Below are 103,484 nucleotides of genomic sequence, written 5' to 3' on the forward strand. Positions count from 1 at the left end.
TCTGAGGGATGGGGCTGCTAACAGCTGACCTCCCCTCCTCCTGCCCTTTCTGTGTGCTCATTAACAGGTTTGCTGTTACAGACAGTACCAGCCTAGCGTGGGCTCTGGCATATGCAGATCTGAGAATCCTGATGCAGGATGAGGCTTGTTATTTAAAATCTTGCTGCTGGACACTGTGCAAGCCCCAGGATCAAAGAGCATAGCCACACTTAACTCCTGGTTGAGCTTAGAGGAAATCTCGTAACACTTGCTGAAAAACAAGGGTGCCGTGGATGGGAGTCACGGGGGATTACTTGGTGTTGCTGCTGCAGCTGCTTGAGACCATCTGGCTGCAGGAGTTCAAGCAGTTCTTCCTTTGACTTGTTTTATCTGACAAATTTCTGTGGTCTGGATCTCCTTCACCAGCAAGAGCAGCTACAGGAGCCCAGCACAATGGCCAGCCCAGCATCTCAGTCTATGCTGATGCAGAGGGTGCTTGAGCAATGATAGATACCCTGAGTTAGCTGGGACATGGGTGCCTGGCCCCTTCAATTGCCACCTTTTTGGGCACTGAGATCTCAAACCACCACGCAAATATATGCCAGAGCCTGGGTGAGGTACAACACCTATGCAGTGTCCAGAGGACACTGGTGTTACCATATGTGAATTTGTAGAGGGAGGGGAGACACAGCAGTTTCAGCCAGAAGAGTGGAAATATCTCTTTAGAATTGCCTTTAAAGTGTGATTACAGTTTTAAAAGCAATATAGTAATGGCACCAGGAGGCTTTATATACCGCCAGTCCTAATTCCCACACGTGTAGTTTTCAACAAAGAAATCAAGAGACTACTTTGTAAATTATCTGCTCTGAAAACTAGGACCTGATCACCCCTTTTTAAATAAAAGCCCGTGCGTGTCCCAAAGCTACTCTAAAATTTAACAGAAACCAACACAGATCAAACTGTCCCCCATTACTGCAAGGCTTCTGGTCACATCTGCTACGGTAACACTTGCAGGCACCAGTTTAGCATAGCCCATACCAGCCAGAATTTTTGATCAAGTAGCTCTTTGTCACGGAATGCTGATTCATCAAAAGCAAAAAGGGTTGCTGGAAAGGATCAGTTCTGATGAATTTCCCATTGAGAGAAAAATATATTTGTTCAAGAAAGTTTTCAAATGGCTGAAATCTCCTCTTGCAACAGTACTTAAATTCAATGCTATTTCCTCCAGGTCTTAAAAAAAAGAGCATAGAAATGCAAGCTAATTTTCAATAGAATCATGAAAAAGCCTTGAAATCGACTAAAAATCAAACAACAGCTGAAATTATCAAAATGAAACATTTTTAATAACTCAATTGTTTTTATAGCTGCCATTCACAATATTTAAGACCTCGTTTTTCTTTCCAGTTTATCTAGGAAATACTTTCCAGGTTTTCAGAAATTCTTGAAGGCTAATAAACAATTTACTGTTGTAGGTAGAGCAAGTATATCTTAATTTATGACTTTTGTAGCCCGGAACACTGCTTACTGCTTCTAACCATAACACAGACCTGAAGTGTCCAAGCTGATGGAGGGAGATAAACAGAACGCATGGGATTCACTGGAACAAATGCAGCCTCCTACCTCCAAGCGAGTCACCCCCAGTTCTGGTGGCCATGAACAGGACTAGGCATTTCATTACCCTCTGAGATGTCTACAGGAGGTCATGGATTAATTGCTCCCCAAAAGTGCTCACCTCTCTGCAGCGCCTACGCAAGTGACACGAGGCGGCTCGCTCAGGTACAGTGGTCTGCACGGGGAAGGGCTAACACTGGAGGAGATGATTCTCTCTTCCTAAGCAGGTAAGAGGAGCAGATAGGGGGAATGTCAACATAAGCCAAAGGACAAATGATAACCCCTAGCAGCTGGGTGGAAGCAGGGAAGTTAATGCTTAAGGATGGGGTCTAAATACATACCCATCCCTTTCTATTATGTCAGCAGGCTTTTTTACTGATATTCTGCCTGAACACAGCTAGAGTGCTCCTCAGCAGCTCACAGGGCATCGAGGTAATCAGTGTATAGCTGGTTGCTCATTATAGCAAACCACAGCAACACAGTATAAATATATCATGTTAGGAAAGGAAATCAGACACTGAACTGCCACAGAACTTGTCTTCGTGTGTGGTGTGTGTCACAGCACAAATATCTTTCAAATGGGAACCTCCATGCTTTCAAAAATCAGCCCTCTTTATGGAGGTGCTTACTGACAAGGAACCTCATTCTAGGCACCCAGATTCAAACAATTTGGCTGCTGGTGGTGGGGTGGTGGTGCTGGGACGGAGCTAGGGGCTGCAGTGGGTATGGAGCTGCCATTTAGTCATGCAAGAACAGTGAGCAAAGACAGTGAGGAGGATGTCATCTGCATTATTTAAATACTAATGGAAGGGAAAAAAAGCAAAAAGACCATTGATCCAAATAAGCAATGTCCAGCACACATCTGAGAGGCAATGGGGTTTTGTGCTCCCTTGGGTCGCAAGATCTCTGAGGCTTTCAGACAAGCAAGAGGCATGGGGTTATAAATTTTTGCCTCCTGGTCAGTCACATCTTCCATTTTACTTTTTGGTTATTTTTTGACCTTCCGTCCTACATTTACTTTTCCATTTATTGTGTTTTAAGCTGTGCAGTGCATTAACCACCACAAGACTCTGGTTTTTCCTTCCCTCAGAATTTCCTCTAGTGCCTTTAGTTTCCTCAAACACTCATTTTTTTCCTTTTTTCTTTGTGTGTGTGTGAAATATTTCCAGTGCATACCAGAAACCAAAAAGCAAGTAGAAAACAGCGTGTGAACCATCTCTTTGCAACAAGCCAGAGAACTCACAGGAAAAGCAATCAACATGCAAAAGTGTCTGACACCTACCATTTGTCCAAAACATCCTTCTCAGGTAGATAGCAAGAAGCGTTCCCTTTTCCCACTTAATTAACACTTTAAGACATAGAGAAATATGATCCTTTTTGTTCCTTTGTTACCAGCAACCCCCCTCCATCAGCTTTTCCATCTCCTCTGTTACACCTATCTCAGTAGATCCAATTATTCTTTAAATTTGTATCTGTGCATCAGACATCTCCAGATGAAAAGTGTGCCTGGGTGACCAAGTTCTGCCTCCTGCATTTCATCCTCTGTCGGCAGCTTCCTTTTGCCTACGTGAGGGAAGAGCGTCTGAACCACTGGTTTAAAAATCAACCCCTGTTGAAAGCGCTGCCGGGAACAGCCTCTGTACCTCACCACAACTTCCTATTTGTTTGAACAACATCTAGAAAAGATAAATAGGAGCTACAAAATCTAGATAAGGTATCAGTGGTTTAGCTTCCCATGAGCCTCTTTCTTTCTCATTGGTGTCTGGTTTGTGCTAAACTCTAGTTTGGGGATTTTCAGTGTTGGTGTATTTTCACAGAGACATTAACCCCAAGGGTACTCACTGGGGAGCATGATTCACCTCTGCTGACCTCAGCCACCCAAAACTTAGCTGTCAGGTTCTTAGGGCAGGTCTGCCCTCCTAAATAAAAATAAAAATTTAAAAAAGCCAGGACTGAATTTGAGCTCTGAAGACCTGATTGCCTGCCTAACTGAAGCACTGGCTCTGATCCAGACCACTTCAGAGCTGTTTTAGATGAGGTTGGTGGATATGGCCTAGTCCATGTTACTTAACTTCTGCTCCAGGGCTTGCCTCCAGGCATTTTTCACCCAGTTCTATAGCTATAACCCTAAGCTACACCCTACAGCATCAAATAATTTATTTCCCCCATTCATGTCCAGGTCTCGGCTCCCTGGTGCCCCCATTGTGCTTACACTGATTTACTCCTCGGTCCTCCTCTGGAATGAATTACCTCTGGAAGAAAACCGGAATGAATTACCTCTGGAAGAAAACCATGTTGTGTTTCTGGGCACTACTCACCCAAAAAAACCTTCTATATCAGACAGCAGGTATGGTTTTATCATTCTGCACCTATACAACAGGGTCAGCCAAGAGCTAAAATACGGGTGGATCTGATGGTGGAGATGTAAGTGAGCAGTTCTCCCACACGTAAGGCTGCCATTGGGGTGTTCTCTAACCAGTGTCATGCCTGGAATTGGTATGTCGGTGCATGGAAGAAGAGGACTTCTACCATGACAACAAGCTAGCCGAGTTGCATTTACTGTTCAGGCACAGAATGCAGATGGAGATGATCTATTCTGGACATGTCAAATTCATTCAGCTTTTCGGCATGTCCTGTCTGAACAACTTTGGATAGGAATATGGGAGGCAAATCTTGGGGCATGCCAAAATTAATAATAATGAGATGAAGAGTCACTGGTACTTTTTTTCTCAAAAAGCTAATCCAACATGATATGTGGAAAATACATGGATGTAAAAACATCACAGAAAAGAGGACACGGAGCAGCACAAGCAATCTGAAATCCTTGGATGGATTCAGTGTTAACCAAAGAGGTAGAGGCCAGCTATGGAAGACAGACACCCAGTTGATGTGCTCATCCTGAACTAGAGGAATGGCCCTAAACAGTAGGTATCATGTCCCACTTGCTCCTTGTTTTCTCTGCTAGCAAATGCCAGCAAAATAAGCTTTCCTGCTCAGAATTTTTCCATTTGGACTTAATAACCTCAGTCTCACTCCTCTCACCCTGCTTCATGCTTAGTTGTGATGTGCTACAGGAGTGCTGAACACAGAGCTTACTGCTGGACCTCTGTATTTATTAGAGGATCAAAGAAAAACTTTGCATGTGGTGTTCTTTCTTATGTCTGCAGTTCGTAGCCACAATGAAATGACACAAAGGCTGAGATTACAAAGTGACTTGTCAACATGAAAATGTCCAAAATGTACTTTTATCCTTTCCTACACGGATGACATCAATACAAGCAGGACCTCCCCAGGGAGCTCTGTCATATTGACTTAGCCACCGGGAGTTTGGAGTTGAGGTGAGAGACAGTATTAAATTTTAACTACTCTTTAAATAACATTTTTGAAATCAATAATGTGGGTCCTGAACCCTCAGTTTTTCAATTGCATTTTGTTTCACTGTGGATGCCATGAAGATGAGGTTTTACCTGCTCTTTTTTACCCTATTTAACTGGATTCCAGAGAAGCATGTCTTCTTCAGTTTTGCACAGTAAGTATCTGCTGGTGCTACTGGGCTTTTAGTGGGTGGTGTGTGGGACAGGGAAAGTATTGAGGCAAAAGAACTCCAAGATGCATAAGAAAACATTTGGCAAAGGCTGACATTTATTTATTGCTCTTGTAATTGGATATGTGGTTCAATTTAACATATAGATGGTGGAGGAAATGAAATTACTCCAAGTCTTCTTTGCATCCATAAATCCTATGTTTTTAATCATATTAAAACTATTCTTTTCGGTCTAAGTGCAAATCAATTCTGTTCATTCAGTGCTTTTGAATGCCAATAAAGGGCATTCTGAAACTTAATGGGAAAAAATAATTTGCTTCATTTGGCTTAAAACAAGATCTTAAATGAATTACTTCTTGAGTTAGAAAGAGAAACCATTTCAGAAAGTGCTAACAATCTGTTTTCTTTCTAAAGCAGCTTTTATGATTGTTTTTCCAGTCATAAATCATTTTTGAATAACCATTTTGCATTTGTACAATGTTTCAGAAGCAGCTTTATTGTTACCTATTGATAAACTTCAGAAATGCCCTGAAACCAAATGCTTTCTTAAAGCATGAGAACATATGTCAGGGATGAAGACAGGCAAAGTGCTTTTATTTTCCACATGTACAGCTGGTTTAAAAACCTGAAATGTTTTAATAGCTACAACTAAGAGGATAAGCCCCTCCTGTTTTGGTATCAAGCAAGCTGAACAACCTCCTCCCAGGACTGAAATACCTACATAAATAATAGTGAATTATGTCTCACAGCTCTTCTGTGACTCCACATCACACACCAGCGGCAGACCTGTGACAGGTGAACACCACTGAGTTCACGCCTTAAAAAGAGAATCTTTGATCTGTTTGTTTTGCAGTCGCATTTTATAGTAGGTTGCTATGGCGGTGTGAGGGTTACAGTAGGGGGACAGTTAAACATGTTTTTAGGTGAATTCAGTGAAGCAGTACTGCTCTGTGCTGCTTGAAGGTTCATTTATTTCGTGTTTAAATAAAACACTGACTATCTGACCCTTACAGAAGTATATGGCATTTCCCACTGGAAAGCATGAGTCTAACCCTCTCAGCCCCAGTTATGAGCTAAAATAATGAGATTTTAAAGGTGATACATTATATCTGACTTTTTACTTTTATCTGAAGGCTGTTGGAGGATTTAGTGGTCATGTATTAAAGCTTCCCTTTGCAAGGTCATAGTGTGATTACTGCATCTGGACATCTAAGAAAATACCGAACGTGTGAGACTTGTGAAGGAGCCGATAACACTGGAAAGGCACCTAGATCGCTTGTAGGGAAAGGGCAAGGCTGGAGGCTGTTTGAGAGCCAAAGAAAGGTGGGACGAAAGAGAGCCCACAGCGGACATCTGTGCTCCAGGCAGACAAAGAGCTTACATGGACCAGAACAGGAGACGATGCTGGCAGCACTCCTTTAGTAACACTACCTGCTAGAGCCAGAGCAAGGCATTCAGCTGGAGACAAGTAGGGAGGCCTCTCCCCAGGTGATGTTAGTCAGAAAGAACAAGCGCAAGGTTTAAACCAAGCCAGGCTACGAGGACAGAGAGACACATCCATGCTGATGCCTTGTTTCTGAGGGCCTGTGTGACATGTGATGCTGACGGCCTTCCTAGTGACTGAGGAACACAGTGGCAAGGAGGGATGAAGACACAGAAACGCCTGCTGAGAGCTGGCACTAATTTAAGTCAACCTGTGAGATGGTGGCCAGGGCCCCTGGGTGGGATTCATCGGATTGTATGGGATTTCTACGCAGTTCTGCATGGAAGCAAGTCTCTTCACCTTCCTGTACAGCTAGTGGAGAAAAAGATGTGTATTTAGGTTATAATACATTCCACTTCAGCACACACACCTAAATCAGCTCAGGTTAACTGGGCCTGGAAAGTGCCTGTTTTTTTATTAAGAGAGTGACTAGCTCAGGTGAAGATACCAGAACCATCCAAAATGAACCGTAATGCATCCCACTCTCTTTGTCTTAGCTACAGATAAGACCTGAACATTGTAGTGTGGAGACAGCAGCTGGACTTCTATTTATCCAGAAGTAAAAGGGAGAGGAAAAAGAGATGGGGAACAGCGATAGACTCCAGTGGAACCCCGGCAGAAAGCTGGAGGAGGGGTACGAGAGGGATCAGCTTAAGGACAAACTCCAAGAGCAACCAGGGAAGCTGGGCACAAGGGCAGAAAGTGAAAGAAAAGAGGTGTGCTCAAGTCCAGCTGTACCAGAGCAGCAGGCAGGGCAAGGAAGCTGGGGTGGAGGGCTGTTTCTGAGGTTGGTATAAAGGCAGTAACTAGAGCTTTTGTCTGGGTGTTTTCTAACAGGGCTGGGGCAGAAGACAGATGAAAGGGGGTATAATGCCAAATCAAAGCAGAGGAACTGAGAAGCCTAACGACTACAATTTTGTCTGTTAATACTCCCCATGTTAAACATGACTACAAGAGCAAGGGCAGACATTGGATCAGTTTGTTCGGTGTATTCAGGTCCTACCAACACAAGCTATAGAGGAATTGCTGCTAGTTACCACCTGTCCAGCACTTACCACACTCAGCTGAAATATTTGTGCAACAAATGGTGCGGTACAATTATATACCAGCTTCCTCATTATGGTACTCTCAGGCTGTGGGAATCATAGGACGAAACCAGATGCAGAAGCCCTTTTCTAGTCTCCCCTGTGAAAAGACTTCCCCAGATACGGGAAGATGAATTAATTTTTAAAGTAGCCCCAAACACACACTTTGGAGTGCACTTGCCTAAAGAAATAGGCAAACTGCCAGCTATGCCTATCCCTAATGACTTTTTGATGCTTTGTCAAATGATGGTGGAGGCAAAAATAGGGCTGGCATATTGTTGGTTCTGCATGAGAAACAACAGTGATTGCTTGGAGCTGGGCTAAAAGTAGAAAAGATGAATCACCTGGTTGCCAGATGCTGTCAGGTCTTTGCTTGAAATCAGTCACAACAACAAGTTATGACAATCATGGTATACAGCTTGAAAACACTACTTTTGAGGGCTCTGCCTGTTTTCTTTTCAGGACAGTGTTTGCAGACAGGGCTGGCAGGGACTTCCACAGTGTCTGGTTTACGCACTGCCACCAGCTCCACATGATGGGAGGGCCAAAAGCCACCCCAACCCAGAAAATGGAAATAGAGGTCTGACATTCCCCTGAGTCTCCTCCTTCTACAAACACAAATTATTTTAATTCATATTAATTCAATGCAATTTTGAACTACGTGGCTTGCAGGGCACTGAAGATCGAGGCTGGATTTACAATGCAAAGTGGTATTTTTTCTTTCCAGAAAGCTAATTTCACTTCTGTCACTGATGGTGGGGTCAGGCATGGAGTAGCTGGGAAGCACCATCTCGTGTACAGTATGTCCAGACCATGGGTTTTAAGTAGAAGGGGAGTATTAGTTACCCAGCAGAGGGGGAGGACAGTGGTACAGACCAACGGAAACCATACCTGGCAGGAGGACAGAAATGAGGAGATCAGAAAAACTGGACTGGAGTAGGAATAACGATGGTAGCAGCCTCTGCACCTCTACAAACTATCATGTTTGGCTTTTGCCAAACTGGGAGGGCTTTTCCCAGACTGGGAGGACTCATGCCTCTGCTGAACAGTGACTAAACCAAGAACTCGGGGGAGAACAGGACAGCTGTCGTCTTGGTCTAGGCTAGTTTTCCACAGGTGCTGCTGCACTCCAGATTAGCTGGGGCTGGTCGCTGCCGTCTGGTGCCAGCTCCCAGGAGCAGTTTCAGAGTTCAGCAGTAGATACTGGCTAACAAAGCCCTGCATCACGTCTTTTATGGATTTTACCGACTGGCAGAAGCAGAGGCTGGAATGGGGCTCAGCATCTTCATTATTGAATCTTCTTTGAGTTCATGGCAGCCAAGCCAGGGAAGACAAGAAAAGCCAAGACTGCTTCTCTACTTTTGCATGACCTAGAGTAGTTCCAAGTACCTGTGCTTTACCTAAATACCCTTGGTTTTCAGGGATGAAGTTTTGTGCGCTCGCCCACAAACAGACGAACAGGTTGAAGCCCTTCAGGATTTACTGAACACAACTGAGGTACACAGATCCTTCTGTCTCTCCGGTCTCTAGGACAAATTATTCTCCCCCAAGTGCACTAATACTGCTTCTCCCCACAGAGAAAGATTTAGCCCACTTTCATTCACTTGTTCTAAAACAGCAACTCAGCAAATGCTTGGTTTTCACTGCTCTGCTGCCTTCTGATTTACATGAGAAGACCCTTCCTTCACAATGTTATAGTAGTGCATATATCAGAGCTCAGATTTCTGCAACTGATTTTGTGTTTTAAGACACCGCTAAATTGTCAAAGCACTAACACACAGTAAGTAGAAATACATTTGCTAGGGACCCTCAGCACTTTAGACCAATGCAATCCTGACCTATATGAGTGCACAGCTTTGAAGATCAGGACTGATTTTTTGCGGCATTTTACTTAAAGCAGCATTTAGAAAATAAGAATCTCTTAAGCGATACTTTTTTTTTTAATTGCTTCTATCTTTCACTAAATAATAGAGCATTTAATTTAAATGAGGCATCTCTCCCTCTTCAAAAACATTTGTTCAACCACACTCTCCCAGTATGAAGCCATCACTCTGCGACAAAGGTGTAACCGTTCCCTTGACCAACATAATTTACAGGATGAACCAGGATGTGTCTCAGATGACTTCAAGCTTTTAATGGTGCCTATGCGCAGTCTTTCTCAGCTCCTATTCATTTTATGCCCACGCCAAAATCCTGCTACTCCTCTGCTGTCCCTACTAGCATCTTCTGATCCTTCCCTTCAGTTCTCACAAACCTCGATAACCTTCCTTGCTCTTTTCCACCTTCACAAGTCAACTCACATAACCCATGTCCTTTGCTGTACCAAAACAAATCTCCCCTCCTCCATCTTTTCCTCACCACCGTCATTCTTCACTTTCTTGTACACAGGAGCCCCAAGAAGTCATGAACAACTGCAGCACATTCAGTGCAGAAAGAGCAATTCACAAGTCATTTCCATGAATATGTGAACTGAACATTTTTCAAGGGTTATAAACTGTCCATTTTTTTCATGGCTATAAACTGGGCAAGTTATAAAAAGAAAAGGGAAAGGGAATGGGAAAACGAAGGGCAATAGGAATAGGAAAGGGAACAGGAAGACACAAATAGTACCTCCCAACAAATTTTAATGGTTACAATCTAGCAAAAAAGAAGCAACTGAAAGTTATCATCTTACAAGAAGAATTATCAGGCTAATTACAGGTGCTACTCCCGCAAAAGCTGGAAAGCAAAAACTTAAAACAAAGGAAATCCTTTGTTCTTGCAGCACACACATTGCACGTAGTATCCATCAGAAGACCCAGACAGTGCACACCTACAACAGAATTATTTGTAGTGGCCCTGGGGCAGTATTGACCATTGCTGATGACGGGTAAAGAGACCAATAACCATATATGCATTATCAAAGTCTCCCATTTACGCCCGTTCATTGCTCCTCTGACACCTCACCTGTGTCAATCCAGAGTTCCTTAGTTTTCCTTACTCTCAATTCAAAAAATGCCTACACCAAAGAGAAACTAAATCTGAACTGTTGCACACCAGTGCAGACAGCAAACTAGTCAGGACAACAGGGAAAGCAGCGCTGGCAAGCTAAGCCTTGAGCTTGCTTCTTGGATGGGTTTTCCAAACAATGCTGTTTGATGTGTTGCTACCCTACCAATAATGTCTGAGAAGGCTACACTGAGACTAGCTCAGCCTTTTGTATAGCACATTGCAGTAATACATCCAGGGGCCAAATGTTTTACCATTTGTTGTTCCAAAGTCTTGATTAAAAGCATGGATGAGTTTTCTGTATGATTTTGCAGACATGTTCTCTGAGAAATTAATGAGGTAAACAGTTGACAGGTCATACATGCCTGGAAACATGATGCCCTGAGTATAATATTCCTGGTGCAACTGCACCAGAAAAGAAAAAAATAAACCCTATTGTCTGGTCACTCCATGCTCTATGCCTTTTAAAATGCATCCAGGAACTATGTTGACCTTTTTCACATTGTAAATTCATGCCTAATTTTCTGCTTACTGTTACCCCTAGATCTTTTGGTATTACTGGTTCTAAAGTTTCAGTCTGCATTGAATATGTTGGCTTCTGATCTTATTATTGCAAAAAGATTTAATTTTACCAAGAAGAATCTCATTTTCTTATTTTCCTCCCTTTTCTAATCTCTGTACTGCTGCTTCAACTTGACTTATTTCAAACCCCTTCTGGCATTTATTTCATCCCTGATCAAAGTCATCAGCAAATACAATAACTACAAAGACGGGTCTGATCTTCATTAATTCTCCAAATACCCTCAGGGAAAATAACTCTCAGCAGACCTGAAAACATGTAACATAATAACCAGCTAAACATATACCAGAAATACTCTCTCAGAAAAGGTTATGTTCCTGTCTTTGTTCTTGATTTATGAATTTATGTGCAGAAGTCATTATAAACACTTCTTAAATACATGTTTAATTTCCAGCAGTAGCAGAAAGCTATAACACAACACAGGGAACGCTAAACTGCTTGTTACAATTGGTCTTTTAAATTGAAAACATATGCTTTGATTATTTTCAAAATACTTACTAAATACTAGTAAGAATAGTTTTTCTTTCCTCAGTAAAAAAAATAAAATGGTTTTGAAAACTTTGCAGGTCATTCTCTGGCAACCTGTTGTGGTTGAAAACATCAAGAAGGACAGAGACGTCCATTTCTATGTCAGGGAGTCCAGCATAAATAGCACAAAAGCTCAGTTAAGACAACTGACCATCCAACACAAGTACGTTTTTTTTATTTGTTGTCATGAATGTTTCTGTGAAGTTGTTCATCATTTATTTAACAGGAGATTGTGCTCTTTCTTTGTTATTCAGAGTCTTGGTGGAAGATGTTCGAGGACTTATTGAAAACCAGACTATCAATGACACCTTCAGCCCACGCAGCTCTTCATCATATTATGAACACTACCATTCAATGAAAGAAGTAAGATATTTTTGTTATAATCCTCTGTAGATTCAAGGGGTGAAATTTGTCTTATGGTTGAGAATGGAGATAGGGAAAGAAATCATCAACACTTAAATAATTGTCATTGTACTGCTTAACCACTGGGAGTCGTATTTACTGTAATGGCTTCATAGAGAAAGAATGAAGCACCAGACAAAATCTCTCATACATGTATTGCCTCAAACTGCCCTTCAAGTACAGTCAATACAGAAGCAAAATGAAATCACAAAACAACATATAAATATTTTTAAAATTAAATGAATAATAATTTAGCCAAACAGAACTAAAGAGGAATTTCAGGGCTATACTTGGAGTGTGTTGTGACTGTATCTTACCTTACTATTTTAAAAGAAATTAAAGTCAGGCCAAGTGGTAAGTGGGCTGAATTGCTAGTTTTTCTTTCCCATCAGCTAAAGAGGCAGGATTTTGGGAGGTAGAATGAATTTAAGTCTAGACCACTTTCAGGGATGAAGGAAAACAATAGGGAGAAGATCTGTTTATTAACTTCATCCTTGCAGATATATCATTGGATGGAAGAAGCAGTGAAATTCCATTCTGACCTCCTCCAGAAAATATATATTGGATCATCATATGAAAAACGACCACTTTATATTCTGAAGGTACAGCTGTGACTTAAATGCAAAAACTTTCCAAGTCCTAACGTAAGCAAGTGAGACTGGGTTTGGCCAGAATACTTTCTTAAATCTATACTTCTATGGCGATTTTTTGTTTTTTAGAAGTTTCCTACTTTCTTCTGGTAAGGTGCATCACCTTTGCAAAGGCATTTGACCACATTAGGTTCCTTTTTGGGTCACAAAGAAGCTATCACATCTAGGCCATCATCCAAAGGCATGAAATACTGGCATGGTGGATACCCTCCTCTGTTGACTATGAAGCCAACCTAGTTTGTTGCCCTGCATAGTTGGCCATCTGCTTACTTGACCTCAGATCTTGCTGTAGTCTTGGTGTCTATGTTAGGAGCTTGCTGCAGGCAGTCTGAATGTGGCTCTCTGACTGTACGTGAACGTAAGACAGTATCCTGGCCCAGGATCAGTCTAAGCCCTCCCTAGAAGACAGATACTTCTTCCATCTTGGTTACTCTTTTCACTTTCACTTTTATGTGGTACACTTTACAGCAATGACATTTTAATACAAATTCTCTTTTGTTAGCTTTCTAAAAACCAGGAAAAATCCAAAAGTGCCATATGGATTGACTGTGGTATCCATGCTAGAGAATGGATTTCTCCTGCTTTTTGCCTGTGGTTCATAGGCCATGTGAGTAGATAATCACATCTGATTACTGTTTTCAAATCATAGCAAAAAATCTTTATGACATTTACCTTCTCTGTCCAATTGCACTCTGAGCTCCATAAAGTCTTAACCCATTTACTTCCATAACACCAACACATGGGATTTGTGTCTAAGCTGCATACACAGCAGTGTATGTGCATGTATGTGTGTGTCACTAGATGGAGGGGGGGGCAGTGTATGTGTGTGACAGAGAGACAGAAAGTCACATGGATCAAATGCAAAAGAGCTCAGATGTATCCTCAAGTATGAAATAAACCCCGAAGTATGTACAGCAAATTCAAGAGACATTTATAATTATGAACAGTCAGGGATGCAGAGGGCATGCCAAGAAAAGCAAGTATTTGGTAATCTACGAAGGATATGTTTAAACTGCCACATGGATCTGAGCAATTACCTTGACTCTGGGTCATACAACACATGGTGGCTCATGCTCATATTACTGCAGCTGGCACTGCCTGGAGTAGATCAGAGGACACCCAGAGTGACCTCAAGATGTCCTACAAGCCTTGGCTCTTCCCTATGTGCCTTCCTAGAGCAATAGGTACCCCACACTTGCCTGTGCCAGGCATGGCATAGTTCCACACCAGCATGCATGCCAGCAATCTCTATACAGCACTTGCTGTGATGAGTCACCTGCTGCTATTGCTCTGCATTTTCTATTTGTGCTCCTGCTTTTTTCTGGATCTGCCTCATTCAGAGAATGAGGTCACACAAGTCACCTTCTTCTGAAGGTACCCCTGTACAGACACCCTCCTTTCAGACCTCCAGAACATGACCAATAACTGCCAGCCACACGCATACTAACAGTTCATGGAAACTAGTAAATCTGGGGATCAAGTAGGTGGGATCAAACTGTAGTATGTATGGGCTTAGCCTGACCAGCCTTGATGTGCTGCCACAGACCAATGGTCACATCTGATCTTTAGTATCTTTAATATCTTTGCTGCTCAGCATAGTGAACAAAGGTACACCGAAAGATACAAAACCCATTTTTTGCACCTGGATTTTAACATATGTTGCCTCCATCTTTTTGAATTTAATGCATCTCTGCTCAACTCATTATGCTGAGCTGATGGCCCAGTTCCTAGTACGGAACAGAAAAATGCTCCTAAGGTCTTTCTGTCTCAGACAAGGTTGTCCAGCTTGCTCAGTAAATATCCCGAGATATTATTGTTACATTTTCACAGAAGCAAAGTTCACAGTAAAAAAAAGCTGGATGAGATGGAGACTTCACAATCACCAGTACTATAGCCAGAGAAACAACATAGATGAGTCCTTGAAACATGAATTATGGTTTGGCCATGATGGAACTATGGATGATGATGGTGAAGATAACAACAATAATAATAATAATGATGATGATAAATGTGTTTATTTCTGTCCTCAGTCACAACTATAAAACCTCAATGACTATAACATTTGAAAAGAAATTGAAGGAGTTAGGAACAGATACAGCTGAATATACTTGTGACCCACTGATAATCCCAGCCTCCAAGGTTCCCTTTGAGAGAAATGCATTTGCCCTTTTCATTCTGTTCCAAATAATAACCAGCTGTGCTGCCACTTTCCAAGTGACACATCCCTGCAGCATTTTTCAGAAGTAACAAGCTGAACATTTAGGTTCTCCATCCCCTTGATCTAATTGACGTGTTTTAAATTCAAATTTTATTTCTATAACAATTCACAAAGTAACGTTTTAAAATCTGACATTAATACACATCTGCACACACACACACACACATTAAAATCATGAGCCCTCTCTAGCAAATGCTAGGCATTCTTTATAATGGGTCCACTTTATCATTTAATTTTGTCATTAAGAATGTAGAAAGATTGACATTTCTCATTTAGTCAGAGAAAGTCCATTGCCTTAGGAAAACTAGGAAGGATTTTAAATGAAAGAGGGTGGTTTAAGTAAGGCAGAAAGAACAAGAAAAAGATATGATTAAGGACTTAGTCTATTCCACTCATAACAAACCTGTTTATCTAGGTTAAAATTTCCCCCTCCGTGTTGTGGACAAACAACCAGGTTAGTATCACTAACACCTTCAAAATAGGCTGTGAGGCAAAGTTAGCAATGTAGATCTTACTGACTTGGCATACAAGTGCATTGAACTTACAATGCGACTAGAAGAGAAAATGTTACATACAGCAGCCGTCGGAAATGTTACTTGCTATTTTTGGTCTTGCTTTATTTTATGCTGCCTTTGTGGCATTTGCGGTGACAGGGAGGGTTCCTATCATTTATACAAGCAGCAAAAACTCAAACCTTCCTATTATTAGGCTTCAACTCTATGTCATGACCAACATTAAAAGACTGCAGTATATCTGATTGACTGTATCAGTTTGATTCCTACCCTTTCCCTGGCACTTCTAAACGAAGAGCTGCTTTGCTGTTAAGCAATTTCTGTGACATGACGTGCCTCTATCAAGAGGTAGACTGGTCTGATAATTGCACAATTATTTCACATATGCTATCAGGTGCCTTTCTAGGAAGGTAAGAAAACCACTATTACAAAAACTTTTAAGTTTTTAAGTTTCCCCTGTGCTTTATAGGCAATCCATGTGCGTGAGAGAGATCGGACCATGACAAGACTTCTGGAGCACTTTGATTTCTACGTCATGCCTGTTGTGAATGTGGACGGCTACGTGTACACGTGGAGCCATCCCTCTGTACGTACAGCTTTTGTGACAGGCTGTGCAACGTACTGATGTGCTGTTTATGGAAACTATCAGTGTGCATGCTTAGGGCATCATTTCCATCATGGAACTGCACACCCCAAACTCTTAATCTGTGCTTGGGATTTCTGCGTCTCTGCCCTATTTAAATACAAAAAATACTGAAACTAATTGGCATTTGAGTCACTGTACTTTTGTGTCTTCCAAGCTGCTGGAAACACATTTGGAAATGACAGAACCTCATCCTGGGATTTTAATACTTCCAGATGTCAGGGAACGCCTGTGCCAGCCTGCAGCAGCAAGGTTACAAACATGGCACAATCCAGCACAAGCTGAATAGTGTGCTGCATCACATAGAGCACAGCCAATAATTCACTTCCTCCTCCTGCAATATAGCCCTGTTCTCTGAGTACTTTTTGTTTCAGATAAATGAAGGTATCTTTTGCCAAGGATTTTATTTATTGGTTGGAAATTCCCAGCTGTTGAGATGTTCTTTGATTTTCAGATCCTTCACTCAAGTTTCAAAAAGATAAATCTCCTCCACTCTTTTACTCAATTCGATCTTCAACCCAGCTTGATTCACATTTGGATAACTACATCGATACACCTCAACAGCTGTACACCAGATTTCCAACTTTCCACATGCTGTCAGGAATGCCTACAGAAAGATTGCACTTGGACTCCTAAACTCAAATACCTGGCCAAACTGTGTGTCTTCTCTCCTCCCTCCACAGTCCAAATCCATTGAAATCAGACCAGACATGTCCACTTCTTATCCTGTTCAACATCTCCTTTTCTCAGCCAGCCTCACGGGCAATCAGACTGTAGTTTTATAATCTCCCTTGGTGCTTTGCCTCTTCATTGGCATGTGACCTGTAGAGGCACAAGTGAGAAGTCACATTTAACTAACCAGTGAGATGGTGCATTGCTTTTCTCAGCTTTTCTCCTGAACATGGCTTGTGTGACTCTTTCCATAGAATCGGCTGTGGAGAAAGAGCCGCTCATCACACGGTAACAGCAAGTGCATCGGTACTGACATGAACAGGAATTTTGATGCACGCTGGTGTGGTATGACATTATTTCCTTCCTATTGTACCCCTGCCTCACTTTTAGCTTTTAAAAATCTTTATTTTGAAAATTTTTTCATTTACCATTTCACAAAGTTGATATACAGATAAATGAACCTGAATATCCGTTATGAACCAGTGAACACATCCCCATTTTGAGACACTTTTTGTTGGGACTCAGGATTTTTCCTCCCCAGGTGCCACACTGGGGACTAATCTCTTCTCAGCATGATGACAGGAGAGAACCAGGACCCTGGAACCCATCCACTGCATCACACCATGACACACCTGGTGCAGACTGTTGATGAGGAGGAAAGAGGGATGAGGTGGCCCTTGCCATGTCACCCAAGGCCTACTGCACCATCCAGTTGAGCAGATGCTCTACCATGTTGCATGAACTAATCACCTCAGTCATTTTTCAGTAATGCCTAGGTAACCAAGATTTTTTCGCTCTGAATGTTCCTTGTCAAGGCTCTATCATGTTTACTTAACTGCAGGAACGTTAGTACTTAATAGTCTGCAGAACTAACATGTTGCCATATAGATCAGACCTGCCTTCACTCACTACTGACAGTGATGTCCTGTATGACTTTCAGCCATTTTAGTCCATTGCTAAACTGGGAATAAAGTTATTTACTTACCATCCATGGCTATTATATAGAGAAAAATATACCTTTTTTCAGGCACAGAATTATGAAGATAAGGACTAAATACATAGATTTAAAAGTGATATTCAGTATAAATATGTCATAAAGACAGAACTTGGACAAGACTGACAATAGTTTCAGGGCAAGGTTATATAACGTGGTGCATTCAACTTGTCAAGCACTTTTGGTGGGTGGTGAACAACTTTGGAAGAGGAGAAATTATTCTAGTTTACATAGAGCAGAAGAATACAGGTAGATTAGAAAGTACTTCCTTTCCAAGTAAGCCTTTGGACAAAATGTACACCTTCTTACAAGGCAAAACCAGAACATCTTAATTGAGTAACTAGGGAAGTATTCATACTGGTTTTCAGCCATGCTACACTCCTCAGTTAGGCATGGTTGAAAACATAAGAAAGAGAAGCCTCAGCACCTTGCAAGGTCATTGGAGAGAAACAACTGTACAGATTAGTCTAGGCACCAAAGTCTGGTGCTTAAAATAACTTAAACAGATGATTGCTAAGGATCTCCCTAGGTTTCTACTTCTTAATTATACAGACAGTAAAATGCCGAAAAAAAGTAATAGTTTTCTTAATTAGCATAAAAATATTGTTTAAACCGATTCAGATGCATTAGCCATTGATAGCAATGGTTGAACAGATTTGATCCAGAACATACTAACTGCAGAATCTCCATTATTTCACACAGCTGTAGCTGTGTGAAACACCAGGCATTCAACAGGATCCTCAGAAGAACCAACCTGGAGTTTTATCACATTGTAACACTTGTAATTATTACTAGCTGTGCCAATTGAATACAGTAACACAATTATGTTCATGGGAAATGACCACAAATTCATGCAAACATGCCATTTAATCTTTACTCACCTACCTTTAAACAGTGAAGAGTTTTAGTCAGGGGTGTCAAATGTTCAGACATCCACTGGCTTCAGTGCTCTTGTGAATATACTTTGTACCACCACTAAATTCCAGGTTTTAGATCTGTGAATTTAATTAGAAATATACTGCTGTGTTTATTTGTTCTTCCCCTTCAGCTGCTCAGATAGCAACTCTATGAACTTTATGAACAATGCCTTCATGTCTTCTATGAAGAGCAAAATATACTAAATGCAGTGATACCTTACGCTCTTCTTTTATACCATTAAAAAGAAAAATTACTCCACTAAAAGCAATGCGCAATCTTGGAATTTGCTCTGTGGAACTGAATTTCACTGGAACCAAGACTTAATTTTTTTCTCCACGTTTTCTACATTATTTCCTTAGTTGGCTGTTCTGAGTACGACCAAGAATATAGGAAAGCAGACAGAACATTCATCCAAGACTGCCAGCCAAGAGATTCTTCATTGCCTTTTTCCTTGAACAGTACTCACTTCTCTGCAAAACACAACAGTGTAAAATTTAACACTGTCATTTTGTCACCTTCACGTGATTTCATATAGATGCTAGGAATTGTTTGTTTTCATGTGTATGAATTTTCATGGACCGTCTGTGAAATCTCCCTCAATTCAGAAGCATTAAGGCATATATATGTATCCCAGAACATAAACATATCACAGCCCTCTCTGCCTCACTACCCTTGTTTCTGACCCCCCAGCCTACATTTCCCAGAGTCAGTGTCTCTGTTGACACTTCTCCCCCACAGCGTGCTCTCCTCACTACATTATTTCTGCTTCTTCTGCTGTGTCACACAAGGGTGTAGGTCATATGAGGATGTATTTTCAGCCACTGATATTAAGAAGGGGCTTGCAGTATCTGTGCAACAGTTGAATGCATGAAAATACAGGTTTATTCTTAGCATTGACAGCCAGGTAACATGACCTACAAACCTAGTTTTTCTGTCTATCACAGCTACATTTCACCCATATACACCTGTACAGAGCTTTGCAACTTTTAATTAACTAAAATATATATCTATCAAAAACTTTTAAGTTGTTTTGGTGTCCAGATACGCTCCCCACTACTTTGTGGCATGCTATAGATCTCCCCTAGATATCACCGGCACCAGAAGACATTTCCTTCTCTCCTGTACCGTATGATAATACCTTGTGTTGCTTCTACAGCGCTGCTACTCTGCAGATGTAACTGGCATTATTGATTTGTGGAAGACGGACATCTCTTAAAGTCTCCCAGTGCCTGTGGATGAAGAAAGTCTTGTGGGTGTTAAAGCACTCAGTGAGCTTTATTCCTGCATAAGACTTAAGGATAAATAACCATTTAAACTACAGATAGTAGCAAAGGGGAAAACTTACAAAATTTATTAAAACATGAAAAGCTGACATTTAATACTAAAGAACCAAGCTGCTTCCAGAAAGTTATTTGGTCTTATTCTGAAGATAGCAAAAATGGTGAATCCTAGTTGTCTTTTCGGTAACTTATTCCAGTGCCTAGTTTTCCTCATTCTTAAAACCCTTCATTTTCATTTGCGTTTCTTCAACTTCCAATTGGCAGTTTGCTTTCCCCCTGAGATTAGAACTGCCTTTTTCCTGTAGTACTTCTAGATTTTAAGAAGGGATCTCACAGCCTTTTCTTGATGAATTTAAAGGGAGCATATTCATCCTCTCCTCTAATACTTTATATCCAGTCTTTGAATATTTATTTTTCTTCACCTTCTCCATATTTTTTTCAGGAGGTAGGTGAGAAACCCTAATAGGCTCACAATGATTTTTACAATATGCAAGTTTTTTCCATAGCATGGCAGAGTCCATGATTTCTTGCATATTAGTACCATACTCTGCTCTTTCATTAGACCAACAGAAATGTGGAAGTGGTCAAGGAGTAACACTGTGTGCTTTTTTGTTACAGGGGAAGGAGCATCTCCCTATGAATGTCACGAGATATACTGTGGACCCTACCCAGAGTCTGAGCCTGAAGTGAAGGCAGTGGCTCGTTTTATCAGAGATCACAAGGACATCATTAAAGCCTACATAACCATGCACTCTTACTCCCAGTTGGTATTGTTTCCATATTCTTACACTATGGACAAAAGCAAAGACCATGATGAGTTGGTAAGTCTTACCATCTCCTGAAGTTTCACATTTATTTCAGAACTTCTTATCCTGCTTGGTTAGGCTTGTAATGAGGGAGTTACAGTGCTCTAAGGATCAAGAATTAGGAAAAGAGATTTCTCTTTATGTTCTCAAGATCTTAAAGAAGTCTGGGCTGGTCTAGCAGCATGTAAGACAGCAAGCTTCTTCTAAAGACTACGGAAAAATGAAAATATCCATTCTAGATATTCCAACCTCTGATATGTTGAAGGTGCTGCTAGAAGAGCAGTATCTTGGTTTTTTTGGACACTTTGAAAAGTTTGGACACTTCTGTAAATTCCTGATTGTGTTGTATGATTTACACAAACTCTGAAATTACTTGGGTGTATAACTGAAAAATATCCTCCACATACCTAAGCAATGAAGTATTCTGGTGGATACTTGCTACTTTTATTAAGGTTTTTGCCACGGATACTTATTTAAAATGGTCCTAATGGTAGGATGGAAAATGTATCCCGCTTAATTGTTGAGCCACCAGATCCCACAGTAAAAACTCTCCTAGAAGACAGGCAGAGGTCAAAACAGAAAAAGTAGCTGCTGCTTTTTCCTACTGACTGTAACACTGAATTTGTCTGGACCTGGAAAGGATATCTAGGCTAAAATGGGATTTGCTAACACAGAAAAATTAAGCTGTCAGAGTAGGTGGACAGCTCAGTCATATTTGTTTTACCTAAAGCCATCAAATTCCCTAGAGCAAGGAATTCCCTCTCCTGGGCTTCCCAGCCCACTTTTGTCATTTCCTAAGCTCCAAGTGCCACAGCAATTAATTCTTTTATTAGCAGCAAGAGCTCCTCCCTAGCAGAAAGGAGTAGAAATCATGTAAAGGAGACCAGAAAGCAGCTTTGCAGGCTTAGGATTTGCCATATGGGAAGACAGCACATGTCTGAGGTGGACAGGTCACTTCATATGCTACATGACATAAGGGCAGGCAGTAAGAGAATTTATAAAGATACAGGATTGACATTTGCACTCACTGCTGTCATTTTTTCTGCTTTTCAACTTCATGTATCTCCCATTTTACCTAACACTCTATTTTTAAAAACCATATTTTAAAAAACGTTTTAAGAAACATATGTTGTAGAGATAAGAGGACTGTAAAGAAGTGCACAGTTAAAACATTGGAAACATCCTACTTAATTAGACAAAACCCCAGACAGTCCAGTATAGCATCTCCATTGGTAACTAGTGACAGTGAGTTCAGAAGAAACAAAAAAAATTGAGTAACGTAAATACAGAACAAACTAACTCCAAACAACATACATTCCTACGCTGTCTCAGATGCTGTTTAATTTCCTGAAACAAACTGCTTTATATACTGCAATAAAATGCAGTTGGGAGTGAACAGTAATAATGCATTTGTGACTCCTTCCCTACAAGGCAGAAAGAGATTGCACTAATTCTAGGCATTTAAGTCTTCCTCATGGCTTAAGAGTAGAATTCCCTCAATGAAAATATTTTTCTGCCATTTTTCTCAATACTACTATAGAAATCAACAGTGACTTAAATACTGTGGTAGAAAAGGAAAAATACAAGTGGGAACAAATGGTTTGACAACAGTTTGCTGCCTGAAGTGGTAGTACAGTCCCATCTGTATTTTTTACCTAGCTATAGCAGAAACGCAATTGGTAGCATGGACATACGCTGAAAATTTTAACCAGCTTCTGTGGATTTTCTAAAGCCTTTTTGTAAGTGTATTTAACAAATGAGAGATCCAGAATACAGTGTAAGTAAATCCATACATATTAACTATTATCACAAGGCTATAAAACTAATATTTTGTTTAATTTCAGGAAAGTCTGGCAAAGAAAGCAGCTACAGCTATAAAGAGGACAACAATGAAAACTTACAAACTTGGTGCTGGTGCACGAACAATTTGTAAGTACGATTTTACTGCAACAGTAGGCATGACAGTGTATCCTTGCTAGCATCAGAAGACAGCTTTCGAACCGAAGTTCTGGTTTCAGGTAACTTACCTGTTTTCCCTTCCTCACACAGATTTAGCTCCTGGAGGGTCAGATGACTGGGCTTATGATCTTGGCATTAAATATTCCTTTACCATTGAGCTTCGGGACACAGGAACTTACGGATTTTTGCTTCCTCCTCATGAAATTAAACCTACTTGCTTAGAAGCACTTTCTGCTGTCAAAGAGATAGCTCAACACGTTCTTGAAAATTTGTGATGTTGAATATAACTTATTTCAGCATGACTGTACTCAGCTCAATAATAAAAAAGCTTTCTACTTTATTAGAAGTATTTATATATAGGCCAAAAAATAAAGTATGATTGCAGCCCCTATACTTCATTTTAGAATACATCAGTTTTTTTCCAACCATACTTATATACCTATACCTACAATGGTAGTTCAGCGCACTACATATATATATGTATTGCACACTATAAGGGGAGAATAGCATAGATAATCTTATGTCTCTCTGGATGGTGGGACCTCCAGGTGATCTAGCATCTAATGGGCCCCTGACTGACATGCAGCATGATGGCCAGATCCCATCCATACAAATTCCCCAATTATGGTCATTCAGACTATTATAGGACTTCCTTACAAGAAAACAACCCTATTCATTGTTTCCACTGTCAAACAAAAAGGATGTTCACCTGACAACTTCTTGCTGCACATTTCGATAAAGGGCAGCAGGCGGCCAGACCACTGCACCCGGTGGAGGCTGCCCAGTTGGCCTGCACGGCACGTTAAGGCCTGAAGACTAATCCAAGCACCAGTAGTGCCAGGGAAAGGGGCAACGGTTTTAAAGTGAAGAGGGAATATTTAGATTAGATCTAAGGAAGACATTTTTTGCGATGAGGGTGGTGAAACTCTGGCACGGGCTGCACAGGGAGGCGGCAGATGCCCTGTCCCTGGACACGTTGGAGGCCAGGCTGGACGGGGCTCTGAGCAACCTCAGCTAGTGGAAGCTGTCCCTGCCTGCAACAGGGCAGCTGGACGGGATCACCTTCAACGGTCCCTTCCGACCCAAGCCGTTCTGTGAGTCTTTCCCACACCTCAGCCGCACAGTTTTATCATCCCCGCAACGCTGACCGGCTTAGGCCGAGGCTCTGGGCTGGCAAACCCACCTGGGGCGCTCAGAGCTGCCGGGAACGCCGGCCCGGCCGGAGCCCCCCGAGGCGCCGCAGTCCCCGCCGACGGGCAGCCCCCGCGCGGCGCGCGCGGCGCACACGACCCGCCTTCCCCGCCCCCCCCAACATGGCGTCTCTGCCGCTTCCGTCCGGCCCGCCAGCACCGCCCTCCTCCCCATGACGTCATCACCAGCGGCGGGGGGGCGCGAGGGCCGCCGGGAAGGGTGCGCGCGGCGGTGGCGGCGGCGGTTACCCAGCGGCCCTGGCGCGTGTGCGCAGGGCGGGAGCGGCGGGCGCCGTGCGGCTGCGGGAGCGGGTGGCGCTCCTCGTCTTCCTCTCCGTGTCGCTCCGCGGTCAGGCCCGGGAGGACGGACTCCCCCCTCGCCCCCTCCCACCCTCTCCGCCCCGGGCGGCGGCGGAGGAGGCGGCGGGGAGCGGCGCGGCAGCGGAAGGAGCAGGTGAGTGCGGCGGTACGGCCGGGGGCGCGGAGGGCGGGGGAGGGGAGAGGAGGGGAAGGCCGTGAGGGAAGGAGAGGCGGGGCGAGTCCAATCCGGTCCCTGCCCGGGGGCGGCGGGGCTCGGGGGCGCTCGGCCTTCGGAGCGGAGCTGCGGGGCGGCCGCGTTCCCGCCCGGCGCGGTGCGCCGTAGGGGCGGCCCGCCGGCGGCCGCGGGGCCGCAGCGCAGGTGCCGGTCATCCGGCAGTTTGCTTGGGGTGCGGTTCCGCCAGTCGGCGGCCGCGCTGGAGTCTGCCTCCCATATACTCGGATCTTCGCTGTTCGGGTTTTTTTTTTCCACTTCAATGAGGCTCTTGGCCCACTTTCTGGCAGTAAAATAGTTTCTGCTTTATGCGCTTAGAGGAACTACTAATTTCGCTTGTGTAAGTTCACTCATCACCATTTCTCTAGATAGTGGCTACAGCTAACTCCCATCCCTTCCAGAACTTGTAAACTGGGCATAGTGGGTTACTGTTATGGGTGGTTCGCTTAGGTCCTCACCTTTGACTTCTCTGCTGGATTATCACTCCAGCACTGATTTCTTGTCAACCTTCTGCAAGACGGAAGAACAGGTTTTGACAGATACTGGATTAGCAGCCAGGACCTTAAAAGGGATCTTGCTCTGATGGTGAAATACTTATGATTCCTCTGTGCAGATGGGAGTGGACAGCTCAGCCCATGAACTGAACGTATCTGAAAACTAGAAGTGTGTCTATATGTGGCTGTGCCTGAGATGATGCACCACATTTCTCAGCATGCTTGCTGGAGTGTGACAGTATGCTAATGTGGTGATCCAATTTACAGATTGGAGATACCAAGGGTTTTTTGGGATACATGTTATGAAGGCTGAGTGAGCTTGGATCTGTCCACACCAGTTGCATAGACTGTCACTTAGTCTGGTGAAACATCTTCTTTGAGTATGAGGACTCTGTTAGACAAGATATGGAATACTGTGTACTTTCTTTTGTGATACTAGGGCCTGATGGTTTAATTTATTTATTTACATGTAGAAAGCCAATCATGATTTTATACTTGTGAAAACATAATTAGCAGTTGCTTATCACTACTAATGGAGAAATAGCATATGTTAAATTCGAGGGATAGGTACAAGTTAATGTGGTGATGGGTTAACAGCACGGAGTTGTTGAAGTAAACTTGGAATAACTTCTAGTTTTCTGTCAAACAGGCTTCTTTGTGTGAGTTGAAGAGTGCTAGACTGACACCACATAAGTGTGCAACCAATATTTGACTGTTTTTTTTAAAGTTGGTTAACAATGTATTTTAGTATTTTTAGCATTATTTTTAGGTAGTAAACCTGTGGAGCTCCTTCAGATATCACTACTGTATTAGTATTGTGACATGGAAACATTAACTTTGTAATGAGAAACAAAACCTTTTCAAGTAAAAGCTCTTCATTTGGCAAAGTGAAGGGAAGCGCTGACATTTTCCTCTTCCTAAGCTGTTCTTTAGTTGTCCGCAGGAATTTAGTTTATCCTAGAGCATTATAATCAGTTTGTATCTCAACTTACATAGGATTTTAAATTTAAAATTTTGCTTGTTATTTTAAATAGCATATTTATCACTTCACAGGTAGGGGTTTGTAAGTGACATAATGTTTAGCCTGTGTATGGTATGCACATATGCATGCACAGATATTGACATGCTTACTAGTGATGTCTTCAACTTCTTAAAGAGATCTATATCTCCTTACAGTATTTTGTGAACTTTGCTTTTGTTCTGTTACATCTCAGTTTCTAATTTTCCTGGAGAAGCAGGATTATTTTTTACAGAGGACTGGATTAAGTTTTTCTAACAGAAAAACAGGTGTTTCAGATGTGTTTCTCTCGATCATGGCTTATGTAATGTCATACTTCTCTTGAAGAAAAATATTAAGCATGCTTGACACCAAAATGTAGGAGTACTGATAATAAAAAAATACAGAATTTCACTGAATATTGTGTCAATCATATCATACTTCATTGATTCCAATTACTTGGTTAGTGACCACTAGTTATACTCACTTCTCTCAAGTCTGTCTACATTTTAGATTAATTTGTGAAGTAACAGTGAGATATATTTTACTTCAAATGGTAGTATAATTAGTGTCATGAACAGACTGTCTCTCACCCTGGAAAAGTTACCTTGATTAAAAAATTAATCTGATTCATCTGTGAATAAGTAAATGTAGTGTTAAAATACCAAATTTATTTTTAAAGATTCCCCTGGATCTTATTTGTGTACGGGAAAGTGATACCTTACACTTAAAGCCTTAGCTAAGATTTCTTTCAGGAATACAATGCTCATTTCACTTAGTGGTAGTAAGCTGTTGCAAAAGTTGCAGAAACTTCAGTGCCCCTAAGTAGATTTAGCAATGCAATGTCAGGTACCTGAAATAGAGAAGTACATAATTTTCTACTTAGAAACTTTTTATAAAAGAAAACTTGGTAGTAATTATTTGAAATGTTGAAATATGAATGCTCAGGCTCAGTCCATACTGATACTCAGTTCTGTCTAATCCATCTGAGTCTTTGGTAAGGAGGTGGTAGTTCAGAGACACAAGCATTTGGTGGAAAGGAAAATCATTGCCCTGGCCATCAGTGTGGGGTTGATAGCAGGACTGTGATATATCAAGGGTAAAGCAACATATGAGGAAAATGTGGGAGAATTGAGCAAATCATGGGAATTTTTATGGGATGTTCCATTTAAATTGTTCTTTATTATCCATTAGTGTGCAGTCTGAAAAACTTTGGAAATTAAACATTTCACTTAAATTTTTTGCCCTTCACACTACTTCTTTATAAGCGAGGAAGCGTGGCTGATATAAAACTGCCATTATGTATCCGAGATTTCAACAGCAGTATCGTTTTAATAGTCTTTACGTTTCAACTTGATTGGTCTTTGAAAAATGAAAGTGGGATTGATTGCATTTTTAGATACAGTCTCTCAATTGTAATGTTTGACATAGTGAGAATTCCTCAGTTTGCCTCTGAATAATGTGTCTGGACTCTTATCCTGCAGCCTGTAAAACAGCTGTATTCACTTAACGGTGAAATCTCATGCACTTCTGGTTGCAGGCGTGGGACCCTCATGTGATAATATGTGCATACAGAAAGTAATATGCTGTGCAGCTGCAGCATGCAGTTCTTGTTTGTTTAGAATAATTTCTCATGCAATATCTCCTGTATTAATAATTTATCTGTTCTTAGTTACAGACTGGTGGATATGAGCCAGAATGTAGGGATAGAATTCTTGAAATAGTACATTTATTTGTCTCACATTCCAAGTTTTTAATTTATTTAAAATAAGGGTATTTACAAACCTTAGAAGATTCAGGGCTGGGTGATGTTCTCTTAATTTCCTTGCAGGAAATTATCAGCTAAAATATAGGGAAGTTGGTAGCCGGAATTAAATTATCTGTTGAGTTATGATGATGTCACCCCCTTTATCCTCTCCATATTTATAACTATTCTTTTAAGCCTAATCATCATCATAACTTCCTATAGAAGTTAATTCCAAGAAGCTACTATTTGCTGGGTGAAAACTAACATTAAAAACATAAAGATGTTTTGCCTCTGTTTCTTTGAAAATAAAAGGACATTCAAATTAGGAGGCAAAATGAATGTAAATTTTCGGCATTTGTATACGGCTATCATGTCAGTGTGTACTGTACTTACATATTAGATGCATTCATTTTATCTGTCCTTTGTGTGTTGAACCCTCTTCCTATGCCATTGCCAGTGCCGTTCTTCTAACCCTTTTTGTTTCAGATATGGCTTTTCTTACTGTAAATATTTAACCCAAAATCAGTATTTGGTATATGATCGTCTTATTAAAAATGCTTTTGCATATGTCAGTCGATTTTTGTATCCTCTGTTAAAGGGTGTAGCTGCATGAAAACATAGAAATTTAGTGGGGTTTTTGCTGAAATGCATTGGGAAACAATCCTGAAATGGAAGGGTGCTCAGCTAGGTGAGATGTGGTATTGTTTTGCTTTCTAACTTTAATGGTTTATCCTGTCAGACTTTATAACTACTGCTGCACATTGAGCTGTCCACAATGACTCCTAATTATTTTTCTCAGAAGACTGGACTAATTTGAACTCATAAAGTATTTAGATAAAATAATTTTTCCTTGTGTGCATTACATTATATTTATTTGCATTTCATCTGCTGTTGTATTACTCAATTTTCTAACTCATTTAGATCTTTCTAGAAATCTCTATTCTCCTCAATTTTTACTAATCCACATAATTTCTTACTACTGGCAAATTCTACTGTTTCACTGTGTGCTTCCACTAATTGATGTTAACCATTGTTTTTAATGTCTGGTATAAACCACATGGTTAACTTCTACCCTCTCTGAGCATCTTGGTTAATGTCTTGGTTATCTGAACCTCATTTATGAGATAAAATTCTTCAGATAATCCGATGCTTGGAGAAGTAGTCGCTAGAGCTGAGCTGAGAAATCTTTCAAGTACGTAGTGTAAGCTTGCTTTCTTCTGTTTATAAAGGAGCTAAAGTGCTCAGCAAGAGCTTCAGCACAGAGTTTTATTTGTAGAAAGTGCACAGGTGTAAGACTTCCGGAGAGGTCCCGTTGAAGTAACCACAGAATTCAGATAATGATGTTTTACCAAAGTACAAGAGAGAAACCAGGTATTACCGAAGTATCGAGTATGTAAGTTACAGCAGTATTACATTTTATGTGCATTTGTCCACATTTATACATTATACATTTTTTTGCTGTAGAATGGAACCTTCCAGTCTGAATGCTATGGGAACATATTGCTCATCAGATCAGTGCAAATTTGTATTAGTCCACTCTGGTGGGTGTTAGTTTAAATTTGTATTATTCTGACTGTATGGGTGAGCTTTTTGCCATTTGTAACCTCTTTGTGCGTGAAATTAGCTTAAGTGTGTGTGTTCTAAATGCAGTGATACTTGAGTAGGAGCGGAAGAGACAGCAGTAGGGCAGGAGATTGGTGTTTAGCTAATCAAGTTATATTGACTAAAGAGTTCTAGGGTGATGGCACTTTGCAATATGACAAAGAGGTGGTTTTTTTGAGCTGTATCTAAATAGTCCAGCAACTGGCAGATTTCCCCAAAATTATTTTATTTCTGTGTAGATCAAGTAGCATTTTGAGAATGGACAGTAGTTTTTGGAGCCTATTTTGCCCTTTTTCTACAACTTATCTCTAGTGCTAAATATATATATATATTCCCTTTTTTAAAAAAATAAAAAAACACCAATGGTTTACTTTCTATATTCAGTAACTCCTTCCTTTCTCAGGTAAGATAAATTGCAACTTCTTATTTATCAGACTTACACTGTATTTGTTTTAAAATCTGTTTTTATTAATGAAAAGGAGTTACTTGAGAAGTGTGTCACTGGTGTGGGGTTTTTTGTTGGTTTTGGTTTTTTTTCTAAACTCGGGTGATTCCAAATAGTCATAGGATACAAACCAGTAACAAACACAGACTGTGGATGATATCAAGGTGGTTTTTCGGTAGGTTGTCACATACTACTGAGGAGGAGAAAAATGAAGCTCTCATTTTTGGAGATTTGTTTCTGAAAATGGGAGCCATTGTAGTCAAGAACCTGTTTCTGAGAGGTTGGTGAAGTAACATGAAAGGCTCTTTTCACTTGAAGTCACTTGAGTTCATGTACAAAACATCTATGACGAAGGAAAGCATCTGTTCTCTGTGGTGTTTGCTACCTAAATGGATATGTCATATGATCTTTCCCAAAGGGAAACTGAAGAATCCAAAGCAGGTCATAAAACAAAATGAAAAATTATCATTACTGATGTTCAGCTGACTAGTTTAAATCAGAGACATTCCTTGTTATTAGATACATTTCACTCATTTATGACTTCTTTTTCTTTCTTCATCACCTCTGCAGCAACTCTTACAACGTTTATCATACTATTTTATTCATGTGAGTTCAGTGTCGATAGCCCCAAACTGAAGGATTTTACAGTTTTGCTTTTTTTTTTGGTTGAAGTAGTACAAAATGTCAAAAATTAGAAGGAAGGTCACAGTGGAAAATACCAAGACCATATCCGATAGCACATCCCGAAGACCCAGTGTGTTTGAAAGGCTTGGACCCAGCACTGGAAGTACTGCAGAGGTGAGTTGTAAAAGCGTTCTTCTTTTCCTCCCCATCCCAGCATCTTCTTTTCCAGGATTTAGGTGGTGGGAAAGAGTAGCTCACAAGTGTCAAATACTCAGATGTCACTGATGTTAGTAAAGGTGAAAAGAACTCCTTAACACATGGATGTTCGACATACTAATACTAGAATTTTCAAATAAAGCGTGTTGTCCCAGCTTCTGGAGAGGAGCAGTAGTACTGTACATATAATAGTATTTCCACCAACCTAAATTTTTCTCTGCCAGACCTGATACTCATTGTTGATTATTTTTTTAATTAGTTATATTACTGGTGGACAGAAATTACAGATAAATGGGAGTTAATGTGGAGTCATTTGTTTGTTCTGTCACACTCACACCAATGGTATTTCCAGAAATGAGTGTGAAATTCACCCAGTAATGTCTGTCTCTTAGACACAGTGCCGTAACTGGCTGAAGACTGGCAACTGCCTCTATGGGAACACATGTAGATTCGTACATGGCCCTTCACCACGAGGTAAAGGCTATAGCAGCAGTTATAGAAGGTAAATCAAGAACTCACTTTGAATTCTTCACATGCTGTAGGAAAATAGCTTTTGCAACTATGTCTTCTGTTTTTGTTTTTTTTTTTTTTTTAAAGTGAAATGCTGTGGTGTGCCTAATGGTATGTTTCATCAATAACCAATTGCATTGTGAAGCTGCTCAAAACAATTAATTTGGCAACTTGCCATGGGTTTTCCCAGGATTTTTGTGTGTATGTAGCTTTATAAAATGGAGTCCGCTGGATACAGATTAATTTCTTATATTACTTCGAAATGGGAAGTTCAAGTACCTTAATTTTTTGTGTAGTGTCACTGCAGCTTCTGATATGCCTTTCTGTCCTTTACTAAATTGCTGTTTTGAAGCTACTTACAGCAGTACTCACATACTTGCAGCCCTTCTGCCTTCGCTATATTATTTGATGAATAAGTTGTCTATGCTTTCTCTCCTGTTGTGAGAAAACACTTCTCTTTAAAACATAGTTTTGTGACTTTCTCTGTTCAAATATAGAACAAATACCCTGTACCATAGGAGATCCAAAAAGCTACTTCATTTTTCTGAAGAGAGTATTTTTTTATCTGCCCCTTCGTGTGTTACTATAATTTTAAAATGTTTTTTTCAACTGTCCTTTGTGTAGCGTAACACTTAACTGAAACTAAATGTGGCAGTAAGTTTGTAATATTCTTGCTATAAAGGACAAGATAGTACAGTTTTAGCATAGTACCTCTGTGTGAAGGCTTCACATTTTACAAACAGCTGTGCTTCATAATGGTACAGTAATGTCAATGTTACCTCTAGATGATGGATGGGCACACTGAAGCATCAAAGTATAAAGCAACAACAGGAAGGTTGGCATGAGGTTAGGGTTCTGTTTCTGGTTCTTTTTCCTGTTCCTGTGGCATACTCTGAGGATGATCTTGACTTTGCTTGTTTGATCTTTCTTTGCTTCTAGGGTGGTAGCAGCTGGGGTACAAAATATATCACCGAGTGTAATGTTTCTTTAGGTGTGGAAAAGATTTTATTCTGTTCTGTACTGAGTATTCCAAATGGGAAAAATGAGTGATTTACTGATAGAAATTAAATTTTAAAGCTGTTAGAATGTCACTTTCTCCTGGCTTTCAATGTTTGAAACGCTCAGTGTGTAGTTCTGCTTGGTCATTGCAAGAAAAGTGACATTTCTTTTAATGATTAAAGCTGTGTTTCTGCTTCACTGTCACCACTGACATTTAAGAGTAATGTTGATTTACTTCATTTTATTGCTGACTTTTTTTTTTTACTAGGACTGTATGAAAAAGTCAAACGACAAATCTTGCTGCTTATTTGCCTGACATTCAGCATTTAATAAAGGTGTTCTTAAAAAAAAAAAAAAAAGGGTGTGGAAGCCCCTACCTACTTGCACCCCCTGCCCCCCCCAAAAAAAAAAAACCCCAAAAACCACCCACACAAAAAAAACAACCAAAAAAAAACCCCAACCAAAACAGTCAAATGAAAAAACCCGTGTTTGTCTTTAGAAGTTTCTACTGATAGCTCTTGGCCAGGCACAGAAAAAGCTGGTTTATGTACATAATAAAATGTTGGCATTTTCATGCCATTTAACGTTACAGAGAGTTTTACAAATGTTGTCCCAGTATTTTGAATGCAGTTTTATTGGCTTCTTGCAAGCCAAGCTAACGTTGCTTCCACATCAATTGAGTTCAAGCAGTACCCTTGTTAAATTATCTGGGAGCTCAGCCAGGCCTGCTGGTGAAGTCTCTTGTCTGCTTTGCAAGCAGTTTGGTAGGACAAAGAACGTCTTGCTGCCTTTCTGTCTTGGCCCTTCAATTCCATACCTGTCTGAAATAAATACCATTGTTAATGGTTTTATCTGACCATAATGCCTTCCAGAGTTCAGAACATCACCAGACAGTAGGAAAACTTGACTCTAAAGTGTGAAAAAGACTCTTAAATCTAATTTCATTATAACACTGTTTCAGCATTAATGCTGTCAGCATGAATTTTAGTCTTGCTGTTACAAAAATAAAACCTAGCATGTTTTTACATATAAAGCTTTCCTGATGAGGATAATTAAGAACTTAGAGTAGGCATGCCAGTCTTCCAAGTATCTGAAGTAAGGAGAAGCTAGCAAGGAAAGAGCTGTCTATAAACATGATATCCCACAAGGAGTTTTGCTCTCTTGCTCCACTTGTAGATTGTTGGGTAGTTGCTTGGCAGCTTCCTGCTTGGTACCCTTATACTTTTGTAAGGATCTATGCCATCGTAGCATCCCTCTGTTAGCCCATCCAGTCCTCTTCATTCTGGATCATTACACTGGATTTAGAAAACAAACCAGCAGTAATAATAGGTAAGAACACATGGATTGTGCAGGGTTCAAATATTGTTGTGTGGGAAACTGAAAAATGGGACGATGTTTCCTGAGCATTCAGTAATTATGCATACATTATACACCAGTAATTGTCAATGCCTATACACACGTGTGTGTGCACATACACACAGGTATTCGCAGATAAGTGTGTTGTAATGTGTGCCTGTTTGTAGGTTGTTCCTGACACTAAGAGATACAGAAGCAAATGGAGGTGCTGGTATGAAAGTGCGTTTTCCTAACCAAGCCACTGAATATGGAGGACTGAACTGTTGCAGAAAGTGCTGCTGTTTAAAATCACTTAACTGCACTGCTAAAATTTCAAATTACGAAATTTTGCATGTTAGGCCTTACTTAAAAGATGGGCCCAGCGCAGAATGTTAAGTCATAAAAGAGAAATTTTTCATTGAGAAGTTTTCTTCTTTCAGTGTACAGGGATAATACTGTGGAGCCTTTTGTGTGAAAGGTTCTACCAGTTGCAGTCTAACCACATAATCTTAAACTGTAGAGGTAAAACTGTAGTTATCTGTTGAAATTCAGCAGTGTGCATTTTACCAGGAATAACCTAAGATCCCTTTTGGAGGGAAGCAGAGGGAAAGTTATGTAGAAAAGAAGCCATTGTGTAAAAATTAAAACTGTGGTACACCTGAAAGAAAGCAGTACCTACTACTACAGGTAGTAGACCAGCTTGTTTTTCAGTGCATTAAGCACTGTTTTCTGAAGTATCTAAAAATGCTCACAGCTTTCTGAGTAGTTATTTCTTAACATTTGACAAATTTTCAATCTTACTTTATTAGACAGTTGGGGGGGTTATGATGTGTTTGGGGAAGGAAGGGTAGGATGGTTACCATGAGTTTGCTCCAGCGTTCTCATAAAGCTGAAAAAAACCCGCAAACCCAAAGCAACAAAACCAAACAAAAAAACCCCAAACAAACCCCAGCTCTGAAGCTTTTTTAATTTCTGTGATTTCTTTTGTATCTTTTGTTTCTTTTTGATAACTTTTGTAATCTTTAAGTAGATTTGAATAATGTTTTGACAAAATGGGTTTTTTCTTCCTTCCCATACTGAAAAAAGTATTAATGGAGGGTGAAATAGTTTGGTTGCTTTTTCACTCCAGCATATAACTTAAAAAATAAAAAAAGATTAAAATATCAGATGTTTAGAAAGTACATGAGCTGCATTCAGCATAAGTTCTCTTGCTTTCTCCTTCAGCTACTGGGTTTTTTCCTGAAATTGCTCCTCTTGAGGAACAGTGTTTCTAGTACATTATCTATAATCTTTTTGCCTGTTAAATTAACTTTGTTTCACAGATCCAAATCCTTTGTGCCGTAGCTGAAATATTATTAAAAAATAAGGCATTGAATTGCCTTTTTAATGTTGAAGGACAGTTTATTTTTTTAGGTAGCTGATGGTATGCTTCAGAGAGTTTTGGTAATGCAAAGGAATTATCTTTCTAAGATGGAAAGAGGGGAAAAAAAGATACCTTTGCTAAAGCCAGTCACTTTAAAGAGGATATAATCATGTGTGCAAAGAAGATGACTTGTTTAGCTTTATATGCTGGATATTATTTGATCCTTAGTGCTGAAAAGAGCAACACGCTACTGTTTTGTACCTTTCCTCTGATCTAGATTGACCTGTATTTACAACTATATGAAGAATTAAATGCATTTAAAAATGAGAGCAGTCATTGGTCTTTTTCTTCTTAGATCCTAAAACACTTAACAATGTGATGCAGTTTAAAGGATTCAATATAGGTAACTTTGCAAAGGAGGAAGTGAAAACCAGTTACTGTTTCAAAAATGCACAGGTTGGAAATGACATCATACTAATTCAGGTTTTTGTATGCATAAGCTGTGAAAGACAGTTTACCCTTTGTGTATTATGTGACACAGGAAGGGTGGGAGAAAGAACGCTTTCTAAATGGAAACCCTAATTCAATCTGAAAAACAACAAATGTAAATTTCATTACTTAAGTATTATATATAACTCTTCTAATCAACTAAGGCAGCATCAGCATCTCTTTGATTCTTTAGTGTAAACTGACAGGTACATATCCAGTACTTTCATACAGCCAGTTCACAGAAGAATCTGTAATTATGGCTAACAGTCATCACAGAAATACCAGACTCAGGTTCAAGCCAGACTTACATGAAGAGAAAATTTGCTTTCTTGAACTGAAAGATCATTTGAAGCAGCTCATGCATCCCTTTTGCTTAGGAGCTAGTTTGAATGCAAGGGTTGTTCTCTTTTAGTGCATAAGTGTAAATGAACTTGTGAATCCATAGTAAGAGGTGACAAAGTTGTATAGATGTCTTGTGGTAGTGTAAGATGTTCCCCCTCTCCACATCACAGTAATACATTTTACAGGAAATATACCTTAGCTGTGTGACTTTAGAGTAGAGTTAATGCAATATTTTTTTAATTAAATAATGAAATAATTATGTTACTGCAAGATAGAAAATGGAAGAGGCCTCCAAGAGTGATTTTCTGGTGCATAGTCCTGCAACAGGTTTTTTTGTGGCACTCAGCAAGGTCATGGGAGGATGGCACCTAGATCCTGTTATCTCCACTTGCAGACTTCATCTGTATTCAGAGTTGTGCTTCTGTGTGACTATCACTGCTAGTCTACACTAGTTTGACTCTGTGTTAATTGTGTGTATATATATATGTATATATTTAAAAAAAAATATATCAAAAATTGGCACAGCTTAGAATGTGGAGAAGGGTAAAGAATATCTTGAAAGACTTGGTAGGAGTGTTTGTGAAACACATTTGCATGATGATCAGAAAAAGATTTGTTCTGGATAGGACCACCTGAAGCTGATCTATAGTTCCTGAGTCATGCCATATATACATGCAGTAATTTCTCTTCTTAGAGTCAAGTCTTCCTGGTGTTCTGAAAGAGCTCGATTTTTAGAACGCTTAAGCTCATTAAAATGGAATCTTTTTTTATTCATCCACTTTGTTTCTGGGTGGGAGGTTTAGATCTTTCTATATATACTAATAAAAAAGATAATTAAAAGACAGATTGTATTCCTTTAAAAATAGTCCCATAGAACTGGTTATATTATGTTTCTGTATTATACAGGTCGCCAGAAAGACCCACTGGAGATCTTCGGGAAAGAATGAAGAACAAACGTCAAGATGTTGAGTCAGAGCCACAGAAACGAAGTACAGAGGAATCATCCTCTCCTGTTAGGGTAAGAATGGAGTTTGCAGAACTCCAGAATCCCTCAGTAGCAGTTGGGCAGTGTGTCCTAGAAACCTGATTGTGGTGACTTGTAATGTTTAAAATGTTTTAATGGACTGATCATTTTGTACATAGCATGTGGCATGTTTATTATGAAGTGTCTTAATGATTGTATTATTTTGCAATTTTATAGCACTTTCTGGTCTTTTGGTTCCCAAAGATTTTATAAATCCAGCAGACTAAGATATGTTCTAAACACTGATAAACAGGTATTTAATAACAGTGCAGACTCTTTGATTATTACCAAGAAAGTGTATTAACTGTTGTTCCAATCATCCACTGTTTCCCCCAACACTTATTCATGTCCATTGTATACATGCATCCCGACTCCAGTTATTCATCTCAAATTTGCTTTTGATCAGACCATGCAGTTACTGTTGTGCTGGTTCATTTTGCCCTCATCCCATACTCATCAGGCATCCCAGCTGCTCACTTTTGGATTTTGCATAAAATTCATTCGTTATTGTTCTCATTTTTTAATCATCCTTCTACAGCCCTATACCCCTCAAATATCAGAAGTTAACTTATTTTTAATTTGTGTTATCTGTTCCTTTTGTTACAAAAAAATAGGGGCAGAAGCTTGTAGTGTGACCCTGCACCTGTGTAACAATAGCACCAGTTATTCCTGTGTCATGTTTTTTAAGACCATCTTCATATGAATAATGATTACAAGTTTTTATTTGTGAAAAATTGGTTTTGCTTCTGCAGGTATTAACAGCATTTTTTTTTTTTCCTCGGTCGGTTCCTACTTGCTGTGTAAACTGGATTTTTGTCAGGTGTAAAGAAATCAACAGCAGCTGTTATCGTTAAATTAACAGAATGGCTTACCTTCCGATCATGTTTTCAGTTGCTGTTAATTTGTGTAAACTTTCAATCTTTTTACTCTTGAATGTGTTCCTTTTATTTTCTAATAGTTTGAATAAACTGTTCAGTTATTGAGTACGTGGTTGGTGGGAAAAGTGTTTTTTCCAACCGTTATTAAAAATTTACTGTAACTTTTTCTGTCCTGGTACAACTCTAATTTTGATGTAATTCTTACTTTTGGTTAGTTAACCCTGCTTTTTATAGTGTTCTATTAATGTAATAATAAAATACTCTTAAACAACTAAATCCCAAGTAAAGGTGAAACTGGAAGCAGGAATCAAAAGGAATTGAAGAATTAGTGGGTCTGTTCAAGTACCAAATAAGTATTTACAGGATAAGCATGCTACAGAGGAAAAAAAATGCTTTGCTTGAATCTCATAAAACAAGGCTGAGGAAACCACTGAGCTTTTGTATTATTTGCGCGGAGGCAACTCTCAAAATACGGGCTATCCAAAGGAAATATTCTGGAAAAAGTAGATGAAGAGGGGCAGTCGTCAGAAGTTGGCATTGCAAAGAACCAGGATATCTAAGCAAACAGAAGACCGAAGTGACTGAACTGTTAACATAGATCTTGCTCCACTGTTACAGCTACTACTATGGTGGAGATGTAGTATCTGATGTTTCCATCTCTTGTTAAAGCTTTTGGGATAACAGAGGAGCTGGATAATAAATCTTAACTTTGTTTTGAAATAACAAGTAGCTTGTTCAATAAAAAGTTTCATAATTGTGGGTTGTTTTTTTTTTTTTAAAAAAGCAGCACTGTTCCTTCAGACAAAGTTTGTGCTTCACCAGTCTACTAGCCTGAAACTTTAATAGAGGGTAGTGGCTAAGAGAACTGTCTGATACAGGTGAAACTTAAATAGCTGCTTTTGAAGCAAGGTTTTTGGGGGTGTGTAGGTAGTCAGAATAGCAGATATAATATTGTCGGGCTTATCAGCCAGCTAAGGGGAAAATTTTAGATTATTTTCAAATGATGAAGTTACAGAGGATGCTGTGGTGCTTATCTAAAGACCTATAACTTTTTAAGAATCTTGAAAAACTTTTGGACATCCCAAATGCCAAACTTTGCAGAAGATATGAAAACAGTAGTTGAGATACTGAAGTCTGAGGAATGCCATAGGGGTTGGGGAAAGATAGTTTCCAGCAATGGCAGATGAAACTTGCTGTTGGCAAGTGCAAGGTAATGCACAATGAAGAAAGCATTTAAAACAAAAAATCATGAATGAATATTTTAAAAGTAACTGAAACTATCCAGTAGAAAAAGAAGTTATTGTGGACAGCTCAATGAAACCATCTGTTCAAAGTGCAGTCACAGCTGCAGAAGCAAACACTCAGGTATATAAAAATGAAATTAGATCAATATTATGCTGTAGAAATTCATGGTCCCGTTTTATTTGAAATGCTGGTTGGTTGTGATCACCTGTGTGCAAGAGAATACAGTTGAAGGTCTTTTTGAAGTGGGCAAGGAGGTGAGAAAGACTGCAGAGAAGAAAGGACATGTGGCAAATGTATGTAATGTGTGGTTGAGAGAATGTAAATTAGATGCGTCATATTCATACTTTATCGTAGTAGAAAGAGTGGCAAATTTGAGAATGACAAGGTGAAATGCTCTTTATGTTATATATGACAATTCTGCCTGATTGCCAGAAGATACAGTCAAAAACCTGAATAGGTTCCACAAAAAGTTGAGACAGTGTAACTAGTATAAAATATTTTTAGAAGAGATTTCTTGGTTTTTGGAAACATAACTAGTACAATCTGTATATATTTAGTTAGAAATTTCCTATATGGACAGCTTGTAGACTATATCCCTTACTATTTCTTCACATCTTGTATTGTTATTTTCAGAGGGAATATGCTGCGTTACGTGGACAACTACATTGAACTCAGTTGTTTCTGTGAATCTCAGATCTGTATTCAGAATTATTTCAGCACTGTATGTTAGTATATCAATTATTATGCAAATAATTAGATAAGGTTACTGCCTTTATTGTGTTTAGTCGGAAATTTTTATGTTGCGTTTTTCTCCATATTATGAGAAGACAGTTACATTGCAGTATGTGAAGTATTACCTGGGAGTTGTGTGTAATTTGGGAGAAACAGTGGGAAGAACTTGAATGTACATTTAGGAAAGGTTTTTGTAAGGAATCTTTACCACTTGTTTCATGTCTGTGGGTTTTGTCACTGTGGCTTTTGAGTATCTCCACTGGAAATGGATAGTCAGCATTGTCTTGCATCTCTGAAATGGAAACAATACCTGCCCATTTCAGGGAAACTTCAGGTCCATTTTCTTCTATGTTTGTGTAGGGTGGTAGTAGCTTACGCTATAAAGGTGTTATACCTAGAGTAAAATAGTTTTGTGCTTGCCCAAAAGATTCTAGCTGCAATACGTGATAGCTTATTCTAGATTTAAAGGAAGCTGTGCTTTTGAGTTAGTTAATATTGCTGCTGCGTGTACGTGTACTAAGGCTGAAACTGAAGCTTCTGCCTTCTAAGAATTGTAGGCTGTAAGAGTCTTACAAATATTCTCTCCGTTGGTGTTGGCAAAATAGCACTTCTTGATCTTAAGTAGCATTTCTCCTGAATGTCAACATGAAACTGTAATCATCTATCCAGCACATGTAAATAGTTTAACTGTGAGCACATACCTGAAAACAGCATAGACAAAGTCTACTAAGTTGTTGTTTACTCTTAGGACAATCTACAATGTTTTTTTCAGTAAAAAATTATATTATAAAAGTTCATTGTTTCTCATCTAGTAAATGGCACTTTTTAGAGTCTGCAGTGGATACAGCATCTTCAAGTGCAAGTGAAAGACACGCTATTGGCCTTTAGGAGCTTGTCTTATATTATTCTTGGCTTATTAAGGGAGAGGCGAAAAAAAGCCTGTGTAAGGATATGAAGGAAAAATTACTCCCCATAGTACGAGGGGATTAAATGTGTTCTAAGTGGAACAAGTACAATAAAAGGAATATGTTGAAGATTTTTCAAAGAGAAAATTCAAATATGACTTCTAAACCATCATAACTTAAGTTCTTCATTTACTTGCCCCAGGAAAATATACTCAATTTCTAAACTGAGATTTGTTTTTCAAGATGCAATATTACCAGGATCTTTTTTCTTGATAACTAAACTGAAGTGATTTAGTGTATGAATGGGCTCGGATCAAGTTGTCTTGACTTGTAAAATAGCATGCTTGTATGAAAATTGTCTATTCCTTTCCCCTATATTCAGTAATGCAATAAAAATCTTTTCGTAGATGTTTTTGTTCTCAGTTCTGCAGAAGTATGATTGTGCCACTACTGAATCTCTCCATTGAAAGGAGAAAATACAGGCTGTTTCAGGATGCTTGTGGTTGGTTGTAAGTCTGGAGAATAGGCGAGATACATACAGGCTACGCAGTTTTTTTAACATGGGTTATTAAATTGGTCTTGAAGCATTCTGTCTTACCTGCACATTCTCTGCTAACAACTTATTTGGGGAACTGGCTTTGAGAAGGTTTTTTTTAAATCAGTATATAGAGGATGTCCTAACGTGTATTTCAGTTTGCTAGTAACAAATAGTGTTGAATTAATAGAAACCAGTATTTGTGTTTAAGAAGTTGTTTATTGTTTGTTTATATTCTAGGAATGAGTTGGAGTATATAGCAGTACACAGTTTAATAGAACAGATGCAGCCTTCAAGGAGGGCAGTCTAGAAAAATAAAGATACTCTTAAAAAAAATGGTTAGAGGAGAGGCTTGTTGATAAAGTTACAGATTTGCAGATCTCATCAGAGTAATTTTCTGGTAAAGCAGTGTGCTTTAAAGCGTAGTACAATTCTTGCTCTTCGACTGAAATGCCTTTATTGTGATGATGGCTTAGTTGATGTGTAGACTTGTCTGAGCAACAAACATGACTTGATAGTTTAGGATCTCATGCAACATTTTAGAGATCCTGTCATGAAATGGAGAAAAAAATAACTTTTTTTTTTTCCTTATTCTGCAAGCTGCTTTAAATTAAACATGACACAAATTAGTTCTTTAATGTGAAGTTCCTTCATGTTACATAGCAACTGGTCAGTTTTTTCCAAACTTTCTAAAGTTTTGAATATGATATACTGAATGTATCAAGATGAGAAGCTTGAAGATAACTGTGCATTGAAGCATCTGGTTTAGTTCACTAGGTAAAATAATTGCAGTACTTGTTCTGTCATCGTTTACGCCATTACACCAGAGATAAGATTTTAACATTGTTAGTGAATAAGAAGGAATAGTTGAATTTTACTCATTTGGGAGTGACTATCCACAATGTTATTTCCTTACTGTATTTCTAAGGTGACGTTAAGGATTTAATTTTACTCAAGATCTAACTCCCATTAAGGAATAGGTAGTGAAATTTTCAGGCATCTCCTTTTCTTGGCATAAAACCAAAGGTTCCTACATACCAACACTGATGAATCCCAAAAAGAAGGCACTATGGGAGGTGAGAACGAAAGGGATATGGGACAGACTTTCATTATTTGCTCTTTCTGATTTTCTACTTAATAAATAAACCCGAGATACTGCTAAGCTTGAATGTTCTTCCCTACCCCACCCCGCAAATAGTGGAAAAACTTTGCCCTGTACTCCACTGGAGCTTAGGTTGATTATTTAGAGAATGTCACTTCAGCAGAGGCAATGATGCAGTTGTGCAGCTTTACTACTGGAATTTAGCAGGGGGAGAAGAGCAGCACAGGTTCAGTTGCCTTTTGAAATTACCTTCTTTCCTGTAATAATAGTCTCTGGCTTCCTCAGGTGCCTGTGGGACCATCTGCCACATGCAAAATGGGTGCTATTGCAATAGCTAGACTTGCCTAATAGCTTGGGGACAGTGAAAGGTCAAATACAAAGCTATCAACAAAACTCGATTCCAGTGTGTTGCTTTAGATGTTTTTCCCCTTCCTTCTGCCAGCCAAGGGTCTCTGTGGGTTTTTTTTTCATTATTCCCCCCCACCCCCCTTCTTAATCCTTGGAGAGTTAAACAGCTCAGCTTCTGAGGCTCATCTGCATTGCCAATAAATATTCTTACTTACAGCTGAGAACTCTTACCCAGGCTGTTAAAATTATACTCTTCAAAGTTCATTAAACTTCTGGTCTCAAGAACCTGCTCTGTTCTTTCAGTTCGTGTTTTAAACTTTATTCTCTGATACATGCTTGATTCTTGCCCTGCCTTTAAACCCTCTTATGAATACTCTCTTCTCTTTTCCCCATCTGCTATTTGCATATTGATTATATGAAATTGCATTAGAACATGTTGCCTGTGGAGTCTCTGCTTATTTAAGAAGGTATTTGTTCAACAGCCTAAAGGGGAAAATGCTTTTTGTACTATAAAAAAGAAACAGCCAAAATACCATGTAAAACATACCTGCTTCTTCAGGCTTCTCTTAAAATAAAGTTGTTTACTCTAATGCAGCATTTTTCCCTTTATAGAAAGAGTCTTCACGAGGAAGACATAGAGAAAAGGAGGATATCAAAATTACGAAGGAGAGAACACCAGAAAGTGAAGAGGAAAATGGGGATTGGGAAACAAATAGAGAAGGTAAGTATAATTAAACTAGGAGTCCTCCTACAGCTCAAAGAATTGCAAGATTACTGAGCTGTGTGTAAAGCAGAATGCCTGAAGATCTGGTCTCTTGAACACTATTACACTGTAGCCATTAATGTTTATTTTTGGAGGAGAGCAAAGGAGCAATCTGAGTTGGACTGTTAAGAGTGGTAAAACCAACTTACTTTAAAAACATAAGCTTTTTTTTTTCTTGATTCCTGGGACAACAAGGAACTTGGCCATAGGCTACTCAGTGGCTGAACCTTTCACATTTAGATCACTAGTTGAATCCACATTACATCCAAAGTACTTTGGAAACTGGTCGGTCTGAGGAGAGAGCATAGCTTCTTTGAATTAAAAAGTCAGCAGGTTTTTGTTGCATAATTTGTAATGATGTGACCTGTCTCATTAACAAGGGTTTCATGAGAATAACAACAGCTGAAGATAAAATTGAACTAGTTATGTTCTGAAAACACTTGAAGGAGAGCAAGAATCTTGCATTACTTTCTGTTGTTTCTGTTTGGGTGTTTTTTTGTTTGGTTTAAGTGTTCAGTATTTCAGAAGTAGTTACAATATTGCAAGAGAAGATAGGAATTCTGATACATTCTGAGTGAATTCAGTTAAAATGTATGTATTTGCAAGAAAGTATATACAAGTTGTTTGTGGAATGGAGCTCCTCCATAGATCTCATTAAGTAGGTAGCTTTTCTGTAGTATGTGCTGTAAGTATTGTGAATACTGTTTTGCTGTATCGTAAGCACAATACACGAACAGAAAAGTAGCCATAATATATTTTCATTCCTTTCTAAATTTTGTGTTCAGCGTGATTTAAGAAGCGTTGACCTATGATATGTATGCATGGAAATAGAATTGAAGTAAAAAAAAAATTTGGAATATAAAACCCTCAAGTTCTATTTAAATATATAGTATGAATGTCTTAACTCTTAGACACTGAGGCTTTCAGCTTGAGGATTATGGGTTTTTTTCAAGATCGTGTTAATCATAGGTATGTGGATGAAGTAGAATTACTGTCTCTTAAAGTTCTAGTGAGTGCTATGTAAGCAGACAGGTGGTCTGGGAAAGAACCTATGTTGTTAGGAAATGTACCTCCCTATAAGCTGTTCCCGTGCATTTGTGACATATGAATGGAATTTGTAGACTTCAGTTTAGTTATTGCAAAACCTTTTATATAGTTCCTGTGTGTAGGAAGGGGAGTGAAAGCTAATGACTTTTTAATGAAGTCATCTTTTCTCTGACAGTTATTTTCCTGAAGTGTTTTTTGAGCATGACTTAAATAACCATTAACAAAATACATGTAAACAGGGTGAGTAAAACTGCTGTAATTTTCAGTAAGATTTCAAGGCTTGAAGCGTATGGTATAAGCTAGCCATGACTTAATGAAGTAAGTGAAATAATCACCTTTTCTGATGTGAAAACCAAACAGTAATAATGTTGTAAAACCAGAAATAATCTCTTAAGATATGCATTTATCCAGTGAAAGAGGTCATACAGACCTCTTTTATTTTAAAATCAATTTGTAGATGTAATCAAGTGTATCAATTGATTTGTGGGATGCTCTGTTAAACAAAATTCTTTAGTATCAAGCATCACTATTTAAACCTGTTCCATGTGAGATTTCCCAATTAAATAGTGCTCTACATATTTTTGATCTTTGTGAAGACACACTCTTAATTTTTTTTTTGTTATTTAAATATAAATAAATGGTTTCCTGGGTTTCCCTTGCTACCTCAGCTTTAATAATTGATGCAGGTCTCTGAAAAAAGTTAAGGTGTTTTTTAAATAAAGCTTATGAATTTAACTGCAGGTTATATGGAACTAACTGGAGTTATTTCAGGTTTACACACATAATTAGAGAAAAGATTGGCTTAGCTTCATTGAGCCATTCATACACTGCTTAAAAGTCACAGAAATACTTATGCTTGGTATCCAGTATGCTACATATTATTATTTCATATGTAATTGTTTACTAATTATTTTCTTTTTTTTAAATAAAGACTCTGATAATGGAGATGTTAATTATGATTATGATCATGAGCTGTCTTTGGAAATGAAGCGCCAAAAGATTCAGAGAGAACTCATGAAATTGGAACAGGAAAACATGGAGAAACGAGAAGAAATAGTCATTAAAAAAGAGGTTTGTATTACGTAAATGTGAAATTAAAATAATAAGTCATCAGCTGCTTCATAAAATTGTTTCCTGGAAGACTTGAGCTTCCTGGGCTACCAATGTGCTATTGTGTTACATAGTAGCAAGTATGTAGGTGTATAACTTAGTATGTGACTTGGATATTAGTTGTGAGTATTCGGACAGTCATTCAGCACCATAACCAAGTTTTCTTTTTATGAAGTTAGCTATAAAATGAGTAGGATTTAATGCATGTTAATGATAAAAAGCTAACCTTTAACAGAGAAGATGTGTAGAAGAAAACACAAGCCATTTGCCAAGCTGCTTTTCCAACATGTCTTGTAGTAACAGAGTAGAGTGACAAAGGCAAAGCTGTAAGTGTTAGAAACCCTGACATTTTGGTGAAGATGTAAAAAAAAAAAAAAAAAAAACAAACCACAAAACCAAAACCCTGAAAGGAATTCTTTCTTTTTCAAACTTGAGTGCTATATGGGAAAGTACTGATTTTAAACTTGTAGTAACAGTTTTTGTAATGTATTACAGAGTGCATCTTCTCTTCCCCCACCATTTTCCTGTTGTCTTCCCTTTATGGTGTTCTTTGAAAACAGTGTGGTTACTTTATTTGAGGTAGATGTGTACATGGTTAAGATCTCGGATGTGGGATGATACTGAATTTACGTATTTGACACACATATCAACATACAGTTAAGCTTTTGAGCATCAGTATCTTACCAGTTAATATATTCTTTTCCTCAAGATTTCTCCAGAGGTGGTTAGATCTAAATTATCACCATCACCAAGAAAGTCTAGCAAATCTCCAAAACGAAGATCCAGTCCCAAAGCATCTTCGGCTAGTAAGAAAGAAAAGAAAGCATCTACTGTGTCTTCCCCACTTTTGGATCAGCAAAGGTCAGTATGTCGATGCATCTTGTGAGAAAGAACAGAATGATGCGGATTTTTATTATTGGGGTTTTCATAATTAATATGGTTTTTCATTTTCCTTGCTTTCAGGCCTTTGATTAAATAACTTTAGGGGAAGGTCTCTAAATTGTGCACTCTGAATCATCTTATGCAAAAAATTGTTAGATGCATGTAGTTGTCAGTTGATTGATTTCATGGTTTACAAGCAGGTCTTTTCGAGTATCTAGAGTCTGGCAGGCGATAAGGAAATGCAAACCATTACAAAGTGGGAAGCAGTTTTATTTGAGATGCTTCAACCTGTGAAGTAGCTCCTGTAGACTGAAGTAAAATGTTTAAAATTTGATTGACTGCAGATTCTTTTGGTATTGCATATTGATGTTCAGGAAATAATGTTTGACTTTCAAGGCAGGGAATTTCTCAGAATTTAGGAGGGGAAAAGAAGTGGAGGATGTGGAGTGGGGTGGAAAGGTAAGGCCCAGGTACGTGAAAATCACAGGAAGTTGAAACTGGGCACCTTGCCACAAAAGGTCAATCTCCAAAACCTGTTTATAATTCTTGCTGGCTGCAGGACCTTTTCAGTCACTGCTTACAGCTTTTAGATAGGAAAGTAAGTACTGTAGCAGTGTAAGCAGACACTTTTGTATTTGCTAAGTAAAAAAACCCTTTAAAATAGGTACAAAACTATGTTGTGCCTGCTGCATGAGTGTACAGCATGGGCTAGAATGCTACTGACATTCAGCATGCAGTGATATTTGGTTTATAGGGTTTATGTCAGCAGTAGTTTATATGGAAAGATGTATACTATTTCATATTGTGAGATGCATATTCAAAAATATTTGGATGCTCTAACCTGTGTCAGGTAGCTAACGTTAAAAAGAAGACATGATTTTTTTCAAGTCATTTTGTGCATATGATTGGGGTATTGCATTGCAGAAACAGGAGTCTGAACAGGCAAGATACTCTGCAGAGTTCTGGTCCTCTGATGTGTGCAGTTCATGCAAGGGCATTTTGAGTTTGAACACTAGTTCTGTCTGAACAGGAGCAATTCCTGTTTTTGTTCACTTGCTTTAGAAATAAAGGTTTTAAATTGAAGAACTCAGTGTGAGTTTTTACCGTCTGCATTTACCCTTCAGTCACGTACAGTTACTGAACACTCTGTGCTAATGGAGTGGTGATTCCTATCATAAAAGCTCCAAGGTCCTTTACATTGTAACTTTCCTGCCAATACTGGAGAAATAATTACTTGAAATAGTTGACAGTCCTTCATTTTGCCCCCACCCCTGCTGTTAATTTATCTCTAGGAGTTCTAAAAGTAACCAGAGTAAAAAGAAGGGTCCTCGTACCCCTAGTCCTCCTCCTCCAGTACAAGAGGAAACTCCCCTGGGGAAAAAACACAAAGAAAAACATAAGGCGAAAGAACGTTCAGAAGAAAAGACAAGGGAGGTCAAAGAGAGAGGGCGTGACTTTGAAAGGCACAAGGAGAAAAAAGAGAAGCAGAGGTAAGTTATATTGCTTTATTAGCTTCTAACGTTAATGTAACCTTGCTTTTCAGGTTATTTTTTTAAACACTGAATAATAAGGGATTTATACCTGCTCTGCCAAGAACCTTTTCAATACTCATTAAATACTTTACGTGCGTTAGGTAGATTGATAGACTAGAACTATCAGATTGGTAGGCTTAATTACATAACTTAGTAAGCTTGTAAAGTGCCCTTTGGAGAGATTCACTACTTCTCAGGAAGCTGGACCTTCACCAATGGAGCAATTCATTTGCCAAAATCTTTATCAGAGTCGTTCACTTGTCCGCTTGCCTGCTTTTCTGAAATCTTTAGAGGACTAATATCTTTCTAAATTGGCAGTGGCATGTTTAAACTCTCCCTAATCAGTAAGTTAAAACTATTTCTGTAGCAGTCAAAGACTACTGCCATTTTAGCATTACTTCACTTTTGCTTATCTCTCTCTCTCTCTCAAATGGTGGATTACTATGACTATTCCCATTATTTTCTGAAGCATAAGCATCTATTTAAGTTGAAAAATAGATCATCGTCATTTTTAAGTCCTGTATTCCCTTGATGAAAATAGGGTATGTGTCGGTATATGGGTTTGCTTTCTAATGTATAGTGAAGACTAAGGAGTGGAAGACTGCTGAACTGTGTATTTTTAATTGATTAAATAAGTTACACCATACTTTAAAATATATTATTTCCTCATGCTTTAACACTCCATTACTGGAAGGAGGTCATAAGCAGTAGAAAAGAACATTCTAGGTAGTGCTGATGAAAGGACTAAGAGAGTACTTGGCTTATCGTACTATAATCAGATATTGCTGTAGTGACTACAGCCTTTTATTTCAGTGTTGGATTTTTGTGTCTTTTTTCCTAAATAATAATAATAATTAAGAAATAATGTCAAATCTTCATGGTGTACAGTAAGTGAAATAGTTGAAGGTTCCGACAGATCTCTCATCCATTTGCAACTGTGGTGAGTGTTTGAAAATGTCTGTGAGCTTGAGGCTTCTTAAATAAAGTTCTGACATTACAAAATTTTTTTAAATAGGGTTGCAAGATAATTCTCCATTGATAGGGATTCCATTTCATGGCCACATTAAGTATTAGGTAAAGTTAAAAGACTATATTTTTGGTTTTACATGTTCTAGTTTTCTATTTTACAGTCCAGTGATTAGCGAGAACTTTAGTGTATATCTTGCACTCTTAAGTTTTGCTAGATTAAAGTAATTTCATATGTGAAATCCTAGATGGAACAAATGACTCTAAGATAGTTCCTGATCTTGTAAGAACAGGTTCTGTCTTGAAGTTGTTTGTAATTTCTTAGAAATGTACTAATGCCGTATTACACCTGTTAAACAACCTGCTGTTTATGTTTCCCAGGGATCCCTCTGAAAGCTCCCATAGACAGAAGCGTTCTCCTAGTCCTGCAGATCATTCTGGCAGTAATTCTTCCCCTTCCAGGGAGTATTCACCACCTGCTGCAAGGCGAAGACAGACCTCCCGAGCTCCAGCCAAGTCAACCACTCACAAACATAACTTCTCACCCTCTCGCAGGTAGGAGGTCAATTGCATGTATTTTATTTCCATGAATAGTTCTAATTTAGAAGCTTCTTCTGTTGGTTTGACTACTTGTTTATGTGTGTCTGTTGTGGGTATGTGTGTGCCTCAAACACTTGAGCTCCGAGACTTTCGGGGTTTTGCCAAATTACTATGTTGAGAGTACCTGTCATGTCAAGAACACAAGTCATGATATGGGCTTCCGTTTATCAGTTCCTCTCAGCTGTTCAGCTTCAGGTGGAACTTCAGAAGTCTGATATGAGGCATAGTCTATGATCCTTTGGAATTTTTTTTTTTCTCTTTTCCTCACCTTCCCCCTTCTTAAAAAGTAGAAAATATGAGAAGTCTTCTGTCTTGGAGATGGGGAAGGAGCAGGGTTTCTCCATTCTAGAATGGGTAACAGATTTTGCCTCTACAAATCTTTCCTGAAAATCAAGCACAGCTGGCTAAACAGTACAATATGAGGACAATTTCAGAGACCACTCTTGCAGAAAGCTTCAGGGAAGATATCATCCTGCTAGTTCTAGAGGCCTTAGGAAAAAAATCTTTTACCACCCATTAAAAAGAAAGAAGGAGGCTTCTTATTTTGGGCTGAAGGAGTCTGTAAGCTTAGGTTTAGAAAGGCAGTGCTAAATACTGCTACAGTCCTATGTCCGTATAATGGAGAGGGAGGCATACTTATCTCCTGCACTTCTGTTGAAGGATGAGGGGAAGACGCCAGATGTCACATATATCTGCATGCTGATAAAACAAGCAAAATAAAACCCATCCATTCAGCAGTCCTAAGAGTCTTAAGCAAGCTCTTTTGCTGCTGTGGTGACTCAGTTCAGCTGGAAAAACTGTATTGTTTCAAGCTAGATGTCACTGATAGACATTTTCTCTAAATTAGAATGTTTATAGCAAAGGAATTAGAGCAGCCCATTCCCCCTGCAGCTGGCAGTAGTAAGGAGACTGAAAAATACATCTGCAGTACCCTTTTCCCCATTTTTTTCTGACCTATTCCAGTATTTTGCTCATTACTGCCTGCTTGGAGGTTCTGTGCAAATGTATCAGGTGTTGTGCAAGGGAATGTTAAGTAGGGAAGATAAATGGGCCTTCTGCTAGAAGCAGGAAAGAATATTCAGAATGTTTTGTTTGTCTCCAAACCATTGATAGCCTTCCATGCAAGCCAATTTTGATAACCCCGTGTTTCATAATAATGTTTTCATGACGAAAAGTAAATGTAGTCTTAGTTTAAAGACTGGAAATCATGAAATTATATTGTATTCTGTCAGGGTCAGGAAGGACTGACAGAATACAATATAGAGTGCTTTGGAAATTTTGCTACTAATTCCAGGCCATCTGTTTCGTTTGTATGTGACCGTGTGTACAAATTGTCATCTTAGACGTATGCAGGCTCAGTTCAAGTATTATTTCAGCCTGTCCTGCAAAAATTTTGTTTGACTTCTCTCAATCAACAAGTCTGAAGTGCCTCAACAATCAAGTCAAGACGCTTTCTTTGGTGAATATATCTGATTCTGTAATGGAATCTGGCTGTAAAACCACCATCTTCACGAGATTGGTCCTATGGTAATCAGCATACTACTCCATGGGGCTCTGAAGGTAATTTTCTTGAGTCACTGATATTGACTAGAAGGAAAGGTGAAATACTGATACTAATAGATTTCCACCACGTTGTCTTTTAGCTAAAAAAGACTTCATTACAGACTTGAGTTCCTACCTCAGATTGCCAGTGATTTCACTTCATTTTCCATTCCTGAAGCTTTGCTCCTTCGAAGCTGAATCATTGTTCTGTGTTCTTGACATGAGGAGAATCTGTTTACCTGCGGAGTCTGGGTCTTTAAGAAGCATTAGCCAGGAGATCCACTAATGAGTATCGTCGGCTGGGCAACTGTCTGTTTGGCTTTTAGATAGTGTCATGACAGGTTGCAAGTCTGCTAACCTGAATTATGCCAGAGCTCATTCTCTTCAGAGCTCAACTGACAGCAACTATCTTGCTGAGAAAAATTTCTTGCAATGTTTGCAAGTTATTCAGCAAAAGCTGCGTTACATATATATCTTTACCAACTGTTATGTTATTGTAGAAGATTGCAGGGAGGTACTACTGCCTTTGATGAAGTAGTCTGTCATTTGTGTGCCACCTGAAACGGAGAGCTTCATCTGTCTGATCTGGATGTTTATTTGAAGACACCAACACTGTGTATGGACATTCAAAAGCAGGGACTAATTTACTTAAAATTAAGTGGTATTTTTGAAGACGTATTATCCATGTGTGGTTTTTCTGACTCCTGTTCTTCTCTTTGGAGAATTTTGTGAAGTGGGAGGGAGTTGGGACTTAAGGGCAATGCATATTTCATGGGAAGAGATACTGGTAAGTTGCTTTGATTCTGATAAGGGAAAAAAACCACTACTGAACCTAAAGGCTTGAAGTGTGTGTTTGTCCGTGTTAGACTGTATGGGATAATGTATTATGAGGAATTTTTTGTACTGCTGTGTAGATAATCTTTAGTTAAGTGATGGGATTTCAAAGATGAGAGACACTTCATATGCTTTTTCTTATTCTATTAGATAAGAGTTTTCCCTGTTCGTGTAAACATTAATGCTCGCTAAAATATGAAGTAGATATGCATATGAGTTTTAAGGATCCAGGCCTAAATTGTTTAAAGATCAGTGCTTATAATAAAAGGAAGTAGTTAAAAAATGCACAAGGAGACAGTTTTGCTTTAAACAAAATGAGAAAAATTACCCGTAAGTAACACTGTGTAAAAATTATCTGCCTGATTTTACCATGACCTCCAAAAAGCATTTTACATTGAAGAAAACAACTGTTCTTGGTTTTGGGGTGGGCAAGATAATTTCTGACTCCTCCCTCCCTTCCCCAGGAAGGCGTTCTGGTAGCTGTGTAGTACTGTGTAAAAAACGTTTTGATTGGACGACTTGCTCTTGGATATTAAATAAACTGTAACCATTTAAAACTAAGTGTATTTTGAAAGGATATGCTTGGTACCCTTGAGGGAAGACTACTTTGATATTTTGTAGAGAAACAGCACTTATTTTCATCAGACAAAGGGAAGAGATGCACAGATTATTTTAATCACTTTTTTTGTAGGGCAGGGTAAGAACCTTTCAAACCAAGTTTTTACATGTGTGCCTATTTTGACTTTTCCTTGCAGGTCTGCTTCCCCATCAGGTCAGCATCATTCTCCCATATCCTCCAGACATCACTCCTCTTCATCACAGTCAGGCTCCTCTGTTCAGAGACATTCTCCTTCCCCACACCGCAAAAGAACTCCTTCTCCATCCTATCAAAGGACAGCTTCCCCGCCTGCAAGGCGATCTTCTTCTCCTTATCCCCCCCACTCTTCCTCTTCTCCTCAGAGGAAGCGAAGCCCTTCAAGACACCGATCTCCTGGAAGAGAAAAAGGAAGACATGATCGTGATCGGACTTCACAGTCTCATGATAGGCGCCACGAAAGGCGGGATGGTATGAATAAGAAATAGCACTTCAGAATAATTGTTACTTGTTTGCAAATTGCATTTTGAAATTTCATTTTCAGATTGTGGCATTATCTGCACCTATCCCAATGGCTAGGTGGTGAAGAAAATACTGGCAGTATTATTGTTCCTGTGCTGGTGGTGCTGTTTTCAAGGACTGTGCAGTGGAGTATTCCTGACAGGACTGCTTATGTAGGGTCAGCTGATTGTAAAGGTCCTGTAGGCATCTGTGTAGATGTGGTGTCAGTAATACGCAATGTTGGTGTCAGCAGGTAAGTGGTCTTCTCTTGGTGTCAGGCATATACTAGTGGATCAGCTGAATGGCAGCAGGATACTGTAAGTAACTGTTACTCTTTTCTGTGAGATGTATTGTCTTTTTAACTGACATTACCTGAAGTTTGTGCAAAGAAATGATCATTCTCTGGAAATCTGTAAAGCTGGTTGAGTAATTTGTAATGGGGAAATGCACTGCTCCTCTCAAAAGACAGATTACAAAGAGTATATATGTCAGCTTTTTTTAGACTGTCTGTAAACTTGCCTTCCTGTAGCAGTAACATTATAAACATGTAATTTAAAAAAAAATAATAATAATTCAGCAGGGCATTGAGGTCTTAAAAGCAAGTGGTCTAAATGTGTGTGTCTGTAAAAAAAAGGAATCTGATGGGAGGAGAAATGACCCTACCTTAAAATTATTGAAGTGTGCTTGCTCTCTAATGTGTTTGAAATTTATTTTTAGTATACTTGCTGTCTTTTGAACAGGTAAATATTTGTAAAGTACAGATTCAAATTCACAAAAAGATCCTTAAAACTTAGTGAATATATATGTAGATACCCAATATGATCTTCTACTTATATATTAATTTTTATTTTCTCTGTGTATGTCAGAAGTATGTTTTGACTGTATTACTCTTTTAAACATTTTACAGAAACTAGAGGGAAAAGGGAGAAAGACAGAGAAACAAGAGATGATCGTGATTATGACCAGGAGCAGAGTACCTCCAGGGATCACAGAGATGACAGAGAGTCTCGTGATGGAAGAGATCGGAGGGAGCCAAGAGACAACAGAGATCGGAGGGAGCCAAGGGAATCCAGAGACACTCGAGACTCCAGAGATACGAGGGATTATAGCAGAGATACCAAAGATAGCCGTGATCAGAGAGACTCGCGCTCCACACGGGATTCCCATGACTACAGAGACAGAGAGAGTCGTGATGCCCATAAAAAGGATGACCAGTATCAGGAGGACTTGCGCAGCTATGGAAGATCACATGGCAGAGAGGACAGCTCTCGTGCTGAAACAAGGAATGACTCCAGAAGTGACTCCAGAAATGAGAGCAGAAGTGATAGAACTGGCAGAAGTCGAGGCAGAGGTCCAGAATTATCTGACAAGGGTATTGCGTGATTTAAAAAATTAATAAGTGTCCATATCACTGGAGACTGAGTATTGATATTCATACTGTCGTGTTTAATATTTGTTATGGAAGTGCTGCCAAACAGTTCAGTGCATGCTTTTAAAGCTTTGTTCAATTCCATTGTCGTTAAATTGGAACAGTTGCTTAAATTTATAGCACTCCTGTGTTCTCCATTCATTAAAGTGGCATAACACTGGTATTCTGCCATCCCATTTTAAAACAAACCCTAACCCACCCTTACACCACTCTATTTAATGTTTCTGCAACCCTAGGTTTTCCCATGGGCTACACACACGAGAGGCTGATGTGTAGCAGAAGATTCATAGGGGGCAGTTTGTCTCCATGTACTGGACAGCAGGTTTTTTGTGTTCTCAGAAACAGCTGCATGTCTTGGGTACTTGCAAAACATCTTTCACACAGAACCACCTTTCACCACCCTGCCCCTTCTTAATTGACCAAAAAAAAAAAGTGGGATTTTAACCTGTGGCAGTAGTTTTGAAAGTCTGATGCACTTTGTAGAACAGCTTCACTTATCACCTTTTAGTTGCCTATAGTAAATATATTTTGGCTTTCTCAGGTTGGTTATGATGTTTTCATTAGGGAAATGCCATACAATTTGTAATTCTCCGCTTAGTCCTGCTTCACTGTCTATAAGCTTACATCCTACTCAGAACAAATGTGAACTGGCTTTTGGACTGTTATATTTCCAGTCAGGAGGCTTCATGCTATGACTAGGAGATGCTGATTTGGAAAGTCTTGAGTCTCCAGTATGAAAATAATAACTTTACAGTTAAAACATGAAATAGGAGCTGTTGCTTAAGTAGAGTTTAGTGCTACAGTTTCTGTTTCCATGAACACTTAATTCAAGTTTATTAGAAGTTACTACTTCAGTTGGTATAAAGTAGATTTCCTTACATGTGGAAACTCATCTTTTGTATTGATACATCTCTATTAGGAAGTCGGGGGACTAGAGGATCCCAGGTTGATGGTCACAGCAGTAGTGGAAACTACCATGACAGCTGGGAATCAAGGAGTAGCTACGCTGATCGGGATCGCTATGACAGTCGAGAACAAGCAAGGGATTCCTCCTTTGAAAGAAGACATGGTGAACGGGACAGGCGTGACAACAGAGAAAGAGGTATTTTAATGTATATTTTTACACATACATTTGTAGTCAAATGTATATGTATGAATATGTGTATTTCTCTCTCCTTCCTTTTTCTTCCTTGTTCTGCCCCTATACCACTAATTCATAAATAACTCATCTGGCACTGCACACTGATCCTAGTCCTATCCTTAAGTTACCTTCTGTAGTAACATCTCTCGTATTGGCAGTGTACATGAGTGCTATGGTCTTTCTCCCTCCCCATGGCTATATTTTGGCAGCTTCTGTCTTTATTAATCCAAGTGGTCTTTAAACAAACTAAATTTTTTCCAGAGATTGCATTGTACTATGTACAACTTCAGCGTAAAATATTTTTCGCCCTCTTTGCCTCTTCCTCAACTTCATGTACACACTTATAAATCTAAGCTCAAAATCACAATTGTATTTCATTACTTGTTCTGTTTGTCTGTACAGAAACATTGTACTTTTGCACTGTAAATTATTTACGCGTGTTTTGGGGAAGGCCTGACTACTAGACTGACTTAATTATGGACTACTTACTACTAGAGTAAGTTACAGTTTAGGTTTATGATTAATTAAAAAAAACTAATTGCCTAGGGAATTTAGTAGTGATGAATGCTTTACTGTGGTCAGTAGTAATTGGCTAGTAAATGTTGGTGCAGATACCAGTGGTCATGGAAAGAGTATGAAAGACTGTTCTTTTAGACATAGTATGCAAGATGTCACACTTCTGCACCTGAAGGAGTACTGTGTTGTCTCTAGTGCCAACTTTCACTCTGGAAAATTTGTATTGCTTACCAATTAAGAGAACAGGAGGAGTCAGGGAAATTAAAATAGCATGGAAATGAAAGGAAGAGCTGTGAGGAATAAATACAAAATTACAGTGGGTTTTTTTTTCTGTCTCGAATTTTAGTTGGGAAGTGACAGGTATGTTCTAGCGGTTGTTTAACTGAGTTTTTCAAAGGGATGTTTTGTATGCTACTTTGAGAGATGCATTTTGGCCTGTTGAAATCTGTCTGTTGCTTGTTCTTGTGGAACATTCTGCTTTAGATTCTCTCTTGTCTTGAAAGCAGGATTTCAACAAAGCAGGCTTCCTTTTTCTTGTCACCTGAAAAATCCTGCACTTTGAATGTGTCCTGGGGGTTGGCTTTTGCAGACTAGCTTTCATCTCTTCCACCTCCCCACCCCCAATAAATCCTAGGTATATTATAATGTAATTTGTACTATTCATATCATACAGAGTTCTTAATTTATTAAGAACTAAAAAAACCCACAACCAACAACAAAAAAACAGAAAAAAACTTTAGAAGTAAAACATGACATCATAACAAAATAAATTTCTAGAAGGGAAGTTGCTTTGAATGAGTTGTTGTTTTCCTGGAGAGGGGAAATATAAAGAGCTTGAATGGAGATAAGATTTGTTGGTTTTTTCCTTAAAAATTTAGGTCAAATTTTGTAATAGTATGTAGTCAGAGTCACAATTCAAGTCATAGTTTCCATAATTAGACCACAGTCTTAACATTTGTCATTCAGAGAAAAATCCAGATACATTTTGGTCGGTACTTAGTTCCGATATGTAAGGAATCTTTTTAGTATGATTTTAAAATGCAAGCTTGCAGATTTGGGCCATGTTTATTCAACTAAGGCAAATAGTAAGTCTTCCAATCAACCACTGAACAGTGCTTCAAAAAATGAAGTCACAAGAAGTGCTGACTATCCACATTAAGTTGTCTAATATACTTCCAGTATCTTAACTAATGTAAGACTTTCATGTGGATATTTTTTCACCTGATGTAACAAATAGGAGTTACAGAACTTCTGTACAAAATCTAATACTTAATACACACGGTAAATCATACAATGTTACAGGCATCATCAAAAGAATGTGAAACCTGTTCATGGAACCAATTGCGTGGATTGATGATTTGCCTTTTTTAAAATAAAGTGTTACATCCACTTTGCTCAAGTTTGCTTTTAATTTCACCCGGTAACAGGGGAGCTTTAAGTCGCTGTTAATTCACTCAGAAATGAAAATTGATTAAACTGATGGAAATGCATGTTTTATTGATTTAATCCAGTTCAAACTCTCACGGCTCGCCCCTGGTGGATGTTGTCTTCATTTACGGTGAAGTGTATTCTGAGCTTCAAAGTAATGGACCACAAAATACCAACCTCTGTTCATGCTGGGTTTTGCTCTTTTGTATAGTGCTTTTAATATATGTTGTGGAAAAATAGTTTTATTGATTTGTTGTGGTTCAAGTACTACTAACATCAGCATAGAAATTGTTATGAAGCGATCTGAATTTATAGAAATACTCAAAAGATATCCAAAATATAATTAACAAAATGCATTTAAATCTATGGAGAGTAAATATAATCTAGATAAATCAGGTTTCACTGTCCTTTTGGATAAGCAGTTTTCTACATAAGTTTAGTTTTCTCTCTGACTCTATTCCACAGTCTGAACAATGAAAAACTTGGCTTCTAAAACTGAGACTCTGCAGTGAATATGTATGAAAACATACAGCAAGCAGTTTTCTACATAAGTTTAGTTTTCTCTCTGACTCTATTCCACAGTCTGAACAATGAAAAACTTGGCTTCTAAAACTGAGACTCTGCAGTGAATATGTATGAAAACATACAGCAGTTCTGCTTCCTGTATCTTATCATTGCCTCTCCCTTTTTCATGGATTTGGTTGTGTATTTCTTTGCAGGGTTCTCCTGTGATGAGACAGGCCAGTATTTCTTACTTTGCAGTAACTTACGTATGTATTAGTGTGAGTTCCTGTAAAGCCCATGCCTTTTTTAACAGGTTAAGGAAGTAAAATTTTTGTAGAGAAGTCTTTTCATATATATGTCATTTTGAGCTTTTTGGGATCTTATACCAGATTTTGAATTGAGTAATGCAATGGTAGTAGCTAGGCTGTGAGGCATATAATTACCTTTTGAAGCCATTCAGAAAAATCTGATAGACAATAAAATCTTTGTAGTAACTTTTGGTTAAAATAAGGAGAGCCCACTCGCTAAATATTGAAAAAATCTTTCAAAATTAATACCACTTTTTGTATTTTCCCTCCCCAAAGAGAGTTTTCATGTTTCTGCAGAGTTGCTTTTCATTTAATGCAGACCAATACCTAGATTGTCGAAACAAAAGCTTTGGGGTTTTTATTAGTGTAGTGGAAGCACTTTATGTCCCCTTAGCACTTGGTAATCAAACCTGCTTCTCTTTGCAGATCAGAGAGCAAGCTCACCAGTACGACATCAAGGACGAAGTGATGACCTCGAGCGCGATGAAAGAAGAGAGGAGCGAAGGGTAGATCGGTCCGATGATAGGAGAGATGAAAGAGCCCGGGAGAGAGAGCGAGAAAGGGAGAGGGACCGAGAGAGGGAAAGAGAAAGAGACCGGGAAAGAGAAAGGGAGAAGGAAAGAGAGTTGGAACGAGATCGTGCTCGGGAAAGGGAGAGGGAGAGAGAGCGGGACAAAGACAGGGACCGCGAGCGGGACAGAGACAGGGACCATGATAGGGAAAGGGAACGGGAGAGGGAGAGGGAGAAGGAACGAGAGCGAGAGCGGGAGCGGGAGGAACGAGAAAGGGAGCGAGAGCGAGAAAGAGATCGAGAGCGGGAACGAGAAAGGGAGAGAGGTCGAGACAGGGATAAAGAAAGAGACCGCCAGAGAGACTGGGACGACAAAGAAAAAGGAAGGGAGGACCGCAGGGATAAGAGAGAAGATACCAGAGAAGAAAGAAGTTCAAGAGATATCCATGAGGAAAGAAAATCCAAGTGAGTGGATCCAAATGTTACTTCCATCAAAGAGGAAGGGGTGGGGGTGGGGGGAGGGGGGCAGGGAAGGGGAAGGCAGTCTTTTACTGTTGATTTCACTAAGTTAGTAAGGAAGGGGGAGTATCATAAGGAAGAAGATACCTTGTTCATGCAGGGGCCTGGTATGGAGCCATGGCTCGCCTGCATCTGTATGGCATATACTGGTGGCCCCACAATCAGTGCTATGCTGGTGAAGTTAATCCGATGCCTTGTTAGTGCGGAATCATGGCACTACTCAGGAGCTAACAATTGAGTTGGATGATGTCATTTTCCCTTCTAAGTATACTTGCATGGTCTTGCCTTTAATAATGCTGGAGTTTTTGGGAACATAATAGCAGACTGTGGTACCTTTTGAAACCTGGAAAGTCAGATAGCAGCTAACTTGGTCAGGGTTCATGACTTTATTCATTACACTTCTGTGGAACGTGCATTACCCTTTGCACTACTAAATTTTCAGTACCAGAAGGCTACCAGCGAAGGTGTGAATATTATCCCAAATAAATGTGTGGTGTTTCCTTTAAGTGTGTAGCACTGATTCAGTTCTTTTTTTTTCATTTAGTATACTAAAATTCTCATTGTTCTGTCAATAGTAAACAAAACAGCATTGCCTTGAATAGCTGCTTTGCTTGGAAATGATTAGTTTCTTTTGTGTGAAGGAATTGTGGATTCCCATAGATCATCTAACACGGGCTCTCCCCTATCCCAATGAGAGGAGAAGTAAGCAAGTGTCTATGTGGAGGCTTAGCTGCCAGCTGGGTCAGCTCACTGCAAGGATCATTGCCACACAGAAAAATTGATCTTGGTAGTCTTTCATAACTTCTTCTAAAAAGTTACCTTTGTAAGTGTTAGAGTTTTAGTTTGAGGTATCTTACAGTATGGTCAGAAAACTGATCATACTTGCTGTTTTGGAAGAACAACTTAGAAAACTACAAAACTTTCTGGCATCCTTAGATGCATTGTCTTCTGTATGAGGTGCTTAACTTCAGGCACTGTATTAATGATAAACTCAATTAATGAATAGTGTTCTTTAAGGAATCCTGAAGAAATTTAACTGTATGTGTTTCTTCCGCAGGAAGCGTCACAGAAATGAAAGCAGTCCAAGTCCTCGTCAGTCACCCAAACGTCGCCGTGAGCACTCTCCCGATAGTGATGCTTACAACAGCGGAGATGATAAAAGTAAGTAAGAGTGAGCTCTCCCTGCAGCTGGATCCGGCTTACCCTCTACCTATGGCAAATAACATGCAATCTTTAGGAGAAATATGGCGAGAGCTTTTGTAAGTGTCCTCCTCCCCTTATTTTTATAAGCAGCACCATTTTTCTTAATCTATATATTTGTCTTTTGTTTTGTCACTGTTACATCTGCCAGGTGACAGTGACTTCGACATCTATTAAGATGCATGTTTACCAAAATGGAAATAGTCTGTTGCTATTGCAGCAGCAGCAAAACTTAAGAAATGTAACTGAAATAATGGATTATGTGTTTTAATAGACACTTTGTGGCATGCACAAGATACCAAATGCTCACATACTCAACTCCCTAAGCAATACAAGTAAATTCTTCTTTTCCCGTTTTCTAGATGAAAAGCACAGACTTCTGAGTCAGGTTGTGCGGCCACAGGAATCACGGTCACTGAGCCCCTCTCATGTTACTGAAGAGCGACAGAGTCGGTGGAAAGAAGAAGATAGAAAATCGGACAGAAAGGAAAGTTCCCGGCGTTATGAAGAACCAGAGTTTAAAGAGAGGGTTTCTTCGGCAGATAAGCAAAGAGAGCAACCAGATGCTTCAGAAGGCTCCCGCTCCAGGATTCAGGAAAACCTTGGACACCATCCCTCTGAAGAAAGAGATGCTTCTGATAGAATGCATGATGACAGCAAGAAGAAGTCTAAAGTACAGAAAAAGGCCACAAAGAAAAAGAAGGATGATGACAGTGGTGTGGAAAGGTATGCTAATGAATCAACGACTGAAGAAAGCCAGGTCTTTTCACCCAAGAAAGGTCAAAAAAAGAAAAATGTAGAGAAAAAGCGGAAGAGGTCCAAGGGTGATTCTGAAGTTTCTGATGAAGAAATTGTTCCACATCATAAAAAGAAGAAAGGCCCAAGAACCCCCCCTGTAACAAAAGAAGAATTGGTTGAAGCACCACCTGAGAAAGCCGTGGCAGATGTCCCTCCAAAAAGAGAAGATACAACGTTTAGTGACTGGTCAGATGAAGATGTTCCCGAACGTGGTGACATTGTTGTTCCAGAACGAAGCACTGAGGATTCCCATAGGAAAAGTCACAGAACGAGGGGAGAAAAGGTGGAAGCACCTCATGTTACTATAGAGGATGGACCACACCGTAAACCTGTGGATCAGAAGCGCAGCAGCAGCCTTGGTAGTAATCGGAGCCATGCCTCAAGCAGACTTAGATCCCCTTCCAATGAGTCAGCTCATCGCAGTGGAGATGACCAGACTGGACGGAAGAGGATCCTGCACAGTAGCTCTAGGGACAGGGACAGGGATAGGGACAGGGACAGGGACAGAGAGAAGAAAAGCTTAGAAATCACTGGGGAACGAAAGTCCAGAATTGATCAGTTGAAACGAGGGGAACCCAGTCGCAGCACATCTTCAGGTAATAAGATACATTTTAGTGAGACCAACCTATATAATTTCTGTATAAAAGTGCAAAGGTACAAATCCCAAATCATTCTTGTATGGCAATATTCCCTTTTCATTTGTAATCAGTGTGAAGGGAGAGGGAGGTGCTCTGCCATTCATTGTAGAACTAGAGTGAATTAAGATTCCTGCAAGTGTTACCATATTTGAGAAGGTGATTCTCAGCGGGCAGGATTACCACTTTGTTTACACCAAAACATTCAGTCAGATTCAGTTAATGCTAACTCGGGAATAAAGCGATTTGTAGGACAGAAAGAACTCTTAGAAAGAGAAAATGCTTGTGCTAACAGAACATTGAGGTAGTTTTATTATCTAAATAATGTTCTTAAATTCATTACTAACATTCATTTTGATATGGAAATACTGAAGTTATGTAAAATGAAAATGTCTCTTCTTTCTGAAAGAGAGATCCATTATCATCTCAGGAGCTACTTTCACTGAGGTAAATCTGTCATGGTTCCTCTTAGGCATGCTTTTAATGCATATGGAAATCATCTTTGTTGCAAATCAAAATAATCGCAATTGACTTGTTTTATTTGTGTAGTTCTTGTAAAAAAAAAAAAAAGGGTAAAATGTTTTAAAATTTAACAGCATCAGTAGGAAAATATCTTCCTCCTAAAGCACTAGAGCTCTGTGTTCTCCTCAGGGTTACATGCCTGAAATTATTTTTCTGAATTCATCATTGGCTATCTAAGACATTCCTAGCTTTTGGAAGACATCTTTTGAATTTTGAGATGATTCTTTTTTTTTGTTTGTTTTGGTTTTTTTTTTTTTGTTTTGGTGTTTTGCTCTCCCCCTTGCCTAAATTTCTGAGTTAAAATGATGTGCCTTCAGTTTGGCTTCTGTCATAGTAGGAAGTAACCACTAAAAATCTTCCGTGAGTGGAAGAAATACCTTTTATTTTTAAGTAAGGTTAAATTGATAGGCAATCTGAAGGCGTTACTGATTTGAAGATGATGCTTTTGAGAAGTACATTTTCATACCTGAATCTTCAAAATGCTTTGGTCTAGTAAAATGGTATTACATTTACATGCTGTAGTCACTTATATATTAAAAATATTTTATTCAGATCGTCAAGATTCAAGAAGCCACAGTTCAAGAAGAAGTTCTCCTGAATCAGATCGTCAGGTCCATTCCAGATCTGGGTCCTTTGATAGCAGGGAAAGGCTTCAGGAGCGAGATCGACATGAACATGATCGTGAACGAGAGAGAGACAGGAGAGAGGGAAGACAGAGAGACTGGGACAGAGATGTTGACAAAGACTGGCCAAGGAGCAGGGAACGAGAGAGGCTCAGAGAACGAGAGAGGGAGAGAGAAAAAAGACGAGAGCTGGACAGAGAGAGAGACAGACAACTACCTGATACTGCTGAGAGAGAGAGAGACAGAACTGTTGACATCCCCTCTCAAAAAGAATCAACAAAACACAGTGAAACGAAACTGGACAGAGATCACGAAAAGGAATTTGATGGTGTTTGTCGGGATTCAGCGGCATCAGAGAAGGAAAGAACAGACAAAGACTTAGGACCTTTACAAGGTTATGAAGATGGAAATGAGGCCGAAAAGGTAGAGAGTTTGGAAGGTGAGATATTTTGGGAAATAACTTGGATTGACAAATGTTTTATTCTTTCTCTTTTAGCATAGTGCTGAACTGAACTATATTAGAATAATTTTCTACTAAAAGGATTGTTGGCTCCAGCTTCTCTACTGTGGAAGCAGACACAGCAAGAGAGAAATCTGATGGCATCTTCCTTAGTGTTAATTATGTTAGTGCTATTTGTTAATTTCTGAAGAAGTCTTGAGGCAAAGAAGCATAAATGATCTGAGGTATAATGTCACCAAGGTGTAGTGTTTCTGAATAAGCAGTTTGTTAAAGAATAATGCCAGAGTTTGATTGCCTTGTTATATCATTGTAAGATCTATTTCTTAGTTGAGAAGTGACAGGTGGGGGGGGGGGGAGGGAAGTGTTGACTTGGATCTGTTCTTTGGGTTTAGTGGTGGGTATTTTTCTGCAGAGCCCAATTATCATAGAAATGATTGTCTGATGAGTAGGTGAAACATATGTGTGGCTTGGCACAACAGTCCAAAAATGGCTTTCCTGAGGTAATCTGATTAAATGCAGCTTCAGTTTCCTGGCCGTAATTGTACTGGGGAAAACGTGTTTAGGATTAATAAATAAAGTAACTAAGAGGCAGACAATAACAAACTCTTGTCACATGGATTAGACAGCTTGAGCTTTGCATGGATAGGGAGTTTGGGAAGTACTTTTCACCTATATCAACAATGTAGAAGAAGCAAGAGTCTGAATCCAGAGTAACTGGTGTATGTTACAGTTAAGTTCAGTTAAGTTGGGTATTTTTGGTGACTGCAGAAGTTTCCTTCTCTAAAATCTGTTGAAAGGAAAAAAAGCATTGTAGGATTTGGAATTTTTGGCTGTTTAGGATGGTAAGACCTGAAGTCCATAGTCTTTAGAAGCAGAAAGAGAAACACGAATCAAGCTTTTGTAGTTTTACACAAGATAACAGGACATTGTCTCATCATATTTGTATTCTTAAGAAGAATTGTCTGTAGTGTTCGTTGTTAATTTGAGCAGTTAAATGTTGTCTGGAGAGGATGATGAGGAATATTTAATACTACTTATACCTCCTACCTGATTACTCGCAAAGTGGTCATTAGGGTTGATTGATTCAATTGAGAAAATTGCATTTAAGGAGATTATCTGTAGAGTAGAAGCACTTTTCAAAGATCATATTTAGAGTGCGCATGGGAAAGTCTGCTCTGTTTTGCTGTAATGGGCAGAATTCAGTGATTTGTAAGCTAGAGGAAACAATGGTGGAATAAATCTGAGAGTGCAGTGTGGTAACTTCAGAAGAGAGTTGGTGAAAGGCTACTCCTAGGCACATTACCTGTTTCCAAGAGGGCATCTGTAACTAAACAGGCCATGCATGTTGAACGTGTTCTTCACGTTCTAGCCTTTCTTGTAGCAGACTTCTTGTAAGTGTATGAATGTGTGTATTGTTTTCTGTATTTTTCAAAGGTTATGTTCTTAATTCTTTGAAAATTATCATCTGTAGGAAGTTATGCTATATTTAGGATTCATTTTGTTTAGAAAAATAAATGTCTTTGGTAAAATATTAGAGGGCGTTCCATTTTGTTAAAGCATATGTATGTAGCATGTTTATGATTTTCTGAGGTTTAGTGTACTTTATTGTCTTCCATGACTTTATTACTCCTGTTTACCTTGCTTCTTTTAGATGACTAGTATGTCATGTTTTTAATGCAGGATTAATGTAGAAGTACATTATTGCAAAAAAGCAGTAAAGGTAATGATAGGGTTATAATTAGAAATTACCAGACTGATTTGAAATTCAAAATTGAAAAAGTAATCTGTGTTAATCATGTATTGAGAACTATGGATTATTATTTTTAATTGCTTAATACAGTAATTTTTTTAATGGTTCATCTGTGTTGTCTAAGCACATAGTTATGGTGAGCTAGTGTATCCAGTAGATCAGTGTGGAGGCAGAAGATGGATCATACAGGCAGTGAATATTTAAAATCCTAAGGCACAAAATAAAATCTAGTACCGATCACCTTATTTTCCTTTTAAAAAGGAAGAACTTTTTAGAAAACTAAATGCAGTTTCCAAATCTGATGAGGTTAAGGAGGTATCTGGTATTTACTTGGACAAATTACTGTAGTATATTATCTAACAAAATGTGTGAGGACGTAATTACTAGGTTATTGTCATGCCGTGAACCTTCATGTGTTTGCTCTAGGAGCAGGCTTAAATAATGCCCAAGATGCTATATGCTTCCTCCAAAGCATTGTCAGGTGGTCTACTAGCATGTCTTTTACTTGCTTTTTCCATGCTGATTTTTAGGTTAGTTGAGGTAATTTAATAATATTTTTTTTCTCTTCCCTATCTGTACCTTTTCCAAAGGCAAGCAAAAAAAATATTGGGGGCACCTTAAAATAGAGGCCGTTTCCCTTCTGGCTGAGGGATCTGGAAGATACTAGAATAGCTGGCCACAGGGGAGAATCCCTATTAATTCAGTCTAGTTTGTATGGCACAACTCATTGAGAGTACCATGGTGGAGAACCCTAAGAAAGCCTGAGTTTAGAGCAGTGTGGTTTCTAAATACTTGAATCAGATCTTTCAGTCTTGGAGGTGAGAGAATACCTTCAGATGTTCCTTTCATGTACAGCAAAATGCAATGTTTGAATGTCTTGTGTTTACAGATTTTAAGGAACATGTTTACATATAACAGCACAGGTATTTGTTATATGCATATAGTACATGAATGGAGGAGCATAACAACTGAAGAAGTTTGGCATGGCTTTCTAAAAGCTCTTCTGGTGACTTCCACAAAGAGTCTAAAACTCTGTGAATAATTGCTTCATTCAGGGTATCTTGCAAGTTCTTGTATTTTGGGGGTTTGTTACTTCTTTCTCTTGTAGAGCCTTCAGACTGAATCCTGAGCTTGAATTCATGTACCTGAAGCACCTGAAAAACTTTGTGGTGCTAACTTAGATTTGTATTATTACCTAAATATCAGATGATCAATATATGTTTCTTCTGAATATGGCCTTCCATGTGCAGTTTGACTAACACTACATCCAAAAAACCAACAGAGGTACATAAAATTTGAACTGCTGCATTGTGTATGGGAGAAATAACTTCTCTGTTTCCATGAGTTAATACCTGTTTTCATGTTGAATTTACTTGTCCCCAAAACCTAACAGTTTAGTTTGCTGAACCTCTTTGTTTTCAGGCTGCTTGAAGTGTGTTTAGAAAACAAGAATTACTGCTTTAAAGCTACAGTATTTATCTGTCTCTGTAGGAGGAGATGAAGAAGCTAAGATTGATGATGTGCAGTCACTGGCATCTGGTGCTGGAGAATATGAGCCAATCAGTGATGATGAACTGGATGAAATTCTGGCAGGTGATGCTGAAAAGCGGGAGGATCAACAAGAGGATGAGAAGATGCCTGGTAAAAGTATAGCAAATCCCCTTTATGATTATTTGAATATAAAGATTAGATTAGTTTGCGTATAATGCTGTTGTGACGTTGACAGTATTTCTGAATTAGGAATGCAGTTTGTATGCTCTTCAATATTTCTTGTTTGTTCTGTAATAGTCAGGTAAGGCTGAGAAGTATAAAGTAAGAAAAGAGTACCGGGACCTGTATCGTGAAGTAATATTTATCTTGTTTTACATAGCTAGAAGGGTAAGATTTTTGTTTTTATAAACATGTTTTCATTTATCCCATTTGGTTTTGATAGTTTTTCGGAACTGATATTTTCAAGCATGGATAAAATCTGTTCATAAATGCTTCCCAAATGCACTGGGAAGCATGGAATTTTCTACTTGCTGTAAGTTTAGTTGTTGGGTCATCAGGGTTGTATCAGCAGTGTTTTATGTTTTCTGTGATAAACCTACTGGACAAATGCAGTTGTATGGTTATTCAATAAATAGTATAATATCTCCTTTGAAAAAAAATCCAGCATCCAGAGTTGAAATACTAGCTTTTTAAGCATTTAATTTGGATTTGTCATAGCATGTTTAGTTGTACTGGGATTTTTGTGCATGTTTAAGTTGTGCGTCCAGATCTGTGGCTAAGCAGAGTCCGAGCAGCTTTCCACAAAGGAGTTGCAATGAAAATGAAGCAGAATATTAAGGTTGGGGGTTTAATCCAAAGAGTTTTATATTTGTATGTTCCTTTTTTCCACCAGTCTAAGTGAGTTTTGACGTTCTTAGCTGAAGTGTCCAAGGATCTGGCTTGAGAACTGCAGAACAATATTAATCTAAAATATATTGCTTTTAGGAGACGGGGATGTACACAGCATGTGAAATTAATCAACTGTTGTAAGGGATGATGACATGGTAACTCATTCTCTGTCAATGTTTTTGCAGATCCTGTGGATGTTATAGATGTAGACTGGTCCAGTCTCATGCCAAAGCAGCCAAAAGAACCACGTGAGCCTGGGGCTGCACTCTTAAAATTCACACCAGGTGCTGTTATGTTGAGAGTTGGCATTTCCAAGAGATTAGCAGGACCAGAACTCTTCGCCAAAATTAAAGAGACTTGCCAGAGAGTGTTAGAAAAACCTAAAGGTAATTGTTTCTGCAGGGGTTGAATTGTCTTTTTACTCAGTGAAAGTCCTTATGAGATGTGCATTAGTTCATTATTTTAAGTTTCAAGGCCACAGAAAGTGTATAATGAGTATTGTGTGAAAATTACAGGAATGTAATGCAGCTGCATGTCAATCAAATTAGTATTTTAATTCCAGCATGGTGGTGAGGTGTTGAATAATAGCCTAATCAAAATTTTTCATCCTAGTTGGAATACTCTTTTTTGTGAGAGCATTCGTGCTTTCCTAGCCTAAAGCGTCAGCAGTTTTTTTGAGTGCTAAGTGTCTTCTGCAGTGAATTAGCAGTAATACTGCAAGAAAGAATTAAGATTTCTTATTTTCTGTGAAGGTCCTCTGCATGTTTTCTTAGTTTCCTTCCGAGGGTCCTCTCCAGAACACGTAGATAGGAGTTTTTGGGTCAGAATGAAGGAGCTATGTGAAATTAGTATATTATGTCTCTGCTAGCAGTGGGAAATTAAATAATACACAGCTCTGGCATTTGGACAAAGTGTATGGCATTAGACATGCACGATTGGTGGGATGGACGTGAACTGTACCAGTGCAGTTTACTACAATTCTGTACTGTAAGCAGGGCTTGTGCATGAGGGAGAATACTGATTTTTTTCTCTTTGGCATCCCAGGAACCAGCTGAGCTGCTTGCAAGGACTTGCATGGTGGATATAGGTTTTCAGGACTATGAAACAATTGCTTTCTGTAGGATCTCTATGCAAATTATTCCAGGATCTGTATGTGAGAAAATTATAGCTTATACATAATGGTATCTGTGGAGCCTCTGTTTTTAGCAGATTTTTCTGATTTTTTTTATTTTACTCCTAAATTTTAGTTCTTAATTTGAAACAATACTTTTTAATTTTTTGCAACGTTATTCTTTATGCAGTTGTCTTGTTAACTTTGGAGTCTCAGATAAGTGGAGAGGGAAAAAGATAAACTTGCTTCTCCCAGCCTTGTTAATCTCCATGAATGTCACCGCCTGCTTGAGCCATTTTAATTGTGTAACTACTAATCATAGGCTGTTGCTACTGCTTCTACCTTTTTTTGAAGTCAAATTAAATGCAAACATTCTTAATGCATCATAGATGGTATAATTTGAGGTGTGTACTTGGTATTAGTAAGTACTGTAAATGTCCCACTGCAACGTTTGCAGCTCTTTCTGTACAGTATCAGCTTTCTTCTAGTTTTAAAAAACCCTCAGCTCTTATCCTTAAGAATTCACGTAACCAATGTAATTGATATAATGTTGAGTCTTCCTGAGTTAGCAAATTGTTGTGATACAGTAAAGGCATGAACTATGTCTCTCTCCCTGTAAGCTTTAATTTTGCTGCATACTACTAAAACACTTTTTACTAGGGATTCCTTGCAATAGGAACGGCAGTGCAGGATCACTCCACCAGGCTATTAAAAATGATACCTGAAATAACCTCAGCAGTCCTTGCATGCTTCTCTAGAAATAAACAGAAAGTCCGTAGTGATAAAAGGAGGCTCTCCAGCACTGCCTGTGGGCTGTTTTAAGTGTACTCGGATTGAGCAGAACTTGCTCTGGAGAGGAAGGGGGGTTGAAGTGCCTTCCTTGATTTGCCTTTGGTGTGTGCAGTCTCTTCACGCATTGGAATTGCTACACGTGGAACTGCCAGTAGGCTTGCAAATGTGTGCATTTCTTCTGTAATCTGCAAAGCGAAGGTTCCTTGTAGAGTGGTTACACAGCCACAGCACACACATTCTAAACAAAGGCACAAATGTGGTGCCCTGAAAAGTGAATGGATTTGAGCCAGATATTCAGTGTGTTACAGTGAAAATGTAGTGTTTTGACTTTAGATTTGCTCATGGTAGTGTAATTTGTTTCCCTGTTTTACTTGCTGAGTTTTGTGTTCCCTTCGTTGTTCTTATTGTGGATGAATTTTCTGGTAATACAGTGAAATGCAGGAAAAAGGAAATGCTTGCTTGTTTCAGAGATTTTTTTAATTATTTGGAAAAAAAAATCTGTGATACATGATAGAATTAGATTTGTAGCTGACTTACCCTTTATCTGTTAAATGCAATTGTTTCCTCTAAGGATATGGACATGCTTACGTGTCAGATATGCTCAGCATCTGGCACCTAGGCACACTCTGCAAGCTGTCAGTGTTACCTTTGAAGTGGCCTTTTTGCATCTTGTCACTTATTTGTGGTCTTGATTGTCCATTGAGGTCATCCTGGTGACTTCAGTGCAGTTCTCTTTAGCCTGACCTTGATTTCATGTAACTTTTTTGTTTCTTTTCACCTTGTTTAAAAACTAGTTTTACTCAGCTTCATCCAGATTTCTCTGGGTGGGTGGTACAAAAATGATTTGTTCTCTTCTGTGTGCATACTGCCAAACTGCTGTAGCAGTCTTTGCTTTTAGCTGCTATATTTTCCCCAGGTTTATTGTTGCCTCTAGTAATTCTTTGCTAAACACCCAGTATTTTAATATAGAGAGCCAGCTGGATTAGATTTAGCTTACATACCTTACCTTTTTTTTTTTTTTCTCCCAAATATATCATAATCTTCCTATTTATTGTAAAAGGATTATAAATCAATGAGCTGCAGTCTGGCCATGTGCACACTTTTTGTCTTTGTCTGCATGTCATAGAAACAAATTTGTTGCAGAATAAGGCTAACCCCAGGATCTGTCTTTTCTTGAAGTGGTTAGTGTTCTAGCTGTATACTGTTTCTTCTGATAAATATATTAAAAAACTAGTCCTGCCACTTTCAGTGCTGCTAACAAATGCTTTAGATGAGCGGGTAGGAGGATATAGTTTGTTAGCATCTGTTGACTTGTTCTCCAGGTTCATCCACCATGTATAAAAGAATTACTCTACATAGTCGTATTGCACTTCTGCATAGCCATACAGACTCTGTGTTGACACTGGTACAGTTGTCTCGTGTCTTGCAGAGAAGTGAAACTTAGACCACTTCCTGATTAATGCTAGTAGTAAATACCTTTTGTCACACATGTCTGACCATAAATGATACCTTCTCGTCTGTCCCACAGCTGTCACTTGACTTTTAGGCTTCTCAGTGCTCGCTGTCTAAATACTGCTTTCCAGTGCTGAAGCTACATACGAGGGTACCCATCCTTCCCTTTAAATGATGAAGGATTCAGGCCATTTTATAAATGGCTATATCCTTTTTCCCAAACCTTGATATTGTTTAGAAGGCAGAAATACAAATATTAAAACTTTAAGGAATTTCATATTAATGTACATTACTGTTCAAAAATACCATGCTTGTGATACGCAAATATCAATTCCTTGTAGATGCAGAAAACCTTTTTGAACATGAACTGGGGGCCTTGAACATGGCTGCACTTCTACGAAAAGAAGAGAGAGCAGGTCTTCTCAGTAATCTGGGCCCTTGCTGCAAAGCACTGTGCTTTCGAAGGGATTCTGCAATTCGTAAGCAGCTAATGAAGAATGAAAAGGCAAGTGTTTTGTTTATAGTGCTTGGTCAAAATACAGAATCACAGATTCCACAATGCAAAAAAGCATTTCTCTAGGGAGATAATTTTTGTGGTTGTTGTTCTGAAGTAGACCTAGTTCTTCAAATAATGGAGAACAGCTGTTTCTTTGAAGAGGTTGTAAGGTGTTTATTTTTTACTTAGGATGAGAGATTAAGATTGAGGCTAGAAGTAGGTGCTTTTTCTCATTTTGAGGTTTAGATTCTGGAGATATATTTCCTATATTTAGAGAATACATCATAAAAATAATTGTTTAAAATACAATTTCAAGGACCATTGTTGAATAATTCTTCTGCTTGAGATTCCATGTACTTTTATAAGAATTATAAGATTCTGTTCTTCCAAGTTAAAATTGAAAGAAAAAATATTTTAGCCATTTTTTTGCACTGCAGTAGGTTTTATGATCTTGCATGCTAATAGAAAAATCATTAATTCTTAGTCTTTTCTAGTGAATACCTATGATTAAAGCTCTAATAATTATTGAGAGTACTTGAGGTTAATTTCTGAGTTTGCATGTTAAAAGCCACTGTTTTCAGTTTGTTCTTTATTTTTTATTTTTCATTTTTAATTTCAACAGGGTGCAACAAAGCAAACATACACAAATTCTGCAGCAATGGACAGCGACCTGTTACGGTTGAGTCTACGGTTATTCAAACGAAAGACTGTGTGCCAGGTTCCTGGGCAGGAAAAGACAGAGGATAGTAAAATTCCGCAACCAGCTATCCAGCAAGAAGCGTGTGTGTCTTGAGTGAATGACCACAGTGGCACTTTCTAGTTGATGTCCCACTACCAGTGTTGGTACTGATTGATATTTAGAACTGGTTCATTGGAAAGCAGCTCTTAGAAGATGGAAGAAAATAACTCCGTTTGTACACAGATAAGAATTACTGGGTTTAGATGTAAGTAAAAGGGGTAAAAAATAAAGACTTCTGTGTGAAGTTCTCTGTAAGTTTTATAATATTGAATCTTACACTGTAACATAAACCTCTTTTATGGTGCATCAAGTGTAATAATGTGAAGATGTCTGGGTTTAGCAGTTTATAACACCACCTGACATTAAACTGAAGAAAACTGTCTGTGTATCTTTTTCCTTATTGTGAATGGGGTTTTCCACCATCACCCTGGTCCTTCAGTACACATCTGGAATTTCTTAAATAGCTCACTTACTGGGAGTTTGTCTTCCTCCACTTTCCAAATCTCTTTCTTCTCACAGAAGCCTCTGTTGTGGATCTGGATTTGGACAAAACTCTAGCTCTTTGCCATCTTTCACGTAGTTTCCTCTTAATTTCTGGACACAAAAATCTGGTCTAGTCATTTAAGGCTCCCCTTTTTGTTGATGAAAAGAACTAAAAAAAACCTTCCAGGAAATTATTTATGACCAGGTTTAGATGCCTATATGTGAAACTAACAGCATTTTCAAAATTCCTGCTGCTTACAAAAGGAGGGCTAGTGCTATATTGTACATTCTACTAAGTATCAATCCCATGCAGCAACCTGAGGGTACTTCACACTCGATGAGTTTCAAGAGTTTTCAAATGTGAGCAGTAAAGGCAGTGAGCAATGATGTTTTGCTGGGTGTTACAGATTTCAAGGGCCTGATTAGAGACTTGTCAAGCCTGGGATCAATTTTGTAAGAATTGTTTTCAGTTTGAGAAGTTAATATCTTGTGTGGGATCTTTGAGTGATACCAGTAACATATGTTTAAGTAGTCTGTGGAGTCCTCCATGTGAAAATGAGACTTCTAAAACTTAAGACTAAGTCTCTATACACCTCTCTACTTTTCCTGGGTTTAATCCTGAAGTGTTGCTTTGAATTCTGCTTGTGGAGGGTAGGAACGAAATCCATAGTTTAACCTTGATACTGCCTTGCTGCAAAGCAGCTTGTTTTCATTGTTCTCATTCAGGTTGAAAATCAGTTGTGAACTACTACATTTTTTGACAGTTGTTTTGTATTAATTTCTTACCTTTTTTGTCCGCGTGGAAGCAGCACACTGAGGTGGGATGTTGACTGTGCGCTTTAACAGCAGGCCTGCCTCACATCTCTTGTGATTACTGACAGTTGTATTGGCTTCAAGCAAAGGCCTAAATATGAATAGCAATTCAGTTCCAATACAAAGATTTCTTACTGTAGTGCTTTCCTATAATGCCTAGTACATAAGTGTTCAGTAAAATGTTCTTATACTATGTTTAAAGTATTATTAAAGAAAATGTGAGGGGGTTTTATTTATATTTTTGTAAGTGCCCACACTAGTGTATATGTACTTGTATCAAATAGAAATGACTTGAGAAATTTCTACCATTTGTTTGATTCTTATTAAATTGTGTGATCCAGGCAAAACTTTTATCTTCTGAAGTTTTTCACTTGTTGAACATTTTTAAGGGACTTCATGACTATTATTTTTAATATCATCGGTGATTTTATGTATGCTTATAAAAAATAGTCTTTTAAACACACTAGTGCTTTATCCTGAGCAAGAGTTAACAAACCTGTTGCACCCAGCATTTAAATGCATTCTCACCTATTTTATAGCTACAATAATTCTGCCTTTAAGCTGAAAGTATTAGATCATTGCTTCCAATTATGTTAAAGTGTGTTTTAGTCTCAGTCTCTAAAAGACATAAAAATGTTTGATAGCTAGAAACAGCCGTGTCTAAGACTGCAGTACACAAAATAGATTCACTGTGTGGCGTTTAATTACACTGTGCTTACTTAAACACTCTTCCTGTAAAACAGTCAAGGTGTATATATGCACTTAGTTTGCAGAAGAATATTTCACATTACCCTAGAAAATACAAAATAAAGTAGGCTTGATGGGCTACTCTGAATGTCTCGTGAAGTGATAGTGTCCCATTGAAAGGCAAAGTCAGTGCTGACTTGTACTGGTTTTCCATTCTGCTACGTATCAGGGCAGATCAATCCCTGAAATTACTGGAATTACACAAAAATGCTGAAATTGCCGTTTACACACCTTTGTTTTGATTTGATTTGCAGCACTTACAGGTGCAGAAGTACATCACGGTACTGGCAGAAAACATGCCTGTTCCTGTGGGAAGCAGTAAGAATCTTTTTCCAAGCAATTCCCCTCTTGCCTGGCAAGAGTTTCTGCACAGGTAGAGCCCAGAAGTGTGAAGTTCCTGTGTAGGAGTATTTTGATTTCCATTTTAACAAAAAATAGTGTTTAGTTTGCAGGGAATGTGAGTTACAAAACTCATCAGGTAATTTTAGAATAACTACAAAAAGGAAATTTGCCCACATCCCAGTTTCAGAAAAAGGTATGAAACGTGTTTGAATCTGAGAACTTGCTTTAGGACCTTCCCTCCCCTCCCCTGTGTTGCTCATTGCTTTCCTGATGGGGTCTGCCTGCCCTTTTAGCCTCTTCCATCTCTTTCTTTCTTCCCATTTCCCTCTTAGCTTTATTTTGTGTGGAAAAAGAGTAGATGGAAGAATTTTAGTCCAGTTCTCATTTTGCAAGGCTTCAGCAGGGGACACAGGAGCTTGTGATGTTTCAGGCAGTGGTGTGTGGGCAGGGCTGAACATACGCCTCAGATGCCATTGTGTGCTCCAGCTCCAAGTCTGAAAATGTGGGGAGGCACGTGTCCATACTCAGTTTCTCCTTTTAAGCTGTGACAACAACTTTAAAGTGGTCCCTGTACCAAAGCAGATGTCAGCCCTTTTTGCTGCTAAGCCCATGCTGTGCCTAGTTGGATGATAAATTAGTTGTAAGCATCCCCGAGGTGCTGTCTGGAACATGGAGCTGCAGGAGAGCAAGGTGCCATGTATACTGGTGAGATGTGGCAGGCCTTCACCCAGGTGAAACACCATGTGCAGATCTTGTAGCCGTAACGGATTCACAGACAGAGCAGATTTTAGAGCCTCGAGACACAAAGGGGACTGACCTGTATGTAGGGATATTGTCACGTTCATTATCTCAAATAATATTTCAAGGCTATTACTACTTCGGCTAGTGGAGTGAGATACAGATTTTGACAGTGGACCATCTGCACAGTGTACTCAAAAGACTGAGTTCAGATTATTTTACTAAACAAAGGCTTTTGTTTGAAGTGCTTTGATGCAGTTGTGTTCTCCTTTTTCTGCCATAGGGATGCCCTTCAGCAGAGATGCTGGCAGGAGCTGCTCTACCCATATGAGGTCAAGCACGGGACATACTCAATTTGTACAGTTCCTACCAGCTTAAAGAGTTCAGGAACCTCCTTTGTTTTGCAGTGACAGACAAAGTCTGCTTTTCAAAGGGTCTTTGTACAAAGCAGTTGTTTCCACTGTACAGGTCTTCAATGCTAAGGGGAAACCCAAGGTGATGGTACCAAATGCTTTTTGTTGTTTTGTGGGCAACCAAGGTTTCTGGGATGCAGTTTCAGGAGGCAGCTTAAGAATAGCAAACGTACTGTTAAAATAACAACAAAAAGCTCTTAAATGAAGCCCTAAACTCAGAAGTAAAGCAATGTAACCAAGCATCAATGTGCAAGGGATTTCTTAAACCAAACTGACCTCCTAAGAATTTGGAAATTTGTCCCATCAAAATCAAGTTCAAACATAGAAGAGAGGCAAAGTCTAAAAAAAAAAAAAGTTAAAAACAAACAAGTAGCTGAAGTTGCTTGGAAGAAAACTTTTTATAATGAACAGGCACTATCATTTGCTGTCAGTAGGAATCAATCTATGAAAGAGGGGAGATAAGTGTATTTGGGGAAGTTTAATTTCTTGATATAACCTTTCACTGCCAGGGATGCATCTACCACAGGCTTGCTTCCCACACACACCACACCCCACACCCCCCACCCCCCCCCCCCCCGCGCTTAGTAATGAAGTCAAGGTGTTGCCTTTAAAGACTGAAGAGTCAGACATGCTAGAGCAAACTGCTGTGGCACAAAGCAGTGTGCTGCCAGATTTTAAGTTCACATGTGAAAGGGTTGCGCTGGTTGCAAGCATGCAGTTCCTGAACAAGAGGGATGACTGAAGTATTGGATGGGGATTTTCTGCTTCATGATGGGGATCATCTACCCGATAATTAAATTTGTTGTTTGAAAATATTATATGTATGAGGGGTGCTTGGGGCACTGTGCGCAAAGTACTTGAGGAAGGGTGTAGTAGAAATGGGACAGAATTGAGTAGCATGGGTTGTAGTTGTCAGCCTGGGAGAGTGACTTCACACTTCTACAAGCCAGGAGCTCACTCATCACAATGAAGGAAACAGGAGGATCTAGGTGCGCTAAATGAGCGCACAATGCACTAGTGAAAGAGCTCTAGAAACAGGCAGTGTAGCCTTAGCTAACATGGCTCCAGAGGGGTGTTTCCAGCACGGAGAGGAGTGCTTTTACTGCTCTCTGTAGTACCTACAAATTCTTACCTGGTCTGCCTTGCTCTATACTCACAGAAGTTGGATTCAGCCTACAGATACAGTGAGCCATGAGTCAGGAGAAGCATGGAGTATTAATGCCGTCTCCTGAAAAAAAACGGGAAAGTGAGAAATAGGGAGAAAAAACTGAAGGTCAGCAAAAAAACCCAGGTGAGCCTAAGCTGCCCATGTGTACATTTAAGATGGATACTGGAAGCCCCCGAAGGACCTGGAATAGGTGCATGGAAGATTTACTTTCTCTGAATTGTAAAGGTGCTTTGTGTCAGCATGAGAACTGCAGTTGCCTCTGTCTCGGATATCATTCCTATGTCTGTCTTGCATGCTCACAGAAAATGTGTTGGCAAGAGGTTTCAGAGGACTTTTGAAACGTCTCACACAAGGTTACTAGAAAAAATTAAACTGTAGCAAGTGGAGGATAAAGAAATGACATGAATTAAAAATTAACTGAGAAATTGAAGGTAAAACAGAGGATTAAATGATCACATCTCATCACAAACAGCTCACAGTGGTGACCTCCCTGTACATTTGTGATTTGGGAAGGAGTTGACTGAGAAGTAAGATGAGAAAATTTGCAAATCACAGTTAAAACCAGAGAAAAACCTAAGGAGATGCATTTTCTCCCGTGTGGCACACTCATTTAGCTTATTTCAAGTCCTTCTGCCAGTCAGCAATCAAGATGTCCAAACTGACTGTATTGGGTTTGTGTGGCAAGGTGTTGGTAGCAGGGGGCTACAGGGGTGGCTTCTGTGAGAAGATGCCAGAAGCTTCCCCCTTGTCCGACAGAGCCAGTGCCAGCTGGCTCCAATATGGACCCAACCACTGGCCCAGGCTGAGACTGTTAGCAATGGTGGTATCACCTCTGGGACAACATATTTTAGAAGGGGGAAAAAACCTGTGCAACAGCCTGCAGCTGGAGAGAGGAGTGAGAGCAGGTGAGAGCAACCACCCCGCAGCCGCCATGGCAGGCAGGAGGGGCAGGGGGCTCCAGGCCCGGAGCAGAGGTTCCCCCCAGCCCGCGGTGAAGCCCACGCTGAGGCAGGCTGTCCCCCTCAGCCCGGGGAGGCCCACGGAGGAGCAGATCCCCACCGGCAGCCCCTGGAGGCCCCACGCCGGAGCAGGTGGGTGCCCGAGGGAGGCTGTGACCCGTGGGCAGCCCACGCTGGAGCAGCTCCTGGCAGGGCCTGTGGCCCCGCGGGGAGAGGAGCCCGGGCTGGGGCAGGTTTGCTGGCGGGGCTGGGGACCCCGGGGGGACCCAGGCTGGAGCCGGCTGTGCCTGAAGGACGGCACCCGTGGGGGGACCCGGCTGGGGCAGGGGAGGGGTGTGAGGAGCCGCCCCTGAGGGGAAGGAGCGGCAGAGGCAGCCTGTGAGGGACTGACCCCAGCCACATTCCCGGCCCCTGGGAGTGAAGTTGAGCTCAGGAAGAAGGGAGGGGTGGAGGAAGGTTTTTTTAAGATTTGCATATATTTCTCATTATCTTACCTGTGGCATATGAAGGCATGGACCCCAGATGAGATCCCCCACTGCATACATAAGCACTGCTTATATACAATCACTTACCCAGCCAAGTTCTGCCCTGGAATACGCCTACATGCAGCAGAGCACCTTTGCAGCCAGCTCACACACCGCTGAGCTGTTTGCTCCCTCCATGCTCACCTGAGGAGCTCTCTTCTTCCCAGGTCAGTATTTAAGCTGTGGGAGGCTCTGGGCACACCCCCCATTGGGAGGCTTTGGGCAGCCCCTCGTTGCAGGCGGGTGGGCACAGAACTGATTTGCAGGGGAGCTCAGAGAGCCAGATGTAGTGTTAGTTGTTTCCTCACTACATTTTAAGACATCATCACTCTGCAACCTGGCACCCAGACAATGAACAAAGCCTTTCTCAGAAAGGGCCCTGATATCTTGACCTGATTTGATCCGTAACAAACTAATGTCCCCAAGCGGAGCCTGCCCTGCCCGTGAGGGTCACTGCCGAGCGATCTCTCCCTGCCCTCACCTCGACCCACCGGCCTTTCCTTACATTTTCTCTCCCTGCCCAGCTGAGGAGGGCAGCGGTAGAGCCGCTTTGGTGGGCACCTGCGTCCTGCCAGGGTCAGCCCGACACATTGACGTATCACTCACAGGGAAATTTAATCAATGTCTATACCTTATAGTGCCATAAGTTAGCGATATCAGCGCCAGAAGGAAACCTACAGTTCACAGAAAATTTCAATCTGTTGTAGAGAGATACGTGTAAAGGCAAAACCAGAAGAATACACAAAAAGATGATGTATGCAAAGGTAGAAGCTGTGCTATGAGTAGGCTCCTAATGCAAGAAAGTTTACTGACAAACGGGAGAACTCAGGGAAGGCACAGAAGATCTTGTACTTTCTATAGAAGATTGGGACTATGTCCTTAGAAAGGAGAGGAGTAATAGTAGGTAAGATTAAAATATATGAAATAGTCGTCCAGAAAAAGGAGGACAGAAAATACTTTTTTACCTACTCCTTATGACAGAGCTCAGCTGTAATTCAGTAAAATTAAAGAGTGGCATAATTGAATAATAGAACGGAAATTCTTGTCTTCCTCACAGTGCCTAATTAGGCTTAGAGTTCAAGGACATTGCAGAAGTTAAAACTTAGCAAGATTTTCAAAAGGATTGAGCATGCTGCCAATATACACAGTTGTTCCTGGGAAGTAAACCAAGACTGCATCTATAGCAGCCTATATTACATTAATTTATACACAATTGGGAAGGCTCTCAGGCATTGTGAGCTCCTAGTACCCAGCGGTTTGCTTCTGTATGAGCAAGCTGCCCTGGTTCCTGAAATCAGGTGGCTGCCTGTTGGGAAAAGCCCCTGACCCAGCTGCCAAATTACACAGGGGATTTGTGTGGCGAAGCGTTCAGGCTGGGACAGGCCACGTTCGGTCACAGAATCATCCAAACGGAGCCATCCTGGGCGTGTTTGAATCTTGCAGGATGTCATATATGTGGGACTTAATGTATGTGAGACTTAAACGGCTCATCTCTTGGAGACTGTAAGACCTTGTGAGAAGGCTACATCAGCCTGTGTCTAACTGGTAGAAATTAGGAGACCCTATCTGATGGCTTTTGAATTTTACTTTGAGGTGTCTGGTTAGGACAACTGTAAGAGAGGGATGAATTAACAGATAACACACCTGACTGGGCCATTTTTCCTGCACAATCTGAATTTTTTTTTTTCCTTTATGCAAAAGACTTTCTTGCCAGCTTATCCAAAAGCAAGTTGCCCAAATAAATGCACTGTTAAATTCACACTTAGCAGCAACTATTCTGCTTTCCACTTTCTTGAAGCAGTGGTACCCCTCTTTGCAAATTTCATCTGATGCATGAACTGTCAAAACGTAAATGGACAACCGTGACTTCTCCTCTGTCTGCTTTGGAATGATAGCATAATCTAGTTGCTGTATTCATCCCTTTAATTTCCATTTTTATTGCTATAATCTATACTCCCCCCCTTTTTTTTTTCTTTCTCGGTGCACAAATTATAAAGATGGCCTTGCCTATTCATCAGGAGACTCTAAGGCGTGTGTGGTCCGTGATGCATGATTCTATCTTGTTGTTTGATCTAGTTAATGCTGCATTCATAACTATACATAAAAAATGGAGAGTGCTGTCTGATGACAGCTTAGTGTAAATCTTGGCATCCTCTGACCCAGGTGGAAGCATGGAATCTTGGCAGATCTGAAGCTTAAAAAAAAAAAAAAAAAAAAAAAAAAGACTGATAAACCCCGCTTAATTTAAAGTGTTTCTAAACCTGTGAAAACCAGCTGTTCTGTTAAGTGTACATGTTTGAATGGGCACATGAGCCTTTTCCTGGAACACAGGACCAATGGCATCACCATCTACATGTTAATGTCATCACAGAAGTGCTGCATAACCACAAGGCTCATTCATAAGGAAACACTCAAATCAGGGTCCCACTTCAGCAGCATTTTAGGAAAAGCAATTTAATACTGATCAAATACCATATGAGCAGAAATCAGCCTGATTTTCCATTAAATTACTGGAGCCTATAATAAAATGTGCTGGGTAGTTAATAAATAAGATGACTGGATAGAGAATTTCAGAGTCAGACTTTCTTTTTTCTTTTTCTGGCAACAGGCATGTATCAGTTCCAGCCTCAGCTCAGCCATGCACATCTGGACAGAAAGAAAAAATCACATTTATGTACGGGAGATTCAACTCTTAATTTTCACCTATATAAACCAATGTGAACTGTGAAGAGAATGACATGATTAAATTGATATACTACCAAAGTGATAAATCCAATATCTGGAAAGATGCTTTCCTTCCCTGCTTGCTTCTGTACCATAGAAATTGGGTTTCAGCTCTTCACCTGAGAACAGTAGAGGAGAATTTGTCAGGTGGGGGCTTTTTTTTTTTTTCTTTAGAAATATTTTGTGTTGCTCTAAAAGTACCTGATAGCTGTTGTATTGGTTTGTGTATTGAAAAAGGAATATTAGGTACAGAGCTAAAGGAGTTTCCTTGGCTTTTGTCCCTTATTGTTACTGAAATATATACATATGTTTTTCCTACAGTTTCCAGGGGTTGTTCTGGCCACAGGACAGCAGAGTGTGGGCGGCCACCTGCCTTAGACTTGCATGAACACAGGCAGCAGAGTTTCTGCCGTTGTGCAGAAGCGTGTCGGGTGCCTCTGCGGTGGTCTCGGTGGGGCCCATGGGCTCAGCATGGTGCTTCCAGCTGTGCGCAGGAGAGGCGGCAGCGCTGAGGAGGAGCATCAACATGTTGGTCACTACCCTGCAAGGCTGATCACGCTTTGGGCTGCCTATAAGCAAGGGCGTCCCAAATGTTTGCAATCTGCATCTTTAGGAGGATTTACATGGTATCACTGTTTTAAAGCAAGGCACAAAAGCACAAGGTCCACTCATCTGGAAATGTTGTAACCTACTTTGATAAATGCTGACACTGTCTCATAAAGGGATGGAGGAAACACCAGTGTAACCCTAAACTAAATTGAATTGCTGGTTTTTTCCCTCTCCCTTCTGCAAGGCTTGGGTACCTTTGCAATTCATCACACGTTCCCGATCAAGAGCTGGGAAAGTTTTTTTCCAGCCTTACAAAAATTAAATTTTATGCAGCTTTTGACCTGGATTAGTAGTGGGCAGAGCAATACAAAGCCTGATCCCAATTTCTTCTTAGCTGTTGCTTCTGCCCTGCTCCTCCCTCCACTGCTGGGCATGTGCTGCTGTTTGCAGCCTGGCAGCTCCACACAGGCTGTGCTGGAAAAGGAATCACGGAAGGGTTATTAGACAGCAATAGAAAGGTGTTGTAAATAAAAACATTCAAAAAGCCAACAAAGGTCTTAGGCACATTTAAAAATACTTTATAAAGAACTTCGCAGATACCGTTGTAGAGAGAGTTATCTTCAGCATGGCCTTCTTTCTAATTGAGTCTTAGACCCCTGCTGGTTAAATGACTGGCTTTCTATCTACATGGTTAAATCTGCTTTTTTTGCAGATAACTCTTTATGAACACTGCTCTGGTTACAAATTATGAAGTACAATTTATATTGGCAATAAAACTGTTAATAATTGCTAAAACAGTTAACCAGCTCACTAGAACATTCCCCATCCTAGATCTAGCCTTAGGAAGTTAACTAACATGTTATCAACCACTGATGAGGAGCTGTTCAGAAGAGATTATTGCTTAATTAATCTTTGTACTGAGCTAATAAGAGTGTTAAATGGGCCTCTCTGTTGAATTGGGTTGTTAATACAGATTGCAAGTTCCCTCAGGGGGAACTCTGAGACCAATATGACATTAAAGTTAGCCATCCAACAAAGTAGATATTTTAGGCATTAAAAACAACAAAGCCAAACATCTTCATTAATAATGTCATAAGATTCATTGGCTATGTGTATGAGTGAGTGTACATGCGTGTATGAGTAACCGTGCTCTTTCTACTTCTGATAAGAAAGCTGTACTAAAAATCTTATTTAGATTCAGCGTTTTTCACCACTGTTCTGTTGCAGCATAATTTAAACTTGTCACACTTCTCTGTAGTAAGCAGGTTATCCTGATGAGGAAGACAGAATCTGAAGCAAACTCTAATGTCATCTGCTTATCCTAAAAAGACAAACAAAATTTTAAAAAAACTCTTCATATTAATGAGTTTAATAAACCTTCTGCTTGATACAATTTGATGAAACAGTAAAAGGCAGTGACCAGACTGTCCTTGTGCTTCATGGCATTTTTATAGTGAGCGCTCAGGTCTTAGCCACGGAGCAAGGTGCTCATACTTAATATTAAACTTGCACAAGAAGTTACCTACTGTCTTTTAAGTCCCTTTTAACATACAGGTTACATGTTTTGGGAGAAGAGAAAGATTCCATAAAAAGAAAGGCTGGAAAGGAGTAATTGGTGCTTAAGTGTCTGGTGTTAGCAATTCAGAGCAGATATCTCTCTGTCACTACAGTTGCTTCCATACTAGTCCCTGTCCTTCATGAGACCAGCTTCCATCCCTATACCCAACTTGAAGATGTTGACTCTGTGTATGCCTGCATGCCATGATATGAATATTATACTCAATGTGTGATTATGTTTATTTTGTATGAAACAATCTCAAAAAGACTAGGCAAAGCATGTATGAGATGAAAGTAGTGTTGTGACAAAAATGCATTCATGCATACCCGTATTTTTGATGTTAGGGTTTTATCTTGTCTGAATTCTTGCTGGCTTCAGGTTTAATATATTGCACACCCCCACCTCACCAAAAGCCTGGGCGTGTCTAGACAAGGTGAAGTCCCTGTTTTCCTGACTCCTCTGTGACTAGCCTTTGACATCTAACAGGTTTATTTTATGGTCTTTTGCTATGCACACTTGAATATTGATGAGAAACTTGCACTTAGGGGATGCGGTCATAGTACAGATCATCGCTTAGTGGTCTGTTGACTGGTTTCTCTGTTGTCCATGCTGTCTCTAATGCATCACATTGAAGCACCAAGGCAAAACCTCCTTGATTAGCATACCCTTGGAGACCTCTAAATATTGCCTCACTTCATTACTACTGCAAAATGATCAATATGCCTCACCAAAATTAACTGTACTTTGGATATCTCCCTTGCCTGATTACTGTGCATTTTTTATTCCTCAAAGATAAAGGAGGGTTGTTCCCAGCCAAGATGTTATCCTGGTTGTAGGCACAGCTGTGGCGTCCCTCTGTGCCTGTGGCCTTTTCAGGGGTGGGTCTTAGCTGCTAATCAAAAATAGTCTTTGTACATGTGCACACAGTTTGTGTTTGGCGAGTATGAGCTGGTATTCATAAATGGGAAGTGATTGATTAGAAAAACATACCCCTGTGCTTTTATAAACATTGGGATGTGGGCTGGACTACCTCACTCCTGGCTGTCTACAGCGTAAGTCCACAAATCAGAGATGTTGTTTTCCTACCCCTCGTTTCATGCTGACCTTTTAATGGACTAGCCGAAGCTAATCTTACATGTACAACAGCATATTGGCTTGATGTATTTGTTACAGATAATTAATATTGCTCTAGCCAGCCATCTTCTCAATTATTATTTCCAGTTGCTTCATAGTTATTAAACTGTCACATTTCAAGTGTGGACAAGTGTCCATGATGATATAGAGAGGCTGGTTAAGTGGAAAACTTTTAGATGCCTTTTTATTACTCAGATTCCCCAAGGAATACCGCTGTGGTCATGCTGTCTTCAAATATATATTTGACCTATGCTTTGTATGCACAGTTAAAGGTTAGAATAAATATGCATGTTTTCTCTGCTTATTAAGCGAAACTCTAGACATTAAGAGAACATGAGAGGAGTTTCCACTGATCTCCCGACTAACACAGTAAAGTGCTCATGCTGGATGCACCTGCCTGCCTCAGCTCTGCTCCACTCATCCATGCTGCTGTGTTTTCCGTACATGCATTCACAGAAATCCATTTGCAAGGAAATACAGCTTGCTAGTTAAGCCTTTGCATTGTAAATCCAGCTTTAATATTGTCAGCAGTGCTCCCTGCTGTGCATCAAGATCTGGTAAACCACTCCTTTGTGCTGTGGGTTAGAGGACTCATTGCATGTCCTGTGTCTTCTAGGCTCTTGCAGCTAGAAGTATGCCTTCTCCCACAAGCAATGCCCCGTCCCTCTTGCTGCAGTGGAGGCCAGCTGAGCTGCTGCGGTAAGGGTGAGAACCTTCTAGACACACCACCGCAAACTTGTTGAAGTGTTGACCTCAGTAAAATCTCCTTATGAATGCTTTCTTGCAGGATTGTTTCTGTGCAGGAGTTAGATCATGATGGAGTGTGAGCTTCAGTGTGGAGGTCTAAGTGACAGGGTCAGAGAGTGCAAAATGCTGTTGTCCCCTGCCAGCTCACCACCACATTTCTGGTCCTGAGCCCTGACAGCTAGCGCTGAGCAGTGACAGTGTTCAGGAAAAGAGGGAAGGAAAGCTGAAATGGAAAACCAGGGGAAAAGAGTATGAATAAATGTCTGGAAAAAGAAGCAAGAGAGTGAGGAGATATTGTTAAATCTCTGTTCACCAGCTAGTCAAAAGCTCCCCTCTACACAGAGAAAAATCTTTCACTCTCCAGGACAGACCCAGCTCCCAACACAGTCATGTTGGATTCAGGGATCTGTCCTTCACAAACTTCCTTCCAGGCAAAAAAATGTCATGGCTCTTTACTGAAAAAATCTGAACACCAAAAGTAGTCAGGAATCCAGCTAAGGATAATCTTCAACTCCAGTAGTCCTGCGTGCCCAGGACAGGGCTCCCTCTCTGCTGTTGGACTCTGGTATTTCATTTTCTCACAGCTGTTCAGGAGACCCTTTTATTCCCAGCCACAGCCCACCGGCTGCAACAGCAGCCCCCCAACCCCTTTCCCCTCTCCTGTTTAGGTACATTTCCACCACTGCCATGACCTTCAGAGTTGATGTATGAAGCATCCCTGCAGGATTGTTCTCTTTGACATTGAGCATGAGGCTGGGCAATAAAATGAAGAATTAGCAGGCATTTACATTCGCAAGTTAATGATGAGGAGTGTGAGCCTTCCAAACATCTGTTTCCCCTGTTTTCAAGGGGGCCTTCAATTTACTCCTGGTTCTCATCCATGCAGCTATTACCATTAACCATCAGCCAGCAGCGCCCTGGGTCTGGGGAACAGAGACTGGATTGTGGAATAAAAACCCTCTAAATCATGGTATGTCTTAGTTTTGGGGGGACAATTGTAACAGCCATGGGGTTAGGAAACAGTTGGAGACCTTCTTTGGAGGTGATGAGAGAAACACAGAGAAAGCTGTGCTCTCCTCAGGCCTGGAGCTGGACTGAGGGCTATATAAATGAAGAAACTGCTCTGCAAGCGGCCACGATCTCCCCCTGCCAGGGCACCGCTGGTCTGCCTCTTCTGCCAGCCTGCTAGGTCCTAAGGTGGTGACTGTCACCCAGAGAAAGAACAAAGCCCTGACCCTAAAGGTGAAAGAAGGGCCAGAAAATCCAGAAATTGGCAACTTGCGGGGAAAAAAGATTGAGAGTCAAAAAAATAGTAAGAAGAAAAAGTGTGTAAGGAAAAAGAAGTCAGGAGGGATGGATGAAGGGAAATTCTGGGTAATGACCACTGTTTTGAGATGGACCCAGTGGACATAAGGGCAGAATGCTGTTCCCCAGTAAAACACAGGCAGGGGTGAAGCTACCAGAGATCAGTCAGCTCCTGACCAGGGAGTGAAGGGGGAAAAATGGGCACCCTGGCATCTGGTCAGGGTGTCAGAGCAAAACTCAGAAGAGACGCTTTATGGAAGAAAATGCCTGAGCGTATTATAAAGGCCAATATAAAAATAAATCTTCCTGGTGCCTCTGACTTTGACTTTCAAACCCTTGTAAAAGGGCACGTTGTTCAGCTGTTACACCCCTCCTGATTTAGTGACACTGGAAGTAGCCTTCACCTCCCAGAGTCCCCCACTTCATTGCCTTTAATAACCTCATGAAGGGTAATGAAGCATTTTAGGTTTTGTTTTAAGCGGGTTGGTGTGGTGGGGGTGGGACATGCGGGCTTTGGGACACCTGGTCAAGGTTTCAAGATGTCTTTGAGAAAGGGGTCTGCGGTGGGGATGAGGCATCCCGGGGCTTGGCCTGGGTGACAGGGTCCTGGTGCTGCAGCAGTTTCACTTGAGAGCCTGGGGAGCTGCCCCCACGTTTGGTGCCAGCTCCACATGCTTTCCCAATTTCTCCCGTGGCCCTCCATGACTTTTGCATGGAAATCTGGGGCTGAGGCAGTACAAAGACATGGGATGGAAGGGACCCGTCTGAGCCTCACATCTGCTGCCCACACACAGGCAGAGCTGGGGGTGGGTTTTAGCATTCCCCTTTGTCAAAACAGTTCCCTCTTCTCAAAATCTAAACACAGTAATAGCCGGGGGGGGTGGGGGTGGGGGGGTGGTCTTTAAAAGCCTGATGCCAAAAGCCACTTTCATTATCCATCACACTTGAGTGTGCTTGCAGTTATCCAAAGGCTGTGATGCCAGTGTATGCCTTGAACTATGGATCTGTGACAGCTGGATTCAGCACGGAGGTGTGGGAAGCCTTTGTGGTTTACCAAATAACAGGGAGAGACAGGAAAATCAACATGTCACACCAGTGTCTGCTGGCAGTCCAACTGATTTAACTGGCTCCATGCTTTTTAGCATTTTTGCTGGATTTGCTTGCCTTTTAAAAACAGATGGACTTCCAGGCTTGCAGCCATCTTCAAAGCAAAAGCCCCACACTGCCTCTGTCCCCATCCTCTTCTGAGACACTTTTTGGCTGGCCCAGGTTATCTGATGAGGATTTGGTTCCAAAATGGTGCATGCAAGGTTGTAATAGAGCTTTTTCTTTTTGGCTGTTTCCCTTTTAAGCGATGTAACCAAGAAACCCTAATTTGCACCCGGGAATGCTGATTGCACTAAGTAGTTAAGTCCATCAAGTTCCCCTTGACACTTTCCGTCTGTGAGTTTCAGATAAAGCCGGGGAGCTAAAGTAGCTTAATGGATTAAAGCAATTGCCTTCCCCACCTAGGCACCTCAGCTGGAATCAGATTTTGGTGCTCAAGTGAAATTGCTCATTTGCTTCAGGGGAGGGAGGTGGGAACAGATCACCTGAACTACTCCAGTGGCCAAAAGCCCCGGTCTAGTAGCCAAGGAGTGGTCATCGCCAGGACTGGGGACGTTGGTCCTGGTACACGGGACAGCCTGCTGATGCATGTGTCCCTGCAAGTCGTTCCCCTGCCAGGTGCAGCAAAAGTGGAGATGCTTGTCCCACTATTGAATGAATACACTGTGACAAATTCTGCCAAATTCTCATTTACTTGGAAAACAGTGTTCAGACTGAGGAGGTGCTAAACAGTTAACCTTTCCATCAGACCAGGGAGAGGCTCTGGCTGTGAAAGCACCAGTAATTTACCTTCCATTAAGATGCTGCAGCTTCTCATCTATTTGAAGGCTGATAGAAATTGTTTTCTAAATAATAAGGCTTTCCCTGTAAAAAATACCATGGGTAATGGAAAGATTAAAACAGAAGTTGAGACATCACCAATCTATATATTCAATCAATGCCAAATGCTTTATGCAGTCATTCTCTGCTTCCCGATACATGTTACTAGGACCATACCAGAAAGCTCAGGAGAATTTCCAGGAACTGCTGCTGGTTTCACTTTTTTTTTTTTTTTTTTTTTTTTTTTAAGTTCAGCTTTGAGGTCCAGAAGAAAATAATTGAAAGTTGTCCAAATGACCTGAGAGATCAGTGGAAAATCTTGCAAAGAACCCATGACTATTTATTTACAGACCTAGGGCCACTTCCACAGGAGGCAACACAGCTCTCAGGGCTGTTCCTTTCACTCAGTGTGGCTGTAAGAAAAGTGGACTTTCTGGAAGGATCTGGTTGTTTCGGTGTGTAGCTGAAGCCCATCACTCCTTAGTTCCCAAGACATCCCAAAGCACCTGAGAAAATATATCCTGGAGGGTGACCTCTTCACTACTGTCTTCTCCAAGGTGGAACATCACAGTTTTGTTTGGTGACAGTACACTATAATTTTCACAAGGAGACAATTTGTCCAAGATAGCAAAATTTTGATTAGGAAGAACAGAACCAGCCAAGCTGAATCTGAACAGTCAACACCCCAGTTTTGCAAAATTTTTTTTCCCCATCTAATATCTAGAAAAACAGTCTATGAGAGCAGTAGGGAAGAGGAATCCATTTCTAACCTCTGCAAACACAGGCCGATCCCACACTGCTGGTTGAAGCTCATGTGAAACATATCATGGCCAGTGTTCACAGGAACGATGCATCTGTGTGACAGAGGAGAGAGACAGAAATACCACTTAATGCAAGATTAATCCAACACGATTTAATAATAAGACACAAAGGAACATAGTTGTCATTTACCATTGGCTTTAAAATGCTTTGTGTTAACCACATTTACTCCTCCATCTGATGTAAGCTGTCAGTTTAAACCCTCTTGACATGTTCTCTCTGTTATCATTTCTTACAGATCCCTGTTTTACTGCCACTCTCCTCTGGGCTTTTCTTGCTCCAACTTTCACTGAAGTGTGATTGGAGCAGAAAAATGGCTCAAAAGCTGCTACAACGGGGGATCCATTTCTCTCCTCTCACATTATCTAGAAGACTGGCCTTGACACAGGACACCGAGTCATCACCTCTGCCCTGTGCTACATGGTGTGACCATTACTCCCTCTCATGAGGATGTAGGAGAAAGCCTGCTCTGCAGCACTAACCAAGGAAAAAGTTTTCCTTGCCACTGAAGTGAGCAAACAGGGTGGGAAATTGTTCTTGGGTCCTGTCTGCAGGGCTGTTTCTAGACTGCAGCCAGAATTGATGGGGATTCCCACCCACCCCCCATGGAATTAGGGACTTCTGTTGTCCATGCTGATGTTTTCTCAAGTTTCTCCGTGAGAAACCCACTGAAATATTTGGGAGTTTCTTGGCAACGAAAACTTTTCAGATCATGAAAAATTATTGAAAGTAGCATGTTCTTGAAAATGTGTATTGAGTGGAAAAGCTGTTTTTCACTGGAAAACGTCAGGAACAATTTTCTTCTCCACTAGCAGCTCAAGTCACCCCTGTGCTTGAGCACCTTTTCTACACTGTTTGATTTCTGTTTATTTTGCCTTCTCTCCCCCAGATTCCCCCAGTGTCACTGGCAGGGACAGTGCCATGGTCAAAGGGTCAGCACTCCCCAGCTCAGCCCCCACGGGACGCTCACAGTATCCTTTAAATATCCAGGAGACCAGTGGGATTTTGGGGTGCTCTGGTGTCAGGGTGAAACCACAGGAATGATCCCCCATTTACTTCTGACTCTAAGAAGCAGGAGAAAGCTGAAGCCAGAAAGGGGAGCAGAGCTGTGAAATTCAGGACTCAAGGGCTTTCTTCTAAGCTCTCTTCCAGGCACTGCCCAGACTTTTTGCGCAGGGAGTGATGGGTCATTTAACCCCTGTGCCCATCTGCAGAGGGAGGCTTTTGTACTCACTACCAACCCATCCCCATGCCCCTTCTGTCCCCTTCACTGTCACATAAAGACTCCAGGGATCCTCAGCTGAAATATGATGGTGCAGTGACAGTATTACTAGGAGACGGGTGTCTGCCTTACTCCTATCTTGTTAGTTAGGATCCACTAGTTAAAGAAATTGCTATTTACTCCATTCAGTCACTGAACACTGTTTATTTAACTTACAAAATGCAAATATGCTGGTAGTCAGAGGGTTAAAAGAAACTGCTAAGTACTTGTAAATTGATGTAGTGCCCTGAGGGTACTTCTGCTGGTAATAAAGTGCATCTTATAAACAGATCTGACTCCGTGCTACAGTCCAGCAAAGCAAAGTGGAGTGGATCCATCCCAAATTAACCGTAAATGAGAGTGACACTAACACAAATCGAACACTCCTCAGGGCTCCGCTTACATTAATTACAAAGCCTTGGAAAATGATCTAGAAGGGATTTCTCTTCTCCAGGAGAAATTAAGTGAAGGGATCTCCAAACAGTGGAAAAAAATCAGATGTACAAGAAACAAAAGCCATTTAAATTCTTTTCTTTGCCCACCTTTCTCGTAATGAAAACCAATAATATTAACAATAACCGCTACATGTAAATTCATCTGGATGCGGTTTTCCTCCCCTAACTCTCTACTTGCCCTGACATCTGAGGTGGAGAAGTCCATCTCATCCACAGATGTGACCATTTCCAGACATGCTACAGGAGGCAAGAAACCACTGCTCCAAGGCTGGTGGCAGGAGGTAAAAGGGGCTGTGATAGTGAAACCCATGTCAGGAAAATGCATGGGCTGGGAAAGGCGAGACTCCTAAAGGGGCTTGAGGACACCCATTTGGGCTGCGAATACCCCTACAGCTGAGATTGGGGTGCCATGGGTTCCCCCCAGCCCTGTCTCCCCTGGAGCACCCAGATTCTCTCTGTGCCCAGTTTTACTACAGGAACAGGCCCTGCATCCTGGCTGCTGCCACTCCCAAGCCCTCCTGTGGAGGGGCTGCAGTCCCATATGGGTTCAGCCAGGGATCAAAGGGCCAAGAGACACAGGGTGGCCAAGTCTCCTCCAGTGATGTTTCAGAGGAATCAAAACGTGCATTTTTTTCTTTGCTAGAGGGAAACAGGTTTAGCACCCAAGAACATGAGAGAGGTCAGGTCCTCCCATCATGGCTTTGTCCCACTTGTGCATTGGAGCATCTCACCCTCAGCAGACATGCAGACAAGGTGGCAACCTGTCACAGTGCTCTCAAGACTAGCCAGCTCCATCAAGGTCTATTTACCATCACATACCAGGTTAACTTCAATAAGTAGTTAGCACACCTTGCCCTGGCACGGCCACCAATCCCCCATGAGGTCTCAAAGATCCATCTACTGTTTCTTCAGGCTAGTCCCTCTCCTTACTCTGCATCTTCCAGATCTCTCTTCATTGGCTGCTCTTCATATAGTCCTAAAGAGCTATTTAACTACTTAGCAGGAACCAGCCACAGCTGCACCTTATCCACATCAGCCAACCCACCGCCCCTGAAGCCAGCCCACAGCTGTATATTATCAATGTTCATTAATCCAGCTTCATCCCTCTACAGCAACCCCTGAGCTGTACACTGGATTAGGGGCTGAATGAGGTTTGGATCCAAAAAAATGCAAAAAACTTCCTGATCTGAACCTTGGACTGCAATTTGTCACAGCTCCTCCAGGTACACCCTGGACAGAGAACAGATTAAGAGCAGCCCTGAGGAGAAGGATTTGAGAGTGTTGGTGAGAAGCTCAACATGACCTGGCAACGTGCACTTGCTGCATCAAAAGAAGTATGGCCAGCAGGTCAAGGGAGGGGATTCTCCCCCTCTGCCCCTCTCTCATGAGACCCCACCTGCAGTACTGCCTTCAGCTCTGGGGCCCCCAGCATAAGAGGGACGTGGGCCTGTTGGAGTCAGCCCAGAGGAAGGCCACCAAGATAATCAGAGGGCTGGAGCACATCTCCTGTGAAGACAGGCTGAGAGAGCTGGGGTTGTTGAGCCTGGAGAAAAAAAGGCTCCAGGGAGGCCTTATAGCAGCCTGCCAGTGCCTGAAGGGGGCCTACAGGGAAGCTGGGGAGGGGCTTTTACAAGGGCATGTAGCGATAGGGCAAGGGGGAACAGCTTTGAACTGAAAGAGGGTGGATTTACATTAGCCATTAGGAAGAAATTCTTTCCTGTGAGGGTGGTGAGACGCTGGCACAGATTGCCCAGAGAAGCTGTGGATGCCCCATCCCTGGCAGTGTTCAAGGCCAGGCTGGATGGGGCTTTGAGCAACCTGGTGTAGTGGAAGGTGTCCCTGCCCATGGCAAAGGAGTCAGAACTAGGTGATCTTTTAAGGTCCCTTCCAACCCAAACTATTCTGTTTCTCTGATTATATGATTCTGGTGATGGGCTGTGGGGTCAGGGAGGGTGGTAAGTGTTCTCCAAGGCAAAGTGGCTCCTTTTGACCTTTGATTCAAAGCCACCACATCAGCAGACAGAGCGGCAAAGGTGCTGCTTTGTCCCTTATCCTCCAAGCTCTGCTCCTTTGCATTTCAGATGCAGGGGCATGGTTTATAATCTAATTCCAAAACTAAGACTTGGCATCTAGTTTTTTATGTTTTGTTAAGTAGCCTGTTTGGATTTTTATGATTCAACTAATATTTGTGGGTTTTCTGTCGTGAGCAGCCATCCAATAGCAACATTAAATAAAAAATAGAGTCACTTTATTGATTTGCTTTTAGTTAAAAGCAAACATGTCATATATAATCGAGATGTACACTGCTTGTAGATCGTAGAGAGCACATTTATAAAACCATCAAAAGAAATAATTAAATGGAATATATCACAGCCACCTTCTGAATCATCTGAACAGGGATGTTACAGACATAAAATGCTGATAGTCCTTCTGGCAAACTTTTAATACAATCATTTGGTTTGCACTTTAAATGCCTGGCATATTTTAACCCTGGAGATAAATGAATCTCAGTGGGATTGCTGAGTAATTAAGAAAAGTGTCTCTGATGGGCTTGCTTCATACAGAGAGGTGAAATAACACTGGGAGAGTCTGCTGATCATTTGATATCTTTACATTAAAAAAAAAAAAGAAGGCAAACCCTGAGGCATGCCATTGTCATGCTGTGCGACAGGGATTGCTTTCAAACAAGTTGAGTTTTCAGTGTTAGCTGTGTCCTGGTTTTATAAATTGCCATTTTAAATGTAAACCAGTGTGCATTCTGCAAGGAAGTCTCTGGAGTCTCGTCCTCCTCGCCCTGAGCCAGAGCACGATGGCCTCAAGGCCGCAGGTCAGGGTTCATCTGCTCAGTGGGGTTTTCCTTGATTGAGGGCAATAGCTGGGTGGGTGGGTGGCAGTGGTGGAAGGGCTTGGGGAGGAGTGGTTTGCTGCCTGCTAGCTAATCAGTTGCAAAAGGTCCACAGGAGTTGTTTATTTTCTAGTAATGGGTCAAGATATATTCAGGAAGGTCTCGACAATCTACTTTTAGGGTTTGTGTTGAGCTATCTGGATGCTCAGTTTTATGGAAGGAGCAGATTTTTTTGGTAATAAATGCCAAATAGCAATTGAAACACTGAGTCCCTGAAAAAAAAAAATAATCAAGCTTTGAATTACTGCCTGGCTCTTTGATGTGCCATGATTAGCAACGCATGCAGTTTTAGTCCCAGTGCTATTACACACAAATCACCCTGGGAACTCTCCCTCAGCTATTACTGCCAGCAGAGGGATGTTTTCACATCAAGACATTTAACTCAAAATAGTCGCTTTGCCAGAAAAATCTTCTTGGAGAGCAGGCTCTGGGAGTTTTCCCTTCAGCATAAAGTAGCAGAGCTAAATCCCAGCCAGGCTGGGAGCTTGCAGCCTTGTTCTCTGCTGGCTGCACTGAGGTCAGGCTCTGCTCGCCTCTCGGGAGTCAGCTGTATCGGGGTCAGAAACACGTAGCATCAGCTGGGACTTTCACTGGCGATACTGCGCTCGGTTTCAGTGCGCATCCCCCAGCATGAAAAGCATTCCAGGAAGAAGGCGGTTGTATCCCCAGAGATGATAACCGATCTTATTATGAAAAACGTTACTTATTCTCTGGAACACAGACCCAGAATTAAGCCATTAGGCAATTAGGACAGTTGTTCCTTTAAATAATTATTTTTTACTTAAAGACATTGTTATTATTGGTGGAGAGGTGGCTGCAGGAGCAGTCCATTTGACAATTGCATCTGAGAGCAGGGGACAGAAGTGCCTGTTTATTTGCTATATAAATCAAATCAATTTAGTTAAATTTACAAAGGCAGGAATAAAACCAGTAAGGTCTGTCCTGTGGCTGTGACCCAGAACAGAGGCAACATTGTCACTATTAAAACTGCTCTCCCCAGGGAAACAAAGAGTGCCATGTGGCTGCAAGCCTTTATTTGTTTGTTGTAATTTCCAGTGCTACATATTTTAAATCTATTTCAAGCACTGTTGAAAACCTATACTGGTGAGAAGCCACCTGCCCAGAGGGACCCAGTGGAGTGACATGCCCACCAGTATGAAGGGGAGTTGTGCCATCTTGCTCCGAGGAAATCACGAATTAAGGGTTTATAACCAAGGTTAATAACTCCAGATATATCTCCCTCTGCCACACAAGGAAGGTAGATTATTTACAGGCACGTGTTCTGGCCCCCTAACTCTTACCTCCTGCTCCTCTCCCCCTGCGCCTTTCCACTGCTCTACCAACACCCCTTGCCCTGTCCGTGACTCCAGCCACATCTGAAGCATGGCACAACATCACTTTGTGATGCAAAGAGGAGGTAAAAAGAGGTCATACTTTGACAGTCTTTCCCAGCATTTCTCGCCTTGGTGTTTGCCGTGTTAGTCAAGGCAAGACAGATGTGATGGGTCCTGGACATCGCAACCTGTCTCTAGCTCATGGGGCGCTAGTCCGGATGCAGAGAAAGAAATGGTCACTGCAGGACTTAGCCCAGAGGGAGCTGGGTAGCTTACACTGTGCTGGCCAGCTGGTGATGGCAGGCATCAGTCTGCATCTCTGCTGACCTCAGCGTAATTGTAAGAGCACATTAAGCTGAAGGACAGCCCAAAAATTCATTTCAGAGAGGACTAGCCACCTCTGGATTTTCCTCCTGAGAAAATCCTGAAGGTGAAATAAACAGTCTAAGAGTGAAATTCAGCCATTAGATACCTGTCTACAAATGCCACTGGTGTTATGGGAGCACCACGTGTGAATGTGGGAAGGGATCTGGTGCACTAGATGAGGTCCTTCTTGTTGAGCATCTTTTTTTTGTGCACACTTTCTGGGCAGATGAGTCCCTGCACCACCTCTGACCTAGGTAGGCACAACCTTAGCTATCTGTGGGTTGAAAAAATGCCACTGGCTGCCAGGATGTCTTTGATGCATGTACAGATGTGAAAGAGCATGGTCCAAGCAAGCTGTTGCCACATTCAGCTCATGAGGGATGGATACCTCTGGCGATACACTGGGATATGGTAATCATCTTAACAGCACTTGGCACTAAGTACTGCCTCCCATCCATGTCGCTCTCCAAATCTCTGTGCCATTAGCTAATTGAGTTTCACAGCAATACCTCAGCAACACTAGCATTGGCAGGCATGTTTTTCAAATGACTAAATACAGATTTGGAGAGGCTACATGTCCCACCTGGCCAGTGGGCAACAGTGGGATCTGTGAGCCTTTCAATAGCAGGAGTTGATGAAACCTTCAGATAGTGGTGACAGCCCCTGTTGAGGCCACATGGGAGGCTACTGTTGGGCTCTGTCCCAGGAACTCTCATGAAGAGGGTTTAGAACTTTAGAAAAGGGATCTGAAACTTGGACCTAGTTGGTGCTTGTCCAACCATTCCCTGCCCATGTTTATGTCAACAAGGGGTATGGCTGTCAATGGGGAGCTTCACTGCCCAAAGCAGGATGGGGACCAGAGGGGACACAAAGAATTCTGCACTGGTGTGTACCCAGACTAATTTGGGGTCACCTGGGCTCTGGGGCTTTCACTAGGGCCAGGCCAGGGAGATGCCAGGTCCAGGGAGAGCAGCATGGGCTGCTCACATACCCTCACAGCAAGCAGGACCACTTGCAGAGACTACCCACTCCCACCCTGGTCATGGCCAGGGCTGGCCTTCCTGCAGTGCTGGCCAAGCAGTGCTGGTGGCAAGCAGGTCCTCCCTGAAGCAGTCCCTGCCATGGTACCCACTGTCTGGGTGGGATGTGCAGGGGTTTCTGTGGGGCTGCAGGATGTCATGTACTAGAGCTGCTGCTTGTGTGGCAATGCCCAGCTTTCTGGGCTTGGTGTTCATCTCACCTGGTTACAGAGGAGCGTGGTGCTACATCTGCGGAGTCACGGGTGTACAGTCAGTGGAGGCGATTTGGTACTTTTAGGTGGTGAGTCATCTAACCTATTTTAGGTATCTCCTTTAACCTGAGATGCCCCAGACCCGCTTCTCCCCACTGTCTCAGGAGGCACGGCTGGCTAACTCAGGCATAGGCATCTGCTAGAGGAAGATGTGTGCCACCTCTGATGGCTGGAAAATCCTTGATGAAAATCTCCCATTTGCCTCAACCAGATTTTGAAGACAGAAAAGTCCAAGACCAGGATAAACATCGGATCCGAAGCTCTGAAGCAAGCCTGAATTATTTATCATTCTTGTGACCCAGAAGAGCAGGGACTTCCGTCTGTTTTCTGGGTCATTTGCATATAGCCCTCCACCTTTCATTGCCCAAGCCCTCCTCCTCTGCGGATGAGGCAGGAGCAGCAAGACCTCGTTCAGCAGGGCTCGTCTGCATGCCCAGAAGCTGCTCACACTTAGACATGAGCACATCAAGTCTGTCTCAGCCCTGCTACCTGTCTGTCCTTCGCACATCTCCGTGCATGTGTCTTTGTGTCTGTTTCAAAGCAGCCGGACCCAAAAAAAGCCCGTCGTGACTCTGGCAGGCTCCTAGGGAGGCCTCCAGCATCCTGATTACAAACCAGCTCTGGAGCTGAGAGCGCACTAAGGAGACTGGAGGGTGACAGCAGCGCTGCCGCCGGTCTGCGTTGTTGGCTGCCCCTTCCTCGGCTGAGCGCAGCTCTAGGAGCGAAACGCCAGCCCGCAGAGCATGACCAGAGACAGCCTCTCAGGCAGGCTCCCCAGCAAATGAGAAACTCTCCAGCCTTTAAAACCTGCTCAAAATTAGAGGCTGTCTCTGAACAAGCCACTGCCTGGGCTGTTGGCAGGAAAAGGAGCCTCCTCCATCCATCACTGCTGGCTCCTGGTGCTTTTTCACTCCAACACAAGGAGATCGAGGTGGCTACGATCCATCCACCCCCTGTGCCGGCATGGCCCGGGGCAGCAGGACTCTCCGCTGGGCACTGCATTAGGCTGGCAATTGAAAGCAATACATCCTTATGGTAATGTGGGCACCAGGCAGCCACTATGAATAGGAAATGATGGCAGTTACTTTATCTAATAACAGCATGAAAATGTAAAGTGTCTTTATTGAGCTGCTGGCTTGCTGGTGAGAGTTAAAGGAAATGCTCTCTTGGGTATAACATTTGCAGAGAGAAGTGGCATGAGATATTGCCATAAACTCTCTTGTTAATAAGCGAGCAGAGGAAGGGAGAGCATACCAAATGCAGTGGTGTGAAGGGACAAAATTAAGAAGGTGGAGGCAGCAACCTTTTTCCCTAGGCAGCAGAAGTCCCCCAAGGAGAAATGAAGAATTCCCCTCTTGACCCAGCAACTAGAAAACTCGTGTACTGCTAATAATAGTGTAGGAAAGGATGGCTTTGAAAGGAATAAAAGAAAAACACCTCTTGCCATACTAGTGTCCTTCAATACCAGAGGGAAATGTAAGTTACTGCAGAGGGGAGATTAGCGCAGCAGCTGTGCATTGACGAGCCCCTCTGCAGGTGGCCAGGGGGTGCAGAGGTGACTTTTGCCCTGTAGCAGATGGGGGAGAGGCGGCCCGAGTGTGTGAACGACAGCTGCATGCATCCCCGTTTATTCTGGCAGTGGTGGTGGGTGTGCAGCATTGCAAAATAGCTCTGGGGGTGAGGACCATGCACAGCTCGAGGCAGGCTCCCCGGAGGGAGGAGAAAGTCAGTGTTGAGGAAATGTCGTGAAGAGCCTCAGAATTGTGAAATTGGTTCCAGTTCAGCAAATCCTGTTTTCTTCCTAGTTTTGTAGATTATCTGTGGCATTTATCACTGATATCTTAATTGACATGTTATTTAACCGCTTTCAAGACTGCTTTTGATAGTTCTTGCACAATAAAAGCTGTTCTCTTGAGAAAATGAAAATTGTTAAGATGTTTAAGATCAGCTTCTTCTTAAAGCATCCGTACATTTCCAGTGCAGCTATTGCTTATATTGCTGCATGGAGCCAAAATGGATTTTTGAAAACACATTTGGCAAAATAATTCACCACAAATAAAGTACTTTGGTAAAGTCAACAGCTTCTGACAGCACTTTGCTTTTGAAAAAAATAGATCACTTTTTAAAAGAGGAAACAAGATTTGCTGATGTGCTTGCCTCTCATTGCCATAGACACAGAGAAGAGGAGAGGGAGGGATTACCTCCGTGCATTTTCCAGGGAGGTTTGTGGTTCTCCTCCCTGCCCACAGGCAGCTCTGGCTCCCATGTGGCTGTGCTGAAGTGGTGTCAATCTGCCCTGCAAACGAAGAGAAGGTGTGGGAATGGGGACCTAAAGGAGTGGACGTGTCACATCTGCAACCCGTGCACTGTGATGCCGTGAGCCCAATGGGCCATTTTGCTTCTGCACTCATCAGAGGTGAGCAGCAGATCAGGATCAAGAAGAGAGGAGGAGGAGGTAAAGAAAATGCATAGAGAAGCTGCAAGAGTGACCTGATCTTGGGCAAGAAAGGTGCTTTGCAAAGGAAACACTGTCTGTCTCTTGGGTTTGCTAAAGTAGATCTCAGGCAAAAGCTGTGTCTTTGGATGGAGAAGGTCTGTGATGGCAGAGGCTGCCCCAGCTCAGCAAGGGAAAGCACAATGACTTTCTGCAGGCAGGAGCTTACGCAGAAAAATAATTCAGACTGGAAATAGGACAAAAAATACTAGTGGTGAAGACAAATAACCTTTGGAAGAATTTACCAGTAGGTGCCACTGGTCTCCTTCATGGGAAACATCAAAGCCAGGCTTTTTGGAAAGGATGATCTCCGAACAAAACACAAAGCAGTCGGTATGAAGTCACATGTGCTTTACAGGGGGCAGGTTGGAGGGCTACAACTGTCCTCCCAGTTTTTAAAACTGCTGGCTCTGCTTCCCTAGGGACTTGCCCTCCTGTGCCCTGATACAACAGATGTAGGTGCTGAGGGAATACCAGGAGAATGGGCAGCAAGGTGCTGGACCCTGCCTGTGAGGCAATTTAAAATGCCATGTCCTGTAGTCACTTCTGGGGACAGGGTGCTAGGCTGGAGAGACCATTGCACTGAGCTAGAGAGATGTTTCTTATGTTCTTGCTTAAAAGATCTGGTGGACAACAGAGGAAAATTATAATTCTAATTTTCAACAGTGTGAACACCTCACCCTAAAACCTGCTGTGAGACCCAGGAGCAGATGAAACTTCACACATTGTTTTCATCCAAAGGATGCAGAAAACTGCCTGACATTCCAGCCAGATCAGGGGAGATGCATCCTCAATGTGACCCATTCCTCCCATGACTATAAAGGGAGCTGGGCTGGTGCACTCAGATGTAGACAGTCACGGGAGAGGTGCTTAGTTGGCATGGATGCTACTCCTCCAGCCCCTGGCCAGGCAGAAAATGGACTTGAACCCTAGCTAGATGGGGACAGTGAGTCATTTAAAAAGCCAGCTAGCATCCCTAGAAGGGAGGGCTGTAAAAGACTGTAAAAGGGTGGAAAAGGTGTCCTTCCTGCCCCAAGGCACTCATGGGGGCTGGCCCTGCTAGAGGGCAGCTACGGGTTAGCTTGGCCTGGCTCCTTCCTCAAGGAAATATAAATAGTGGAGCCAGAGGACGTCCCATGTCAGCCAGCCCTGCCAGAAATCCTACCAGCAGTCAGAAACATGGCTGTGCAAGCAGGCTGAATGGATACTCATGATGCCCTGAACAGCATCCACATCCCCGTCACTGAGATGAAGACTAGTGCCAGTGTTTCAGGCAGGTTAGGTTTCCCTGATGGCTGTCAGTTATGGAGGGCAGCCTGATGCCACCTGCATGGGAATCATCCCATGGATATCAGCAGGATACATAGGCAGGGATGAGAAGGAACTTGGGTTTGCTACACCTGCAGCATCTGAAAGGGCAGGAAGGGAGAGAGAGCAGCCTGTAGGAAGGTCACCCCCAAAAGTGCCCAGTCAGAAAGGTAAAGAAATCTGATTGACACCCAAGCCCTGTGATTTAATGTTGGGTTTGGACTGAGTGTTGCATCTTCCAGGTTGTTGTCCTGCCAAGTCCCACAGTGCCTGGACACCTGTGGTTTCTCATGAGCATTTCCCTTTCACCTCGGCAACTTGGACTGAAAGCAAAGTGGGAAAACTGGAAAGCTAGCATGACTGTGGCCAGCTTCTTTGTCTAGCTGATCCTATTATAGTGCTAACCTGACACAGCCGCGCCTGCAGCTGAGCTGTTAGAGCTTTATAATCCTATGTGTATTACGGGGGTGCCACTAGAGTTGCTAAACTGGCAAAATCTGGATCCTAACGGTGATTTAGCCTATGGCCTTTTGCCAGGTCACACTTACATGTTACAGAATCAACTGTCTTGGAAATAACAGCTACAGTCACCAGAAATTTCCAGCCAGCATTTAAATGGGATTCATGAAGTGCCCCTTGTGTGTGGACTTGTTCCTCCTCTCTCTGGCTGCATCCAAACAGCTAAGTAATGCCATTGAGGACCTGCCTCAGGGTTTGAGGCCAGGTAGGGCAGCAGACCTTGCATCCTCAAGCCTGGATGAGACCACCACAAAGTCAAATTAAGAGAGTTACACTGGTTGAGAGCCGCTCTGTATGAAAGCAAAAGACCTGGATCCACACCCACACACCAGACCACGCTGCTGAGCTTTTGTTTGCAAGCGAAGCTGCGTGAGCGGCCAGCTGCCGCAGCTCGGCAGATATAGGGTCCCTTGTCAAGCCAGGGCTTTAATTGTGTGTTGAAATGCAGTAAGGGGTTGCTGTACGTGGGTCTCAGGACATGAACAATACGAGCAATAAAATATTTTCCGAAAGTGTCGCCATGAACGTGAACTTGCACATTGAGCAGGAGTTACCTTCAGATGCACCGAATGCTCAGTGAGCAGTATTTCCACAACTATTGCTGGCAGAGATGCTCCTCAGAAGGTCACGTGTAGGATGCGAGATGGGCACAGATTCATACGGTGATTTAGGCACTGCAAATGTCCCCTTGTCCACCCTTGAAGGTGGTCTTTTCCTTGCAAAAATGGCAGTCCTTTTCATATACCAGCCCAGAAGCTGGGATGTATATTCAGGTTGAAGATATCTCTGTGCCCCTGTGGGATCAGGGACACTTCTCCTGCCCCCCCAGGAAGGCAGCTGGGTTGCAGGTGGGCTGGACCACAGCACTGCCAGAGCCCCAAGGCTGGCTGGATAGCAGGCATGAGAAGTGCCATCTCTGCTGCCCACAGATGTGGTCATGCTCCCCAAGCCCAGGCACTCAGTTGAGTGAATCAGTCAAACAGAAATAATCCCAGGGGATTTAGGTGGCAATAACCAACATAAAATAGAAAGGACCTTTTGCTCATTTAGGGCTTTGATGGCAGAATACTTGCACTGATAACTTGCAGACTGAAATTTGCTGGCATAAAGTATTTGTGCAGCTACTAACTACAAATCAGGAAGAAATAAATAATAAATAGCTGGATGTTTGTATTTACTTTGGGAATGGAGGAAAGGATACATTTAAGCAAATCAGTTCACTCACTTGTCCTCAAGTCTGTCTGAAAATATTCTCAAAGTGTCTCTCAGTGCTGCAAAAATTATCTCCTGTTGTCATTTACAAGCAAATGTTAAGAACTGAGAGATACATATGCCTCCCATCTTTAATGTTTTCAGGGGGGGTTGCTTTGTCAGCTGTTTCAACATTCACAATTTCCCACTTACTTATCTACTCAGGCTTCTTTATTTTGTTTTTACGCACAGGCTTTCTGCAGTCTGGCAAAGCCAGTATTGCAGTATTGATTTTGGAAGAGGCAGTTGTGGCAATCCAGTCCCAGGCTGAAGCCTGCACTGTACAGGGGCTGCTCTGCCCAGAGCAGCAGCCTCACCCCCAGCATGGGGCTCATATTTAAAAAGAAGGAAAAAAAAAAAAAAAAGGAAGAAAGAAAAGCTACTTTTATCTGTTCTGCTTTGAAAGGAAAAAGGATTACCAAGGCTAAATAAGCCATTTGAGTACTTAGCTAGCAAGCCTAAATAGTACCCTGATAGGAAGTTCTGGCAGAGAGCTAATTAAATTAACCCTCTTTGATTTATTAACAAGCAGAGCAACATATCACACAGGATTGTCCCATGAAATGAATGTGCTTTCTGATTCCCTCGGCTGCTTCGGTGCAGACACCTCCCAGAAAACCTGGTTATAGGGACTCAAGTTTAATGAGACTCAATGGCTCGAGAAGAATCCCTGCCCACCAACAGAAATACGCACTGGTAATAATATGCAAGAGCATGTTATTTTCCTTGCACTTCCCTAATTCCTTTTTAATGCCTAGGACTATCTAATGGCTAATTCGTAATTTCCTGGCCACCGATATGCAGATGAATGACAAGCAAAAGCCTTCTGCATGTTTAATTATTCTGTTGATTTAGAAGCCACTTTTCCCTCAGTGCAAGTTTCTCTGTGTGTGTGCTCTCATGCATCATGTATTTCATTATTTTTAGAAGCATGCTCTGTGCCTTTTTATGCTCTCATAGTTCCAGCATCCAGTAATTATCATGTTTTGTGTCCAACGGACCTGATCCACTGGCAAGTGTAAATCAGGAAAATATTTCTGACTTTAAATGGAGTTACTCCAAGTTACACCAGACCCAACACCTGACGTCTCCTATTTTTAGTGGTGGGGAAAATGTCATTTGTGTGCTGGGACCCTTGTGAAGTAGCAGAATATAAAATT

General features: G+C 40.9%; 2 protein-coding genes and 1 long non-coding RNA gene across 13 annotated transcripts; 2 read left to right on the forward strand and 1 right to left on the reverse strand.

Annotated features, from left to right (window-relative positions):
- The first annotated feature begins 4,999 nt into the window (after window positions 1–4,999).
- CPB2 (carboxypeptidase B2) lies at window positions 5,000–23,192 on the forward strand. 2 transcript variants are annotated; one of them, XM_005433255.4, is made up of 11 exons: window positions 5,002–5,119; window positions 9,124–9,199; window positions 11,837–11,961; window positions 12,053–12,161; window positions 12,701–12,802; window positions 13,353–13,457; window positions 16,050–16,166; window positions 17,150–17,240; window positions 20,706–20,908; window positions 22,738–22,822; window positions 22,943–23,192. In XM_005433255.4, exons 1-11 carry the CDS (start codon window positions 5,040–5,042, stop codon window positions 23,125–23,127), a joined length of 1,278 nt encoding a protein of 425 aa, XP_005433312.3. In that variant the 5' UTR covers window positions 5,002–5,039; the 3' UTR covers window positions 23,128–23,192. The 2 variants fall into 2 exon arrangements, with proteins under 2 accessions (XP_027671377.1, XP_005433312.3); XM_027815576.2 differs by lacking the exon at window positions 13,353–13,457 and having other exon boundaries at window positions 5,000–5,119.
- LOC129735398 (uncharacterized) lies at window positions 15,360–23,047 on the reverse strand. Of its 3 annotated transcripts, none has more exons than XR_008730983.1 (3): window positions 22,921–23,047; window positions 18,775–20,036; window positions 15,360–17,045 (listed from the first exon to the last, which is right to left on the reverse strand). It is a non-coding gene; the product is annotated as an uncharacterized LOC129735398 (long non-coding RNA). The 3 variants fall into 3 exon arrangements; XR_008730982.1 differs by lacking the exon at window positions 22,921–23,047 and adding an exon at window positions 20,920–22,731; XR_008730981.1 differs by lacking the exon at window positions 22,921–23,047 and having other exon boundaries at window positions 18,775–20,800.
- Window positions 23,193–24,200: 1,008 nt separating the features above from the next.
- On the forward strand, window positions 24,201–73,790 carry ZC3H13 (zinc finger CCCH-type containing 13). 8 transcript variants are annotated; one of them, XM_055701405.1, is made up of 20 exons: window positions 24,301–24,496; window positions 30,535–30,657; window positions 31,092–31,201; window positions 36,644–36,755; window positions 43,119–43,227; window positions 45,248–45,387; window positions 46,136–46,287; window positions 47,601–47,798; window positions 49,188–49,361; window positions 52,538–52,848; window positions 53,786–54,250; window positions 55,227–55,409; window positions 58,631–59,180; window positions 60,292–60,395; window positions 60,797–61,828; window positions 62,942–63,451; window positions 66,714–66,869; window positions 67,787–67,987; window positions 71,298–71,461; window positions 72,075–73,790. In XM_055701405.1, the coding sequence occupies exons 2-20, from the start codon at window positions 30,541–30,543 to the stop codon at window positions 72,243–72,245; spliced, it is 4,959 nt and encodes a 1,652-aa protein (XP_055557380.1). In that variant the 5' UTR covers window positions 24,301–24,496; window positions 30,535–30,540; the 3' UTR covers window positions 72,246–73,790. The 8 variants fall into 8 exon arrangements, with proteins under 8 accessions (XP_055557375.1, XP_055557377.1, XP_055557376.1 ...); XM_055701404.1 differs by having other exon boundaries at window positions 24,356–24,496; window positions 30,532–30,657; XM_055701406.1 differs by having other exon boundaries at window positions 24,356–24,496; window positions 30,532–30,657; window positions 66,714–66,863.
- The last annotated feature ends 29,694 nt before the right edge of the window (window positions 73,791–103,484 follow it).

This window comes from Falco cherrug, chromosome 2 (genome assembly GCF_023634085.1).
Source record: "Falco cherrug isolate bFalChe1 chromosome 2, bFalChe1.pri, whole genome shotgun sequence".
Classification (NCBI taxonomy): domain Eukaryota; kingdom Metazoa; phylum Chordata; class Aves; order Falconiformes; family Falconidae; genus Falco; species Falco cherrug.

Bases quoted from the DNA above. Each gene is read 5' to 3' on its own strand.
- CPB2 (XM_005433255.4), top strand. From the start codon at position 5,040: ATGAAGATGAGGTTTTACCTGCTCTTTTTTACCCTATTTAACTGGATT. The intron at 20,909-22,737 runs GTAAGTCTTACC...GTTTAATTTCAG, and splicing joins GCAAAGACCATGATGAGTTG to GAAAGTCTGGCAAAGAAAGC. The intron at 22,823-22,942 runs GTAAGTACGATT...TTCCTCACACAG, and splicing joins TGCTGGTGCACGAACAATTT to ATTTAGCTCCTGGAGGGTCA.
- ZC3H13 (XM_055701400.1), top strand. From the start codon at position 24,216: ATGACGTCATCACCAGCGGCGGGGGGGCGCGAGGGCCGCCGGGAAGGG. The intron at 49,362-52,537 runs GTAGGAGGTCAA...TTTTCCTTGCAG, and splicing joins AACTTCTCACCCTCTCGCAG to GTCTGCTTCCCCATCAGGTC. The intron at 59,181-60,291 runs GTGAGTGGATCC...TTTCTTCCGCAG, and splicing joins CATGAGGAAAGAAAATCCAA to GAAGCGTCACAGAAATGAAA.